Raw genomic sequence first — 144,179 nt, forward strand, 5'->3', positions numbered from 1 at the left:
GAAATATTGGCGAGTTTGGCGTAACCATGGTGGTGGCTGCCTAATGGTCTGAGTAGCGTTTAGCTCATTGGGAAAGTCTTCGATACGAATCTCTTCTAAAGCAAACTTATATCATTTTATGAACATTTTCATGGCGATGACTGGATATTTCAACAGGATAATGATCCTAATGACCCGTTTCAAGATATTCAAAATCATTTCTGGAAGCAAAAGATATCCTTTATTGTACTCGCAACTGCCGAGGATCTTTGGGGGAATTCTTTCCTTAAAAGTTTATAAAGGTGGATGAAAATTTAATAACTTGAATGATTTAAATGTAGCAAATTCGATGCCGCGACGAGTACATTAAATTGCGGAAAGAAAGGGAGATCCAATATCTTACTAATATTTTTAATAGCCTAAACTTGGAATGTACAAATTTATTAATTTCATTCACTTTTTTTTTGCTAATTCTGCTTTTGCACAAATATAAATTTTCGCTTACTAATATTACCTTTGCAGAGGGTATTATAATTTTGGCCAAAAGCAGTGTGCAACGCAGTGAAGGAGGCATCTCCGTCCCTATAAAGTATATATATTCTTGATCAGGATCACCTCCTGAGCCGATATAAAAATGTCCGTCTGTATGTTTCTACGCAAACTAGTCTTTCAGTTTAAAGCTATCGAGTTGAAACTTTGCACACATTCTTCTTTTGTTTGCAGGCTGTATATAAGTCGGAACGGCCGGGATCGGCCGACTATATCCTTCACTTAAGCAAACCATTAATCGTCTGATCTACTATTTGCTTAACTTCATTACAACATTACATTACAATCATTGCAGATTAACAGATATGATGATATACATATGTATATCACATATTGCTGCCTGTTATAAAAATAGAATGTGCGCAAAATTTAAAGTCGGCAACTCTCATTTTACAAAATCCATTCGTAGAATTGCATTTTTATCGTATTAAGGCTCATTTAGGAGCCTAAAATGTTATTTCCGAACTGAAAAATCATCTGTTGGGCTAAGCAGCCACCAGATAAGCCGATTAGAATATTGATCATTTGTTTAGCTGCAGCGGCATTTAATCTTCTCTGTCTGTCTCCCAGTTTCGCATGCACTTTGTTCTTATTTGTAAAGCATTTGGGAGCTTTGGAATAGCTTCTGCACCAAAGCTCTTAGTTCTTAATAACATATTTTTGCGTTATTATTGACGGGCCGCTACTTGGTAATATTGCGCGGAATTAACCCTTAAAAATACCCTCTGCAAGGGTATAATAAATTATAAACCGGAATTTGAAATTTTTTAATTCGGCCGCTATCAAAAAACTGGTAGCGTTACATTTGGTGACCCCGGCGCAATTGCGCCCGAAGTTCAATCAGTTTAATTGCTCCAGAAACTGAAAATATCTGCATGATTTTAAAAACAATGAAAAAAAAATGACCTTCCTGGAGATGGAGGCGGTGAATCATAAGGTGAAGGTTTTGCACCATTATGACGCTGGAGTCAGCGAAGGCTATGCCGAGTGGCCGGATTTCTTCACCCTTTTTAAGACCACGGTTGACAGCCATCCTCACTTAACAAAAATGGAAAAGATCCGGTGGCTCTCATGAGTTCCGGATCAGCTGCCGAGATCCAAGAATGCCTGCTTATCCAAATTGTCCTCCAGAAGTTTTGATCCTGCCACAAAGGCCAAGTGGGAAACAACGATAGCCTTCCATCTTGGGAGTCCATGGCACGACTCTTGTAGCAAAGGTGCCGGACTCTCGAATGCGGTGACTTTTCTTTGGCTGCGTATCCAGCTAACCAAGTGAGCTGGGGTAGATCTTCGAATAACCGATCGTCGTGCATGGTTATTAACCCCCGTCTAGCTCGCCCGTGTCGCACGTGCTTCCTACTTGTTCAAGGTTCATTGCCTTGCCAATTAGTCAACGGTACGATGAAGTGCGACGGCTGACCCGCTGTTTTTTTATATTTGAAGGATGGCCATTTTATACGCGGATTTTCAGCTTCCCGTTGCCAAACGTGCAATCACCGACATCATTCCTTGTTGCACCATTGCGGGCAGCTGTCCAGCCCTAACTATTCCTCACCAGTACGAGGCTTGGTTTCCACAGATGGTGTTGGCGTTGCTACCCCTTCCTCCCTGCCTTGCAGAGTGTTATTGGATTCCGGTTCACAAGTTCACCTTATCTCATCGCAGCTGGAAAGTCAGCTTCGTCGCTCCAAATGCTGTGGTGCATTTGCATTTGGTGTGTGAAGTCTCGCCTAACCACATCTCTGCGAACCTAGAGGCTGTTATAATTTCTTATATGAGCCCAGCCTTAAAATTGATATTTCGAAATGGAAGATTCCTCGCATCGTAGCTCTGGCGGATCCTAACTTCCACAGACCGCAGCGTGTGGACCTGCTTATTGGAGCCAGCCTCTTCAACCTTTTGTCAGTTGGCCAAATCCATTTAGGTCACTGCCTCCCAATCGCCCAAAATACACAATTTGGCTGGATGGTTTCTGGACGCAATGGACTACCGCGGGAAAACAGCTTGGCAGTTTCGGTCAGCAGACTGTGCACATCAACTGATGCCAATGAATCGCCTGGTTCGTATGTAAGCGGGGAGGCTGGATTGCCCAATGTAGAAGGAGAAGCAGAGAGAAATCAACGTTCCGGACCCCCTGCACTCGTTACGAGAACTCGATTTCCACATTGGTCTATTGAGGGGAGCAATGCATGGTCAAAGGTTTGGAAGAAGTTGATGTGCCTTGTTCGCCCTGCACGATTCCTGATGGGACGAATTAAGTCGTCTTAATGCAACTACGCAACCCGTGGCAGTGGCGGCGCTAGCCTCGTTGGCGCTCGGGGCGAAAGGCGCTCGGGGCGAAAGACGCTTTTGCCGCCCAATTTCAGAAAATTTCAGAAATTCTTCTTCAAATATGTATATTTAAGAAACTTAAAAGTTGTAATAAAATTTTTCCATCTTTATATAAAAAAAAAATTATTGAAAATAGTCAATTTTTTGGCCGCGTAAATGACGCATAGAACTCAAATTTTAGCCACTTTTAAACAATCTTCTAAGAACCCAAAGGCCTTCCGCAGAATTATCAACGATTTCTCAGCCGAAATTTTATTTCGCAAACAAAACAAAACGACACTTCTCTGCTGAATTAATCCCAACATTGAAAAAATCAAAAAATTCACTGTTTGTTGTTTTGAATCTTAAATGCAAAAGATCAGACGAAGCTTTCACTAAAAAATCTCACTTTAGACAATATGAAATCTGGGTAGTCGATAAGTTCAACTCTGCTTATCACTCTGCTGGGATCACTGGAGTATATCTCCAAGAATGGTTATCGAAGGTAGGGCGGGCAAATCGCGTCCGCAACAACACTATTGGTTTCGCAAAGGATACATCTATTTCTTGTTTCTTTCTTTCACACTCTTTTTCGTGATTTATCTAACTCTCTCCGGTTTTGAAATCTCGCTTTTTATAGTCGACAGCACACTCAATTCTATTTTTAGATTATTATTATTAGCTTTATTAGTAATGGTCAGTAGTTAGCGTACGGATCTGTTGGAGAAAGACCTCCACCCCCCAAGCCGACGAGCGAGAGCCGGACTCTACAGTATGCGCCACGAAGATATATTCTAACAACTCAATCCAAGATACTGCTACTAGTTACACGTTAATATCTGTAACTATAATATAATATAACTGTATAATCTATTATTCATAAAGAAAGTGGAGCCCAACGTGGAAAATTCCTCAGTGGAAAATTCTTACTGAGATCTTTATTAATTTCATCTGTAATTTCATATCTAAATCAAAATGCCTCTAGGACGCTATTTTTTTTTTTTGAGGAACACAGACGTAGAAATTGTTAGCTTTCCGTCTGACCCCAGGAAAAGGTATAGGGAGGATTTTCCTTCAATGCTAGTAGTGGGCAGGGAATTTAGTTGAAGGAGTTCAGTATTATCAAACTACGGTTGATCTTCTGGACCTTTCTGATTCTCCAGACTACTACATTACTCGCAGCCTCTCTAAAGTCTCTCTAAACTCAGACGTTTTGGAATATTGAGGCATATTTACACTGAGGTTCCATATCCACGAATTAAGTTAGGAAAAAAGTAATTATATTTCGCCTTGCAGTGTTCAATTTTTGTAAGTGTAAACTGGAAAGCAAGAGTAGTCATTTGCGAAACCATGTTCGTTTTACATTTTATAGAGATCTAATCATCTCTATTCTTCATCTTTTAAATACCCTTATAACTATCGATTGCATTATTACGTTGTCGATACACGAGATTTTAATAAGATTTCGTTTACTTTTTTTGTTATTTCGTTAATTTGATATGGGGATAATATGGGGATATGAAACGGACCGCCAGTAGACCCCGCGTTACCTAACTACTCCAAGTGTTGCTCCCGTGAAACGGACCACCAGCAGACCCCGCGCTATCTAACCTACTTCGAGTGTTGCTCCCGTGAAACGGACCGCTAGTAGGACCGGCCGATAAGGAATCAGCCGAACCACCATACCACCTTGAGGAAAACCACCCCAGGACTTCAAGCACATCAACTCCAGCCTGATCATCGCAAGCGTCTGGCCAACCCGAACAGTCCCTTGCAGAATCCAGGTAAATTTAGTCAAGACTATTTACGGTCTTTGACTACGACTCCGTGACCTACCGTTACTCCCGTGAGTTCAAGTTTGACGTAGTTGCCGCATAACGCTCTAGGGACGAACATTTGGTGACCCCGATATGATTTGGTGACCCCGACGTCCTTTAGGATCACAACTTTAACACAAACCTCAACGCAATTTAACTCAACGAAAAAAAATCGCAACAATGGGATCAGAATCAGACCCCGTAATCCAAATGCTCATTGATGAGCAAATTGAAAGCAACATAGCCATCCAAAGGCTAATAAGAAACTTCACTAAGGACTCCGCAGAGCGTAAACTCAAGGGAGGATACTTCGCAGAGAAACTCAGACAGCTCACTCACTCATGGACCCAGTTTAAAAAAAATGATGCCAAGCTCCAGGAGCTAGCACTAAGTCCTGAGAATGAGTATTTCACAAAGCATAATATAATAATATCCTGTTTTTTTGTAAGTTTTATTTTACACTGCGATAATAATCCTCAATCTGCGATAATAATAATAATAATGCTGTACTGCACAGTCATCGCGTAAAAATGTGTTTCTTTTTCAATTTTGAGATTATATCATCTTATAATTCTCAGACCCAAGGGGGGGATTGATCCCCCTGATCCCCCCCCTATCTACGCTACTGACTGAAGGCATAGCTTAAGGTCATCAGCGTACATAAGTACAAGTGAATTAGTTAAGGCAAGGGGAAAGTCGTTAAAAAACAGTGTAAAAGGTAGGGGTCATAGATGGCTTCCTTGGGGCACCCCAGATGTTGCGCGGACGAAACGCGAGGTAACATCTTTAAAAAAGATACGTTTGGTTCTCCCAGATAAGTAGCTTAAAATCCAGATAAGAAGATCAGTTGGGAATCCCAAAAGACTGAGTTAACTTATAAGAAACGAATGGTTAACAGAGTCAAATGCTTTGTGTATATGACGTCTGTTTGTAAGCCATTCCGGAACCCATCCGTGATAAAAGATGTTAGGTCCAATAAGTTGGTAGTGGTGGAGCGGCGCTTCATGAAGCCATGGCAAAATATAAGGTTGGCTCATTGGATATTATAAGTGTAAGGCTGAGCTGAACTGCTGCTAGGTGAATACGTAGTTTGAAAAAACTGTGCAAAGAGATCGGCCATTGCCTGATCAGTGTTCGCATAAGAGTTCTGAAACGTAAGCAGTGGAGAAAAAGATGTTTACGCTTAGTGTTTACAAAGTTATAAAACTGCTTCGGATCCTGAGTAAACTGAATCGGGTCTTAAGTAAACTGCAGCGGCGAATATAACTCCTATAACATTCTGCGTTATGCACGGTGAAATTGGACCGAGCTACTAAGTATCTAGAATAACTAACTGTACAGCCAGATAATCTTTGCTTATTTAAAAGTCTACTAATACTATTCTTTAAATTTATAAGTGTTCGTCCGTAGAGCGTTATGCGGCAACTACGTCAAACTTGAACTCACGGGAGTAACGGTAGGTCCCGGAGTCGTAGTCAAAACCGTAAATAGTCCTGACTAAATTTACCTGGATTCTGCAAGGGACTGCTCGAGTTGGCCAGACGCTTGCTGTGATCAGGCATGAGTTGATGTGGCGTGCTTGAAGTCCTGGGGTGGTTTTCCTCAAGTACCGGTGGGATGGTGGTTCGGCGGATTCCTTATCGGCCGGTCCTACTGGCGGTCCGTTTCACGGGAGCAACACTCGAAGTAGGTTAGATAGTGCGGGGTCGGCTGGTGGTCCGGTTTTACGGTAGCAACACTCGAGCTAGACTGGTATGCCGCGAGATCTCCTCGTGGTCCGTTTCAAGGGAGCAACACTCGGAGTAATGATATGACGCGGGGTCTACTTGTGGTCCGGTTTTACGGTAGCAACACTAGAAGTAGACTGGTATGCCGCGGATTCTACTTGTGAACCGTTTTACACAGGATCACTAGAAGTAGGTTGATTTTAAGTGCCGTGGACACTGAGTAACGAGACGATTGACTCTGATTTCGGAACTGTCTTTATTTCAGAAGAATAACTCTTATATAAGATGCTAAATTATACATCATTAAATCTAAGAAAGGTCAAAGTTCTGGACGTGCTAAACTAAGGTTAATGCCAGGGTCACCCACCTCTGAGTCTGCTGACTCAGATTGTTTGTTCATGTACTGCTTGCGCATTTCGGCTTAGCTGGCTGGTTTTTACTTGCATCGGTCAGTCGGTCATTCTTCCCGCTGATATGCTGCTTCTGCTTTTGGCGCCGTCTACTAGTGCTGGGTTAATAGGTTGGATATAGTTTTATGCTTATTACTAATTGTTTATAGGTGAGAAAATCGGTTAGTGGGTTTTTATATTGCGACATGCTGATGCATATTGATTGGATCAAATTACTAAGTGTGCATATAGGGTAGTAGGTCTTGGCACTAGGTGCCAACATTCTCCCCCCCCATTGAGGTACTCAATAATAGGGGCTGTGCGTTGTTGTTGGACCGTCTTAGTTGCGATAGAAAATATTGTGTATCTTAAAACTAATTACTAAAAATCTAAAGTTACTACAAAAAAATTTTTGAATCATGTGGGTGAGATCTCTACCAACGATAATTCTATCCGACCTGTTGTCTCCTTCGCCTTGTTGCGCGCCCTCGTAACCATTCTCCTTGGGCATCCCATGAAGTACTACACCTTTTTTCTGGTTGGTCAGTGCGCATACAGGACTCTTGGCCCTCTCTTGACCTTGCTTCTTGCTCCCTTTCGGAGATGCATGTTACCCATGCCAGATAGGAGGTGACTTCTACTCCTTGAATTTCCTTGGTTACTGGCCCTTTCACTCTGTGCTCTTCAGTTGTGAGTTGACAACCTTGGGCTTGTGGATTGGGGTCCGTCTGCGGCTCTCCTTGTTGATCTTGTCGTGGCTCGTTAGCTTCTTGTTGATCCGCAATGAGTGGGGAACTATGTACTCTTCCGGATTTTACTATTTGCTCCTTGCCGATGCATGCAATCAAACTTTGTCGTGGCTCGTTAGCTTCCGGTGTCCAAGCCGTCGTATTACCGACGACTTGTTCTGCCTTGCTATTAGGAGCTGATTCCGGTCGCACTGGCCCCATCACAATCCATCCAAGCGCGGTATTTTTTAGTAGTGGTTGTCCTTCTCCCAAATATGTCTGTTGTGGCCTCATAAGCTGGGAGATGATTTCGGCGCCCAACAACAGATCAATATTCTGGGGCTGCGTAAATTCAGGATCGGCTAAGCGCAACTGAGGTGAGATATTTCTTGGCGCTTGAATAGGGTGGGATGGTTGATTGGGCATTATTTCCGGTAGTACAACGACGTTGATTTGATCTTCGAAGTCAGTGGTTAATGATGATAGGGTCACCACAGCCTTTTTTCCTAATCTTGTTGTTGTTCCTCCCAGTGCAGCGATGTTCAGGGTTAATGGCTCCAATTGTAGTCCAAGTGTATCAGCCATCCTTCTGGTGATTATGTTAATCTGTGATCCAGAATCTAGGAGTGTGCGGCATTGCTGATGGGTACCGGCTGGGCCATGTATTGCCACTTGGGCGGTTGGTAAAAGAACGGTGGGCTTATCTGTAAGCAGGGCTGTGGCTGAACACACCCATCGTGATGAACTGGATCGAAGTGGAGCCGCCGACGTATTTTTCTGCATTGTTACTTGACTGGTTGCCTGACGCTCAAGGTTTTCTAACATCTGCTTCAGAGATTGTCGATTGGTTGGATCGTTGACAACTAGTTCTAGAGCTGACAGCGTGTGTGGATCCAATCTTTCCTCAATGATGTGTATCAAGATTGGGTCCCAGTTGTCTGTTGACACTTTGAGTGCGTCGAGAGTGGCGACCGTTCGGAGCACGGTATCATGTAAGCTGCGCAGCTGGTCTGCTGATCCATTAGTTTTTGGGTGGGCAAACAAGGTGGCCAGTGTTGATTTGATGAGAATCCTTTCATTCTGATATCTTGCCTTTAATCGTTGCCAGGTGTCTTGATAACTGGCGTGTCCTCCAAATGTAGTGGAGATTAAATTCTTAGCCTCTCCAATCACATGATTTTCCAGATGTCGGAATTTTACCGCATCGCTATATTCTTGATTGTGAACCAGCTCTGTAAAGATGTCGCAGAATCGTGGCCACTTCAAGTAGTCTCCGTCAAATTTGGGAATATCGACTGGTGGTATTGCAAACGGAGAAGCCATTGTGGGTTTTTGAGTTGATGCCGACGTTGATTGTGATTCTTCGTTCAGAAATGAGAAATACTCTGCTCGGACCACCTGGAATCTGTCATCGGTGCGTCCATCATTTTTTAAAGTTGGCTCCAGATCGATGAGATCATGGTATCCCGTGACGATTTCCTTCCATAAGTCCCTCATGTGTTGTCTGATGTGTGTAGATAAGTCCCGTCCTTCAGTGCGGTTGCACAGAAAGTCTTCCATATCATCTAACCGTCCTTCATGTCTTCGTTTTAGAGATGTTAAGTGAGGGTCTTCTTCGATTCCTTGAGCTTGTGCCTTTGGCTCAAGATTTTCTCCTGTTTTCCGGGGCTTTTGTGACGGGCCTGATCCTGATGGAATTCCATCGGCAAATATCGCTTCATACTTGTTCACAAGTTCTTCTAACGCCTTTACCTTTGTGAAATACTCGTGTTCTGGGCTTAGTGCCAGCTCCCGAAGCTTGGCGTCATTCCCTTTAAATTGGGTCCATGCGTGAGTGAGCTGTTTTAGTCTCTCCTCGAAATATCCTGGCTTGAGTCTTCGCTCTGCGGAGTCCTTAGTGAAGTTTTTTATTAGCCGTTGGATGGCTATGTTGGTTTCAATTTGCTCATCGATGAGCATCGTGGTTACAGGGTCTGATTCTGATCCCATTGTTGCCGTGGAAGGTTTTGCGATGTAAGGTTTTGTTTATAAATGAACTGCCGTGTGGCTTGTGTTCAGGGTGTGATCCTTTAGGAAGGTATCACGTCGGGGTCACCAAATGTTCGTCCGTAGAGCGTTATGCGGCAACTACGTCAAACTTGAACTCACGGGAGTAACGGTAGGTCCCGGAGTCGTAGTCAAAACCGTAAATAGTCCTGACTAAATTTACCTGGATTCTGCAAGGGACTGCTCGAGTTGGCCAGACGCTTGCTGTGATCAGGCATGAGTTGATGTGGCGTGCTTGAAGTCCTGGGGTGGTTTTCCTCAAGTACCGGTGGGATGGTGGTTCGGCGGATTCCTTATCGGCCGGTCCTACTGGCGGTCCGTTTCACGGGAGCAACACTCGAAGTAGGTTAGATAGTGCGGGGTCGGCTGGTGGTCCGGTTTTACGGTAGCAACACTCGAGCTAGACTGGTATGCCGCGAGATCTCCTCGTGGTCCGTTTCAAGGGAGCAACACTCGGAGTAATGATATGACGCGGGGTCTACTTGTGGTCCGGTTTTACGGTAGCAACACTAGAAGTAGACTGGTATGCCGCGGATTCTACTTGTGAACCGTTTTACACAGGATCACTAGAAGTAGGTTGATTTTAAGTGCCGTGGACACTGAGTAACGAGACGATTGACTCTGATTTCGGAACTGTCTTTATTTCAGAAGAATAACTCTTATATAAGATGCTAAATTATACATCATTAAATCTAAGAAAGGTCAAAGTTCTGGACGTGCTAAACTAAGGTTAATGCCAGGGTCACCCACCTCTGAGTCTGCTGACTCAGATTGTTTGTTCATGTACTGCTTGCGCATTTCGGCTTAGCTGGCTGGTTTTTACTTGCATCGGTCAGTCGGTCATTCTTCCCGCTGATATGCTGCTTCTGCTTTTGGCGCCGTCTACTAGTGCTGGGTTAATAGGTTGGATATAGTTTTATGCTTATTACTAATTGTTTATAGGTGAGAAAATCGGTTAGTGGGTTTTTATATTGCGACATGCTGATGCATATTGATTGGATCAAATTACTAAGTGTGCATATAGGGTAGTAGGTCTTGGCACTAGGTGCCAACAATAAGGTTCCTTCCTAAGGTTTATAAGGTCGTATACCAAGGCGGATTCGTTGAAGCGGACGGATATTTTCACGGCACGCAAACGTCGAAAAATATGTTCAAAGTGTAATAAAATGTTTGTAATATGATGTTTATATCTTCGCATGCCAGTAAATCAGACCAATCAAATTCCGAAATTAAGTTATTTAATTTCATAAAGTAAGACTTACGAAAGAAACGAACTTTCTGAGATTTAAGTGTAGACTTAAGGTCAATTAAGGAAATTTTTTCGATTGAAACCTCAACAGTGGGATGATATGGATCCTCAAGGATAGAAAGAGGCAAAGTTCTGGAAAGAGTAATTCCATCAGGATCAGAAACGAAACATAAGTCCAACAGCTGACCTAAAGAATTTCTAACGTGGTTAATTTGCCCGAGTGACATGTCAAACATGCCCACAGGGAAGTCGTGGTGGGAGTTAAGCTGTAAAGACGGTGAATTTTCAACATTTGACCACATAAGTTCGGGGATATTAAAGTCACCCAGAGCTATCAGCTGGTCACCATCAGACAGACGATCGAAAACCAAACGAATAGCGGACAAATATTGCCAGTATGTTGGCGGTTCGGACGAAGGTGGTATGTAAGAACAGGTAACATACAAAGATTGATCGGACAAAGTGATTTTGATGCAAAGGAATTCAATTTCACCAAACTCTTGTGATTTTACCTCTTCAGAAGCGAGTTTGGAGTCTACAGAGATTAACACTCCTTCTCCTCTTCGCAGAGTTTTATCACATCTAAAAGTGGTGTACCTACTAGGAAAAACTTCGGAGCTTAAGATCTCTGGCTTTAACCAAGTTTCTGTAAATACAATAATGTGAGATGCAAAGAAAGAACTATCAGAATACAGTTTGGGAAGTTTACTACGTAACCCTCTTGTATTCTGATAGGTAAGTGTTAGAGAAGACATTAGTTTTTTAAAACAGAGGAAGATGAGGTGGAAGGTTGGTCAGTGGCCGTAACATGTGGGAGTTTTACACCCACAGGTTTGGTTATTTTTTATTCACCGTACTTGGCTGATGTTCTTGGACGAAAATATTCTCTGGCCAAACGCTGGCGGAACAAATTGTCTTGAACATCTGCAAGGGCACACGTATTTTGAAAGATGACGTGTGCCTGGTGTATGAATATTTAAATTTTGTAATGTCCACCACCTTTATGTCGACTTTTGTTTTGGCTTTGATGTAAGCCGAGATATCAATCTCAGAAGTATCAAAAATATGTTTCGATGATGGGATTACCTGCAAGTGTTTTGGTGCCACCGCAACTAGTGCAGCGGCATCAGTACGTACCGGGGGTCCGGACGGTTGATTGCCCTGTTTGGTGACTGTTACAGGGGTTTGAATTATTGGGGGTGGGGTCACTTGAAGCGAAGCCACAGAGGACATATCGGACAATTGCTCATTAATCCTGAGATATTCGAAAGCCGAATTTTTCTCAGTTTGAAACTTGGGGTGGCCAGAGATATAAGCGGCTGCATAGTTGTCGGCTGAGCAGGCTGAAGACTACTAAACTGTGTATCGAGCGCACAGAGTTGGTCATTGATTTTTCGAAAACCACTAATCAACTCCTTGAAACCACTTTTAGTCTGCCTCATGAACGATCTCATTTCGGCCTGAACAGCACGACAACCGTTACAGCAAAAGTGGAGACCAGACCTACGCGAGATTGCATCCGAAACTGAGGCCGTCAACCCGGCACACTTAGCGTGTAAAACGTTTTCACAGAGCCAGCAATGGATGGTAGGCTGGGAAGACGAGATTGTCTTATTACAAGACTTCAATGCACAGACAAATTTAAATTCCATAATTATTAAGATTTTAAATAATTAATTTATTAAAAATTATTAAAATTTCAATAATTAATTCATTAATAATATTGATGAACCTTGTACCACTGTACCAGGGAAACGAAAGGGGGAGATTGAAGAGAGCAGTTAGGGCGAGTTAGTAAAATGCAAAGAATAGAGATAAGAATCTCTATTGAGCGAGAAATAGGAGCAACAGAATAGAAGCAACACCGTAAGAGATGAAGAAGAAGAGCAGGGCTATGTTTGGAAGAAAAATGTATAAAATTATTATTTTACCTCCAAATATATCACTGCACACGTGAAGCGATACGGATCTATGAATTGCAATATTTTATTATTTTTATTTTTTTTAAGTGAATAGAAATAAACGCCGATTGTTTATGCAAATCTAATAAGCAAATTTTAGGACAACGCAGTGCGCACAAAAAACTTTGTTGTATTTTGTATCAGCCTTTACCAAGATTAGTCGGAAATGCCGAATCCGAATTGTAGGGTGCGAAGCATAGAGACGAAAACGGCGAAATATAACCGTCCTGCTCTGGCACACAGCACGCTCTCTTTCTGGCATACTTATGCGAAAGCGCTGAGAGACAGATGCAAACGGAGATCAGGAATTGTCCCGTTATTGGAAGTTTTGGAGATTTTCTCGGTTGCATAGCAACGAAATTAGCTTATTGGCATGTCGTTCATTTGAATTTGCGATAGAGAGAGCACCAGACGTGAAGGCAGCAACCACGTGCTAAAGCAGCTTTGGAATTTATAAAATTTCCAACATCTCTAACATCAGTATTGGGAACATCTCGTGCAACAGTTGAGAATACTAAGATTGCTGAAAGTGAGAAAACAACCTGTAGTGCGATCTCCACCGGCCGGTTAGCCTCGCGCACGTCACGTAGCGTGTTCGCGCTTTTATCAATGTGGCACGTTGCCACTGGCAAAAACAAAGGCAACCGGTCAGAAAGGAAGCAAGTGAAGAAAAAAGGAGTGGGAAGAGATCGAGTGTAAGAGGTCGAGTACACGTGGCAACCTAACCTCAACAGAGCCATAAGCAGAGTAGGCTAAAGCAGCAGATACTACAGCAGCCAAGCTTGGGACTCACTCATCCTTGTGCCAGTGCGGCATGAACTCATAACTCATAACGTGATCTCGCAGATCCACCGATCCTATCCTCCGCACTCCGCACACCCCCGCAACGACCCGAATTCAGTAAAAAAAAAGAAGCACGAACTAGGATGTGAAAAGTATCCAAACGTTGGATCAATTAAAATTAGATTTAAGATTTTGCTAGAGATAGTTATTTAGGGTAATTTCTATTTTCATGTAGTTTAACCACACAACCGCCACCAGCCTTCACTTGCAACGATAGAAGCACCATTTTTACAAGTGAAGCCAAATCTGCATCTTCGATGGCCCCAACGAACCTGCATCGCCGGAAATGAGCGTAAGTCCGTAAAAAGTGAATATCTATCTATCTATCTATATATATATAAATGTAACATATATTAGTGAATGCGGTGACAATTGATACATATGAGATAGGCTAAATTAAAGTAAGATGAATTTGTAGTATTATTTCTTTTGTTCTTTAATCTTGATTTCCTTAGTTTCTTTTTGAGTGTTCTTTATTTTGATATGGCGCAAAGGCGTATAAAGTGTATTTTGATTTGATTTAGTAATAATAATGTAAATTATAATGGAATAGAAGAGTATTATCTGGGTCTGGGGCTTATGGTGATGCAGTTTTCAGGAAACTCCGAAGTCGTTTGAGTCTGTAGAGTACATTACTCTAGGGATACCAAATAGATTCACACCGAGGTATCAAGGCAGGGAGGGTAAAGGCCAGGGGAGCGTACAACATCTCAGCCACCCTGATCAAGCGAAAGATTTCCTGATCCTCAATACAACCCGTGTCCGTCCGTTTGTAACAGGCCTCAATTCAAATATTTGCCCGATCATTAACGAACAGTGAAGTGCACTTAAATAATTAATAGAGTAGAGTGGTGTTATATAGGAAGCTAGGAAGAACCCACACCGTTCCGACGAGCTTAGAACCGAGCAACGCAAGAACCTCCTACGCACCGTGGGTAAAGACGAACCGTCGATCCCAGGGTTAATACCGACAGTAAGCCCCTTCGCAACCAGTTTTTCTTTAACGATGTGGTAAAGCGAAAAGGAACAGCAGCGTATGAACGCTTGCTTTTACTAACTGTATACTACAACCGTTCACCAGAAAAGCTGACGTCGGGTCACCAGCAGAATTATTTGAAACTTCATGTCACCACGAATTCCACAAAAAATTTTTGGACATGCATTTAAAATTGAGTGACGGATGTTCAGTGTGTAGAGCCTTCTGCAGGCCAGTTTTGGGAAGCAGAGGTTTACAAACTCGATCACAATCTAGAAGTCGTTAGGTAGAACTTGGTCAAGATAACACTTCGGCAACGAGTCAGCAACGCTATCGCTAATGCCGGCACGCTTTTCTCCATGGAGCGTAGGTTGCTGAAAACTTTTTCTGAGAAGGTTGTCGAATTGATACAAACCTCAGCCATAGACAGCATTCAGAGATTAATAACAGTTCCGTCTAATTCCTCCGCACAAGAAGTAGACCCATTTACTCCCCATAGTGTGACCCCATAGTCACACTAATATTAGTTCGTCCGAGTGCAAGCTGTGGTTTTGAACAAACCACTCACCAAGACGTGTCCAATATGGGATCGCCCACGACACACAGAAGCAACGCTTCTTATCTCTCTAATAGACCTGATAAGGTCGTGCCCATCCTGAAAAAATTCCAAATATTCAGGATCAGATGTGTCAATTGACACACCTGTCTATTTGATGGCTGGTGGCGGAAGGCAATTGAGGTCTTCGGTCTGTACGGCGACTTCGAATGGCCTGGCTTCAAGTTTTTTGAACACTTGATGCAACTGAGCTTATAAGTGTTGGCTGCGCAACAGCCGTAACAAAATACCCGCTTTTCTGATAAGCAGTCTTGGTACCTATGCCTTTCTTGGCGGCAACTCCAATAAACCAAGGACAAAGCATCTACTTCTAGAACATCTTCTGAAGTAGATTCATCCCGAGATTGAAGCTGGGCGAGCTCTGAAACTTCTCGTTTGAAGGAAGTATATGCGTGAGAGCGCTTGACGTCTTCTAAGAAGGCTTCCGTCGACGGCAAGTTTTTCTCAATTTAAATACTGCAGAAATGTCTAATATTAGACTCCCAGCCTCTAAAACTAGTCTAATATTACACTTGATCGAAGTAGGAAACGATTCGATTCGGACTCAATCGCGCAAAATTCCAGATGCGCTCGTTGATGTTCATCGATTATGAAAAGTTGGACCAAATCGCTACCACCAAATACTTTGGGCTACCGCCCTCCACCAACAATTCCTTCACGGAATCCAATTAAAAGTTTTCCCAACAATATTATCTTCAGGCAGAATTACTGGTACTCCGGACAACTAGCTGCTCGAAGACCATACCAGCATATATACAATCAATATCTACAAATGCAATGAACACACTACCAATTTCCAAAAAGACAGTACGCCCCTCCGGGTCGCCCCTTAAGCCCTGCGCCTAAGCCACAACCTCGTCCTGAACGAATAAATGTTGACTATAGCGTACGATCAAAAATGGTCAGTTATATGAATCAAACAACTACAGTTTCCCGGGAGGAAGACGTTCAAGCACCAATAGGAGCTTACACAACCGAGGCTAAATATGAGCAAGCTGTAGCTAAATACGTCGAAAAAGACAATCCAGATGAGAATTGAAAGTTTTTACATGTGATTCTCTTACATTCTTCCTACTCCCCTCATTAAGATCGTTCGACGCAATATTGGGTTGGCATAGCATTAATGATCGGCAATTGCCGTTCCCGATACTCCAATTCCCGAAAATATCAAATTTCTTCTTTTATAAGGACTAGCAATCCCTCTTTAATATTTTGAGATGCTTGCTTCCAATTATGCCAATTTTGGAGCACTTGCAGGTACTCACACGACCATTGCTTCCAAAGGGCGTGCTTTAGTCGTCATACCAGTTCCCATCTTTTTATTAAGGGTTTGCCGCACAGGATAATGTTGGTATCAGGAGGAGTTAATGCTTCTCTAATTAGGAAGTGTCCTGGCTGTAATGCTGATTCGTCAGTGGGGTCCTATGACATGGGAGTTACAGGACGTGATTTGAGTTTCGCCGTGTTGAGTTCCTCAAATGTCAAAGACGCCGTGGCTGTAATTGATAAAAGCGGCCGTTTTGAGGACTTCACTGCAGCTTTCCAAAGGCCTCCGAATTATAGTGCTCGTGAGGTAATGCATTTTAAGTCTATTTCTCTTTTGTTGCAATGTTTCGAACTCCTTTAATTTATTGATGGCTCCAACCAAATTCATTGCATTATCGCAATGGATGGTCTGGGACTTTCCTCGACGTTCAAAGAACCGGCAGCTCCAAGTGAATATCTTTCGTGGAGAAACAACAAAATGCTGCGATATAAGCCTTGTCGGATCATTTGCCTTGAGCCTTATGATAAATCCATATAGGGACACAGAGTTCACTCCAGAGTTCAAGAACGGGAGAGCCTGCTTGACTCTTTCGGCTGGTAGCTTTCCTATAATTTAACTCATTAGTTTTGGCTTGACTCTTGCCTTGGCTAGACTGCCTTCTACTCGAATTAACCCATCAGATTCAACGATGGGAGCTAAAGATACAAAGGAACTCTTTTTGTCCACTATTTTGTAACGTTTGAGTGTTTTCACTCCGCGTTAAATTCTATTTGCTGACCGTCCTTAATTCACCTAGACATAGTGCCTTTGTTGGTGCTCTGTTAGCCTTATAACAGAATCGCATAATGAACGCACCAATCCGTTTCAATTTTTAAAAGGAATTACTGTGCCTGCAGTTGTATATCTCTCGTCCAAATGTGTGGTTCGCGGCCGCCATGCTGACGAATTTTGTTTTTGTGTTGGTCCGTTAAAGTAATAAAGTATTCCGTCACTTCTTGAAATTTGGCTATCGAATTTGCCACAAAAGTGTGGCAACTGGAAGCCCTTGCATTGATCTATGCTAACACGACGGATGAATCCGTCCAAAAGAACCCTGCAACCTTGTCTAAAGACAAGCGTAAATCTTGCTGAGTTTGTGCGTGAGTTCTGCGCCTAATCTACGCTTGGATTGCTTCGCAGTGGGTGCTACTCTGGACTTGGAACACAGCAGTATCACCGAGGTTTGCTTATATATACGTTGCTCGTACGTATATTGCTGCACAGTATGACTTTTATGAGGCGTCCACAAATGTGTGTAGTTCTTGCGAGAGTGGAACCTTTCCGTCAAATATAAGTCTTGGAACAATTTAATTAGAGTTAGTTTATCAGTTTATCATCCCAAGCCATTTTCAATTCCCAGATGTGTTGCATAAACATCTTTGCCTTTACGACAACTGGCGCAAAAAACTGATTGGGTCGAAAATGTGTGATAGCTCAGAACAAACCACTGCTTTGTTATAACCAGAGCTTCGCTTTGTTTAGTTCGTTCGCAAAGTTTGTCTTTTTTAGGCATCCATATGAGGCCAGGAGTTTTAACAGTCTATTGGTCCAAGGTCTCATCCAGTTTCACGTCGCTCACGGTATCCTCTTTCGTACTGTGGTAATTTGGTGATACTGCTGTCAGGTTTCAGAACACAGTGATGTGGTATGAAATAATGGTTTTTAGGCACATGTGTTTGCTGGAACCAACTTCATATGTCCCAAGGATTCATATTCTTTCATGAAGTCGGAATACATTTTCCGTACATTACCGGTTAACCGTCGCTATAGTGCTAAGAACTTTTTGATGGCAATATCTTTTGACAGCCCCAGATCAATGCATCAGTTTCAATGCACAGTGGAGCTGGTTTGTCAGCTATAATTTTGGAAGAACAAAGGTTTCTATGCGCTTGCTAAAATCCCCATGAAGAGAGTGAAAAACTATAGTTACTCTTGCTCTTCTTGGTTGTCCTCCAATGCCTTCCATCCGAAGCTTCGTATCGTGACGTATTGATGCTAGTCGCTCAGTGATCAAATTGATCTGTTTTCCAGATCTGTTGCTTTTCTGATGTACTGGATCAGAATCTGGCGAACGCCAGATTTTGACTCTTTTTAAATGATGCCCTTGTTTTTCCTGAGCTCAAGTATCTGATTCTCTGCTCTAATAACTTCAACATTGTCTGTAGGGGCTGTATCTTTACTTCACAATAGTCTGCTCAAATAGACTCCTATTCGTCATGTCAAGCTTCTCAGTATGCAAGACCACCAGAAACGCATCCCATATGGACACATTGATGCCTAGTCTCTTTAATGAGGCAAGGGTTTCTAGGGTGGTTATGCACAGCCTATATTGATTTGGCACTGTCAGAGACTGGGCCGAGAATCATCATACAATCCAACTATTATGCGCCACGAATGTCAATAGTTGTCGTCACTTAGCTCAATGTGGCGCATTAATCTCTACGTATTTCCAATTACGTAGGAATTTTTTCCATTTCATTGCATCCCCATTAAATTTAAGAATGTTTATCCGGAGCATTTGCACATTAATGCAATAGCATTTGTCATAGGGCTTACCTTAGCCCTAGTGCATTAGTGCATTCCGCACCTCTGCTTGCAGTTGCAGGTATGCCTGTTTGTTATATCCACTGTCTATTGGGTTATCAAATTCCTGAAAGACTGTCAAGTGCATTTCTTGGACTTAAGCCCATAACGATTTTAGTAGGTCTCCTGACTCGCTACCGAGAGTGGTCGAAGAAACTGAACCCTTTTTTGATGGATTGAGGGAAATGTGGTGCCCTTAATCTACCGATTAGAGGGACAGTGTCACACTGTTGTCAAGATCCCATTGCATTTTTAGCAGGAGTCTTCCTAAATTCTGTATTTCGGACGATAGACGCACTATTCGTTCCCCTCTGTTTGTGTTCGGTTGGTGATCCTGGGCTTGCAGGACCGGGGTCTCAAAAATGTTAATCTATAATGATTAACGGACGCAAAGGATTTATAAACCGATTGCTGGTTTGTTGCCGCAACTTACACTTGAAAAAAATTTGACATAGAGAAACAATGATTTCAGAATATGTTTGTCTGAGACTGACGTAATTAATAGAAAAGTTTAATATTTATAGCTAATTTGGTACATGGCAAATTCTTAGGTGGTAAATTAATGGAAATATAGCAAAACGAAAAAATGATAAATTAATAGTTCAAAAGTGTGGATCGTGTTACAATATTTTTTCGACTGCATGTCAGCTATTCTTGGTCAGCAGTTCTTATTGCAGTGTCAGTTTGTTGTTGGTGTAGTGTTTGGTTCTTCAAGTCATCGTACCTATATGTGACCTAATATTTTATTATACCCTTGCAGAAGGTATTATAATTTTGGTCAAAAGTGTGCAACGCAGTGAAGGAGACATCTCCGACCCTATAAAGTATATATATTCTTCATCAGGATCACCTCCTGAGTCGATATAAGCATGTCCGTCTGTCCGTCTGTCTGTCTGTCCGTCTGGTTGTCAGTTTCTACCCAAACTAGTTTCTCAGTTTTAAAGCCATCGAGTTAAAACTTTGCACACATCCTTCTCTTCCTTGCAGGTAGTATATAAGTCGGAACGGCCGGGATCGGTTGACTATATCCTATAGCTGCCATATAACTGATTGATCGGAAATGCCATAACTTTGCTGTTTTTTAAGTTAGAGAGATGGGACTTGGTACAGATTCTATTTTGGACAAAATAATCTGATTTGCCAAATTTTATAAGGATCGGCCGACTATACTATAGCTGCCATATAACTGAACGATCGAAAATGGCACAACTGCAAGGGTATATCAACTTCGGCTCCGCCCAAAGTTAGCATTCTTTTCTTGTTTATTATGTATTTTTGTGTCTCTGTTTTTTATTGTGTATACATTTGTGTCTTTTGTGATCTAATATTAAATTCTTTTGACCTAACACTATGGAATGGCAGGATATTATAAACGGATTATAAGGGATTTTGCTAAGTTGACAACGTAACTTACAACTCTTTTAAAAGGGGAAGACGGACGAGTGTCCAAAAATAAGTCAAGAAAGAAACTGATAAAACTAGAGTATGAAGCTGTTGAAGCTTTTAACAAATCAACAAGTGCATTGGCTTCATACGAGGTAATTTTAAACTTTTGAAAGCACTTTCAACTAATATCGGATGGCTCCAACTTTGCTATTAGAGCGGTTTTGACCCAAAAAGACAGACCAATAATTTTCCTGTCTAGATCCCTATCTAAAGCTTAAAGAATTAAGCGACTAATAAAAAAAAAATCCTATACATAAATTGGGTACTTAAGTCTCTTCAAAATTACGGTAAAGCAAAGGAAAAAACTAGAAAGCAAACAAAAATGGACCAAACACACACTTTTTTCTTCAATACTGGAATGGAAATGCTAGAATATAAATATGGAAATCGTATTTAGAGGAATACGATTGTGAATTATTGTACAAACCGGAAAAAAGCAATGTATTCAAAAACCAAATCTTTTTAAAATAGGCCAAAAGAAAGGTGTAAATTCAGCACTCCTTTTCCGAAATATCATACATATTCAGTAGCTGTTCAGTATAGCCACCCATCAAAGCAACTTTGTGCAGCAACTTTGGCTGGATAACCAGACCAGACATCAACACGTTGTTGAACTGTCTTCTTTCAAAACACAGTGTTGAGGTATGAAATGGCTGGTCAGTCGTGCACTAGTCGGAACTGGAAAAATATGCCCCAAGCTTGGGAGTACGATTCATCTAGCAACTCAACTGCATTTCAACCGAAGCCTCACAGAGTAGGCGCCTGACTTAAGCTGAGCAGAATGTTTCTCGATGTGCGCCTCGCAATCCAACTCTTCCTTCGTTCACATGATTTGATTTCCTAAAATTTACGAAGCAGACACTATATTTTGCGGGCTGTGGCCATGAACGACCATCTCTCCAGATGTGAACCGCCCCACTCACAACCCATCCAAGTTTGGTTTTTTGCAATAACGTTGGGACCGCTGAGAGCTGGATAGAATAGAATAGACTGGCTCCAATAAGTAAATCGATACGTTGTGGCCCGAAAAACTTTGGATCAGCTAAAGTAAGATTTGACTAAATATTTCAACTGGAAACATCCGAGCTGAAACTAGGTTGGAGGCAATGGGACCAATGGGTAATGGGACCAATTCATGGCACTGCCATGTCAGATTTGCATCTCTGAAGCTGCAGCTGACTAGCCAGTCGCGACATAATCCCGTGCACCTGTGATTCTGAATCCAATGGAGCTCAGCAAGGAACAAAGGCCCCAGCGCGACTTCGAACGAGAATGTTCGCTGTAGCCAGTAAGGCTATCTCACCACTACATCCTTGGGAAACTAGTGCATTAGCCGTGGATGGTGAAGATAAAGGAGAGTTGGCTTGTGACCAACAATAGCGAAAATATAAATGAAGATCAGAGTAGTTATTCTATTTTAATGATAAGTCTTCTCAGTAGCTGCTGCCTGACCCCACAAAGACGTTTTAAAACTACTAAGAAAACACCTCAACCCTTGGGTAATCAATGGCATCATTACCACAAAGAAAGTCGACACTTCAGAAACATTAAAACTAGATTCACATCAATGATCGTTAGGGATTTGCTATTAGAAACTGAGCCAGTGGAGAAGATTTTGGAATGCCACAATAGGGCGCAACGCGACTCGGAGTGCCTAAGTACATCGTGATGGATAAAGAAAAGTCTTTGAAATCCGCGACCATAAAGTTTATGCTGACAGACCAACTAAATATTCAAACTTATAAGGTACCTCTTTATAAGAACTCAGTCAAGGGACAGGTCGAAAGGTTTCACTTTACCTAATCAGATGTTATGACCAACTCCTGGTCCTACGGTCCGCCAATCAGCATGGGTCTGGCTCCGACTAGCTCAACCAGGGCCGTGGTTTCCCTGTCCTTTCCCATACAGACCGCTAACAATAATAAACATCCATTATATACTAAACAGCACATGTTAGACGTTTCACAACACTAAATTCCCCACAACATTCAAATTCAAATCCTAACATACCGAAACTTCTAACACTCATCCTCACCTGATCAACACGGAATCTCTATCTGCTCCTGCTGAAATGGAGTAGTTGGGCCTGCCCTCCCTACCATAGCGGAACGCTGCCCACTTCTTTCGGCCGCCCCTATTTCTTTCCTCTCAATCCCCTCCTACTTTCCCATTATCCTATCCCTAACCCCCACTTTATCCTCTACTCAGTCTTCATTCTTTCATTCAAATTTTTATTAAATAATCTATACAAATTATGCTTAATCAGTTTTCATCCTTTATCTTATACTTTCTCTTATTCCGACGCTTTGGTTTCGCTCTGGGCTTAACTCATAATAATACGGCAATTATCATAATATTATAACCAACTCACTTTCCGCCCGGATTTATATCCCTACCTAAGAGAGCTCTCCTTAAGACGTAGGGACTACCGCCAAAACAAAAAAGAAATTTATTTAATTTCCTTGGGAAATTGCCAACCGTTAGCTCCAACGGCCGCGATCGGAACTTACATTTATATGTACATATAAAAAGAAAATAATAAATATATATATCTATCTAATATATAAAATTCTCGTGTCACAGTTTTCGTTACCATACTCCTCCGAAACGGCTTGACCGATTTTGATGAAATTTTTTGTGCTTATCCGGTATCTATGAGAATCGGCCAACATCTATTTTTCATCCCCCTAAATGTTAGGGGTAGTCCACCCCTAAATTTTTATTTTTTTTTTTTAGACAAAATTTTTACAAATACATACAATCCTCAATTTTCACCCTTCTACGATCAACCGGGAATGATTGCCGGGAAAATCCATAAACAGCATTTTTCTATTTCCCATACAAACGTTTTTTAAACAAAATGGAGACTACAATAATAGTAGGCGCCGGTATGTGATACATTGTTTGACAGCTACTCATTGTTCTCTGCTCAGTTAATTTTATGTGACAAACCGATATTGTGTTCACTGAAAAATTGTGAAAAAAATTGAAAAAAATTTTTATTTGAAATTTTATTACTTCTCAAATTTCGCGGGAAATTTTCTCAATTTGATTAATTACAATTTACGATGCCGAGGAGAAGACTTAGGTCGTCGTAGTCAATTAAATGTGCGAAGAGCTACCTCACGTGCTAGCCGCACTGATGACCAGAGACAGACAGAAGAAAATAGTCGTATTGCTATGTCAGAATTGCGTTCTTTAGTGAGTGACAATGTAGGAGATAAGCTTAGAATGCAACGAGTTCGTGTACATCAAACACAACAACAGCAACGAGCTGCATTCCACTATGATCCGGCAATTGATTATTGTGCCGACAAAACAGTAACAATTGCGGAAATGAAAACACTTTTTAAATATTGTAAGGCGTTAAAGTACACTGGTGAATTTACTGGATTATGTTGTGCTAAAGGCAAAATAAAATTGCCACAAATGGTCCCACCACCAGCTCCTTTACGCTCTTTAGTTTCTGGGATTAAAAATGATTATTATTTATCTATTGCTATTCAATACAGTTCATATTAAATTATAATCAGTCAATGTGATTATAATTTAAAGCAATTTAGGTGTGTTTCTAACGAAAAAGGGTCAATTTTAAATTTTTTCCCGCTTCACAAAGTTCAAAACCAATCAAATTATTCGTCGCGTGCGCTTTGGGGCGCATCTAATGTCGCGTTTCGAAATTAAACAAAAGTGAATCGCGATCACGAAAAAATTTCAGAGTCACAAATTGTAATTAGTACTGTATTTTATTTATTTGGTCAGCTCCACGAAACTTTACTTTAGCTATCTTCAGTTCTTACTGTATCAGATAATATTTTTAAGTTTGAAAAATTTTAAATTTTATCACAAAAGAAGTTTCAAGAAAAAGTCACAAAAGAAGTTTTGTTAAGAAAAGAAGAAAAAAACAACAGCTGGCAGTGCGAAGTCTGCCGGGTCAGCTAGTATAAATATAAAAAAAACAAACCAGAATAAAAAAAAATAATGAAATAATTAAAGAACAATGAAATATATATACACCAACACAAAAAAAATAAATGGGTATTAAAATTAAATAATACATAATTATTAAATATAAATAAATAATCAATAGGGCAAAAAAAAACGGTTCTCTTCTAATATATTTCGAAATCTCTGTCGGATTTCCAATCGGCTATCTTCCAGGCTTCTTTCCTTCGTGGGCGGATTTCGGCCCCGAGAAGATGGGGCAATTCTCCGGCTCCTAAAAGGAGCCTCGGGTCCGTCCTCGGTGGGTCAAATCAACACCTTCAGCCGCCCTTCACAATCACATTTCAGGCCCGGCTTCTATGTTCAGCAAGGCGCCAAAAAAACTGCGGCGCCAAAATCAATAGGAAAAAGGGGGGGGGTGGGTTTTTGATTGGGTTGGGATCTTTAAATCCAAAAACCGTTGGGTTTTTTGATTTTTTGAGATCTTAAAATTCCCCAAAATAAAATACTCCAGGCCTAGCTTTTTTTCCTCCCGGCCTGGCTCCTTCCCCCGGAGATGCGAGTCTGGTCGGTCCTGGAAATGAAGAAGCCCATTAATTACGGCTCTCCTTCCTGGACCGACCTCTTAGCTTATCTTCCTGCCGATCCTGCTTCCCGCATTGTCTCCTTCAATTTCCTTTGATCCGGCAAAATTAAAATTCCTTTGCGCCACAAAACATGAGAAAGCTCTTTTTTTTTGTCTTTCTTCCTCTTTTTTTTTTTTTTTTTTTTTTATTTCATATGTCTACGACCGCACCGCTTGACCACTGCCTTTCAATTCACCTTCCCTTCGATCTTTCCCTGGCATGGTCAATCGGATCGGACCGTTATTTCGGATCCGATCCGTCCCAGGTCATCAACCCTCTTATTCCAAAATTTCCCTGCTCGGAACTAGGTGGCAGCCCTGCGACCCTTTTCCTTCCCTAGGTGGCAGCTCTGTTCCGATTGTTTACATCGGCCACAACAGCCACATCAGCATTTTACGCTTATTGGCGTCAATTGCTAATGGAAAAATGGAGGATTCAGCTCTACTTCTTGGATCAGACCTATGCACGGGAGGCGGCTCTGGACCCTATCCTCAGCGCCCAACGTGGCAGACGACCCCTCGGATTCTCGATGTCACCATGGCACTTGACTTCTTCTCTCTGCCGGCGTCTTCCTGTCCTGCAAGTACCTCCATAACTACAAGATGCCTGATTTATGCTTTCTTTTCTCTTCCAGGCACCTCTCCGTTGGTCGTTATCTCCTCCCTTTCTTATTAGTGTCACTGCCTCAGATCCTTTACGTGGAATACTCCCGCGGTCTTTCCGTCCAGATTCTCCACCTCACACATATTTTCGCCGATCGGCCTTCGGATTCTGCATTTCACAAACTTCCTTGCGAATTTGGCATTGAAGCTCTTCCCAAAGTCGCTTAAGACAAAATTCCTCCGGAAGACTTCCTGTTCAGGTCGAAACCGAATCAGCCGCGTCTTCCTGTTAAAGGTTCTTGCACTTGCTTCATGTGCCCCGTGCAAGTTCCTCCTTACCGCGTCATTGATCAAGGCGATCCTGTCCGACGGCGGCAAACACAGAAGCTCATTGTCCTCCAGTGCCTTTATCTTTCTAGCCACCTTATAGTCGGTTCCATCTGTGAACATGTGCTGTCCAAACAGGGCAAAGTACGGGGTTACCCCCGTCGCCGTATGCACTGACGTTCTCAAAGCTGCTTCAATTTCCGTCAGGTATAGGTCCCAATCTCTGTGGTCCTCGTCCAGGTATGCCCTAATGGCGTTCCGTACCGACTGGTTCACCCTCGCTGGCGCATTCGACTGAGTGGAATACACTGCTGTCCTGACGTGGCGGATGTGGAATTCCTGCATCATTTCCTAAAAATCGCTTTGCCACGAACTGTTTCCCATTGTCCGAATGAATGGTCTCCGGCACTCCAAAGGTGTGAAACACCTCACCCACCAGGAACCTAACCACCTCTGCCGTCGTTGCTTCCTTCATGGCTTTCAGGAACACGAAATTTGAAAAATGGTCTACCACAATAAAGATATACGCGAACCCTTTTCGAGATCTCGGATATTTCCCCAAGAAATCTATGTATAGCTTTTGGAATGGCCTGTAGGTTACTGTTTCGGCTCCTAGACCTGGCCGCGGGCCGCTATTCGTAGGCATCGTCACCTTTTTTATGGCCTCCACTTTCTCTGGGTCCGTCCTCACAATTCCTCCGCCGATCACATATCCTAGGTAACGCAGCTCCTTGAAGCAGAAGTGCGACTTCTTTAGGCCAATCGTCAGCCCTGCTGCCTTCAGGCTCCTGGATACCTCTTCCAGCATTTCCATGTGTTCCTGGAAATTTTCTGACACTTCTAATAGGTCGTCCAGGTACACGAAGACGCTTTCCCTGAGCCTCTGCGGTATGACTTTGTCCATCAGCCGACACAGCCTTTGGGCTGCGTTTGTCAACCCAAATGGCATCACAACGAAATGGTACAACGGGCGTCCTGGGACCGTAAACGCCGTATACCTCTTGCTAGCTTCGTCCAGCTCTATCTGCCAGAACGCATGCTTAAGGACCATACTCGAGATGTACCTTAAGCTTGTGGTTTCTATACGACTCAAGATCCCCTCGATGTTCTGCTGCGGATACGCGTCCTTGACCGTTATCTAGTTCAGCGTTCGGGCATCGAGGCAGAGGCGATTCTTTCCTGGCTTTCGGACTAACGTGATGGTGTTACTCCATGCACTGTCACTCTCTTCTATCACTCCCAGGCGTAGCATCTCATCTATTTCTTGGTAAATGAGTGTCTGCACCGCTAGTGACACCGGATAGTATCGATCCTTGATCGGGGTTGCCCCTTCCGTCAGCTCGATGCTATGCCTAATAACCTCTGTTCTTCCTAAACCGTTTTCCTCAAAATTCAGGAACGAGTTCTTTATCATTTTTAGTTGTTTTGTTTCCTCTTCTCCCAGTTCATGCTGCTCATGACCATCCTTCTCTGTCCCTGTTCTGTTCGCTTTCTCTTCAGCCATTTCCACCTCGCATACTACAAACAACTCCGACCCGATTTCAAACTCCTGCCAGAAATTCACTCCTAGGTATAATTCCTGCTCCAACGATGGACATAGGTAGAATAGGATTTCTCGAGTCCTTTTTTTGTACTCCACTTGCATCTTCAACTTGCCTAAGGTCTGTTGCTGCGATCCATTCGCCGTTCGGACCTTAGCATGCCATGGCTTCCATGGGATTTCGAGACGTTCCACTAATTCTCTGCAGCCTCTTCCAATTAGACTGATCGACGCTCCGGAATCTAGTAATCCTCTCGTCATTCTTCCTGCTACCTTGACCATTGCATATGATCGAGGGTCTGTTTTGGGTCCTTCACGCGTCATGGACATCATCGAGCGGGTTACTTCCTGGCGTTCCTTTTTTCTCGCTTTGAAACGCTCGCGGATCTTCTTGACTCTTCTTGTAACCATCGTCATCCCTGCTAGCTGGTTCTCTCGGAAGATTCTTTCCCTCGCCTCCTTGTACTGACGCACCCTCTCCTCCAAACTTCGATAGTCTTTATTTGCCGCTTTACCTCCTATCGCTTCCTGGGTGTCTGTTAAGGGTATTCGTGCTTCTATCCTTAGCCTTCCTACTGCCTCTTCTGGACTTCGGACTCTTTCATCGCTGGTTGCCCTCCGACGCAACGTTCCTGTTGGCGTTTCCCGGCCTGCAATTTGGGCATTTGGGCGTTACGGTGTTTGCCAATCCACATTTGTAGCAGAAAAGCCTACGCTGAGCCGCTTCGCAGTCCATGTAGACGTGACCCTCCTGCTGAGAGTTCCAACAGGTGATAACTTTTCTGGAGGCTGGTCCTCCTTTCCAGTAGGGATGCACCTCTTCCAGTCTTCCAACTCGTTGCTCATCCCGGGGCTTGAATCCGGCGTTCACGTGATGTCTTTGACCTGCTCCTCGCTCCAGATTTAGAACTCGTTCTACTTCCCTGACTCATCGTGCAGGTGTTCTAGGGTGTAGACTCGCATTGGATAAATCCACTGCCTCATCGGTTCTAGGAGATTTCTTTTTGCCGTCTTGATGACCCAATCGTTTTCCACTCCTGATTTCACCGAAGCTGCCCTCATCATTCCTGGACGACCGGAAAATTGGAAACCCCATTTATCTATCGGAACATACTGCCGGCTTCTCTGTTTTGCTCCCTGTTCCTGCGGTACCAAATATGTTCCAGCCATATTGGTGCTTCTGGGCCCGTCCATTTGTGATCCTTGGAAACTTCTATTCCTGCTCGAGCTCCGGTGCCTCCAATTATTCGGCGGTGGTGGAAACTCCCAATTTCCGCTTCGCTCCGCTCTTTGGCTGCTTTCCGCTAGTACCCGGTTCAGCAAGGCGTTCGTTCCGACCGTTCCTAATGCGTCTCCTTGGCTTCTGTTGTTTCCTGTCCCTGAACTTGGTGGGGCAAGGAAAACCGTAGCTTTCTCTGCCTTTTGTTTGTCTCCCTGTTGCTTTCCTGAATTAGGAGAACCGCCAGCTGAACCATTAGGCCGTGGATTCTCCACCTGGGTGGCCATGGAGGATTCTGATGACCTCGAGGAAGGAACTTTTCCGGAGTCCCGATCCTTCCGGAGTATTTGTTCAAATCCCGTCCTCATGCACAGGTCGATCCTTCGATCCACCAGTTGGCTGAGATCTACTCTTAGCTGCTCTTAGGAGGTGTGAATGAGGGCCTGCATCTCTCGTCGATTGAAGGATGCATAGGCCTCTGCGTTTTCCAGGCTATACTGCTCCTGAATGGGATCTAATTGGACATGAGAGTACGTCCCGAATGGAGTTGATGCTTGTTCCATGCTGAGGTTCCTCGGGATTGCCCCCCTTTGTTGTGCGCTGAGTCGAGTGGTCTCTCTGCTTTGCTCGTTACCTCCCTGTGCTCCCTCCTCCATGTCCAAATCTCTTTCCCCTTCTTCGAGCATCGATAGGCTTGGTCCACCCATAGAGTCCTATTTCTATTTTACTCAAGTTTACCAAATAAGGAATTATCCAATCTATTTATATGCAAGCGCTGACTGACTATAATAATTAATTTCAATACTGGCCGGTACCACTAGAATGAGTCCCCGATAACCAAAATAAATAAATAAATAAACAAATAGATAAATAAATAGACAAATAACTAAATAAATAAATAAACAAAATGAATAAATAAACCTTTAAATAAATGAATAAATAAATAAATAATTGATAAAAAATATATAAATGAACACTATTAAACCAAATAAACAAATGAATAAATAATTCTACTAATAAATGTCGAAATAAATCAATAAATAATTACAAAAAAGCTCCTTCCATAAATTTTGGACTAATAGACTTCTATAAAAAATTCTCTCAATAACACAACTTATCTGGTTTCCTATCTGGGAGCTATAAGAAAGGATGTTTGGGGTTCCGGATTGAGGCTTTCCGTCTGAACCGTGTTTTCCTGGATCTCCGGGTGAGTGTTATTAGCGGCATTGTCGACTATACTAACCATCAATTTTATTGATGGTTATTAGTCAAGATGCCTTGAGATATATACTATATTTTTAATATTTTTGTTTTCTATTTGTAGGGTTTTTTCATCTGGTCCTTCTTGGAGCAACGCAAAGGCTATTTGTGTTTAGCCGTTTGGGACTTCCGTTTCTGGTTCAGAACCCCTACAAATATAAAAAAATCCTTTCTATCTTATTCTTCTATCAACGCATATGTATTCTTTGTAGTTTAAGACACAGACGTTGTATTTTCCCCTTCTATTAATCTTAGCCTTTTCCTACTCTTATCTATTTCTACTTTAAGTCCTATATATTTATCACAGTACATATCACAGTTCATTCCTTGCTGCGCAAATCGGCCTTTGGTCTATTCAGGCCCGATGTCGCATATGGAATTTCAATTCAACTTTGATTTGTACTGCCATAAATTGACTCTATTTCCTTGCATCTTTCGCAGTCCAGAAACCTACTAATTGAGGACCTCTCGAGCGTTTCTCTATTTAGCTTTCTGGACCCACGAAAGTAGAGGTTCCTCTTGTGGAGGCTATAGCGTTGGTTTCAAATTGGGCGCCATACTGTTTGACCAACTCCTGGTCCTACGGTCCGCCAATCGGCATGGGTCTGGCTCCGACTAGCTCAACCAGGGCCGTGGTTTCCCTGACCCTTCCCATACAGACCGCTAACAATAATAAACATCCAACATATACTAAACAGCACATATTAGACGTTTCACAACACTAAATTCCCCACAACATTCAAATTCAAATCCTAACATGCCGAGACAAACAAACTTCTAACACTCATCCTCACCTGATCAACACGGGATCTCTATCTACTCCTGCTGAAATGGAGTAGTTGGGCCTGCCCTCCCTTCCATAGCGGAACGCTGCCCACTTCTTGCGTCCGCCCCTATTTCTTTCCTCTCAATCCCCTCCTACTTTCCCATTATCCTATCCCTAACCCCCACTTTATCCTCTACTCAGTCTTTATTCTTTCATTCAAATTTTTATTAAATAATCTATACAAATTATGCTTAATCAGTTTTCATCCTTTATCTTATACTTTCTCTTATTCCGACGCTTTGGTTTCGCTCTGGGCTTAACTCATAATAATACGGCAATTATCATAATATTATAACCAACTCACTTTCCGCCCGGATTTATATCCCTACCTAAGAGAGCTCTCCTTAAGACGTAGGGACTACCGCCAAAACAAAAAAGAAATTTATTTAATTTCCTTGGGAAATTGCCAACCGTTAGCTCCAACGGCCGCGATCGGAACTTACATTTATATGTACATATAAAAAGAAAATAATAAATATATATATAAAAATATAAAAAAAACAAACCAGAATACAAAAAAATAATGGAATAATTAAAGAACAATGAAATACATATACACCAACACAAAAAAAAAATGGGTTTTAAAATTAAATAATACATAATTACAAAATATAAATAAATAATCAATAGGGCAAAAAAAAACGGTTCTCTTCTAATATATTTCGAAATCTCTGTCGGATTTCCAATCGGCTATCTTCCAGGCTTCTTTCCTTCGTGGGCGGATTTCGGCCCCGAGAAGATGGGGCAATTCTCCGGCTCCTAAAAGGAGCCTCGGGTCCGTCCTCGGTGGGTCAAATCAACACCTTCAGCCGCCCTTCACAATCACATTTCAGGCCCGGCTTCTATGTTCAGCAAGGCGCCAAAAAAACTGCGGCGCCAAAATCAATAGGAAAAAGGGGGGGGGTGGGTTTTTGATTGGGTTGGGATCTTTAAATCCAAAAACCGTTGGGTTTTTTGATTTTTTGAGATCTTTAAATTCCCCAAAAAAAAAATACGCCATGCCTAGCTTTTTTTCCTCCCGGCCTGGCTCCTTCCCCCGGAGATGCGAGTCTGGTCGGTCCTGGAAATGAAGAAGCCCATTAATTACGGCTCTCCTTCCTGGACCGACCTCTTAGCTTATCTTCCTGCCGATCCTGCTTCCCGCATTGTCTCCTTCAATTTCCTTTGATCCGGGAAAATTAAAATTCCTTTGCGCCACAAAACATGAGAAAGCTCTTTTTTTTTGTCTTTCTTCCTCTTCCTCTTTTTTTTTTTTTTTTTTTATTTCATATGTCTACGACCGCACCGCTTGACCACTGCCTTTCAATTCACCTTCCCTTCGATCTTTCCCTGGCATGGTCATTCGGATCGGACCGTTGTTTTGGACCCGATCCGTCCCATGTCATCAACCCTCTTATTCCAATATTTCACTGCTCGGAACTAGGTGGCAGCCCTGCGCCCTTTTACCTCCCCTAGGTGGCAGCCCTGCGACCCTTTTCCTTCCCTAGGTGGCAGCCCTGTTCCGATTGTTTACATCGGCCACAACACAGAAATAAAATTAATGTTAAAAAAGTATGACCAATTGCAGATTTTTGACAGTATGTGAAACCAAGAGAATGACAAAATTTACCGATGCTCAGACGATTACCATCTACAAAGGACTAGGAAAAATTCAGCCCCCAACTTCAACGATCATCAACCTGTTGGATATCAAACTGATTGAAACTGTGCTCAATGGACTATCCCAGCATACCGAAAACAAACTAAAAAGGAACGACCAATACCACATCTTGCAACCATGAAATAAGCCAAGTATTCAAAATGCTGTATTTTATTTTCCAACAGGTCCGAAAACAACAATCCAACAGATCTTTGCATTGAATCGGGATCGCATGGAAATACGTAACAGGAACCTCCGACCACAATAACATAGTTACAACAGAAACTAGTATTGTTGGCACCTATTGCCAAGACCTACTACCCTATATTTGCACTTAGTAATTTAATCCAATCAATATGCCCAAGCAAGTCGAAATATAGAAACCCACTAACCAATTAGAAATAAGCATAAACAATATCCAACGGCGACAGAAGCAGAAATCAGCATTATCAGCGGGAAGAATGCGACTGACCGAAGCAGCAACACCCCAGCAAAACACAAGCAATTTGAGTCAGCAGACTCAGAGGTGGGTGACCCTGGCATTTACATTAGTTTTAGCACGTTCATTAACTTGATTTTTCATAGATTTAATTATGTATAATTTAGCATCTTATGTAAGAATTGTTCTTCTGAAATAAAGATAGTTGCGAAATCAGAGTGAATCGTCTCGTTGCTCCTGTGTAAAGCGGACCACAAGTGGGAACCGCGTTATCCAACCTACTTCGAGTGTTGCTACCGTGAAACGGACCATAAGAAAGGCCGGCCGATAAGGAATCTGTACTTGAGGAGAACCAGCCCAGGACTTCAAGTACCCCACTTCAACTCCAGCCTAATCACAGCAAGCACCTGGTCAACCCGAGCAGTCCCTTGAAGAATCCAGGTAAACTTAGACAGACTATTTACGTTCTTTGACTACGACTCCGGGACCTACCGCTACTCCCGCGAGTTTAAGTTTGACGTAGTGGCCACATAACGCTCTACAGACGAACATTTGGTGACCCCGACGTGGTCCTTTGCTATAGGATCACACCCTGAACACAATCCACGCGGCAGTTCATCTTTAAACCTTACACCGCAACCATGGGATCAGAATCAGACCCCGTAACCCAAATGCTTATTGATGGCATAACCATCCAAAGGCAAATAAGAAACTTCACTAAGGACTCCGCAGAGCGTAAACTCATGAAAGGATACTTCGAGGAGGGACTCAAACAACTCTCTCACGCATGGACCCAATTTAAAAAGAATGATGCCAAGCTCAATGAGCTGGCACTAAGTCCGGAAAATGAGTATTTCACAAAGGCCAAAGCGCTAGAAGAACTTGTGAAAAAATATGAAGCCATATTTTCCGATGGAATCCCATCAGGGTCAGGCCCGTCACAAAGGCTCCGGAAAACAGGAGAAAATCTGGAGCCAAAGGCACAATCACGAGGAAATGAATGAAGACCCCCAATTAACATCATTAAAACGAAGACATGAAGGACGGTTAGACGATGTGGAAGACTTTCTGTGCAACCGCACCAAAGGACGGGAATTGTCCACATACATCAGACAACACCTGAAGGAACTATGGAGGGAAATCGTCACGGGATACCATGATCTAATCGACCTGGAACCCACCTAAAAAAATGATGGACATACCGATGACAGATTTCAGGTTGTACGAGCAGAATACTTTTCGTTTCTGAGCGAAGAATCACAATCGGCTTCAGCATCATCACAAAAACCCGCGACAGCATCTCCATTTGTAATACCACGAGTCGACATTTTAAAATTTGAAGGGGATTATCTGAAGTGGCCCCGGTTCTGCGACATCTTCACGGAATTGGTCCACAATCAAGAGTTTAGCGATGCGGTGAATTTCCGGTACTTAGAAAACCATGTGGTTGGAGAGGCCAAGAGTTTAATCTCCTCCAACATTGGGAGGACCTTGTTTGCACATCCAAAAACAAATGGATCAGCAGATCATTTTACCCTTTACGCTCTGAATGTACCAACATTAGGTTGGGATCTTATCCTCATACACATTCTTGAAGAGAAATTAGATTCCCATACCCTATCATGTGTAGAACTTTTTGGACATAACTCCGAGGGAAAGGACACAAAGAATAACAAGCATAAACGCCTACACAAACTGTTTATCCGTATACCATACAATCAATTCATGCAAATCTAGGGGCAGAATATCTCCCCCAACGCATCGAGCCGCTACATATAAACCTAGGACAAGGACAGCCATTACTTCAACGGACTCCGTTAGGATGGATTATATTCGGACCAGCAACAACCAGGTCTTTGGTACAAACAAATCCACCCATGAGCAGTGCCATATCAGCCATGGAAGAACCAAGAATCGAGAGCCTGCTCGAAAAGTTTTGGAAGTTAGACACCCTCGAAGAAAACCAAAAAGCCCTTACCACGGACGAGAAGTTATGCGAACAGCTTTTTATGCAAAATATAATTCATGCAATATATAATATAAAGGGGCAGATAAAAGATTAAGTGTGCGGCTATCATTTAAGGAAGATCCAAAAACATTAGAAAATTGCCTTCCAAAGGCATATCGGCGTTTATAAGCATTGGAAAAGAGACTTCAACGGGATCCTGATTTCCAAAGACAATATGTACAATTTATGGATCAATACAAGGAATTAGGGCATTTGACTTGATTAACAACCAAACAATTAACATCAAACCATTATGTCATTCCACATCATTATGTGCTGAAACCTGACAGTAGTACTACCAAACTTTGGGTTGTATTTGACGCATCAGCAACGACGACAAGTGGAAGGAGTTTCTTTTACGGTTCCGATCGTACCAATATGTTTTCATATCAGACGTAAAGAAAATGAACCGAAAGATTATGATACACCCAGATGACTGCAAGTTTCAAACTGTATTATGGAGACGGAAGCCTATGGAACCATTAAAATATTATCTCTCACCTATGGCACAACAACAGCAACATACTTGGCTACTCGATGCTTGCAATATTTGGCGGACACAGCACATGAGCATCTGGCCCAGGGTGCTGCTGCACTTCGGCAGGGTTGTTACGTAAATAAAAGCACAAAGTACAAGGGCTCAAATAATAAACCTGTTGGGAGAATCAAAATTCAAACTAAGAAAATGGTGCGCAAATCACCCAGAATTACTAGCAGACATACCGGAATAAGACCAAGAAATGAATCTCAACTTCAGTAACTTTACCGAACAAACCGTCAAGACGCTCGGAATTATTTGGGATCCACCTGGAGATTGGCTTCAAGGACGTGCGGCGACAGAAGACACAGGAGTCATCACTAAGAGGACCGTGTGTTTAGAACTTGCGAAAATCTTTGACCCTCTAGGGTTGTTTGGTTCAGTAGGAACAACGGCAAAGATAAGAATGCAACAATTATGGGAGCTGAAGATCGACTGGGACACGGAACTGGGCTGAGACCTTACCCATCAATGGCAAGCATTCAGACATGACGTTCAGATCCTGACAACAATAAGAATTCCAAGATGTGCACTCCCGGAAGATACATCCGGAGGCATACAACAACATGAGTATGCAGTTGCATCAGAAGCAGCATATGGGGCAGTGGCATATTTACGAGAAAGTACTAAGACAGGCAAGTACTAAGACAATATATTTATGGTCCGACTCTGAGATTGCATTAAAATTTATTAACGCCACTGCTTCCTCATTCCAAAGGTTTTCCGCGAACCGGGTGGCCCAGATTTCATAACTGACAGACCCATAGTGGTGGAGACATGTCGCATCAACCGATAATCCTGAAGATATTCTCTTCAGAGGGTGCAAGGCAGCACAATTAGAGATTCAAAACTTTGGTACACCGGACCACCGTTTCTAGTACAAGATCCAGAGTCCTGACCAAGGTTTCAATCAGCGGGAACAAACAATGCGAATTAAGATCAAGAAAAAAAGAAGGAGACGGTCTACAAACTAACCATTAAATCAGAAGAATGGATAGAAAAAATCAACCACCATGGATCATTCGATACGATGTTGCAGATAATCGGAAGAATGCGGCGATTCATTTTTAATTGCAGGCCAGAGAAGAAAAGGACTGGACCATTGTCACCAGTAGAATTGAATGAGGCGTTAGGAGTAGTAATTCGGGAAATACAGTCCCAATAATTCCTACCATCCATTTTGCAGCTCAAGAAGACGAAAACTGTCGGGGCAAACGATCCATTACGAGCACTAGATCCGTTCATAGGCACGGACGGAATAATTCGAGTAGGTGGATGTGTACAAAACGCCGCATTATCGTATGATGTCCAATGTTATTGGATCCGAAACACCTCTTAAAAACACTCTTATTTCCGCATTATCGTATGATGTATGATGAGCCATGTTATTGGATCCGAAACACCTCTTAAAAACACTCTTATTTCAATGAAAACATCAGCAATTGGCACATTGCGCATTATTATGGCACATTATTATGAAACATTATGCAACGGTTCTGGTCATTAAGAGGAAAGGAATTGGCTCAAAAAGTGAAAGAAAAGTAAAAAGAGTTCGACCAAAATTGTTGAATCAAATAATGAGCCCATTACCGGCGGATCGAGTTCAACAGCATAGAACATTCAAAAATTGCGGAGTGGATTACTGCGGGCCATTTTGGACTCACTATAAAATCCGAGGAAAACGACCACATAGGTGTATCTAGCAGAGATTTGTTGTTTCTCTACCAAGGCGGTACACCTTGAGGTAGTTACAGAAAGAGATTTTGGGGACGGCGAGGACTACATCGAAAATCTATAGTGACAACACGACCAATTTTGTTGGAGCCTACATCGAATTATCAGAAATAAAGGAAGCTATATTTTCCGATGAGGCACAAGCGATGATACACAAGACCTGCGCGAATCTGAGCATAAAATTCAAATTTATACCACCTCGGGCACACCATTTCGGAGGCCTGTGGGAAGCCGCAGTAAAATCACCTAAACATTTACTGAAACGATCGCTATATACCGCCACACTAACCCATGAAGAACTTGAAAGCATAGTGATCGACATTGAAGCCATTCTAAATTCTTGCCCGTTGACATCTGCCTCTCCATCCCATAACGCCAGGGCATTTCCTGATTGGGGAACCTCTAACGGCATCACCCGATATTCACCAATCAAAAAATTACCTGCATGAATTACAGAATCGGTCAAAGTGGACAAGAAGTTGTAAGACGGTGATCTCGTCATAATAAAAGAAGACTACATCGCTCCGTTGAACTGGCCCCTCGGACGCATCATAGCAGTCCATCCTGGAAAAGACGGCGAGATCCGAGTTTCAGAAATACGGACAACATCCGGCAATATAACACGGGCCATACATCGACTGGCGATGCTACCAATTAACAATGGCAAGGAGGAAACCAATCAATAAAAAAAAAAAAAACAAAAAAATGTTTCCCCTAACAATGATACTTGTCTGGGTGATACCGGACCTCGCTCATACCAGAAAGGAAGGCTCTTAACCATGTTGTCATCACTCCGATCAACAACGTAACCGGGACCATCATAGAAGCCACCGATCGGATATCAATCAAATCCGCCAAGTGGACGCTTACATTCTTTGACCTCAGTCAATTGGCACGAGAGATCGAGACAGTCAAGCAGGGTATCCGATCTATAAAAAAATGGTGCCCAACAGCATACGAAGCCTGCCCCACGATCATCCACACGTTGCAACAGGAAGTGGCGGAAATCCAAGATGCCGATCAATTAATGCATCATCAGCGACAAAAGAGCGGAGCACTGAACATCGTTGGAAATATCGCGAATGCTCTCTTCGGAGTACTCGATGATCAATATGCCAAGCGGATGGAGGAGATTATTGATAAACTAAGAGCCCAAGAAGCCATCACTCATAAAATAAGGGAGAACCAAACGTCAATCCTGGATACCACTAGGAAGGTCAACAATCGAAATTAGAAGAGGATGCAGGAGTTTTTTTTTTGCCCGAATCGGAGTGGGAAATTTTGCATCCAGTCGGTATCTTTCTTATGCAGTCTCAGAGTTGGTCGTCGTAGCAAGTCACATTCGTCGAGTACACGAAGTACAAGTAAACGAGGTGATTACAAAAATACAAACACACCTCCCACCGGAAAGACGACTACCAGTGAGACAGCTCGAGACTTATATCGACTGGCGACCACTCGGGTATTTGTTGATGTTCCATACAAGCATTCCGTTGGTCGAAGAAGACGAATTCACGGTATATCGGATGGAGCCAATTCCACAAATAACGAAAGAAGGTCTGGTGATAACCAAGACGGAAACAAGATATCTGGCAATAGATGACCACCGAAAACACCACTTCGCAATCAGTCAAGAACACCTTCAGCAGCGTATCAGCGGGACGAACGGAAATAAGGTATGCGAATTTAAGCAGACGCTCTTTGGCCCGGACGCCCATCAACTACCGTGTACAATGGCAGCACTATCAAGACATCGGGTAAATGAATGGAAACCGAAGCCAATCAAGGGGACCAGTTATTGGGTTCAATTGACAGAACAGAATGTATGGATCTTTGGGACGAAAAACCCAATAACAATGACATATGTATGCTCGGCCGAAAAGGATTAAATCATCATCGAAGGTGTAGCCCATTACATTATTGGGACGAGCGCAATTTAACTCGTCAGGAACAGTAAAGAGGTCAGGAAGACATAAAAGATAAAGACAACAGAAGGGCAGTTGGAGTCAACACTGGACCAGCTAGACCGACTACATGCAGAGGTGCAGGGATTAAAAACATGGACGAAGCAGGCACAGGCAAATGTGAACAGCGAGGCAGGCTGAAATCTGACTCATCAATACTTCGGGGTAATAATGTTAGGAGTAGCAATCCTCATAGCCGCATGGGCAGGGTACACGCGGTATGCCAGGAAAGACACCTCAGTTGTTGGCACCTATTGCCAAGACCTACTACCCTATATACACACTTATTAATTTGATCCAATCATGCCTAAGCATGTCGCATATGCCTAAACATGTCGCAATATACAAACCCACTAACCTATTAGGAATAAGCATAAACAATATCCAACGGCGACAGAAGCAAAAATCAGCATTATCAGAGGGTAGAATGACCGACTGACCGAAGCAAGCAACACTCAAGCAAAAAACAAGCAATGCATGAACAAGCAATCTGAGTCAGCAGACTCAGAGGTGGGTGACCCTGGCATTAACATTAGTTTTAGCACGTTCATTAAATTGACCTTTCATAGATTTAATTATGTATAATTTAGCATCTTATATAAGAATTGTTCTTCTGAAATAAAGATAGTTGCGAAATCAGAGTTAATCGTCTCGTTAATCAGTGTTTGAACTACGGCACTTACAATCAACCTACTTTGAGTGATCCTGTGTAAAACGGTTCACAAGTTAGGACTCTCTTAAAAGCTATCTACTGCGTATGGCTCCAGTGTAAACGGACCATAAGTAGAACTTTCATCATCGAACCTACTTCGAGTGGCTCCTGTGTAAACGGACCACTAGTAGAGCTTCATTATCTAATTTACCACAAGTAGAACCCGCGTTCCCAACCTACTTTATTGCTCCTGTGTAAATCGGACAAGTAGGAACCGCGTTATCCAACCTACTTCGAGGACCATAAGAAAGGCCGGCCGATAAGGAATCTGTACTTGAGGAGAACCAGCCTAGGACTTCAAGTACCCCACTTCAACTACAGCCTGATCACAGCAAGCACCTGGTCAACCCGAGCAGTCCCTTGCAGAATCCAGGTAAATTTAGTCAGAACTTTTATACGTTTTTTTGACTACGACTCCGGGACCTGTTACGCCCGCGAGTTCAAGTTCGACGTAGTGGCCGCATAACGCTCTATGGACGATTAAGTATCAATGCCCAGGTATCAAATAATAATAAACAGGTAGTAATTAATAGACAGCTATAGAGTAGAATTAATAATCTTACTAGTGTTTCCAATCAACTTGCCAATTAAATAAAAAAAATATCATTTTTTGGGAGACAAGATAGCACTAGGATAAAAAAATGAAGTGAGATTAATAAAAGAGGAAATTTTGGGAATCAGATACGCTATTCAACGGGCTCAATATAATTACCGCCACGTTACTAAACGAAAATGAATTAAAATTAGTAAGTGAACTATTCGAAAACATCAAAATGCCACCACTATCTGTCGAAAAAATGTTCGAGTTCTTTGATATCTCAATGTTACATAACCAACTACACTCCTTTATCTCAATAAAGTTCCCAACATTGAGACAACTAACTATAAAAATATAAGGTTGTCCAAAAAGTCTTGCGGTATTTCCGATAGGTGTCTTTGCAAGCGCGTAGTTCCAGTTATATTCGTCGCATCGGTTCATGCTAGACCGTTTTGGAAAGCACTTTTCACGCTCCCTAACGCGTGTTTGATTAATTGTTGTTTGTTTTCAGTCGTTCTTGAGTTATAGCGTCGCAATCATGGGGCAAGATAAAGAGAAAATACGGAATATTTTACAGTACTACTACGATAAAAATGCAACTCATGCTGCCAATAAAATTTTTGCAGTTTATGGACCCGATACAGTTTCCATTTCACCGCACAACGATGGTTTCAACGTTTTTGTTCTGGTGCAGAGGTGGTCAAAGATGCGCCACGGTCCGGAAGGCCTGTCGTCGAAAATTGCGATAAAATCGCTGAATTGATCGAAAGAGATCGGCATAGTAGCAGCAGTAGCATCGACCAAGAGCTGCTCATGAGAAATTAAACCGTTATAAACCATTTGAAGAAACTTAGATACAAAAGCTGCCCAGACTGTGGCCAAGTCTGGATTGACGGCCAGGAAGGTTCTTCTGTGTGTTTGGTGGGATTGGCAGGGAATCATCCACTATGAGCTGCTCCCCTATGGCCAAACTATGACTTAAATCGCCTTATTATAACCAATTTTATGATCAATTGAAAATTCAATAAAAATACAGCAAGACTTTTTTGACAATCTTATATAATAGTAAAACAAAATTTTATTGTTCACTTTGAAGATGAAATATTCTTGTTTGAAGATAAAAATATTGAAATTCCCAAATATTGTAAACTTATTAATATAAAAATATGGAATTAGAATTCAATCGTTAATTTAAGTGATTGTAATTGTAAACTTAAATTGTTAAAGGGTAAGATAGCATATTGTAGATTGAGTAACGCTGACCATGTTCCAAAGGTTGAAGAAATTGAAAATAGCATAATAGTGCTTAATGACTTCAATAGTAGCTTAAAATGGAATCATACCAAACATACCAAACTACAGGGAACACATCTAATCCATTTCTGGAATGATACAGTGATCATAGACAATAGGCAGTTTGAAAACGTGGAAACTATGTATAATTAGCAAACCAGGTGAACTGCTCATTCAGATGGTGACAGAAGAAATCGCTCGACTGAGGGTACTATCATTGGAAGCGCTGGAGGCACTTCATATTAACAACACAGAACAGTTGCAATACTTTGACACTCAATCAACCATAAAAGGAGACACAGTAATAGTTCTATTCTGTTTGGCTTCTGCATCTCTGTCAACGAAAAAAAGTCTCGTCGTATAGCAATCCCCAGCAGCCAGTTTCCAATTCGAAGACATGTTGCAAAAATAACAAAGCAACCTACCCCAGTTCACCAACATTCCATACTTTGCAACAAATGCTTGAAACAAGCATTAATTAGAGGGGGAAAGAGTTAATTTCGCAAAGATTGCACTCGAAAACCAAATTGTGGGCAACAACAAAGTTGTGTCGGCATCCGCTTACATAACATAGTCAGGTGTGTTGACTTAGCGTTTACACTAAAAAGAACTTCCTCCAAAGAGAATTCTCTCTCGAATTAATCCAAATCCTGTTTAAATATTAAAATAAGACATATTTCACCAGTTGCAATATTTTGTAGAAAATAAATTCCATTTCTAAATAACTGATAAGTATATCACGAAAAATTAGTTCACCGATATTTTAAACACAGTTTAGGAAAATCCTTTTTTCTCTCTGATACGCTGACATGATTAGTTAGAATATATCTTAAAATTTTGGTATTTACGAATAGTAACCAACCAATTTAATTAAAATTTACAATGAATATACATAGCCAGGTAGCCAATGTAGACAACAGTAATATATCCTATTTTTGTATTAAATAATTTTGTTAGAATACTAAATATTTATTATATTTTTAATACTATATATTGTGTAATGCTGAAAAAAAACTATATTCTAAATACGTAAAAATTAAAAGATTTATTAATTTAATATTTAAATACTTTTTTTAAGAATACTTTTATAATATTTAACAAATTTTAATTTTATAATTGCTTTCTAACCATTTCTGATAGTAAAGCAGACTCATTATTGGACATTACAGCACCTCCACCACTTTCTTTACTCCTATATGGTGCGTTTTGTGCTCGTTGAATAGTTCTGTCTTCATAACGCGTTCGACCTTGTGAAGCCATTGGCCTATTCAACGTATTGTTTGCATTATTTGGCGAATTCGGCGGAGTACTATGAGTGGTAAAGCTTTTACAGATAAAATCACTTTCCTTCCATCCATTTTTTTTGTAAACATCTCGCAGCTCATTATGTTGCCACATGGTATACAACACTTGACTACCGAATTTTATTACACAAGGAGTATATTTTTCTTTTCTCCTCGTTATATTCATGAGTCGGTCAATACCACCAGCATCTAAAAGGGAACGGGAAAACTCTGGATTTTTTTTAATGACCTCATTAATAGTAGCTAATACAGCTGTTATTGTGTCATCTGATGTATTTTGGTCATGTTGAACATTTCCCGATGGTAGTTTCTGCACTAAATCACGCATTGCATATTTGCCAATTAGTTCTTTGTTCCGTTGATCAATAGCCAAATTTCGCAATGCAGTGGCAACCGCACAAACAACACGATCCACTTCCATTCGCAGAAGCTCTACGAGTATCGGCAGACCTTTTTCTTTACGAACAGTGGCGCGTATGTCAATACTGGGTTGCCAATAACATGCTGATAAATTTTGAAGGGCACCGGCTGCAGCCTCCAGCGTTTCTGGATTAGAACAACTTTGCAATAACGATAAATAAAATTGAACAACTTCAGGTTGCCATAGTTGTTCGTACCCTTTTTTTTGGTTTAAAGTCACTGAAGTTCTAGAGTATTCTGTAGATATACTAGACTCCTGAGCAGAATCATTATGTGCTAAATCTTTTTTTTTTTTGCTTGTTCCAAAACAGCCTAAATTTTCACCTGAAAATATAAAATATGACATATATGTAGTATATATAAATATATATATAAACATATATTAAAGTCACCTTTGGATGAAGATGGTAATACTCTTTCTGGCGTTATAAATGGATGTTTGTCGTAGTTCGGATCTTCAACTTCTTGACATCGGTAAGATAAATTGCGTAGTATGCAAACACAGTTTTCAACTGTTTTATTTCCAATATTATTTTTTTCTATAGCTGTTCGTACTACGTAAAGAAGACATTCCACTAAATGTTCGCAATTTCTCAGACATCCTCTTGCGTGTTCTCCAGCAGAACTAACATTTCGCAAAACTCCCGATGCATTCCGAAAAACTGTCGAGAAGCAGGTGTCTCCGCAACAAACAGGATCCCAACCGGAATGTGGTTTTACCACGCTGCAGACAACAGCAGAAAGAGCTTCATCAATAATTGACCGTTTTAAGTCCTCACAGGAAGACATATTCCATAAAACTCCGGTTACCAACTCTTTAACTTCGGTTTCTTGGGACCGACATAAAAGGTGTACCAAGGCTTCTATTCCTCCAGCATTTTTTATTCCACGTTTGTTTTCATCATTTTGCCTACCATAAGACAAGTTTCGAAGGGCACCACAAGCATTTCTGCAAAAAAAATAAAAATAAAAATAAATATATATGTATATATATATATATATATATATATCTATGTATATGTATAATTATGCAACTGTTTATTTTATATTGTTTAAACTTCATGGTATAGAATTCATCCGATAGACATTTGAGGTTTTTAACTTAATAAAAGTGGCTTATTTCAAGAATGTCTTTTTACAGCGAGAAAAAAGTGTGAATAAAACATTTGCTCGTGTGTAGAATGTCTTGACCTACTCAGCATACGGCACAGCATGGAGGCAGGCACGAGATGCGGTGGCCCGAAATTAAAGTTTTAGGAGTTTAAATATAATATATATCATAGCTCATTTATATACCCTCCTTTAGCTACAGATGTAGCTAAATTGACTCGGCTGTTCGTAGTCAAAAATAAAATTTAAGTTTTCCGCCGACTTAAAAGGATTTTTGTACAACGCTTGGAAGAAAAGGAACCTAAGTCATCAGGTGAGCGGTATGACTATGAATACTGCGTATTCATCAAAGAGGTTAAGATTTGGTCGTGATCGGAGAAAACTACTGCAGCCAGCCGCTCTGTATAGCAAATAATATCTTATAGCTATTTGGGCTTAATATGTCCAAATAGCTAGTCCACTCAAAACTTTGCTAAAAAAAAACGAGGAGTTAGGGATTGGGCCGAAAAAATTGTCCTCTTTAGATCAGTTAAAAGGGTTGCTTACTCCTGAAGTACTCCGTTTATGTAGCAGGAAGAAGTATCAAAAAATGAATCAACTGTCGGAAAACAGCTACGCCATATAAATAATACAAATAAAGTTCAGAATGGTACCATACGCAAGTACAAATGGTCGTTACCCTTTAAACTGTTGTTTGAAAAAATATGTTTACGACAGCCTAGGACCACTAACCACACAACATATAGACTTCTCATTTCATACAACGAAAATGGACGCAAAAATTTCTTGCGACAGGCCCCGGAGGCCCCAGAGACAATCTTACTCTCATTCTTACGCTCAAATTCTCTCTGAACTTAGCCTCTAGTTTCATGCACTTGTATATTCGGCATTGATTGGATCGGCCGCTGTATTTGATTTGGGGTTAAATTTACCCATAATAACTATTGAAATCGAAATTTAACCTCGTCTATTTAATTTGGCCGCTATCAAAGCGCTTATAGCGTTACAAATAATTTATAAAAATGGTGATACTACAGCCAGTTTTTATACCCTTGCAGAGGGTATTATAATTTTAGTCAAAAGTGTGCAACGCAGTAAAGGAGACATCTCCGACCCTATAAAGTATATAAGTTAACAATAGTCAACCGGCTATTATTTACTGACTTCTTAAAGTAGAGCCATTTCGAGGTATGCGTAGATGCTGCTCTGGCGAATTAGAGCATCATCGCTACGAATCATACGATTGATAGTTTTTGCCTAGGCTAGCGGTCTTACTTGCCGATAAGCTCCAACGGCACCCGACCTGAAGTTCAAAAGAGAATTGGTTTTTTTTTTGTCTGAAGCGTGGACCAAGGGTACAGTAGGATAGTTTTTTAGTTAGAGATAAGCGGTCAATCGAGACGCATTAAAATAAAGAAGCATCCGACTATATTTTTTGTCTGACTTCTAATTCACGTGGGATAAGTTTCGAGTGGAAAACTTCCTGGCTATTGATCGAGACTCCGTCGAGTCTCCTATAGCGACTAAACGCAGTTTGCCGCTGGCCTTCGCCACAGCACGCGTGAAAGGGGTGCAACCGGGATCCCGGTAGTCTGCATCTTTGGAAGCCTCGTCCACTACGCTGGAACCCGCAGGAATATTAATTGGCGCCCAACTAGATCTAGGACCCTTACTGGTTGCTGTAACAATACAAACCCGCAGTCTCAACATAGAACATAAAATTATCATCACACCGGAGTAGAACGCTCTGGGCAGCGAAGGAACGCATTTACCCTAGTACAAAAGACAGTGGCACCCGGGAGGGATTAAACATAGGTGAACCTAAAAATAAAGCATGTAAGTGGAAGTTTTTTCAATATCGCCAAATTGAACTGAAAACTAAAAAGTGGTAATACGGCAATAACCCAAGTTAACAGCATGATAGATTGAGTTGACAGTTTCGCTTTTGGTTAATCGTACTGGTTCCCGTACCGGGATCCCGGTAGTCTGCATCTTTGGAAGCCTCGTCCACTACGCTGGAACCAGCAGGAATATTAATTGGCGCCCAACTAGATCTAGGACCCTTACTGGTTGCTGTAACAATACAAACCCGCAGTCTCAACATTGAACATAAAATTATCATCACACCGGAGTAGAACGCTCTGGGCAGCGAAGGAACGCATTTACCCTAGTACAAAAGACAGTGGCACCCGGGAGGGATTAAACATAGGTGAACCTAAAAATAAAGCATGTAAGTGGAAGTTTTTTCAATATCGCCAAATTGAACTGAAAACTAAAAAGTGGTAATACGGCAATAACCCAAGTTAACAGCATGATAGATTGAGTTGACAGTTTCGCTTTTGATTAGTTAACTTTGGACCGACGACTTTATTGATATTCTAAGACTCTAATATCCGGAGTTGATACTCTAATGTCCGGAGCTGATTCGGACGATTTAATTGAGCGATTTAACAGACTAGTGCTAGAGAAGAAGAGGGCTGACCGTGAGCGACTAGGCGTCAGTACGATGGACCCACAACACTTACAAGCAATTATAAGTGCTGCGGTCATGGCAGCACTGCAAGCACAGAAGGAAGATTTCGAAGAGAAGCTGAAACAGGCCACAGACAAGTTTAAGGCGGCAACACTATCTATCCCTGAAGTAAAACCGCACGAGCCAGTAAAGATCGTAAGTGGGGTGGAGTGTAATGAGGGTCAAGATTCCGTAAAGTCTCTGCCAGATTTTCTCGGAAGAATAATATGTCTCCTGGCGGCAAGCAGCACTGGCTGCGTATGAAACATTCAGACCCTACGACGGCAGCTCAAGGCACCACCAAGCCGTCTTAATAATTCGAAATCGTATTAAGGGAGCTGCAAACCGTGCCTTATCTTCCTTTAATACTGTTCTAAATTTTGATGCGACCATTAGCCGCCTTGATTTTACATATTCAGATAAGCGTCCTTTGCACCTTCTTGAAAGGGAGTTATCCACATTAAGACAGGGCCCAATGTCAATTGTCCAGTTCTACGAGGAGGTGGAAAAAAAACTAACCCTTATTATCAATAAAACAACCATGACACATGAGCCTCAGCAGGCTTGCCTTATGAACGACACACATAGGGAAAATGCGCTGCGCGTATTTATTTCCGGCTTAAAGAAAAACCTCACAGACATTCTATTTGCAACCCAACCCAGAGATTTACCATCAGCACTTGCGATGGCGCAGGAACTAGAGTCCAACCATGAACGGTATGCGATCGCGTCGCAATATGCTAAGTCCATTGAGGAAAGAAGCTTCAGACAGCCAAATCAACAAGGGCGTGTTGGCCAGGGGTGGTCTGAAGGCAATTCTGATCAACGAGCTAGGCATGGTGGGAAAAGTCCATTTTTCGTCAGAGAGCGGGCACATCATCTAATCAACGCAGGTGCACGTGACCCCGTTGGGGTCTGGATGTAGATCCATCGCCTTCAAGACTAAGACAGCCTACCAACTTTCGGCATCCGACAAGCCAAGAAACGCTTCCTCAGGATTCATCTATGCCTCAGGCGTTTGGAAGTAGTCGACATCAGGGGAACTATAAGAGGGTTGCGGTTTCCCAGAGGATGTCGGATCAGAGACGCCAGAGAGTGAATCTCCTTTCTCAGGAACACCAACAACAATCTCTGTCGGATAGGAAGTACAGTGAGGTAGCAGAGGAAGCAGCAGAAGATATAGACGAGGGAAAGGAAACGGACTATGAAGATGATGACGTTAATTTTTTAGCGGAGCGTCCCTGCTCCCCTTTGTGCAACGAACTGTAGCAGGGAAGATAAGGCACTTTTTGATAGACACAGGGGCAGCAAAAAGCTATATTAAGCACAATATTGAAGTTCCAAAAAAAGTTCCTGTGCAATCTCCCTTTAATGTAAACTCTATTCATGGCTATAACAAAATTGAAAAAAAATGCAACCTGAATATTTTTGGAGTAAGTAGCCCATTTTTTATATAATAATAGGAATAATAGGACTTGACCTACTCGCAAAGGTAGGCGCATATATTGACCTCGATAGAAAGCTTATAATCGTTAATGGGGGCTCTGAGGAACTTCAGTTTCACAGGTGCGCGCAAGTTAATTTCACGGACGTCAATGACATAATTGTCCCACCTGAGGTACAGGCGGAGTTTAGACATATGATATCTTCAAATTTGAATGCCTTTGCTGACCCGAATAAACTTCTGCCATTTAATACGGAAGTGGTGGCGTATATCCGGACAGAAGACAGTGAACCAGTTTATACAAAAATGTATCCATTATCCCATGGGAGCTGTTGAGTTTTTAAATAGGGAGATCAGCGATATGCTCAAGAACGGTATTATTAGACCATCGAGCTCCCCCTATAATAATCCTATATGGGTTATGGGAAAGAAGGGTACCGATATTTCAGGTTCGCCCAATAAAAGGTTAGTTATTGACTTTAGAAAATTAAATTCGAAAACCATAACCGACAAATACCCAATGCCGAGTATTTCCATGATACTTCCAAATCTAGGAAAGGCATGTTTTTTCACAACTCTTGACCTAAAGTCTGGGTATAACCAGATTAATATCGCAGAAGTCGATAGAGAGAAGACTTTTTTTCCGTAAACGGTGAAAAATATGAGTTTTGCCGTCTGCCATTTGGTCTGAAAAACGCATCCAGCATCTTCCAAAGGGCCATAGATGATGATAAAATTGGACGTTTCTGCTACGTATACGAAGATGATGTTATAGTCTTCTGCTACGTATAAGTAGACGATGTTATAGTCTTCTCAAGAACAAAAGAAGAACATGTATCTCATGTGGGCGAAGTTATAGAAGTTTGCACGATGCTAACATGAGAGTGTCAAGGGAAAAGTCTCAATTTTTTATGGCAAGTGTCGATTATCTTGGTTTTTTAGTCTCCAAAGAGGGTATCAGAACTAGCTTGGAAAAGGTGAGGGCCATTAAAGAATTCAAAAAACGCGGTAACTTTTATGAGCTAAGGTCTTTCTTGGGGCTTGCGAGCTATTACCGATGTTTTATCAAGGATTTCGCAAGGATAGCAAGGCTCTTGACTAATATCCTTAAAGGAGAAGCTGGCAAAGTTAGCAAGTTTCGGTCAAAGAATATGCCTGTTGATTTTGATGATGCCCAAGTCAATGCGTTTGACAGACTCAGGAGTATTCTTGCTTCTGAAGATGTAATTCTACACTACCCAGATTTTTCGCGGCCTTTTGATCTGACTATGGACGCTTCATCTACGGGTATACATAGGTGCGGTTTTGTCACAAAATAAACGACCGATAACCATGATTTCGAGAACGCTGAAAGACAGGGAAGTAAACTACGCCACAAATGAGAGGGAGCTTTTGGCGATTGTGTGGGCCTTGGACACCCTCCACCATTACCTGTACGGAAAAAACGACATTACTATCTACACTGACCATCAGCCGCTTACATTTGCAGTCTCGGATAAAAACCCGAACTCTAAGATTAAGCGCTGGAAAGCGCGTATCGAAGAGAGCGGTGCTAAGGTTCTTTCTAAGCTGGGAAAGGAGAATTACGTAGCGCACGCTTTGTCGCGCCAGAATGTTTATGCTTTGCAGAATGAGCCAGAGTCTGATGTCACGACGGTACACAGCGAAGAGTCGTTATCTTATGTTATCGAAGCTAGTGACAAACCGGTCAACTGCTACCAGAACCAGATAATTCTGGAAGAAACAGTCACCCCGAATCGCAGGACATTTATACTGTTCGGATCGAAGACATGGCACCTTATTTCGTTTAGCATTAAGGAGAGTCTGATAGATCAGATAAAGGATGTTGTAACTCCTAACGTGGTAAATGCAATACACTGCGAGCTGCCGACTCTGGCCTATATTCAGGATAAATTAGTGAGGCTATTTCCCGCTACCAAATTCTGGTACTGCAGATATTGGGTGACAGACATTGCTAGAAGGGACGAGCAAATGGAAATAATGGTCACACAGCATAACAGGGCTCATAGAGCTGCCCAAGAAAATGTTAAGCAAGTTTTACTCGACTATTATTTTCCAAAGATGGGTAAGATAGCATCCGAAGTGGTTCTGAATTGTAGGGTTTGCGAGAAGGGAAAGTACGCAAGGCATCCAAAAAACAAGAGCTTGCAGTGACTCTAATACCCACGTGCGTGGGAGAAATTTTACATATTGATATTTTCTCAACAGCCGGGAAATATTTCCTCACGGCAGTTGACAAGTTTTCTAAGTTCTAAGTAAAAGCTTACGAAAGCACAGCAGGAGCAGTTAGGCAGAAATAATCCGTTTCGGCAAAATAGAGTTTTTGAGGTAGGCGATAAGATCCTGGTAAAATCCAACAGACGTTTAGGAGACAAGACTACCCCACTATAAGTAGTGGTTCACAAGGACAACATAAGATAGAACTCTTGTATAGATCGACGTGAAACTAGCCAACCTTTCTATGAATTTAAAAATTGCCCTAGCCGAATATAATAAGATAATAATAATAACTTTCTAGCATAACACTTTTGTTTGTTTTGTTAGAGGCGATATTGAAGAGGTTTCTGCAAAGTTTATATAACGACCGTAAAAGGTCAAATTAATGTCTTAAAATATGTAAACTTCTACACTTTGTAATTAATTTAAAATTTAAGAAAATCAATAGTTCATTGGTTCATGCAGCTAGCTAGTTTAGTACAGGAGCTTCCTTTCGCAATGGCCCACCGATTGCATAATTTACCAAAGGGACGCTGGCGAAACCTACATACCATACGTACACTTCAAACCATGGAAAAATGAGGATCGGCCTATCAACAGGGCGGGATTGGCAGCCGATTAGGAAGCATCGGACGAACTTCGAATACGCGAGGGTTCAATATTTTTGTTTGCGTCACTGATATTTCTCAGTGTAAAATGACACCACTCGTTATCCGCTCGTAGTGTATGATTCCCTTTCAATCCATTTGATCCACTTTTCGTCGCCAGTCACTATCCGCTTTGAAAATGGTTCGAGTTCATTCCGTTCAACAGCATAGCGTAGGCGTTGATTCTGTCCAACGGGTTTTTTTGCTTAAAATCATACGGCACCCAAACATCCAGATTTTATTTTGTATCCAGCCTTCTGCAGATGATTTAAAACGGTTTGGTGAGTAACTCCTATCTCCTCGGCAATGTCACGAGATGTCACATGCCCGCCTAGCTCGATGTTTTCCATGATTTCATCGGTTTTTATTGTCATAGGTCTTCCGCCGTCTGGCCTAACATTGGTGTCGTTTTCCCCGGTTCTGAATCGTCGAAACCATTCCTGCGCGGTTTTAAGTGATAGACTACCATTCCCTAAAACATCATTAATCTCACGGAATGTTACTCTAACGGATTTATCTTTTACGAAGGAAAACTTTAAAACAGCGCGAATTGCGGCGTTAGTGAACTCATGTTTACACATGTATAACTTTTCAAAGCAATAACCAAACTTATAATATTTATTCGTCATTTTATAGGTTTTGTCATGACATTGCCCGATGCCGAAATAAAGAAAGGAAGATTTAGTCGTGAACACCTGTCATATGTTTCAGATGTTCTAATAAAACCCAGATCCAAGAAAAAGATCAACAAGAATAAGATTTCTGCGTCACCACAGACATAGAAGTAGACTAAGAAGACCTATGGAATCTCACAATACCGGGGATATAGATTGGGAATCAAACTTCGCAATGGCCCACCGATTGCATAATTTACCAAAGGGACGCTGGCGAAACCTACATACCATACGTACACTTCAAACCATGGAAAAATGAGGATCGGCCTATCAACAGGGCGGGATTGGCAGCCGATTAGGAAGCATCGGACGAACTTCGAATACGCGAGGGTTCAATATTTTTGTTTGCGTCACTGATATTTCTCAGTGTAAAATGACACCACTCGTTATCCGGAATGCATCAAGCCATCAAGCTGGAATGAAGAAACCTTGCTGGTCATAGATGACCTCCACACTTAAAAACGTCATTGAACCATTCTCTTGCTGGCGCAGCAGAATCTAAGACGAGACTTAATTCCTGTCAAACAAGCCCTCGCGGATATGGAAATAGCCGAGGACGTCCGAATTTTAAAAGGAGGGAGTAGTTAACAATAGTCAACCGGCTATTATTTACTGACTTCTTAAAGTAGAGCCATTTCGAGGTATTCGTAGATGCTGCTCTGGCGAATTAGAGCATCATCGCTACGAATCATACGATTGATAGTTTTTGCCTAGGCTAGCGGTCTTACTTGCCGATAAGCTTGCCAACTTGCCAACGGCACCCGAGCTGAAGTTCAAAAGAGAATTGGTTTTTTTTGTCTGAAGCGTGGACCAAGGGTACAGTAGGATAGTTTTTTAGTTAGAGATAAGCGGTCAATCGAGACGCATTAAAATAAAGAAGCATCCGACTATATTTTTTGTCTGACTTCTAATTCACGTGGGATAAGTTTCGAGTGGAAAACTTCCTGGCTATTGATCGAGACTCCGTCGAGTCTCCTATAGCGACTAAACGCAGTTTGCCGCTGGCCTTCGCCACAGCACGCGTGAAAGGGGTGCAACCGGGATCCCGGTAGTCTGCATCTTTGGAAGCCTCGTCCACTACGCTGGAACCCGCAGGAATATTAATTTATATATTCTAAATCAGGATCACCTCCTGAGTCGAGCATGTCCGTCTGTCTGTCTGTCTGTCTGTCTGTCTGTCTGTTTCTACGCAAACAAGTCTCTCAGTGGGTATATATGTAAACTTCGGCTCCGCCCGAAGTTAGCTTTTCTTTCTTGTTTTAATGTTTATTTCAAAGCTTGATTTTATGTTTGTAATGCGCCTTGAACCGAGGCGGATTCTGTAGAGCGGACAGCAGTTAAAAGATATATTTCAAGTTTTCAAACAAATTTTATTTGCAACGCAGTGATATTTTTGGTCGACACAAGTAATGCTTTTGATTAAAACATGAAGCTGGGGCTGTGGGGTTGAAAGTGGCTATAACATGCACTCATATCATTTGTACTGTTTATGTATAATACATATATAATATAAGGTTGTCAAATAACTACCTTCCGTTTTTTGGTCCGTATTTAATGCTTTTTAAAAATTGATACAGTAAACGGATTTAGCTCAAATATGCGCCTTTTTGTTCGATGTGTTGTCACTTAGACGGCAACTTCATAATACCCCCCTTGTTGAAACTTCCCTCCTTATTTGCAAAAAACTCGGACATCTACTTTTCACAACCCTCTTTTGAGCCCAACTTTACATCAGAAAGGTCGTGAACCATTGACAGGAACAGATGATAGTCACTTGGCGCTATGTCCGGGCAATATGGTGGATGCGATAAAACCTCCCATCTGAGCTCCCGTAGCTTCTGACGAGTCATCAAAGAAGGTCTGGCGTTGTCCTGGTGAAAGACTACATCCAGTTGTGCGCAGTAGATGGTAGAATAAAGCGTCTGGCCATATGGGAGCAGCTCGTAGTGTATGATTCCCTTTCAATCCATTTGATCCACTTTTCGTCGCCAGTCACTATCCGCTTTGAAAATGGTTCGAGTTCATTCCGTTCAACAGCATAGCGTAGGCGTTGATTCTGTCCAACGGGTTTTTTTGCTTAAAATCATACGGCACCCAAACATCCAGATTTTATTTTGTATCCAGCCTTCTGCAGATGATTTAAAACGGTTTGGTGAGTAACTCCTATCTCCTCGGCAATGTCACGAGATGTCACATGCCCGCCTAGCTCGATGTTTTCCATGATTTCATCGGTTTTTATTGTCATAGGTCTTCCGCCGTCTGGCCTAACATTGGTGTCGTTTTCCCCGGTTCTGAATCGTCGAAACCATTCCTGCGCGGTTTTAAGTGATAGACTACCATTCCCTAAAACATCATTAATCTCACGGAATGTTACTCTAACGGATTTATCTTTTACGAAGGAAAACTTTAAAACAGCGCGAATTGCGGCGTTAGTGAACTCATGTTTACACATGTATAACTTTTCAACGCAATAACCAAACTTATAATATTTATTCGTCATTTTATAGGTTTTGTCATGACATTGCCCGATGCCGAAATAAAGAAAGGAAGATTTAGTCGTGAACACCTGTCATATGTTTCAGATGTTCTAATAAAACCCAGATCCAAGAAAAAGATCAACAAGAATAAGATTTCTGCGTCACCACAGACATAGAAGTAGACTAAGAAGACCTATGGAATCTCACAATACCGGGGATATAGATTGGGAATCAAACTTCGCAATGGCCCACCGATTGCATAATTTACCAAAGGGACGCTGGCGAAACCTACATACCATACGTACACTTCAAACCATGGAAAAATGAGGATCGGCCTATCAACAGGGCGGGATTGGCAGCCGATTAGGAAGCATCGGACGAACTTCGAATACGCGAGGGTTCAATATTTTTGTTTGCGTCACTGATATTTCTCAGTGTAAAATGACACCACTCGTTATCCGGAATGCATCAAGCCATCAAGCTGGAATGAAGAAACCTTGCTGGTCATAGATGACCTCCACACTTAAAAACGTCATTGAACCATTCTCTTGCTGGCGCAGCAGAATCTAAGACGAGACTTAATTCCTGTCAAACAAGCCCTCGCGGATATGGAAATAGCCGAGGACGTCCGAATTTTAAAAGGAGGGAGTAGTTAACAATAGTCAACCGGCTATTATTTACTGACTTCTTAAAGTAGAGCCATTTCGAGGTATTCGTAGATGCTGCTCTGGCGAATTAGAGCATCATCGCTACGAATCATACGATTGATAGTTTTTGCCTAGGCTAGCGGTCTTACTTGCCGATAAGCTTGCCAACTTGCCAACGGCACCCGAGCTGAAGTTCAAAAGAGAATTGGTTTTTTTTGTCTGAAGCGTGGACCAAGGGTACAGTAGGATAGTTTTTTAGTTAGAGATAAGCGGTCAATCGAGACGCATTAAAATAAAGAAGCATCCGACTATATTTTTTGTCTGACTTCTAATTCACGTGGGATAAGTTTCGAGTGGAAAACTTCCTGGCTATTGATCGAGACTCCGTCGAGTCTCCTATAGCGACTAAACGCAGTTTGCCGCTGGCCTTCGCCACAGCACGCGTGAAAGGGGTGCAACCGGGATCCCGGTAGTCTGCATCTTTGGAAGCCTCGTCCACTACGCTGGAACCCGCAGGAATATTAATTTATATATTCTAAATCAGGATCACCTCCTGAGTCGAGCATGTCCGTCTGTCTGTCTGTCTGTCTGTCTGTCTGTCTGTTTCTACGCAAACAAGTCTCTCAGTGGGTATATATGTAAACTTCGGCTCCGCCCGAAGTTAGCTTTTCTTTCTTGTTTTAATGTTTATTTCAAAGCTTGATTTTATGTTTGTAATGCGCCTTGAACCGAGGCGGATTCTGTAGAGCGCACAGCAGTTAAAAGATATATTTCAAGTTTTCAAACAAATTTTATTTGCAACGCAGTGATATTTTTGGTCGACACAAGTAATGCTTTTGATTAAAACATGAAGCTGGGGCTGTGGGGTTGAAAGTGGCTATAACATGCACTCATATCATTTGTACTGTTTATGTATAATACATATATAATATAAGGTTGTCAAATAACTACCTTCCGTTTTTTGGTCCGTATTTAATGCTTTTTAAAAATTGATACAGTAAACGGATTTAGCTCAAATATGCGCCTTTTTGTTCGATGTGTTGTCACTTAGACGGCAACTTCATAATACCCCCCTTGTTGAAACTTCCCTCCTTATTTGCAAAAAACTCGGACATCTACTTTTCACAACCCTCTTTTGAGCCCAACTTTACATCAGAAAGGTCGTGAACCATTGACAGGAACAGATGATAGTCACTTGGCGCTATGTCCGGGCAATATGGTGGATGCGATAAAACCTCCCATCTGAGCTCCCGTAGCTTCTGACGAGTCATCAAAGAAGGTCTGGCGTTGTCCTGGTGAAAGACTACATCCAGTTGTGCGCAGTAGATGGTAGAATAAAGCGTCTGGCCATATGGGAGCAGCTCGTAGTGTATGATTCCCTTTCAATCCATTTGATCCACTTTTCGTCGCCAGTCACTATCCGCTTTGAAAATGGTTCGAGTTCATTCCGTTCAACAGCATAGCGTAGGCGTTGATTCTGTCCAACGGGTTTTTTTGCTTAAAATCATACGGCACCCAAACATCCAGATTTTATTTTGTATCCAGCCTTCTGCAGATGATTTAAAACGGTTTGGTGAGTAACTCCTATCTCCTCGGCAATGTCACGAGATGTCACATGCCCGCCTAGCTCGATGTTTTCCATGATTTCATCGGTTTTTATTGTCATAGGTCTTCCGCCGTCTGGCCTAACATTGGTGTCGTTTTCCCCGGTTCTGAATCGTCGAAACCATTCCTGCGCGGTTTTAAGTGATAGACTACCATTCCCTAAAACATCATTAATCTCACGGAATGTTACTCTAACGGATTTATCTTTTACGAAGGAAAACTTTAAAACAGCGCGAATTGCGGCGTTAGTGAACTCATGTTTACACATGTATAACTTTTCAACGCAATAACCAAACTTATAATATTTATTCGTCATTTTATAGGTTTTGTCATGACATTGCCCGATGCCGAAATAAAGAAAGGAAGATTTAGTCGTGAACACCTGTCATATGTTTCAGATGTTCTAATAAAACCCAGATCCAAGAAAAAGATCAACAAGAATAAGATTTCTGCGTCACCACAGACATAGAAGTAGACTAAGAAGACCTATGGAATCTCACAATACCGGGGATATAGATTGGGAATCAAACTTCGCAATGGCCCACCGATTGCATAATTTACCAAAGGGACGCTGGCGAAACCTACATACCATACGTACACTTCAAACCATGGAAAAATGAGGATCGGCCTATCAACAGGGCGGGATTGGCAGCCGATTAGGAAGCATCGGACGAACTTCGAATACGCGAGGGTTCAATATTTTTGTTTGCGTCACTGATATTTCTCAGTGTAAAATGACACCACTCGTTATCCGGAATGCATCAAGCCATCAAGCTGGAATGAAGAAACCTTGCTGGTCATAGATGACCTCCACACTTAAAAACGTCATTGAACCATTCTCTTGCTGGCGCAGCAGAATCTAAGACGAGACTTAATTCCTGTCAAACAAGCCCTCGCGGATATGGAAATAGCCGAGGACGTCCGAATTTTAAAAGGAGGGAGTAGTTAACAATAGTCAACCGGCTATTATTTACTGACTTCTTAAAGTAGAGCCATTTCGAGGTATTCGTAGATGCTGCTCTGGCGAATTAGAGCATCATCGCTACGAATCATACGATTGATAGTTTTTGCCTAGGCTAGCGGTCTTACTTGCCGATAAGCTTGCCAACTTGCCAACGGCACCCGAGCTGAAGTTCAAAAGAGAATTGGTTTTTTTTGTCTGAAGCGTGGACCAAGGGTACAGTAGGATAGTTTTTTAGTTAGAGATAAGCGGTCAATCGAGACGCATTAAAATAAAGAAGCATCCGACTATATTTTTTGTCTGACTTCTAATTCACGTGGGATAAGTTTCGAGTGGAAAACTTCCTGGCTATTGATCGAGACTCCGTCGAGTCTCCTATAGCGACTAAACGCAGTTTGCCGCTGGCCTTCGCCACAGCACGCGTGAAAGGGGTGCAACCGGGATCCCGGTAGTCTGCATCTTTGGAAGCCTCGTCCACTACGCTGGAACCCGCAGGAATATTAATTTATATATTCTAAATCAGGATCACCTCCTGAGTCGAGCATGTCCGTCTGTCTGTCTGTCTGTCTGTCTGTTTCTACGCAAACAAGTCTCTCAGTGGGTATATATGTAAACTTCGGCTCCGCCCGAAGTTAGCTTTTCTTTCTTGTTTTAATGTTTATTTCAAAGCTTGATTTTATGTTTGTAATGCGCCTTGAACCGAGGCGGATTCTGTAGAGCGGACAGCAGTTAAAAGATATATTTCAAGTTTTCAAACAAATTTTATTTGCAACGCAGTGATATTTTTGGTCGACACAAGTAATGCTTTTGATTGAAACATGAAGCTGGGGCTGTGGGGTTGAAAGTGGCTATAACATGCACTCATATCATTTGTACTGTTTATGTATAATACATATATAATATAAGGTTGTCAAATAACTACCTTCCGTTTTTTGGTCCGTATTTAATGCTTTTTAAAAATTGATACAGTAAACGAATTTAGCTCAAATATGCGCCTTTTTGTTCGATGTGTTGTCACTTAGACGGCAACTTCATAATACCCCCCTTGTTGAAACTTCCCTCCTTATTTGCAAAAAACTCGGACATCTACTTTTCACAACCCTCTTTTGAGCCCAACTTTACATCAGAAAGGTCGTGAACCATTGACAGGAACAGATGATAGTCACTTGGCGCTATGTCCGGGCAATATGGTGGATGCGATAAAACCTCCCATCTGAGCTCCCGTAGCTTCTGACGAGTCATCAAAGAAGGTCTGGCGTTGTCCTGGTGAAAGACTACATCCAGTTGTGCGCAGTAGATGGTAGAATAAAGCGTCTGGCCATATGGGAGCAGCTCGTAGTGTATGATTCCCTTTCAATCCATTTGATCCACTTTTCGTCGCCAGTCACTATCCGCTTTGAAAATGGTTCGAGTTCATTCCGTTCAACAGCATAGCGTAGGCGTTGATTCTGTCCAACGGGTTTTTTTGCTTAAAATCATACGGCACCCAAACATCCAGATTTTATTTTGTATCCAGCCTTCTGCAGATGATTTAAAACGGTTTGGTGAGTAACTCCTATCTCCTCGGCAATGTCACGAGATGTCACATGCCCGCCTAGCTCGATGTTTTCCATGATTTCATCGGTTTTTATTGTCATAGGTCTTCCGCCGTCTGGCCTAACATTGGTGTCGTTTTCCCCGGTTCTGAATCGTCGAAACCATTCCTGCGCGGTTTTAAGTGATAGACTACCATCCCCTAAAACATCATTAATCTCACGGAATGTTACTCTAACGGATTTATCTTTTACGAAGGAAAACTTTAAAACAGCGCGAATTGCGGCGTTAGTGAACTCATGTTTACACATGTATAACTTTTCAACGCAATAACCAAACTTATAATATTTATTCGTCATTTTATAGGTTTTGTCATGACATTGTCCGATGCCGAAATAAAGAAAGGAAGATTTAGTCGTGAACACCTGTCATATGTTTCAGATGTTCTAATAAAACCCAGATCCAAGAAAAAGATCAACAAGAATAAGATTTCTGCGTCACCACAGACATAGAAGTAGACTAAGAAGACCTACGGAATCTCACAATACCGGGGATATAGATTGGGAATCAAACTTCAGCACAATAGAAATTAAATCTATAATAATGGCGACCGAGAGGGCGTATATCAAAGATACTTCGCATGCTGTCCCAGAATAGGACGAAAAAAATAAATCTTCAAAGATTTATTACTGCGATTAAATTAATCCATCTCACTTAAGGGACATATGAACCTGTAGCAGTAGAGGTCATTCAATCCAAAATAATTGGATCTACATTATACAAAGTCCAAAACGAAACCACAATCGGTGCAATTATTAAAAAATTGCAAGACACGAAGGTTGCTTGTATTCCAGCAGGGGTCAATCATACCATGGTGGCTACAACCGAGGTAATTACCGCGGTAGAGGCACTGGTCGTGGTTATAATAAAAATCTAAATTAATATAAGCTTTATGGTTAAAATAACAACTCTGGAAGAGGAAGTGGAAGTTATGAAGCGGGGATTATACCTAAAATTTTATTCTGAATGAATGAGACAACATTGATATGTATAAAAAATGGCCGAATTTTTGTAAGTTGTACCGAAAAACTGGCATCAAAATCCGAAAAACACGAATAAAAGTCGAAAACTTTAGTTTCAGGTGTACAAATTTTGTCCTTTTTGTTCAACAAAATCGAAGATATTTTTTTTTTCAAAAGCTACAACATTTAACTATTGAAAAACACCGAAAATTTTGAAATCGGTTGAAAAAAACGCGTTCAGGAATTTTTAAGCGCAAAAAAGTCCCCAAAAAACGGTTTTTTTAAATAAAAAAAAATTGGAGGGTTCCAAAAATATAAAAAAAATATTTTTGAGTTCTCTTCGACCAGATTAACAACCTACACTATCTCGTTTCACAAGTGTTTTTTCACTGTCGCACCGTGTAGTTTATTGAAAGTAAAAAATAAAAGAATATTTTGTGTAAATTAATTTTTATACCCTTGCAGAGGGTATTATAATTTTAGTATTATAATTTAGCAACGCAGTGAAGGAGACATCTCCGACCCTATAAAGTATATATATTCTTGATCAGGATCACCTCCTGAGTCGATATGAGCATGTCCGTCTGTCCGTTTCTACGCAAACTAGTCTCTCAGTTTTAGAGCTTTCGAGTTGAAACTTTGCACACATCCTTCTTTCCTTTGCAGGCAGTATATATGTCGGAACGGCCGGGATCGGTCGACTATATCTTATAGCTGCCATATAACTGATAGATCGGAAATGCCGTAACTTCATTATTTTTCAAGTTAGAAGGATGGGAGTTTCAACGGATTTCTCTTTTGTCAAAATAATTCGATCGGCCAACTATATACGATCCGCTAAATATCTAATAATATAAGATGCTTCGGCTCCGCCCGAAGTTAGCTTTCCTTTCTTGTTTATTTATTATTTGTGCAGCCACCAAAAAATGCATGTAAAATAATTATAATATGCTTAGCTGCAGCTGTTATCAGCATGAATTCGTTGTCTCTGTTTTGTCTTCCAGTTTCACATGCGCCTTATTGTTATTGTAGCGTATGCGCTTTGGGGAGCTTTGGTTGAGCTTCTGCGCATGCTCTTGGTTTTGCGTTTGTTTTGGTTTGGAGTTGATTGGAGCCGCATAGATTGGGGTTAAATTGAACCCAAAATAAATATATTGAAAACCTGATTTGAAACGCGTGTATTTATTCGGCTGCAATTAAAAACTATTAATCATAAGGTAAAGGCACTTCCCACTTCTCGACGGTGCCAGTGTATCGCCAGTGCCATACAAGCCGGCCCCTCCCTTGCCACCGTTGCCGATGCCAACATTCAGCGAAGGCTATGCCGAGTGGCCGGATTTCTTCGCCCTTTTTAAGACCACGATTGACAGCCATCCTCACCCAACGAAAATGGAAAGGCTCCGGTGGCTCATTTCATGCCTGCGCGAGTCAGCCTTGGATACGGTGAGAGCTCTGAGTATTACTGACGCGAACTACGATGTGGCCCTTGACCTATTGCGCAATCGTTTTAGTAATCGGCGTTTAATATTTCAGTCTCACATTAATGAGATCCTGCAGTTTCATGTGGTCGAGCCAGGGATTGATGCTACTTTGCGGGAGCTATAAGTTCGGTTCAATGGGCATACGTGTGCTCTTATGAGTTCCGGATCAGCTGCCGAGATCGAAGGATGCTTGCTCATTCAGATTGTCCTCCAAAAGTTGGACCCTGCCACAAACAAAGACAGCCTTCCGTCTTGGGAGTCCATGGCACGATTCTTGGAGCAAAGGTGCCGGACTCTTGAATGCGTCGACTTTTCTTTGGCTGCGTATCCACCAGCCGATCTTCGAATAACCGATCTTCGTGCATGGTTACCGCTAGCCCTGTCCTGTGTGGTGTTTCGGCGTACGAGCTTCCTTCTTGTCCAAAGTTCAGTGCTTTGCAAATTGAGGAACGGTACGACGAAGTGCGGGGTCTGACTGATAGCGTGATGGCCATCTCGCTCACGGATGCTCAGCTTCTCGCTGCTTGACGTGCAAACACCGTCATCATATTCTGTTGCGCCCTTGCTGGCAGGTTTCACCCGCACGAGTCTCACGTCCCATCGGTGCAGTTTCTGTTGCGAACCCATCCCGCTCAATCAACACTGTTGTGACCCAGGATCGCAATGCTGAGCTAGTGTACCTGCCAACAGCCAATGTACTCGTTCGTGGTCGATCTGGAGCCTTCCTGCCTTGCCGAGTTTTATTGGATTCCGGTTCACAAGTGCACCTCATCTACGGATTGACCTCTTCTACATGAATAACATTGACCTATTGATGGCTGGCCAAATCCAGTTAGGTCACGGGCTCCCCATTGCTCAGAATACTCGATTTGGCTGGGTGTTTTCTGGACGCGGTCAACCATCACGGGATGTGTCGGCGCGCTATGCTCGGGAGGACAACCCATGGAATAACCACTGCAATGATGTGACTGCTGTCCCTTGCAACATTGTTATTGAAGGCCCACCCTTGGATGTTGGCCCAAGCAGCCACCAAAAAATTGCAATAAAATGCAACTGTTATCAGAATATATTCTTCTCTGTTTTGTCTCCTAGTTTCGAATGCGCTTTATTGTTATTTGTAGCGTATGCGCTTTGGGGAGCTTTGGTAGGGCTTCTGTGCAAGCTCTTGGTGTGCGTTTGTTGTGATTTGGAATTTATTTGAGCAGCATATATTAGGGTTAAATTGAACCCAAATAAAAATATTGAAAACCTGATTTGAAACGCGTGTATTTATTTGGCTACTATTTAAAAATATTAATAGCATAACAAAATCTTATCACTTAAAAGGTGGCATAGATATATTTGTACATAATTTATGAACCATAACCGAAAACAATCAAATAAGGAACTTTAACAAAGATTTTGTTAAATTTTGTCGCACAATGTTATACAACAATATCCTATAACTCAAGTAATAACGTCCGACACGCTCATGGCACATCAGAAAACCAGCAAGAACCCTTAGGAACTCCGAACCAATAGAAAATTCAGTTTATCAAATCATTCTTAATTCAAATATTTTTATTAATATAATAAACGGACATACTGACAGAAAATAAAAATTTTTAATAGGCACAGTAAAAGAAAATTCCGACGTGTTTTCTAATTTCGACCCAACTTATAAAATAAAAATTGCAGGTATTGGATAAGGATCCTTAAGATCATTAGGTTTTGTGGATGAGAATTTGGTGACCATTTGAAGACCATTTGGTGACAGCCTCATCTTAAGACCCAACAACATTAATCAATATATAAGAATCCCAATCGTTCATACTACAAACGACATTGAGGTAGTATATATTATTATATTATATAATGATATCAAAATCAGTGCACAGGAAACCCAAATTCTGAAACCGAATCAAGAAATTGAGAATGGAATATTTATTGGAAATACTATTGATTCAAGATTCAAGAACTTCTCATCTGCACAGAAAGACCTTATGACAAAATGATGTTTAAAGTAGATCAAAAATTTAAATTGAAAGGCGATGAACCAAGTTACTAAAAATGCATCTTAATAAACCTTTATTCTTTATGACTTATGAGTTACTTTCCTCGGTCACTGCACTGATAACTGTTCTGATGCACTGATAAAGGTATATTGCCTGATGACATCAAACACAGATAGCGCTAGGATGTTCGATGCATTTTGTAACTACGACCTCGATTAAGACCTCGCCTCCTTTCCCATTTGCAAAAACTTTGGAGCTATAAAAATCCGGCTTTGACAAAGTTCCGGCAGAGACGAAAATATGAGATTCGAATTAGGAACTATGATTGCTATTTATTTTTTTGAGACAGATTGGTCAGGTAGTTGACTGCAATAGGATAAAGGTAATAGAACAGGATAAAAGCAACCAAGAACTGAGAGGGCACCAAGCCCTCCCTACCAAGCGTTGATCATCATAAAGGGGTTACATGTTTCAGACTCTCTTCTTCTCTGTCTTATTGAATTCTATAACATCTCTCGTCCTAAACTCAACTTTTTAAGTTATAAAGGGGTTACAGGGGGGGTTATAAAGGGGTTACATGTTACACATCATAAAGGGGTTACATGTTTCAGTCTCTCTTCTTCTCTGTCTTATTGAATTCTATAACATCTCTCGTCCTAAACTCAACTTTTTAAGTTTATCTGACTAAAAAGGACTAAGGTCGACGCTCAAGGTCAGGTATGGTTAAAGCGCGAACCTAAAAGCGCTAGTCTACCCATCCCGACCGTTCCGACTTAAATACTGCCTGCAAACAAAAAAAGTTTCAACTAGATAGCTTTAAAACTGAGAGACTAGTTTGCATAGAAACAGACAGACAGACGGACATGCTCATATCGACTCCTGATCAAGAATATATACTTCATAGGGTCGGAGATGTTTCCTTCACTGCGTTGCACACTTTTGACCAAAATTATAATATAATACCCTCTGCAAGGGTATAAATATGTACGAGGCTATACGAGGCTTTCCTTGCTTGTAGTTTGCTACTCTTTGCATTTACTAAAAGTTTGCAAACTTTTAGTTCGCGGCAGCATCGTACGCCTCGTAATACTACAAAACATACAAGAGCACCTATGATAATAACCGAAACACCTAACGCAGCCTTGAATACTGTTCTAATAGATACCATTGAACCATTACCGCGAAGGGAAAATGACATTCAATGAGTCTGCAATCACTAATATATACGATCTAACAAAATACCTTGTTATAATACCAGTAGCAGAAAAAAACCAGGCCAAGGCAATATTAGAAACTTTTGTACTAAAGTACGGTCCAATAAAGACGGACAGAGTTACTGAATACAGAAATTAAATTATAGATGATGTGTGTAAATAATAGACATCTGCATGAGTGGAAAAAAACACACATTCAAATGCACAATGCTAAAAATGATTTGAATGAATTTGAGAGCAAAGCCAACATGATGTGAGTGGGTTGGGTTTCTTACGCTTACTCATTTTCACAATCATTTGATAGAAGGAAACGAATTGAGTGAATTGAGAACGTTGAAAACAGAGACGTTTCATTCGAATGATTGGAGTTGTAAATGTAAATAATAGGAAAAAAAACAAATTAAATGCAGGGAATTTTCTTAGAGTCCAAAAAGGCTTTAATCATGTTCGACCCACGATCAGTTACGATTACGGGTTTGTCTACTTCAAGGTCACATCCAAAGACCTTCAAAATCGCCTCTATTTTTGTCTTTATCTTGGCACCTTGATAAAGAAAAAATTGTAATTATACTTGTAACATAAAGATAGGTTAACAAACCTGGGCTGGGCGAGCCCCTAAACAACTTACAGAGGCGGAATAAGCAAAAGCCATCTTGCATTTAATAATACACTAATTTACACAGAGTAATGTAATACACACAACCTAAAAACCAAACTTTAAAAAACTAGGTCACATACAAGCTCGTCAGCTTCTTTTATAAATTGGTTGTCCATATTTCCGTCTTTTTGTTGCAGCTCTTTTTTTTTTTTTTGTGATATTAAGTTAAAAATTGTTAAAAATTTGTAGACAAATTTTAAACAGCTCTCAGAAAGAATTTTGCCCGAATGATAAGAAACAACTCGAAGGATTCGGGTATACTTGACAGCTATACATGACATATAAAGATCAGTTTAACCGCGGGGCAACCTTCTTGATGATGCGCCTCTCAGCGACTGAACAACCAAAAACGTTCAGAGAGCATTTGAGCGTAAGAATGAGAGTAAGATTCTCTCTGGGGCCTCCGGGGGCCTGTTACAAGGAATTTTTGCGTCCATTTTCGTTGTATGAAATGAGAAGTCTATATGTTGTATGGTTAGTGATAGAAGTCAGAACACGCTGATACAGTTGATCGTATAACAAAAGTTTAAATAGTCAATGCAGATTGTCCCAATATCAATGTCAAATCGTTTAATATCAATGAATTGTTAACTGCGCTACTGACGTCGTCTGTAAACTAAAAAATGTAATCCATAATTTTCACTACGAGGGTTTCTACACATATTTCTGGCGTAATAATGAAAATGCGAATATTTATGAATAAAAATGGTTTTATTGTTTTTCAAAGTATTCTCCAGCAAGAGTTCTACACTTTTGCATGCGTTCCAACCAATTGTCGAAGCACTTTGTCCACTCCGATTGAGACACCTTTAAAACATGGTTTTTTAACGCTTCAACAGCATCTTTAGGCGTCGAAAATCGTTGATCACGCATTTTTCTCTTGATGTGCGGGAATAAAAAGAAGTCTTTGGGTGCCAAGTCAAGGCTGTATGGCGGATGACCCATCAATTCAAAATTTTGGACGGTCAAAAAGGCGCTGGTTGTCGGCGCATTATCATGCGAGCAAAAATGGTCTAATGCGTTACAATAACAGCAAGCTGGTTTGCTGTTGGCAGAGGAGCAAGCCAACGAATTTCAATTAAGTTGCTTGCTAAACCCAGTTCTCTTCTGTTTTGTTTTGCCAGTCTCTTCAGCGGATAGATGCTGGTACCTACGATTTTATATCTTTTCGAAATCGGACCACAGCGGCAATTCCTCATAATCCAGTGACTCTTCCCATTTTTGCCTGGTCACTGGATCTACTCTACTCAACTAAATATATAATCATAGAGTTTGCAATTTTAGTGTCATCTCCTATGGATAAAAATGATCCATAAATCGATGACACAGTGTCAATGAGACCCCTCGCAAATTTTCGGAAGGCTGAACAATTGACTTATTTGGTTCGCAAAGATGAGACTCTTTTTAGACTAGTCGAAACTTTGTCATAATTACTCTCGGGGACCTGGAATGCCTTTACAGAGCGGCTTTAACAGAGAGGCAAGAAATTAAATGATTAAATTTATCGATAACAGGAATGTTTGCATCTTTGTGTAGTAAGGTCTCGAAAAGACTTATGAAATTTTTTAGCTCCGAATAATTTGCACTGAATTTTGGTAATGCTAAACTGGGAAGTCGAGCTCGAGTTGGGTTTGCAGAAAGCAGTAGCTGGACGGGAGAGTTTAGTTTGTTCTCTTGCTCGATTTTCGAATTTCTCCGTGGATTTCAGGCCAAGAAATTATGTGTAAATTAAGTGTACCACTCAGAATTGACCGTCCTACGTTGCTCACGCGGAACAGTCGCCACATGACCTGTTTTACCGAAGAAACAGGCCACCATTTGCTTCGAAGTGCTTCTTCCACGAACAACTTTCGTTGGATTTGGATCGTCTTCGAAGACCCACACGGTCGATTGCTGTTTTTTTTTTGGGCTCATAAGCATAGATCCATGATTCGTCACCTGTGACGATCTTATAAACGTCTTTTGAAACACCGCGATTTTATTTTTTCAAATTTTTTTTCCACCAATCCACAGGAGCCTTTTTTTTGAGCGATTGTCAAATTGTCCGGGATCCAACGAGAACAAATTTTTTTTACGGCCAAGTGTTCATGCAATATCGAATGTATGCTGGTGAAAGAAATGCCCAAGGATGCCTCTATCCCACGGTATGTCACATGACGATCTTGCATTTTCAGCTCATGCACGGCGTCAATGTTCTCTGGAACAACGACTGTTTATGGACGACCATCACAACCTTCGTCTTCCAGCGAGCGTCAGCCACGATTGAATTCATTATACCAGTTTTTCACACTGCTGTAAGATGGTGCTCCATCGCCATACAAAGATTTAAGTTCATCGATGCACTCTTGCCGTGTTAATTCACGTCGAAAGCCGTGAAAAATGATTGCGTGAAAATGTTGAGTTAATTCCATTTTCTGCCAAATTGATTTTTTCAAGTCACTGTAAACAAAACAAATTATGGCCGTACGTCAAAAAGTTATGAGCACGTTTCTGCTAAAACATGTCAAACTTCCCAATGAAAACGTCAGATGGCGCCAGGCAACACTTAGTATGGCCTAGGCCAGAAATATATACAGCAACCCTCGTATAATGATACCGAAGATCTACTATCTTGTTTGTCTAAATTATACGATGAATGCCTTTAACTCGGAACCTCGGAATTTTTAACCGGGTAAACTCTGCAAAAACACCCGAATAGCTGGCCCCGGGTGCTCGTATTACTACGCTGGAGGTTCTTGCTTTTCACATCGAGACTCGGACCAGTGCAGTTTAAAGATTAAAAACTTAAATTCGTATAAAAAGTGTGAAGTAGATAAAGTGTGAAAATTTGAACTTAGTCAGTTGCCACTGACTCGGACGGCCTGAAACAGCATCACTGCCAAGTGCAGAATACCTAGGCGAAAGAGGCAAAGCTCCGGGACCAAATCAGTACGCGGTCCACAATCATCGAAGCGACGAAATTGCGGAGTATAGAGACCCCTGGTGCGGCTGCTGGGAGGTCTTCGGCGCAAGGAGACTTCATTGTCGTTTTTATACCCTTGCAGAGTGTATTATAATTTTGGTCAAAAGTGTGGAACGCAGTGAAGGAGACATCTCCGACCCTATAAGGTATATATATTCTTGATCAGGATCACCTCCTGAGTCGATATAAGCATGTCTGTCTGTCTGTCTGTCTGTCTGTCTGTCTGTCTGTCTGTCTGTCTGTCTGTCTGTCTGTCTGTCTGTCTGTCTGTCTGTCTGTCTGTCTGTCTGTCTGTCTGTCTGTCTGTCTGTCTGTCTGTCTGTCTGTCTGTCTGTCTGTCTGTCTGTCTGGTCTGTCTGTCTGTCTGTCTGTCTGTCTGTCTGTCTGTCTGTCTGTCTGTCTGTCTGTCTGTCTGTCTGTCTGTCTGTCTGTCTGTCTGTCTGTCTGTCTGTCTGTCTGTCTGTCTGTCTGTCTGTCTGTCTGTCTGTCTGTCTGTCTGTCTGTCTGTCTGTCTGTCTGTCTGTCTGTCTGTCTGTCTGTCTGTCTGTCTGTCTGTCTGTCTGTCTGTCTGTCTGTCTGTCTGTCTGTCTGTCTGTCTGTCTGTCTGTCTGTCTGTCTGTCTGTCTGTCTGTCTGTCTGTCTGTCTGTCTGTCTGTGGCGTGGATTTCTGTGGCCCTATTGAGACGACATTGAAAATTCGTGGTAGGCCACCATACAAGTCCTACCTTGCCCTGTTTGTTTGTTTTTTGTCTAAAGCAGTACATTTAGAAGTAGTTTCCGATTTGTCAACTGATTCCTTTTTATTGGCTTCCCAAAGGTTCGTTGGGCGCCGAGGATGTCCGCAGATCGTGCACTGCGACAACGCGACGAACTTCGTCGGAGCGAGTGGCCACTTCGCGGCACTGCGGCACCAAATCGAGAGCGAAGCGGACGAGCTGCGGCAATACGCATCAAGAAAAGGATGCGTATTTGCATTCATACCGCCGCGGGCTCCGCACATGGGCGGACTATGGGAGGCAGGTGTGAAGTCTCCAAAGCACCTACTCCTACGAGCGGTGTGCAGCGCGAAGTTGACCGCAGAGGAGCTTCAGACCGTCCTCGTTGGAGTCGAGGCCGTCCTGAACTCGAGGCCCCTGGGCGCTCTCAGTCAGGACCCAAGCGACGGCGAGGCGTTGACTCCCGGGCACCTGTTGACAGGCGGGCCGCTCATCGCCCCACCAGCACCGCGGAGCCCGGACCAGCAGGGTCTAACGTGCTTGCGGCGATGGCGGCTTGTCTCGTCAATCAAGCAAATGTTTTGGCAGCGTTGGTCCCGGGAGTACGTCTTGGGCCTACAGGCGCGATCGAAGTGGCTGGAAGGACAACCAGCCGCCCCAGCAGTGGATCACCGCCAGGGTCGTCGAGACTCACGCCGGCGCGGACGGAAGGGTCAGGGTCGCCGACGTCAGGACGAGTAGAGGAGCAGTATTTAGGAGAGCAGTCCACAAGCTGGCGAGGTTGCCAGTAGTTGAAGGCTAATGAAGGCCTTCAACGGGGCCGGTGTATAATTAATGTAGATAATTAAGTGGAATGTATGAAGCGGGAGCGCAAGTAAAGCTCTCACTTGCGCTCTCCCATAAATTCGCCCCGCTTCGCCGCACTAGATAAGCTAGGCTTAAGTTTTTGTTGATATGAATATATACTCTAATTTATAACGTTGAGCAGAGTGCACGCATTTCTCGTTTTCGTTTTTTGCAATAATTTAATTCTACAGCCACCCTCTACAGTCTTTCGGGTTTTCGCGACGAGATAAACTAATCTCAATTAACATAACATATAACAAAAATGTTATTATTTTTTTATACTTAACCAATAATGACCAAATAACCTATTTTCTTAGGGTAGCTAGCCTAAAAAGTTACAAAAATAAAAAATTTGTGTAAAAAAAAAATATGAGAAGTCTATATGTTGTATGGTTCGTGATACAAGTTATACAAGTGCATACACGGGTCTAAAGTATTTTCACTACTTTTGTACTACTGATGATATATATGTAGAAGTACTTACTTATGTATTTCTGGAGAATCATATGATAGCAACCGAATTAAAGGGGGAATCCCTCCCAAGGATCTTGTACGTTGCTTGTTGGGGTCATCCATATAACATAAATGTTGTAAATAAGCTGCAGCATTTGCCTTTATAGTGTTATTTGGATTGCTTAAAAAACTAATTACTTCCGAAAGGTTAGGGTCACGCCACCTCATAGCTGAGCAAATGTCGTTTTCCGAGCCTCCAATATACTCCTTCTCTCCTATTCTGGGAGGCACAGTACTTATGGATGTCATGTCGAACTGAGGTATCTTAAAATCTTTCGTATTGTCGAATGCTCGAGAATCTAGAACTGATTCTGCGCCATTAAGATTATTATCAAAAGGCCTAGCAGTAAATGGTTTTAAATTCGTGGGCATACTTGGAATTCCTTGAAAATTAGCTTCAGAAGTATAACAGTATGGTACAATTGATTCATCAGTATAGTTAGGCTCAATAGCACAAGATATTCCAGCCACACCATAATCAGACGTTTCATCGAATTGGGAAGTTTGTAAATATCTTACTGCTGGAGTAAGTGAATTCTCAATTCCAGGAATTGCAATGTCTGGAGATATAGTTTCAATCTGGTTCTGAGAACCGATTACTGAACAATGTGGATTAATTTTTGATATGGCTCCAATTGCTGGAGATTTAGTGATGTAGATTGGAGTGTTGGTAAATCCTGCAGCAGAAAATTGTTCAAAGTTTTGAAAGGAGGCATACTGAGTTTGCATACTGCCAGACTCCGGGGTCAATGAGGGATCCATGTTCAATTTGTGTGGAGGATTCATTAATTATCTATAAGAATATAAGCACAGTAAAATTTTATAACTTAATGGCGGGATAATTCTGATGATTGTATCCATATATTTCCTTAATCAACTACACAACAAAAAATTTCATTAAAAAAAACCAATTCTCCGTTGAATACCAAAGGGTCGATTAACTTGCACCCACTGAACAATGCAACATGGACCTGCTTCGTTCGAAGCGCTGAGGTGTCACTCTCATCAGTGATGCTAACTTGTCCTTTTTCCGGACAGATCTGTCCGATTTTTAACGCTTCATCCGCAAAAAAAAAAGGAATATCATCCGCATACCTGAAATCTTTCGTTTTTTATATTTTTCATCTAATATTCTATTATTATATCTAATATTAATTCTTCCAAAATTCTGCTCATTTTAAATATATTTTCTATACATTCTGAGATTAAAAGTAAACTAATTTCACAATATTCCAATATTCACCTAATAAATTGGGAAAATATTGAAAATACTTCAAAATTTGGTCGGAAGTGAAGAGGTATCGGGATTCTGCTGGCAACAACCCCTATGAGGACCTGGTGAATTTGGCTCTCAGCCTGCTTTTATTGCCATGGTCATAAGCTGAGGTAGAGAGAGTTTTTAGCCAAGTAAACTTGGTGAAAACCAAAATTAGGAACAGTTTAGAGGTAGATACATTAAATGACATTTTGGTAATCAGATCATAATTATAACTTGCCTAAAAAGTAGCTTCAATTAATTGGCTCCATGGCTACTTATGAGGACAGCAATAAAGACGAAAGAAAAATTATCAAAGATACCTTAAAACTAGTATCTTAATAATAAAAAATATAATTTGTCTAAATAAACTTTTTGTCTATTTTTCTATCCTTTTTATAATATTTTCATCCTATTTTTCCTGTTTTTTTCTCAATTTGTCTTTTTTATTCGAAAAAATATTGGCATCACTAACTCTCATTGCTCTCTCACATCAGCAGTCGTTCGGAAATGTTCGGGTGTTGTCTGTGTTCGGCTCCCGGTATGGATAGCTAGCTCTGTATTAAGCCATAGATTACAAAATGTTAACACTATGCTACATATGTATGTACATACATACATATCTAGACTAGATTCTAGACGAATGTTCATCCATATCCTATGTGTTTTTCGTTCGATGTACATATGTAATTTTTTTTAAAGTTCAAGAACTAACCGAAAATAGTTTTAGATTCTTATTTTTTTTTTGTTCCATAAAAACACCCTTTTTTTTGGAAATAAAATATTTGGAATATTTTAGTTGAAAGCCATCATTTGCTTTATATACATAAATAGCAATTTTTTTCGATTACAGTATACATACATATATAATTATTATCATATGAATTTTTGCGAGTGCAAGTTTTCGCTCTACGTGAAAATATTTATATTCAATAACGAAAATCTGTATGTACATATGAATGTATCTACTCGTAGTGTGTATATGTATATACTGTCGACCGTTAATTTCAGTATATTTATACATATGTATGTAAATTTAGAAACACAACCACACCCCCTGTGTATATTAAAATCTTATACTGCCCAAATAAACAAGCATATTTTCATTATTAAGCTTGTATTAGAAAACATATCATATTTACATAATTAGAAACTTTATTGATCTTTTTTTAAAACTTTCAATTACACGAATTACACATTCCCGTTTACTTTTCAAATTATTTATATTTTAACATTTTAGCTCTATAACCTCAGAAACAAATAAAATATACAATAAAATACAATTACCGGTTTAATATTAACTAACACTTACTATAAGATTTATAATTCAATAATTTTTCCCGAATAATTTCTCTTATGTCTAGATAATAATAATAAATGTAACATCGTACCCGATGAACAAAAATTGTTCGATAGTCTAGTACTATTTATCGGAAATGAATTAAAGGCTATAATGTCGTAAAGTTGTGACAAATTGACGCTTATAATACTGATTTTTCAGTATTCCCTCTAAATCCTTTTTACGAAAATTTTCCTGCACCTTTCGCGGTATTCCGGTCGCTCCGCAGCATCCAGCGTTGAGCCGCACTCCCGCGTTAACTTTACTTCTTCGTTCGTCTTTAACACTTCAAACCTATCACAAATTTGTAATCAACAAAATCATTGATTTTGTTACAATACATTTTGCTATTAATCAAACCGAATTTGTATTTATTAAAAACCTGGTATTCTGAACGTTAATTTCAGCTACCAGACGCTCGGTAACTTAGCACTGACTGTTTATGGTTATTCCGCTAGCGGCAAATACCGCGGCTAGTTCACTGGGTTTGCGGAACGTTCCACCAAATTTATATATTCAACATGACTGCCGGAGCCCAGTCATAAAACAAATTGCCTTTTTAATTTATGCATTCTTTTCGTGCATTCAGATTCGGTAGTCTTCTTCTCCTGGTTCAGGGGTCCTTGAAGGGTTTGAGTTCCCGATTCGGTCGGGGCCCTTGTTGTGCAGAATCACGTATCACTGTGTTCGTTGGGTTCGAGACCCGGGAAGGGGCACTCGTGACCGGTTCTCGTCACTCTGGTGGGAGTTGCCTTTAACATACATGGCGACATGGCGACCCGCCTTTCGTACACAAACCAACAGTGTATATGCGTGTATGTTTTATTCTGCTGGGAGTACAAGTTATAGAGAAAAGTGTGATCCTAATGAAGATATCTAACCCCAATATAACCTCCCACACTCCATGGCTTTCGACGACAAACTCACCACGAGCGCGCCATAATTATCTTTCTAGTGTGCCCAATCTCTTCATGAGGGCATCCCCACCTCCGTGAAGAACCCCTTCACACAAATCCAAAGCCACCAACTTTGAAGCGGGGCGCATTATCCAGCGAGTCCGATCTACATCGATGATTCTAACGCGGGCTCGTCTGACCTCACCATCTGTTTCAGCAAAGGCTTCCTCCACGACGCCTTTCCGCGTCGATGTCTCCTCGATGAATCGGCTTCTCTCTGCGGAACCACTTTTCTCTCCGTGTCAGCGTGGGTAGGTACTCCAAGACCCACCTCTTCCAGAAACGGTTCCTCAACATCCTTACCACGCGCCATTGCATCCAGGCCGGGGGTATCCGGTGGGCAAACTGCTTCATTGAGTAGATCATTTGGCATAAGAGGGGCTTCCTGGTCCGCAATCACTGGCAAATGGGTGAGCGGACGAGAATTAACAATATTCTCTGCCTCTATCAAGAAACTTTCCAGATCGTGCTCCTTCGGCGCCACTTCCTTCACTGTGTGACGCAGCATCCTCTTCACGCCCCACTCAGACTCCACCTTCTGACGGGTCGGGGCAATTAAAGATCCATTCAATGCCCTTACTTGACAGCTCCCACTGGATCCTCTCGAGTTGGAAGATCTCCGCAAATCTCTTGTCCGCCCTGTCCGCTCCAACAAAGTTCTTGCCGTTGTTGCTGCGCAGTCTATGTACAGGCCCTCGAAGGCAGATGAAATTCCTGATTACAATTATGCAGGAATCCGTGGACAGATCATGTGCCAGTTCCAAATGATTTGCCCTGGTCGTCAGGCACGTAAACAAGGCCACCCACCGTTTCTCTTGGTGCCGAGCAACCGTCACTAGCAGTGGTCCAAAGTAGTCGAGGCCCGTGCTCTTAAACGGCCAGACACTGGCCTCCAGACGATCCTCTGGCAGGGCTCCCATAATGGGCGGCATTGGCCGTGCTCCGTGTAGCTTACACTCGCTGCATCCCGAGATCACACTGCGAAGCAATCTCCCTAGTCTCGTAATCCAGAACCTGGTCCAGATTTCCGTCATCGTAGCATCCACGTTTTGATGCTTCATCCTCACATGGGCATCGCGCCAATCATCTCCATGAGACCGTGCCAGTGGAAGACGATCACTGGCTTCCTGGCGCTGTACGGTATACATAGCGCCGCATCAATCCTGCCATACGCTCGCAGGACTCCATTGTCATCTGGGTATGACGCCAGTCCATATATGTCGCTTCCTTTAGCGGCGTCCAGGCCATTCTCTGCTCCTGCATTCTCTCCTCCTATCCTCACATTGTGCTCTACGGACTAACAAGTCCTCAGCTGCTTCACACTCAGCTACAGTGAGGCCGTAGTTCTTAAGCTCATCTCGTTGTCCACGGCATCGACGTGTGAACCTTAGGACCCAGGCCGTAGTCCTCAACAATCGCCTGTAGCTTGAGAATCTCTGTAGCGATATGAACGTGCCACTCGTGCCAACGAGCACAAACTCACTAGGCATCTCCTCTTCATCTTATGCATCCGCTTCGTCGGCGGATGCAGTTCCCGGCCAGCTGCCCGCTGGTCTCCTCAGGTGTGCCGGCCCACTTAACCGCGTGACTCCTCGCTCAGGTCTACGCTGCGTTGCGCCCGAGTCGCATCATCCGCCACGTTGTCGGCGGCTGGTAGCCATCTCCATTGGGCCACCTTCTTTGACTCCAGAACCTCGGCTACTCTGTTCCCTTCGAACTGCTTGTAGCGCCTGTGCGTGCTGCCAATCCAACGCAGCACTGTCTTCGAGTCCGTCCATAGCACCATCTCTGCAACGGGCATACTATAGTCCTGCCTGACTGTGTCCATTAATCCTAGAACTGCTGCCTGCAGCTCCAACCGTGGAATCGTCATCGTTCGCATCGGTGCACACTTCGTCTTTGCGCACACGAACCTCACTTGCACGGCGCCGTCCTCATACGTGATCCTCCAGTAGACCACTGCCGCGAATGCTGACTGACTCGCATCCACTCGCATCTTCACCAGCCCAGATCCAAAATAGTGACGTGGGATCCGAAAGTATTCCACTTTATCCATTTCCTTACGCCAATCCATAAAGGCGTTGTACATCTCAGCCGGCAGTGGCTCATCCCATGGGATCCTCCTTCTCCAGACCGCTCGCAACAATAACTTCGCTGTTATCATCAGGCAACACAGAAATCCCAAGGGGTCAAACGTTGACATGACCATACTCAAGAATTCCCTTTTTGTGGAAATTCTCTTCCCATCGGACATGATGGGAACAACTTTGTGGTACTTCACTCGAAACTTGAAGTCGTCCGTGGCTGAGTGCCACCGCATTCCCAAAATCTTTTGCTCGGCCTCACCCCATCCAATACTCTGGGCGTGATCACTGGGTCAGAGCATCCTCTCTATTGAAGGCGAACTAGAGGAAAACTTGCAAAGCTCAAAACCGCCTTCTGCTTGTATCTCTTTCACTCTGGTATATACTTCAATTAAAGGTGGGCATGGGCTCGTGTGAGCGCGCGTGTTCGTGTTAAAAATTAAAATTTAACACGAAAATTAAAATTTTCGTCCGTTTTCGTGCCGACCTTCCACAACACGACAAAACACGATGCAAAATTTTTTGCAACGTTGTAATTCGATTTTGTCATTTCAACCGTAATGCCGTTTCAACCGTAAAATATTTTGTACAACATTGTCATTCGATCGTGGCTCCTTTCGACAATGTTCAGCTTAAGCTTCTCAATGACATAGTTGACCACCTCTATATTTTGTGTAAACCCAATAAAATGTGCGAAAAAATTCATAAAGTAAAAGTTCAACTTCATCCTACTGAAGTTCAACTTTTACTTTTCTTTTAAAGAGCTTTAAAAGAAAATGATCCGGATTACAAGCTTGTGAAACCGGAAAATTCTAAAAGTGATCTGGGGCAAATATTTTCATTGATTGAGAAGTGCGCTGAAAATATTAATTTTGTTTTGTATTATTTTTATAGAAGTTTCTCCATGTAGTTATAAGTAGCTTGTTTTTGTATGTAGATCCGTTCCCAATTTATTTTTAAAGATAGCTGATGTTTAGTTTAGTCATTCTTTATTTTTGATTATGTTCGGAGCAGCTGTTGTTGCCGCTCCGAGGTCAAGGGAGTTTCTGATTTTACAAATTTACTTAGGAGTTAAGGAAGTCTAAGTCTCGTAGCTGAGCTGCCAAAAACGGCAGCGGAGAGACGGTTATTTATTCTTAAGTATGGCCGTCAGCCAACGGGTACTACAGGGGGAGAAACGCATGATTTCATGTGCCGTAACTGTGTACACCGCTGGTAGTGCGACTAATCTCTCCACGTGAGGGCGGCTGGTAACAGGTCCCGGTAAGGAGAAGAACACTCCCTTCCTCAAATCACCCCAATCCAAGGTGGAACAGCATATGCCGAGGGATGCATGTCCGGGGGGGTGCACGGACGTTAATATGCGGAATCTGGGGGACCGGCCGACCCCTCAGTTTCAATCAGGCTTATCATGATAAGCGGGCTGGGGGCAAGACCTCAGGGTCGAGCTCCTCTCGCACCGGCGGCATCCCTAAGGAAGGCCCCGGTCCGGCGACTGCTGGCCCCTTGCAGCGGAAGGGCTCCTACAAGGATAGGAGGAGAGCGGCCTTCATTCTCATGAGGGCAGACCCATCGGAGGAATCCAACCCCGACCAGGCTGAGATCATAAAGTGGGCGAGGGAAATCCTGCCTGACTTTCAGGCAGCAAAAGCGGGTGTGAGACTGGATCCGAAGAAGCCGACAGAAGTAGGCGACTCTGCCAAGGATAGAGCACAAAGTGCGAAGAGGCAGAAGTCGACGGACGGTGGAGCGCCCCTAGCAAAGAAAAAAAAGGTGCAGACGCAACAAAGTAACAGATCCTTCGCAGAGGTTACTAAGGGCAGGACCATCATTGGGGTCGTTGACAACGGCTCCAAAGATGGCCTGATTCCCAAGGAGCTTTGGCGGAGGGTGGTGAAGAGCAGCATGGGCGCTTCATGGAGGAGATGCTCAAGAACGGAGGACCTCCACCGGACTGCGAAGACGCAGGGTGGTTCCAAGATAGCATCAAGGTGATAGCGTGCCAAGATGCGAGGTCTGTAAGCCTCTACAAGCGCATGATTGCGTCGCTTGGAGAGGTTTACCCAGGAGCCAGTCTGGAGGCGGTGGACTGGGACAAGATCCCCAGCAAACCGAGGGCCCGCGTATGGCTGACAGAGAAGCCGGCGGACCCTGCTACCATACTGGCCATGCTAAAAATGTGCAATCCCACACTCCCTACTGCGGACTGGAGAGTCGCCAAGGTGGAGGAAGCAGTGGGACTAAGAAGGCAGGTATAAGAGCTAGACTTGGGGGAACCGACCGAAGAGGTCCGCCGAGAAGGAATGTCAGACGTGGAGGAGGACATTCTGGAAGGGTACACCTCAGAGGAGAGTGACCTGGCAAGGGCTCTTGGGGGCGTCGGCATGGAGGAGGACTTACTGCTAGGCTCCGACACCGAGGCTGAGGTTACTGTGGTGGAAAATCTAAAGGATGTCTCTGACATTCCTGCAGATAAATCTCCACCACAGTAAGGTGGCATCCGTCGCCCTCCTGCTCCATCTCGCAGAGAGTGGAGCTGACGTGGCCCTCATCCAAGAACCCTGGGTCCATGGAGACAGGATTCTCGGTTTGGGGGCGTCGGATTTCAGGCTGTACACAGCCGATGTAGCGAGCATGCATTCTCGCAAAAAAGAGCCTTAACATGCACACTTTTTTTTTTTGCAACATGCATGGGCGGTGGACAACCTCAAGCCAGGAATCCCTGGAGACCCTTATAAATGCACACTTCCCGGGTTGCTCATCGAAAGAAACAACCCAGGAGATGCGTAGCCAGGGCCATCAGGGCCTACTCAACTACCTACTTAGTGACAGAAATCTTAAGTGGGCAATAGAAAGTTTTAAACTCTTCAAATCTCCGGGCCCGGACGGTATTATACCGGCTCAGTTATCCAGGGACGGTATTAACCTAAGGAAATGGATCAAGAAAATCTTCAGTACAGTCTGCACTACTGATATGGTACCAAAGGCATGGCTGTGCACGAATGTTGTATTCATACCCAAGGCGGGGAAACCATCCCACTGCACCCCCAAGGACTTCAGACCTATAAGTCTGCCTTCCTTCCTCCTTAAGACTATGGAAAGACTCCTGAGTCTCCATCTCCAACTAACCATTAACCCAAGGGACATCTCATGCTCTCAGCATGCTTACAAAAGGGGCCGATCAACAGAAACAGCCCTGCACGAAATCACTATGATCGCTGAGCGAGCGATCAACTTTAAGGAATACGCACTTGTTGCTTTCCTAGACATAGAAGGGGCCTTCAACAACATCTTGCCGTGCTCAATCATTGATGCACTGACGGGACTTGGAATAGACGACCGATCAATTGACCTAATACGGCAGATCCTGGTCAACAGGAGTGTCGAGGCTACTCTTGGAGGTTCGACTATTCGAAGATACGTCAAGAGGGGCACCCCGCAAGGAGGTGTACTCTCACCACTACTCTGGAACGTGGCGGTTAAAAGCCTACTACGGGGAATCACTAGTTCTTAGCAATAGTGCGAAGTACCTAGGCATCACTCTAGACAGGAAACTGGACTGGAAGCTAAACACCGCAGATAGGACTAAGAAATCGGCAATAGCACTCTATACCTGCCGCAAGGCAGTAGGCCTGAAATGGGGAAAGTCCCCCAAGATAGTCAGATACACAGCGATCATCAGACCAATCTTATTCTATGGAGTTGTGGTCTGGTGGCCAGCCCTGGACAACTCCTTATGCAGGGACAGGTTCAGGAAGACGCAGCGCATGGCGGAAGTCTGTATAACAGGCAGTCTAGCGACGCTCTAGATATCATCCTTGACCTACTACCAGTAGAACTGATGGGGGTAAAGATAGCCACACTGGCGGCAATAAGACTGCGAGAGGCGAATCTATGGAGCAAGAATAGTTTTGGTCATACCAGACTGAACCTACATCACTTCATGCCTGAGGGGGGCACGGACTACTGCGTGCCCATCGTCCAACCCACCAATAATTACAGAATCATCATCCCCTCGAGGGAGGAATGGGACGCCCGGACACCGGGACCGAGGGCTCCATTCACATCTACACAGATGGATCAAAACTTAACGGCCAGGTGGGAGGCGGTTACTTTTGTGAACATTTGAGCCTAAAGGAGTCCTTCAGACTCCCTGACCACTGCAGTGTTTTCCAGGCTGAAGTATAAGCCATTAGGGAAGCACTGGAATCCCCAGCACTAAGGGGCAATCGGGATATAATATGCATCTTCTCCGACAGTCAAGCAGCCCTCAAGGCACTAGACGGATTCTCGTCCAACTCCAGGACAGTCAATGACTGTCGCAGATCTCTCAACGAGATGGCTGAACAGCATGACATCTACCTCATTTGGGTTCCCGGTCACAGGGATCACGAGGGAAACTGCGCTGCAGACGAACTAGCTAGGGCAGGGATTACCTACCCTCTCCTACCGGAGAAAGAATTAGTAGGCATACCCTTGGCTACTTGCAGGCTAAAGTGCAGGGAGTTTTTTGACCTGGCAGCCAACAGGAAATGGGGAAACCTCCAGACCTGCAGAACCTCACGTCTGATCTGGCCGACACGCTCCCAGAAAAGATCAGCGAGACTTATTGCTCTCACCAGACCAGACTGCAGCCTAGCGATTGGGGTAATAACTGGGCATTGGCTGATAGGTGAACACGCGGCCAGGCTTGCAGTCCCCCCCCATGATTATTGCAGGAGCTGCAGGAATGAAGAGGAGGTGGAATCGGTCACGCACCTCCTATGCCACTGCCCGGCACTTGGTCGCAGCAGACTCAAACACTTCGGGTACGCAGAACTCACGGACCTCAACGATCTCTCCTCGCGGACTGGTTGCCTTCATTAAAAAAGCAGGTTGGGACCATGGGCCACCACAGACAATCTAGGCATACATGCACCCCTGGTAGACAGGAAGGGGGGGGGGGGGTAACACTTAGGTGAAACCCTTGCCCCAGCGGTAACACAAGGAGCCCTAGCGGCTCAAGTGGAAGCGGAGGGGTCTTCTATGACCCCCTAGCATCACCGCCTTAACCTAACCTAACCCAACCATTCTTAAGTATATAGCAATGTTAAGTATATATGTTCGCTTAGGCGGAGTTATGTGGACATGCATAAGGTTCACTCGTGTTACATATATGCGGGCATATGCACTTTTCGGCGTACAGCAAAGGCACAGCGGGCGATTCATATTTCGGTGCACTTAGGTTTATGACCGAGACCTTGAATAATGTAAACACTGCGACAAAGTGTTACAGTGTGTACCCTTTAAGTACTCTTGGTACAGTGGCTGGTCGATATATACATATATATAAAATATTAATTGTGCATATTACAGTTTGCTGCATAAAATGCAAGATGGTTTTCTCCTATACAGCCAAGACAGGCATTGGAACTTTATTGCGACACGAATGTGATGTAGTAAAGGGAAAACTTACCAATCAGCCATCTATCAAGGAATTTGTGAAACATGATTTTCCCAGGAGCGTGCTTTGCAATTTGGCATGCAAGCAACTGAAACTAGTTGTCAAAGACTTGCAGCGTCTGAATGCTACTGAAGGTAAAACAATTCATACACAAATTTGTTTTTTTTTATTTACATATTTTTTCTCCATATACACAACTAGTATCTTTACAAATATTTAACTTAAGATTACATTACCTAATACTTGTAGGTGAAGGATTCCAAGAATACGTCCAAGAGGTCATCAATGTTGTTTCTACCTATGGCAAACAAAATTTTAAGGACTTGGTAGTGTCGAGGTGAACTTTAACCCGAGATATTATGGTGACGGAGTATACCAGAATCAACTCGGAGCCACAAAAAACTCTACATTTGTATGAGCTAGCAGTTACTACGGATATGTGGACAGATACTTACACCCAAAGAAGTTGTATATCATTAAGCGCCCATTATATAACAAACTTATTTGAGCTTAAAGTTTCTATATTAGGTATCAAAGAATTTACCTCGGAAAAGAAAACGGCTGTTAACATTTTGACCCACGTTCAAAATATCTTAGAGAAGTACGATTTAAAATCAAGTTTGCATAAGTAATTGTAACCGACAATGGCGCAAATGATGTCGCAGCTTTTAACAAGTACAAACGAATTTCATGCGCCTGCCATAACTTAAATTTAGTTATGGAGGACGTTTTAGAAAGGAATCGTAATCAGAAACTTGAAATTCTTTTGGATAAATGTAAAAAATTGGTTGGATATTTTAAGCATTCCGAGTTGAACAACAAAATTAACTATGAGTCTGAAACAAGATGTAAGAACTCGATTCTTGAAGGGCAACAGGAAATTGAAAAACTACTTTTCGAAAAAAAAGAACTTAAACGAATAGCCAATATAGATTTTGTTTTCATGAAACATCTTATTCATTTTCTTGAATCCTTTAAAGAATGCTCCGAGCAGCTGAGTTCAGAGAAACAACCAACGATGCATATTTACGTACTCTGGTTTGAAAAGTTAAAAAAACATTGCAATTCACTTAATGAGTTTGTAGATGCAGATATTATAAGTCAACTAATATCTAATACGTTAAATTCATTTCAAAAACGCTTTCAGCCAGCAACTATATATTTGGTTGACCTCTGTTGTGCTATTAATAGTTTTTAATAGCTGCCAAATGAATTAAAATTCCAGAGTTCAATATCAATCCAACTTCAGTCTTTATTTTCGAGGGTTCAACTCTAACCCAACTTGCAGTCGCTTCCAACCAAGAACAAAATTACAAGTGGCAAAGCTTAGCAATATGAATTTACCAATAAGAACGCACACAAATGCAAGATTTGCAGCTTTACAAAAAAACTCCCCAAAGCGCATACGCTACAAATAACAATAAAGCGCATCCGAAACTGGGAGACAAAACAGAGAAGAATACATGCTGACAACAACAGCTGCAGTTTAGCATATTAGAATTATTTTATATGCATTCTTTGGTGGCTGCTTGGCCCAACATCCTCCCCCCATTGAAGGGTGGGCCTTCAATAACAATGTTGGAAGAGGCAGCAGTCACATTATTGCAGAGGTTATTCCATGGGTTGTCCTCCCTACCACAGAGCGCCGACACATCCCGTGATAGTCTACCGTGGCCAGAAAACGCCCAGCCAAATCGAGTGTTCTGAGCAATTGGGAGCCCGTGACCTAACTGGATTTGGCCAGCCGACAACAGGTTAAAGAATAAGCCGGCTCCAATCAGCAGGTCCACTCGCTGCGTTTTGTGGAAGTTGGGGTCAGCTAGATCCATATTGCCAGGAATCTTCCAGCCCGAAGCATCTATGTTCTGGCTAGGCTGATAGTCCGTTATATGTGAAGCTACAACAGCCTCAATTTCCACTGAATATGTGCTAAGACGGGACTTCAAGCTTACATTAACGGATGCTCCATCTGTTTCAAATCCAGCGCCGCCGAAACCGGCCACCGTTGTGGAGCATTTGGGGCGGCCAAGCTGAAGTTCATTCGCCAGCCGCGACGAGATGAGGTGCACTTGTGAACCGGAATCCAATAAAACTCGGCAAGGCAAGAAGGCTCCAGATCGACCACGAACGAGTACATTGGCTGTTGGCAGGAGCACTAGCTCAGCATTGCGATCCTGGGTCACAACAGTGTTAATTGAGCGGGATGGGTTCGCACCAGCAACTGCACCGATGGGACGTGAGACTCGTGCGGGTGAAACCTGCCCGCGAGGGTGCAACAGAATAAGATGACGGTGATTGCACGTCGAGCAGCGGGAAGCTGAGCATCCGCGAGCGAGATGGCCATCCTCCAGACAAACAAAACAGCGAGCCAGACGCCGCACTTCGTCATACCGTTCCTCAATTGGCAAAGCACTGAACTTTGGACAAGCAGGAAGCTCGTGTGCCGAAACACCACACAGGGCGCATAGAGCAGGACTGGCGTTAATAACCATGCACGAGGATCGGTTATTGGACGATCTACCTCGCCCTACTTGGTTAACTGGTGAATACGCCAAAGAAAAGTCAACGCTTTCGAGAGTCCGGCACCTTTGCTCTAAGAATCGGGCCATAGACTTCCAAGATGGAAGGCTGTCATCAGTGCTTCCTGCCAGAGAGTCTTCCCATTTGGCCTTTGTAGCAGGGTCCAGCTTTTGGAAGATGATCTGGATGAGGAGGCACCCTTGAATGGTAGCATCCAACAGCGTAGAGAGAGCAGCAACCCGCATAGAACGCTTGGCCGCCTCCACCTGGATGTCAACGTGCACGTCCGTAGCCAGCTGAGAGAATCGCCAATATAAATCGCTCCCGATCTCGCTGTTGTTTAGCTCCTCCAATTCCACCTGCAGCGTGGTGAAACGGTCGCGCATACGCTTCTCCATAGACTCGAGGGTCAGAATGGTTGAATCGTCGGTCTGCATCGCAGCCTTGACCTTCCGATGCAGCACCTCCATTTCCTGACATGTTACCTCTGCGCGTCTCCGCAGCATCCTTTCTTGCTTGACGCAGCAGATGCAGTAGCTTCAGCTCCAGATTCCATTGTGCAATTAAATTAAAATGCAACTTTGCGACAACAAAACCAACAACGGTGTTTTAGTGGCACTTTTAATGCTGATCACCATAATTGAACGGGATGATATCACGTCGAGGTCACCAAAATGTTGTGCTATTAATAGTTTTTAATAGCGGCCAAATGAATTAAAATTCCAGAGTTCAATTTCAATCCAACTTCAGTCTATATTTTCGAGGGTTCAACTCTAACCCAACTTGCAGTCGCTCCAATCAATAACAAAATTACAATTGGCAAAGCTTAGCAATATGAATTTAGCAATATGAACGCACACAAATGCAAGATTTGCTAGTGTGCTAGTGTTACTGGGAGACAAAACAGAGACGAATCATGCTGATAACAACAGCTGCAGCTTAGCATATTATAATTATTTTATATGCATTCTTTGGTGGCTGCTTGGCCCAACAGCCTCTTTTTAAATCCGCCATTTAAAGAATTAAAATTTTTAGGGGAAGAGAAAAAACACCATTTAATTCTAACAGTTAAAAATATGATAAGTGAATTGAAAAAAAATCTTGATGTTAATTTTGAATCTGAATCTGAAAACAGCCCACAAAAAATACCAATCACAATTTCGGAGAGTTTTTTGATAATTGACAGACTAAAAAATTTAAATTAATTTAATCTGATACACATATAGAAATTGACAACTATTTGTGTAATGAATACAGTGCAGATACACCTATATTAACATTTTGGGTAAATGCACATAATTTAAAAATGTTGCGAATGTTGGCAAAACAAGTTCTTAACATTCCAGTTAGCTCTGCTACAAGTGAGCGAGTTTTTTCATGTTCAGGGCAAATTTTAAACGATCGTACTAGACTTACAAGTTCTAACTTAGATAAAATATTGTTTTTAAATAAAAATATGTAAAATATTAATAAGATTTTCCTACATATACGTATAAAATACAATATGTGTTAAGATACTTTAATTTTATTATAAAATATAAATATCTATGCCTAAAAAAATAAATAATGTAAATATTATATTTCGTGTTGGGTCGTGTTGGCAAAATTTTTGGCCGTCCGTGTGCGTGCTTGCTATGTTGGGCCATGTCGAAAAATTCAGCCCATGCCCACCTCTAACTTCGTGAATGGCCTTGACTGCTCTGGGATCCGACTCCAGGAATCGCTTGGAATTCACGCCGCACTCGGTGAGCATGCAGCTCCAAATGTCATCACGCACATCTCATAAACGTCGGGGTCCCGTTGGTCTTCCCCATTTCTCCACAGAAATCGTTGCGCATATCTTCGGGTCGGATCAGCACCACGTGAAACATCTCCTTAAAATGGAAGAGGATAGATGTCAAGCCTTATAGTGTTGCGGCCCCATGCTCAGCGCAGAATTCAGCGATACTCCTCCAACTCGTGCCGCTGCATCGAATACCAATCGTATCTTCCCTGGCTTGTTGGGATTCCTCACTCCAAAATGTGGAAAGTACCATGTCCTATCGCTTCCCATAGCGATCTCCTGTCGTTCCAGACGCCGAGCGTATCCATTGACGACATAATCCTTCATAATCCGTGAATATTCCTGGGCGAACCACCCGTCTCGCTTTACTTTCTTCTCGATATTGATCAACCTATTGTACGCCATATCATTACTACGTGGCAGCACAATGTTATCCGATTTCCACAATAATTCCGTCTGGTATCGGCGGCCAATTCGCACCGTGTCCTCCAAGATCTTCTGAGCCCTCACGTCGTCGCTGGCTGTGGCCTCTGACGCCGCCTTCACACCGAAGCTCTCGATCTCGAAGTAGTCCTCGACGATCCGTTCCACATTATCATCCAACGACGTGGCTACCAGACAAGACCTCGGTGATGGCGTGTCTTGTCGTCCTTCTACAGGCCCAAAACCAACCCATCCTAATGCGGTTGCGGCCGCAGCTCCGGCACTGCATTTTCGTAGGGCTTCATCGGTAATCGAGTGTCCTTGTTCACGCTCCTAACATCTCTTCTGTGCAGGCTCTCCAATTGCGGCCTCGCTGTGGCGGTCTCCTGAAACCATCATTGCTTGCCTCATGAAGAAGACGGTGATGCTTTCTCCTGCATCCATTCACGGGGCACTCTCCTGACGCAGCGCACGATCCAGTCATATGCCCGCTTTGCAAGCACAGAAAGCATAAGCGATGTCTTCTTGCGAGCCTCCTCCTCTTTGTAGGTGTAGCTCCAATAAATCGTTGGCAGTCCCAAACTGCATGTTGTCCAAGACCCAAACTAAATAGTTGCAGCGTGCCTTGCCCACTCCACTCGTTTACTTATCGGGAGCTTGGCCACAAGATTTTCCATCAGGGTAGGGTTACCCAGATACTTTTCTGCCTTCGCTGACTGCAAGAAACCCTTGAGGTTACTCACATGTGTGGCGAATGTGACGAGCTTTCCTAAATTGTGTTCTGTAATTGCGGGCACATCTCGAATGCTGTTGAGCTGCCTGCGTATTAGTAGCTCCGGTCGGCCACAGCTGCTCTATCGCCGCATTCACATTGTTGGGGTGAATCAACAACAACTTCATCGTCTCACACATGCAATTATAAAATGCAATTGCCGGCTTTGTTTACCCTATCTGCGGTATTAAGCATCTAGTCCAGTTTCCTTTCTATAACTTTATACCTAGGTATTTTGCACCACCACTTAGAGTTAAAGTTTCTTCTAAGAGCTTCGGAACCCTAAGAAAAGGTATTTTATACTTTCTAGATAACAGAACTAGCTCTGTCTTGGAAGGATTAACTCCAAGCCCATGCTGAGAGCTCTTTCCGCTTCTCTGTCATTATGCCATACAGAGTTTATAGAAATTTCCCTACAAAGGCAACATCGGCCGCGCACGCAATAACTTTGCAGCCGTTATCCTCTAAGGAGCGCAGTAGGCCCCTCTTGACGTAACACCTAAAAGACGATACTCTTAGATTCATCTCGACACTCCTGTTGACCAGGATCTGTCGTATTAGGCGATTGGGTCGATTGTCTATTCCTAGTCCTGTCAGTAAAACGATAAATGAGCATGGTATGATGTTGTTGAAGATTAATATTGTTGACCTTCTATGCCTAAAAAGGCATTGAGTGCATATTCGTTGTGACTGAGCGCTCTCTCTCGGAGCGCTCTCTGAGTGGTAATTTCTTGAAGGTCTGTCTCTGTATATCGTGTCTTCCTTCAAGCATGCTCAAGAGATGTAAGTTGGGTTAATGGTCAGATGCAGATGGAGACTTATGAGCCTCTCCATTTTCATGAGAAGGAAAGACGAGCAACTTATTGGTCCTTACCCCTTGGTCGTACAGAAAGAGGGTTTTCCTACTTTGGGTATAAAACAGATTTAAAGATTTGTTTGAAGAGTGAGCTCTGGTCCCCTGGCTCCGCATATCCTGGGTTGTCTTTTCCTCGGAGCAACCTGGGAAGTGTGCAGCGATAGGAGCATCTAGAGATTCCTGGCTGGAGTCTTTATATAGCCTACTTTAGGGGCAGTATTTGAGAGAACTTTTTCCATGCGAGAAGCTTCTGATGTCCCCTAAATGGAGAAACTGGCCCAAGCATTCCTCTTTGCCTTCGCAGTTCCATATTTTACCGCCTAAGGTCTTCTGCGTTCGTTCTAAACGGAATTTTAAGGACCTCCGGGCATTTTTCTTGAAAGGCGCTAGCGTCGAGGCCCACCATGGTGGCTTCTTCGATCTGCTGCTACTAATTCTCTTCTTAAGACAGGCCTTGTAGTGCACCCTGTCGCAGGCCACAAGGAGCGGTACCACCATGACGTTAAAACCTTCATCAGTCTCGACATTTCCTGTGGGTGATTTCCCTAAGGATCTATCTAGTGTCTTTTTATAAAGCTCCCCATTCGCCTTCCTAGGATCGCGTACTGCTGGCTGAGTGACTTTTTCAAATTTGACAAGGACCCTCCAACTGGTGACAGCAACAGCCAGGTAGTCCGAAAAAGGGCAATGTCAAGGACTTCTCTTCTGTTCGAAATTCGAAAATTGACTCCTTGGCCTCTATCTTATTTGGAGATCGACGGATCATTGATCCCATTACATAGATAAATGATGTTGGGGTCCTTTTTGACTATAAGTTGTTATTTTAAGACCACATATTTGTGACCGTGAATAAAACCAGGGAAATTTTAACCTTCGTTAAACGATGGTCTTAAGAGTAAAGTTTATCCTTTTACAACTTAAACATTTTATGTATCTTTAATTCGAGCTATTGTAGTAGGATTTTCATACAGTGTACGCACTGGGCTACTCGGTTTTTCTCTTTGTATGCTCTCAGCTCGTGCTTTGAGGCGCTCTCGACTCGATCTGCTTACGCAGGGCGATCAAGGAGTTCTTGAGATTCGAGATGCGGACATATCAGGCAGTCTCTTGCGAAAAGTCAGAATAAACAGATGAACAATGCAACCTAAATAAGTGTTTCATTGGTAGTGCGCGTCGCCTTCTACAAAATCAGAAGTGCAGAAAAATTCACGCCATGAATACAAACGATATTAAAACTCTTTAACAATTGTAAACTTTAAAAATTTGCTTTCGAAGTTGGGGGCTGTCCACAAAAGGCAATAAAGCTGAACTCATAAATCGTTCAAACCAGAATTCATGTTTACAGCAAAAAGAAAAATCAATCTGAACACCACAGAAACAACAATATTTAACAACAATGAAACCGACGAGCAACAAAATTTGGTTGACCAAAATAATATTGTACAATGTGGTGAAATAGACACTTCTATTTCACAATATGCTAAAAGATGCAGAGAGCGGCGATGGCAGCGTCGACGGGGGCAACAATTGCGAAGTCAGAAATGATGACCCAGGAGACAACTTAACATCACTACAGAAAGCTAGAGAGAGAAACAGAGCATGCAAACCAGTTTTGCCACATTAGTGGCTTTAGCAAAAAAAAGCTACATTGGAATTTTCTGGAAACTGCGAAGAGCGGTTTTCGCTAAATCATCTAAAAAGCATTTAACAAGTCAAGTATGGTTTAAATGCTGAAACTCTACTTATTCTAATGTTTGCGAAGTTAAAAGGTAATGCTCAAAGCTGTCTTTGACGTTGACCGATCCATTATCATATATGCGATCAACTCATTTTGGCCTATGGGGAAAGAATTTCAAAAACTGATGCCAGGTCCAAATTTGAAAATGAGAAAAAGCAAGAAACTGTTGGAGGAAATGTTATAAAAACTGTTACGAGCAAAGGCAATGTACAACTGTTAAAAGAAGAAAATGTTATGGACAGAATGTTAGAGAACGAAGATGTTATTTACAGAATGTTAGAGAACGAAGATGTAATGGAAAAAATGTTAAACAAAGAAAATTTTAATAAAACACGGGCTCAAATTAAGACGGGCAAATTAAAACACGGGCTCAATTTTTAAAGATGCTTGGGGCTGTTTCCAACACTTTTATTAGAAATTCAAGTATGGATCTTGAATTTAAATTCTCATAAGGATCGGTCAACTATATACGATCCAATTTATTTATAATAATATAAGCTGCTACCTAACTCCAAGGATATATCAACTTCGGTTCCGCCCGAAGTTAGCTTTCCTTTCTTGTTTACCCTTCAAAAAGCTAATATGAGGATACAGACAAGAGGTGGGCATGGACTGAATTTTTCGACACGGCCCAACACGACACGACAGCGAAGTTTTTTTAGCACGCATGCACACGCACGGCCAAAAATTGTGCCAACACGGCTCAACACGACCCAACACGAAATATAATATTTGCATTATTTATTTTTATAGAAAGAAGGAGGAGGAGGAATCACCGTGGAACGTAACGGTCCCGGGCGGGCCGTCACGGCCGCGCTCGAAGGTAATAGGAGAGAGCGGGGAAGGCGGGGAACGGAGCGGCTCGCGACAGGGCTGCTGTGTTTAGAAGAATGCGGAAACACAGAAATGCATTTTTGGGAATGCCCAAAGGGGGGGAGCACGGGGATATCTGGACGATGGACCTGCACAGTAACAATACGGATCGGAGGCCCAAGCGGGGCAAACAGGGGGGGCAAGTAAAGAAAGCCCGCCGATAGAGATGAGGGGGGAATTGGGGAAAGCTAACGGAGAAATTAAAGGAGCGAAGAATTAACGGCAGGAAGCGAAATTTGCAAGAATTAACGGGCGCCTCTGGCACTATATAAGGAGGGCCAATGGAGCAAATCGAGACCGAGTCTTCTAGGGAAGCTGGAAGAGTTGAGTGGAAGACCCCCGTGGGTAAGTCTGACATTCAAGCGGGAAAGTTTCCTTGGAGGAATTAGGAGTACAGACTGAAGGACCCCCCGTGGGTAAGTCCGACAGTCTTAAGTGCGGTATTTGGAGCGAGTGCGAAGGATCTGCGAATCAGTAGCTAAAGGACCCCCTGTGGGTAAGTCCGGCGGCGGTACGCGAGTCAGTCAAACTGTAGAAGTCAGGAGCAAGTGGGAACAGGATCAAGGATCCGCGGCGGAACCGAAGCCCAAGGGTAAATCGAGTCGGGTTAGGTTATTCCCGGACACAACAGGTATCTTGGCGATAGCGACGGATCGGCCTGGCGTACGCCTTGACGGTTCCTGATCAATAAGTCCAGGTGTGATCCTGTGAAGCAAGGGATAGCCAGCTCGGGAACACCCCGGGAAAGTCATTAGAATCCTGATCCAGGCGCTGGGGCGTATGCACAACGTATCACCTGGAGTTAAAGGAGACGCGACGCTAAAACCTCTGGCCTGTCATAGATCCTGCGGGACGTATGCACGCAGATGTTTGGAGGCGAGTGACGAACGCGACAAGGGGTGCGTCCTGCGGGGTAGGTAGGCCCTTCGTGCCCTGATCCGGCTGCTAAGCAGCGAAAAGCATATCCTGCCCGGCGTATGCCTGGGAGGTGAGCCTGTTAACACGGAGCAGCCACGACGACGAGGGAGCAGCAGCAACGACGAGGGAGCAGCCACGACGACGAGGAAGCAGCAGCGACGACGCGGAAGCAGCAGCGACGACGAGGAAGCAGCAGCGACGACGAGCGAGCAGCGGCAGCAGAAGAGCAGCGAAGAAGACAACAGCAACAACACAGGCCCTGCAACCAGAGCCCGTGAGTCCAAATGAAGGGAACCGTGAGCCGTTTCGGCGCCAGGCACCAAGACCACACGACCTGCCGGGCGTAAGCTTTGGAAGGGCGTGTGTATTGGCACCAACCCGGAGCGGGGATCGGGGATCGACGGGAGGACGAGCGATCGGTCGGCTAAGCCAAGCGGCTGGTGAGATTCACCCTTTTTTAAACTTAACATAATAAATGGGATTTGTATTAAACGAAGCATACCGCGTTATTTCTGGGCTCGGGAAATCACTTCGAATCTATAAATTCGGTGGAATGTACCGCAAACTCTGTGAGCTAGTCGCGGCATTTGTTGCGAACAAACAACAGTAAAAAAACAGGCCTGCATTATAAGGGCAAGGCTTCAGTGCAGAAGAACGATTAGACATCATGGTATTGGAGCCGTTGGAAATTTTGTTGCGCAAGAAATTCACCACACCCCAGGATGAGTTAGAGCCATTGAGCTCTATTAAAGTTGGCAGTGAATTATTCTGGAAGTTCTCCAAGCTTGCCACTGATGTGCGCGTTGACATTCACTCCACTCGTCTCGACGGCACCAATGGTCCCACTGCTCCGTCAATGACAGAACCAACCATAGCGACTATGAAGGTAGCCATCATTCCCCGCTGGACCGTGACATCCAATCGGGCTCTTGTGATTTGAAATTGGAACGAATTCTGAACAACGATCACGATGGCCAGGACGTGGCCAATTGCATCTCGGCCATGCCCGTGCAATCCACCGCTCGCCCCGTGGTCGCTTTTTCCATGACGCTTCTGGCGATGGATTTTCTGAAATTGCTGCTTCTAATCCCTCATCGGTCACTTGATTTGGTTTATTATCACCGTTGCCGATTAAGTCAGCGTCCAGGTCTGACTCCATTCTGGACTCTAACCTACACCCTTCCAATGGGGGGAGGACGTCCTCATCGCTGCTGCGCCTGGCTCGAGCGCTCTCTGGGTCTGGATGGATACGACAACCTTGCGATCATCAGCAATATTATGTGATGAAGCTGTCCCATGCCTATGGGACATATATAGCTTAACATAAGTTTTTAAGAGAATGGCTGAGTATTAGCTTAAATTGCGAATGGACAAGTACGAGTTCATGCATTCAAACATTAAATATTTAGGGCTTCGTAATTCAAGTTAAAGGTAAGTATTCGGGCAGACGACAAAAGGAAAATAGGCAATTAAAAATTTTCCGGTACCTGACAAAACACATTCTGTTGAAAGTTTTTTAGGTCTGTATTCATATTTTAGACGAATAGTCAGAATAAACAGATGAACAAACAAATCTAAATAAGTGTTTCAATGGTAGTACGCGTCACCTTCTACATAATCTTGTTCGATTCGAATACTGTCTTGCGGATGGAGTCTGCAATATTTCGATCATCAACACTCTGTCGAATCTGTGCAAAAACAGTTTCTTTTATTTGCTCTAAAAAATGTAAACTCTACCCTTGATGTCGTATTTTAGAGGCTTCAACTGCTAAATTCACCAATATTGCAGAATCAAGTGTACTTTATGGTACCAAATAGGTGAAGAAGGAAAATAAGACCTATGCAGCTATTGATCTGTTTCGTATTCTTTTTAAAAACTAGAATCACCTATACTATATCCTTTCACCTGAAATATCTGTAGATATTATATTTAATATTATTTATTATAATTATTACACTTCCTCTCTTTATCTTAAAACGGACGGACGTGTTTTTTTGTGCGCACTACGTTTTTGTAAAACTTGCAATAAGCTTTCTATAAACAATCGGTGTTTATTTCTTTACTGATATAAAAACAAATTGCATTTTTTTAGATCCGTATCGCTTTGCGTGTGCAGTGATATATTTGGAGATAAAATAATTATTTATTTAATTTACTTTCCAAACATAGCCCTGCTCTGCTTCTTCATCTCCTACGGTGTTGTTGCTATTCTTTTGCTTCTGCTCTCGCTCAATAGAGATTCTTATCTCTATTTCTTTAAATCTTACTAACTTTCACTAACTGCTCTCTTTAATCTCCCCTTCTCTTTTCCTTGGCATAGTGGTTCAAGGTTCCTCATTAATAAAATCAAATAATATTTTTAAATTAATTATTAATTTTTTTAATAATTTTTAATAAATTAATTATTTAATTTTTAATCATTTTTAATAAATTAATTATTTAATTTTAAATAATTTTTAATAAATTAATTATTTAAATTATTAATAATTATGGATTTTAAATTGGTCTGTGCATTAAAGTCTTGCAATAAGACAATCTCGTCTTCCCAGCCTACCATCCATTGCTGGCTCTGTGAAAACGTTTTACACGCTAAGTGTGCCGGGTTCACGGCCTCAGTTTCGGATGCAATCTCGCGTAGGTCTGGTCTCCACTTTTGCTGTGATGGTTGTCGTGCTGTTCAGGACGAAATGAGGTCGTCTATGAGGCAGACTAAAAGCGGTTTCAAGGAGTTGATTAGTGGTTTTCGAAAAATCAATGACCAACTCTGTGCGCTTGATACACAGTTTAGTAGTCTTCAACTACTAAATGAGTCTCCAAAGCGTAAGAAATCCGCTTTTAGTGATGTTCTCGGGTCGAATAATCTTCTGCTCAGCCGACAACTATGCAGCCGCTTATATCTCTGGCCACCCCAAGGGCCGGACCTGAGAAAAATTCGGCTTCCGAATGTCTCGGAATCAATGAGCAATTGTCCGATAAGTCCTCTGTGGCATTGCTTCAAGTGATCCCAGACCCAATAATTGAAACTCCTGTAACAGTCACCAAACAGGGTAATAAACCGTCCGGACCCCCGGTACGCACTGATGCCGCAGTATTAGTTACGGCGGCACCAAAACCCTTGCAGGTGATCCCACCATCGAAACACATTTTTGTTTCCCGGCTTGCCCCTGATACTTCGGAGATTGATATCTCGGCTTACATCAAAGCCAAAACAAAAGTCGACATAAAGGTGGTGGACATTACAAAATTTAAATATTCTTACACCAGGCACACGTCATCTTTCAAAATACGTGTGCCCTTGCAGATGTTCAAGACGATCTGTTCCGCCAGCTTTTGGCCAGAGAACATTTTCGTCCAAGAACATCAACCAAGTACGGTGAAAAAAAAAGATAACCAAACCTGTGGGTGTAAAACTCCCACATGTTAAGGCCACTGATCAACCTTCCACCTCATCTTCCTCAATCTCAAAAAACTAATATCTTCATTAACACTTACCTATCAGAATACAAGAGGGTTACGTAGTAAACTTCCCAAACTGTATTCTGATAGTTCTTTTTTTGCATCCCACATTATAGTATTTACAGAAACTTGGTTAAAGCCGGAGATCTTAAGCTCCGAAGTTTTTCCTAGTAGGTACACCACTTTTAGATGTGATAGAACTTTGCGAAGGGGAGGAGGAGTGCTAATTTCTTTAGACTCCAAATTCGCATCTGAAGAGGTAAAAGCACAAGAGTTTGGTAACATTGAATTTCTTTGCATTAAAATCACTTTGTCCGATCAATCTTTGTATGTTACCTGTTCGTACATACCACCTTCGTCCGAACCGACAACATACTGGCAACATTTGTCCGCTATTCGTTTGGTTTTCGATCGTCTGTCTGATGGTGACCAGCTGATAGCTCTGGGTGACTTTAATATCCCAGAACTTATGTGGTCAAATGTTGATAATTCACCGTCTTTACAGTTTAACTCCCACCATGACTTCCCTGAGGGCATGTTCGACATGTCACTCGGGCAAATTAACCACGTTAGAAATTCTTTAGGTCGGCTGTTGGACTTATGTTTCGTTTCTGATCCTGATGGAATTACTCTTTTCAGAACTTTGCCCCTTTCTAAACCTGAGGATCCATATCATCCCACTCTTGAGGTTTCAATCGAAAATAATTACTTTTTTGACCTTAAGTCTACAGTTAAATCTCAGAAAGTTCGTTTCTTTCGTAAGGCTGACTTTACGAAATTAAATAAGTTAATTTTGGAATTTGATTGGTCTGATTTACTGGCATGCGAGGATATAAACATCGCATTACAAAAATTTTATTACACTTTGAACATATTTTTCGACGCTTGCGTGCCGTGGAAATATCCGTCCGCTTCAACGAATCCGCCTTGGTATACAAGGCACCTTATAAATTTAAAGAATAATATGAGTAGACTTTTAAACAAACATAGATTATCTGGCTGTACAGTTAGTTATTCAAGATACTTAGTAGCTCGGTCCAATTTCACCGTGCATAACGCAGAATGTTATAGGAGTTATATTCGCCGCTGCAGGATTCAGTTTACTCAGGATCCGAAGCAGTTTTATAACTTTGTAAACACTAAGCGTAAACATGTATCTTTTCCCCCTCTGCTTACGTTTGAGAACTCTTATGCGAACACCGATCAGGCAATGGTCGATCTCTTTGCACAGTTTTTTCAAACTACCTATTCAACTAGCAGCAGTTTAGCTCAGCCTTACACTTATAATATCCAATCAGCCAACCTTATATTTTGCCCATCTTTCGATCAAAGTGGTGTGTTATCGGATCTTCTTAAGGTTAAGCCCGTGTATTCGCCAGGCCCTGATGGAGTACCAGGCTGTGTTCTGAAGAACTGTGCCGAGGCTCTGTGCAAACCGCTTGTTAAACTATTTAATCTATCGCTGGAAACTTCGATCTTTCCCCTTATGTGGAAGGAATCCTTCATTATTTGGCTGCATAAAAAAGGGAAAAAATCCGACGCTGCTAATTATAGAGGCATCTCTAAATTGTCAGCAAGTCCAAAGCTTTTTGAAAAACTTATCACTCCACATTTGCAACACCTATGTAGTTCAATAATAACTCCGTGCCAGCATGGCTTCATGAAGCGCCGCTCCACCACTACCAACTTATTGGAGCTAACATCTTTTATCACGGATGGCTTCCGGAATGGCTTACAAACAGACGTCATATACACTGACTTCAGTAAAGCATTTGACTCTGTTAACCATTCGCTTCTTATAAGTAAACTCAGTCTTTTGGGATTCCCAACTGATCTTCTTATGTGGATTTCGAGCTACTTATCAGGGAGAACCCAACGTGTTTTCTTTAAAGATGTTACCTCGCGTTTAGTCCGCGCCACATCGGGGGTGCCCCAAGGAAGCCATCTTGGAACTCTACTTTTTACTCTGTTTATTAACGACTTGCCCCTTGCCTTAACTAATTCACTTGTACTTATGTACGCTGATGACGTTAAGCTATGCCTTCAGTATAAATTCTCTAGCGCCCAGTCTAGACTTCAATCCGATTTGGATCAACTTCAAAATTGGTGTTTAGCAAATAACCTAAAGCTTAATGGATCGAAATGTAAACTTATGTCTGTTTACCGATCTAGTCCTCACCAGGCTATGTACTTTCTCTATGGGAACGCCTTAGAACGATTAACTCAGGTTAACGATCTAGGTGTCCTATTAGATTTGAAACTTAAATTTACCGACCATATATCTACCATGGTTAATAAAGCTATGGGTGTGCTTGGTTTTATTAAAAGATGGTCAAAAGAATTTAATGACCCGTACATAACTAAAACGTTATATACATCACTGGTCCGTCCGATTTTTGAGTATGGATCGTGTGTCTGGAGTCCTCAATATGGAGTACACCGAGATCACATAGAATCTGTACAAAAAACTTCCTGGATTTCGCTCTCCTCGGTCGGTTGGACGGGAGGTGGGCTGTACGTATGCAGTGAGAACCGCGCAAAAAAAAAAAAAAAAAAAATAACACAGTGATACAGTGATTCTGAACTTTTGAAGTGACATAGAGGGAATTGTTTATTGGGTCGAGTACCAAACCATGTATAAAACCATGTACAAAACCATGTATGAAATATTTGTAACACTCTCAAAATCTTGATTTATTGTTAAAAAACCGTTTTTTCGGGACTTTTTTGCGCTTAAATATTCCTGAACCCGTTTTTTTAAACCGATTTCAATTTCCGGTGTTTTTTTTTAACCAATGTTGTAGCTTTTGAAAAAAAATATATCTTTGATTTTGTTAACAAAAAGGACAAAATTTTTTCACCTGAAACTAAAATTTTCGCCTTTCGGATTTTGACGCTCGGATCATGCGCTTTGGGGAGGTTTGCGTTCCCCGCCTGGCCCCTTGCCAACGAAATTATAAACAAAGGCATTGTTCTGAGTTTCTATTGCTAAGCTTTCACTTACATGTATTTTTGGCACTGATTTAAGCAGCTGCGAGTTTGTTGGTTAGATTGAACCCTCAAATAAAAACATTGATCTTCCATAGAAAAATGTTTGGGTAAAAATAATAGAAGACCAAAAATTAATGTAGAAAATCTGAGATTTCAACTTTGGATGAGTATTTCAAAGATATGGTAACTGCCAGATACCATTTTTTATTTTTAGTTGGTACACATACATTTTAAAAATTATATGTACTAAAAACAATGATGGTCATAGCCATTACACGGCCTACATAATTCAATATATGGTAAAATTTGATCAAATTCTTCTCTTAGGTGTACCGCGGAAACTGTGGGTGATAGAACCTATGTTTGTTCTGGACTTTGGTTCAGGGGAGCTTAAAGGTTATGGAGCAGTTGAAATTATGCGTGGAGATTTTTTTGATTCATTTCTGCGTTTCTGTATTAATAATGATTCGCCTTTTGTTTAACTTTATTAATCGTGATTTGGATATTTGCCGGTGTGTTCGTACACACGGCCGGTGTGTTTGAGTTTATTTCTGAAATTAGCTTTTGTACGGAGCTTTAACACGGACAATATATCATCGCACGGTCAGCACCATAAGGATATGGTGTGTTACAACCTCTAATAATTTTCACATGTGAGATTTTGGGAATAGCTCGGACAATTTGACAGCCTCTTCTACCATTAGTGCCTAAAATAATTCCTATGTTCCCACACCAATGCAACACCGGCCGTTATGGGAATGTCTGTTACGGGAGAGAAGTCAGTTATTCTAGCATTTGCCATGGAAAACATTATGTTGATCCAATCAGCCAAGTAAAACCAATAAGAATAATGATAATTTGTTTAGCTGCAGCGCCATTTATTCTTGTCTGTCTGTCTCCCAGTTTCGAATGTAATTTGTTGATATTTGTAGCGTATTCGCTTTTGGGAGCTTTGCTAATGCTTCTGCGCCCATGCTCTTAGTTGGTACTTGTTTTCTTGGAGTTAATATTGACCGCTTCTTTGTTATTGAGCGGTATCAAATAAACATTACAATTAAACCTTTGAAGGCCTCTATCAAAAAGCTGGTAGCGTTACATTTTTGGTGATCCCGACGCAATTGCACCCGAATTGGAATCTGTTAAAGCGTAAAGGAACACGCGCGATCGGCATTGGCGCGATCGGCAGAGGCGGCTATGCCGAAAGGCCAGATTTCTGTGCCCTTTTTAACCACGATTGATTGGGATCCTCACCTAACAAAAATGAAAAATCTCAGTATGTTCATTTCATGCCGTCGGGAGACAGACTTACAGACGGTGAGAGCGCCGGAAATTACAGCAAAATGTGCTGTCAGATTTCAGTTAGTACTCGTCCTAACAGAGGATGAGGGTCCTGCATGGTTTCCCATCCTATCTATCAAGTCTTGCACTGTCAGTTTAATGGGGTTAATAATGGATTATTGTTAATGGGTCTTATGAAGGTTTATAGTTTGGATGTCAGACGATTTTTTCTTAATTTTTTTTAATAAAAATCTAGCTTTAAATCTTCGTAAAAGTTACCTTTTAATTGGGGTTTATGTTATTAATTTTTGAGTTTTGCTTGAGGTTTCCTAAAAATTAATATGCTTTCGTTTCTTCATAAAATTCGTAAAAGGTTCTTAAAAGTTTTTTCTTGGTAAGGTTTTCCTCCTAATATGAGTTCAAGCTATTTTTTTTAGTTCGTGTTTTAGGATCAAAGATTCTTATAAATTTTTCTTTTTAAGGTGGTTAGGCGAGACGTCACACATTACCGGAGGCTCCATCCGTTGCAAATTTAGCGCCGCTGAGACCGGTCACCGCTACCCAGCATTTAGAAGTTGAAAATGATTCGAAAGGCGCGACGTGATAAGGTGCAGCTGTGAAATAAAATCCAATAACACTCGGTAAGGCAGGACCGTTCCATAATTTGGAAGGCAATGAAGTTGGATAAGCAAGAAACGTGTGCGCCAAAGCACGGCATAAAGAGCATGGGGCAGGACGGATTTTAATAAGCTTACAGAAAGACCGGTTATTGACCGACTTGGTTAGCTGGAGGATACATAGCCAAAGAAAAATCCAAGCTTTCTAAGAATCAAGCCATGCACTTGCACCATGAAAGGCTGAGGTTGTTTCCGGAAAGAGTGTCTTCCCGCTTGGCTTTCAGCTTCTGTAGGATAATCTAGATAAGCAAGCATCCTTTTAAGAAAAAAATTAGGAAAAAATCGTCTGACATCCAAACTATAAACCTTTAATCCCATTACTCTGACAGTGCAAGACTTGATAGATAGGATGGGAAACCTTGCAGGACCCTCATCCTCTGTTAGGATGAGTGAAAAACTACAAACCGAAAAGGACGTGGAAGAAAAAATTAGTGACATACTTGAAGAGAACTTAGTCTTTTTTTTGGATTAAGGTTTTTCTTAACCAACCCAGGGTTAAGAAAAACCTTAATCCAACCCAGGGTTAAGAAAAACCTTAATCCAAAAAAAGACTTCAAGCTTTTCATACACAATAATTAAATGAAAATTAGCTCACAACATCGGCGAGTTGAATAAATTACCAGACATAGTGCAGAAACTTAGAGACTTTTCTGGGAACCAGATCGAATACTCATCTTGGAAGAAAGGTGTAGAAAGGGTTCTAAAAATTTATGACAACAAAAAGGGGTCCCAAAAATACTATGGCAAAGTATTAGCAATTAGGAAAAAAATCATTGGATAAGCAGATGCTGTCTTAGAATCCTATAACACACCTTCAGATTGGGGGGCAATTTCAAAGTGTCTGACAGCACATTTTGTTAATAGGCGAGATCTGAAGACGTTAGAATATCAGTTGTTTGCGCTGAACCAAGGCATAAACTCGTTATCTATATGAATAGACCCCATGATAACGTCAATTCAATATACAACCAGAGGTGGATGAACAAGAACAAGAATATTTTTAGACTGCGGAAAATAATGGAATAAGTGAGCTGGAGGAAGATGCTTCATGGCAAGCGGAATCCAATTAACAAGAATCCATTCATATGTCAGAATTATAATTTTTAGAATAAACCGTACCTTCTTACCCTATTTTAGGTAACCACGGAGAACGGAAAATGTCTGAAATTTTTAATAAAACGCGGGCTCAAATTAAGACGGGCAAATTAAAACACGGGCTCAATTTTTAAAGATGCTTGGGGCTGTTTCCAACACTTTTATTAGAAATTTAAATTCTCATAAGGATCGGTCAACTATATACGATCCAATTTATTTATAATAATATAAGCTGCTACCTAACTCCAAGGATATATAAACTTCGGTTCCGCCCGATGTTAGCTTTCCTTTCTTGTTTACCCTTCAAAAAGCTAATATGAGGATACAGACAAGAGGTGGGAATGGACTGAATTTTTCGACACGGCCCAACACGACACGACAGCGAAGTTTTTTTAGCACGCATGCACACTCACGGTCAAAAATTGTGCCAACACGGCTCAACACGACCCAACACGAAATATAATATTTGCATTATTTATTTTTATAGGCATAGTGTGAGGAGATTAGATCTCCCATACGCCAAGACAGGTGGCAAGAGGGGCAGCAGCGGGGGGGGAACAAGCAAATCAGCACGGCAGCGCCGGATGGGTCAGCGCTGCTGTGTTTAGAAAAACGGAAAGGGAGAAATGCGTCGAGCACAGACGGCATGCGGGGGCAGCAGCGGGGGCAAGAGGAATTCGCACGCCGTCGCGCACGAAAGAAGGAGGAGGAGGAATCACCGTGGAGCGTAACGGTCCAGGGGGGGCAAGTAAAGAAAGCCCGCCGATAGAAATGCAGCAGGAATTGGAGAAAGCTAACGAAGAATGTAAATGAGCGGAGGATTAACGGCAGGAAGTAGATTTGCAAGGATTAACGGACGCCTCTGGCACTATATAAGGAGGGCCCCTGAAGCAAATCGAGACCGAGTCTTCTAGGGAAGCTGGAAGAGTTGAGTGAAAGACCCCCCGTGGGTAAGTCTGACATTCAAGTAGGAAAGTTTCCTTGCAGGAATTAGGAGTACAGACTGAAGGACCCCCCGTGGGTAAGTCCGACAGTCTTAAGTGCGGCCTTTAAAGCGAGTGAGCAAGGATCTTCGATCAATAGCTTAAGGACCCCCTGTGGGTAAGTCCGGCGGCGGTACGCGAGTCAAGCAAGGAGCAAGGGGAAAGGATCAAGAATCCACGGCAAAACTGAGGCCCAAGGGTAAACGAGTCGGGTTGAGTTATTCCCGGACACAACAGGTATCCTGGTGTAGTAGCGGCAAAGACGGATCAGCCTGGCGTACGCCTTGCCGGCTCCTGTCCCTTCGAACCAGGTGTGATCCTGTAACGCGAGGGATAGCCAGCTCGGGAACTCAAGCCCACAAGTAAAACCACGCAGGGACACCCCGGGAAAGTCAGTAGAATCCTGATCCAGGCGCTGGAGCGTATGCACAGCGTATCACCAGGAGTTAAAGGAGACGCGACGCCCAAACCTCCCGGCGTATGCCTGGGAGGTGAGCCCCTCGGTCTGTTAACACGGATTGGCAATCCCAGCGAGCCAAAGATTCCGAGGGTCCACGGCACCCATAAAGGAGGAGCAGCAAAAGAAGAGGCAACGACGAGGGAGCAACGGCGACGACGAGGAAGCAGCAGCAACGACGAGGGAGCAGCAACGTCAGAAGAGCAGCGACGACGAGGGAGCGGCGGCGACGGACTAGCAGCGGCAGCAGAAGATCAGCGCAGAAGACAACGGCAACAACACAGGCCCCGCAACCCGAGTCCGTAAGTCCGAACGAAGGGAACCGTGAGCCGTTTCGGTGCCAGGCACCAAGACCACACGACCTGTCGGGCGCAAGCTTTGGGAAGGCGTGTGTATTGGCACCAATCCGGAGCGGGGATCGGGGATCGACGGGAGGGCGAGCGGTCGGTCGGCTGACCCAAACAGCCGGTGAGATTCTCTTATTTTTGTAAAGTAAAGACAATAAAGGGTATTTGTTTGAAACGAAGCATTTCGTGTTATTTCTGGGCTCGGGCAATCATGTCGAATCTATAAATTCGGTGGAACGTTCCCTCAACCTCTGTGAGCTAGTCGCGGCGTTTGTTGCGAACAAAATATAGCAAAAAAAGTTCGTTACAATAGATATATATATTTTGTAATCAAATTAAAGTATCTTAATACATATTGTATTTTCTATGTATATGTAGGAAAATCTTATTAATATTTTACATATTTTTATTTAAAAACAATATTTTATCTAAGTTAGAGCTTGTAAGTCTAGTACGACGATCGTTTAAAATTTGCCCTGAACATAAAAAAACTCGCTCACTTGTATCAGAGCTAACTGGAATGTTAAGAATTTGTTTTGCCAACATTCGCAACAGTTTTAAATTATGTGCATTTTCCCAAAATTTTAATATAGGTGTATCTGCACTTTATTCATTACTCAAATAGTTGTCAATTTCTATATCTGTATCAGATTTCATTAATTTAATTTTTTTAGTCTGTTGATTATCAAAAATCTCTCCAGCTGCTTGGAGCATTCTTTAAAGGATGCAAGAAAATTAATAAGATGTTTCATGAAAACAAAATCTATATTGGCTATTCGTTTAATTTCTTTTTTTTCGAAAAGTAGTTTTACAATTTCCTGTTGCCCTTCAAGAATGCTCGAGAGCATAATATAAATGGAATTCCATCGAGTTCTTACATCTTGTTTCAGACTCTTAGTTAATTTATTGTTCAACTCGGAATGCTTAAAATATCCAAGCAATTTTTTACAGTAATCCAAAAGAATTTAAAGTTCTTGATTACGATTCCTTTCTAAAACGTCCTCCATAACTAAATTTAAGTTATGGCAGGCGCATGAAATTCTTTTGTACTTGTTAAAAGCTGCGACAACATTTGCTCCATTGTCGGTTACAATTACAGAGTTATGCAAACTTGATTTTAAATCGTACTCCTCTAAGATATTTTGAACGTGGGTCAAAATGTTAACAGCCGTTTTCTTTTCCGAGGTAAATTCTTTGATACCTAATATAGAAACTTTAAGCTCAAATAAGTTTGTTATATAATGGGCGCTTAATGATATACAACTTCTTTGGGTGTAAGTATCTGTCCACATATCCGTAGTAACTGCTAGCTCATACAAATGTAGAGTTTTTTGTGGCTCCGAGTTGATTCTGGTATACTCCGTCACCATAATATCTCGGGTTAAAGTTCACCTCGACACTACCAAGTCCTTAAAATTTTGTTTGCCATAGGTAGAAACAACATTGATGACCTCTTGGACGTATTCTTGGAATCCTTCACCTACAAATATTAGGTAATGTAATCTTAAGTTAAATATTTGTAAAGATACTAGTTGTGTATATGGAGAAAAAATATGTAAATAAAAAAAAACAAATTTGTGTATGAATTGTTTTACCTTCAGTAGCATTCAGAGGCTGCAAGTCTTTGGCAACTAGTTTCAGTTGCTTGCATGCCAAATTGCGAAGCACGCTCCTGGGAACATCATGTTTCACAAATTCCATGATTGATGGCTGATTGGTAAGTTTTCCCTTTACTACATCACATTCGTGTCGCAATAAAGTTCCAATGCCTGTCTTGGCTGTATAGACGAACACCATCTTGCATTTTATGCAGCAAACTGTAATATGCACAATTAATATTTTATATATATATATATCGACCAGCCACTGTACCAAGAGTACTTAAAGGGTACACACTGTAACACTTTGTCGCAGTGTTTACATTATTCAAGGTCTCGGTCATAAACCTAAGTGCACCGAAATATGAATCGCCCGCTGTGCCTTTGCTGTACGCCGAAAAGTGCATATGTCCGCATATATGTAACACGAGTGAACCTTATGCATGTCCACATACCTCCGCCTAAGCGAACATATATACTTAACATAGCTTTATACTTAAGAATACATAACCGTCTCTCCGCTGCCGTTTTTGGCAGCGCAGCTACGAAACTTAGACTTCCTTAACTCCTAAATAAATTTGTAAAATCAGAAACTCCCATGAGCTCGGAGCGGCAACAACAGCTGCTCCGAACATAATCAAAAATAAAGAATGACTAAACTAAACATCAGCTATCTTTAAAAATAAATTGGGAACGGATCTACATACAAAAAAAAACTACATACATTTACATGGAGATACTTCGATAAAAATAATACAAAACAAAATTAATATTTTCACCGCACTTCTCAATCAATGAAAATATTTACCCCACATCACTTTTCGAATTTTCCGGTTTCACAAGCTTGTAATCCGGATCAGTTGCTTTTAAAGCTCTTTAAACGAAAAGTAAAAGTTGAACTTTCACTTTATCAATTTTTTCGCACATTTTATTGGCTTTACACAAAATATAGAGGTGGTCAAGTATGTCATTGAGAAGCTTAAGCTGAAAATGATCGAAAGGCGCTCCGAGCAACAATCCAAAAGGGCATTGACCGATATATCCAAGAAAAACAAAAGCTCAGTCCTCACCCGAAAAAAAATGCTAACGCTGCAAAAGCAATGAAAGTCAACAATCAAGACGAACCGATTAATTTTCTCTCTGAAAACAGATTTTCAATATTAAGCGAAGACAGTAATAATGAAGAGAATACGGAAGTTCCCAAAGCCAAGCAAAAGCCCCCACCCATTTCCATACGTGATCAAAACTGCAGCGATATGGTAAACTGTCTCGCTAAGCTAATTGGAAATAACAATTTTCATATAATGCCACTGACCACGGACAATATACGGGAGACCAAGCTCCAAGTCTACACGGAGGAAAATCATCGCCTAGCCACGAAATACCTATACAACAACCAGAAAAAAAATAACACCTACCAATTGAAGAGCAGCAAGGGCCTTCAAGTGGTCATAAAGGGTATTGAATCGTCGGTACGAATAAAAGAAATCATCGAAGCCCTTTCAAGCGCAGGTTTTAAAGTTAAGGGAGCCATTAATATCATCAACAGACAAAAAGTCCCCCAGCCTATGTTCAAAGTTGAGCTGCAACCTGAAACGAAAACAACTCCTAACAAGAAAGCAAAGCTAACTTCGGGCGGAGCCGAAGTTGATATACCCTTGCAGTTCAGTCGCAGTCCGCTAGGTGGCGCCACGCATCTTATATTATTAGATATGTAGCGGATCGTATATAGTCGGCCGATTCTTATGAAATTTGGCATATTGAATTATTTTTCCCAAAATAGAATCTGTACCAAATCCCATCTTTCTAACTTAAAAAACACCAAAGTTACGCCAATTTCGATCGTTCTATGACAGCTATAGGATATAGTCGGCCGATCCTTATGAAATTTTGTACACAAGATATTTTGATCAAATATAACATGTGTGGAAAGTCCCAACCCTCTAACTTAAAAAACACCAAAGTTATGGCATTTCCGATCAATCAGTTATATGGCAGCTATAGGATATAGTCGACCGATCCCGGCTGTTCCGACTTATATACTGCCTGCAAAGGAAAGAAGGGTGTGTGCAAAGTTTCAACTCGATAGCTTTAAAACTGAGAGACTAGTTTGCGTAGAAACGGACAGACGGACAGACGGACATGCTCATATCAACTCAGGAGGTGATCCTGATGAAGAATATATATACTTTATAGGGTCGGAGATGTTTCCTTCACTGCGCTGCACACTTTTGACCAAAATTATAATACCCTCTGCAAGGGTATAAAAATATGATTCATCCCATATATAAACTACAGTATCTTCTGCATAGAAGAATCACGGTAGAGGAACCTCATAAGCGCAACCAACCTCTACAGTGTTCAAACTGCCAAGAATATAGACACTCAAGGTCGTACTGCACCTTGCGTGCAGTCTGTGTGGCTTGTGGCGGCTTCCATAACACTGCCTTCTGTACCATAAATAAAACCGACCATAACTCTAAGAAATGTGGCAACTGCGGTAGAAATCATACTGCCAATTACAGGGGATACCCAGTTTATAAAGAGCTAAAAAATCGCATGAATACAAAAAAACCCTTACAACAACGTCCGTTTGCCACTCACACTAACCACCAAACCACCACGGCATCTTTGACTACACCTGGAGTTTCTTTCTTTAGCGCTCTACGATGGCCAGGACTATTAAATAGCGTAGGTTTAGCGCCATTGGAACCTGAAACTATAGGATATCCACCTCCGCCTACGGGTACTACGAGGGAAAGAGTAGGCAACCCCCGAAATAAAGAGTATCGAAGGAATGTTGTCCACACTTATAAGTCTAATGATCACAATGCAAAATAATATGCAGGAGCTCATGCGAAACCAAAATCGACTAATGGAGCTTTTAGTCAAACAAAAATCCAATTAGATGGCTTATTTGAGAATCTGTCTATGGAATGCTAACGGCATTTCAAAGCGCAAAAATGAACTTAAGACATTTCTTGATGATAATAATATGGATATTATGCTCCTCTCCGAAACCCATCTAACGAACAAAAACAACTTCTATCTAACGGGATATATATTTCATGCAACAAATCATCCAGATGGGATAGCTCGTGGAGGAACTGGGATCCACCATTCCGCATAAAACACCATTCCCTCCAACGAGTTGCTACAAATTCCTTGCAGTCAACTTCAATACGAATTCAGACCGTGGGAGGTCATCTAAACCTAGCTGCAATATACTGCCCACCACGTTTCTGCATATCTGATATGGAGTTTATGCAATTCTTTGATACACTAGGCGATTGCTTTATAGCAGGCGGCGACTACAATGCCAAGCACCCTCACTGGGGTTCTCGCCTAACCAACCCAAAGGGTAGACAACTATACAACGCTTTGATACAGCCAGGAAATAAACAAGACTTTCTATCACCGGGAAAGCCTACATACTGGCCAGCGGACCCACGGAAGAAGCCAGACCTAATTGACTTTGCGATCACTAGAAAAATTCCACGAAGCATCATTCGAGCCGAACCTTTGGATGACCTATCGTCTGACCATATGACTTCGAATAATATAATCCCTGAACATCAATTTGGCTTCCGAGAAAAGCATGGCACCATAGAGCAGGTGAACCGTATCACATCTGAAATTCGAACCGCCAATGAACAGCGAGAATACTGTTCTGCTATATTTCTGAACATATCCCAGGCATTTGACCGAGTCTGGCTGCAAGGACTTATGTATAAAATAAAACTATTACTCCCACAAAACTGTCATGAGCTGCTAAAAACATACCTGCTTAATCGAGTGTTCACTGTAAAACAAAAAACTTTACAACAGAAGAGTTCGAAATTAAGGCGGGTCCTCGGTCCCACCCTATATCTTCTATATACAGCAGATATCCCAACAGACCAGCGTCTAACTATGTCAACATTCGCCGATGATACAGCCATACTAAAAAGATCTAAATGCCCGCTGGAGGCATCCAGAAGCCTCTCCTCTCACCTTGCACTAATAGAAAAGTGGATGGCGGACTGGCGTATAAAGATAAACGGTGAAAAATCTAAACACATTACCTTTACTCTCAACAGACAAAACTGCCTGCTCCAACTCTAAACAATACCATAGTCCCCTCTGTGAATGAGGTCACATATCTCGGCGTCTACCTGGACAGGCGTCTTACGTGGAAAAAACATATTGAAGCGAAACGGGACCAATTAAGACATAAATCCAGAGGACTTCACTGGCTTATAAATCCTCGTTCCCCACTTCGACTGGAATATAAAGTACTACTCTACAATTCAGTCATAAAGCCTATCTGGAAGTATGGCTCCGAACTGTGGGGCAATGCAAGCAGTAGCAATATAGACGTTATCCAAAGGGCACAGTCTAAAGTGCTCTGAATCATCACTGGAGCTCCATGGTATATTCGCAATGAAGATATCCATAGAGACCTAGGTATACCTCTCGTCAAAGTCGAAATTTCTCAACTCCAGGAAAAATACAAAAGGAAACTCTCCACGCACCAAAATCCTCTAGCCAGATCGCTAAACCAAGTTAGTCAACAATCCCGATTAAGAAGAAATGACCTTCCAGCCCGTTGACATCGGAGGCCCCATAGTATAGATGTTTACAAAGATAATTATGTATTAGATTAAGATTTTTAAAATTGTTGTTAGTCTCTTAATAAGAGAAGATCCAACAAATAAAAGATAAAAGTATGAAAAAAAAAAAAAAACACGAACACGCGTGCCACGACGAAAACACGAGCCCATGCCCACCTCTAATACAGATAAATGCCACTTTTTAAAATTTCGATTCAGTCTGAATCAGGACCTGGTCCAGGCAACACCTCTCGGCAAAACCCTAAACCTGGTAAACAACTTACCCAAAAAAAAAAAAAAAGTGAAGTGCAAACTCATATTAAGTGCAAAATTAAAATAATTTAATTTAGTAACTGGCATAGCTACCACCTAAAACAAAAACTACAAAGCGTCTTTCGCCCCGAGCGCCAACGAGGCTAGCGCCGCCACTGAGTACCGTTGACATATAATAAAAGTCATAAAGGGCCATACATCGTCTATATTGACAAACACACTAATGAAGACGAGAACCGAAAACCCATAAATGCTTTAGAACTGAATGCTTCCATTGGTAAGCTTAAACTTAATGATATTATTAAAGTAAATAAAATTGGCTTCGGGCGTTGTAAGGCAGAATGTAAAACAGCTACAGCTAGCTGTTAATGAGCTCATTTATTCTGATTTAAAAAAAAAAGGGATATGACCCCAAAATATTAAAACACTTTATTTTCAAAACTGGAATTATTTTTTAAATTCCCACAAAATTCATTAGACGAGTTAAAAGAATTTATTATTTCCCCTGTCCCTATTCACAAGATTATTAGAGTTAATAGGAAAAATGATAATAATAAAGAATTTGTTCCCACGTCCAGGCTTAAAATAATTTTTGAAGGCTCTCAAATCCCCGAGGAGATCAACTTTCTTTACACCAAAGTGAAAGTGGAAACATACATACCTTTTAGTCAGTGCTTCAGGTGTTTTCAGTTTGGAAATTTTGCTCAACACTGCAAACAGGCTGAGGAAGAGTGTCGCAACTGCTCTCACCCTCATCCCAGAAAAGAGGTATGCACGACGATCAAATGTATTAATTGTAATCACCCCCACACTGCGACCTACCTGGAATGCCTAGCGAGGAAAAAAGCATTTGCCATTCAAAAATGTATGACATCGCAGAATCTCTCAAGAGTAGAGGTTAGAATCAGATATACAGCCCTATTTGACAAACTCACTCCCGCCCCACCTGAGATTTTTAATATTAAGGATTTTCCTGTACTTCAAACCCCCAGAAGTTCTGCAATCCCAGTATTGCATGATAATGCAAAATTGGCTGCTGAGTCTGTTCACAGACTCCTTCCGTACAACAAAATTGCAAAAAATGTACAACACAGATCAAATGAATCTAAGAACTCATAAAAGACGATTGCTGATTGGAGAAAAGTAATTAAAGAGCACGAAATCGCTCTTGAGGAAAGATTTGTTTCCCTGCAGAGTATCCCTTCTCCCATCCAGTTAGCTATTTCATCTTAACCCAGTGTTTATCATAACTCAGCTTTAGAAACTGCTGAAAACAGTCTTATTAATATTTCATCCGAAATCGCTTCGTTGGCGAAAAATTCAGAAACCCCAGTTAATATCAGATCATTTCTAGAATCCATTAAAACAAAAATAGCAAAAACTGACACAGAGATGGACCTCAAAAAAATGAACTTATCAACTTAAATATATAAATAGACATTTGTTCTTTGTTTTGTGATTTTAAATAGATATAGTAAAAATTTTCAGATTTTTCGGATTAAATTAATGCGTTTTCTTTTCTTTTTTTTTCTCTTATAATTCGAACCAATTAAAATCCTACAATATAATATCCAAAGTCTAACTTCATAAAACAACAAACAACTCCTGGAACTTTTTTTAATAATAACAACATAGATATAGCTATTTTATCAGAAATTTGGGTTTTAAAGCAGGCTGCAAGGACATTCTGTCTACTGCCGCCAGACTCAAGGTTCCCTCACTTATAGGGGGCGATCTTAACAAAATATCGAATAGCAACCACTTCCCCATAAAAATTGAGATTTCAAACTGGTCCGCTTCCATAAATGTCCTCAAAACCATACGACCCAAAGTTCTTGAGGATTTCTCAAAAATTAATATTACCTCTATTGACAACCTTTGTAGCTTAACTAAGGACATAATGAAAAAAAATACGATCTCTCTTGATGAACGTAATAAATATATACCCAAAAAAAATTGGGACGAAACCTGTGAGAGGTTTCGATTACCAAACACGGCTCAACCTTAAGTTGAACTGCGGTGGCAATCACACTGCTAATTATAGAGGATGCCCAGTCTATAAGGAGCTGATAAGTCGCATCCACCAGAAAGGAATAGCTGCCCGCACCCAAAATGGACAGTTCACGGCGTCCAGATCAAACCCTGAAGTCTTCTTCTCGACTGCAGCCAGATCCTCACTAGGACCCATTAACTCTGACAAAAATGTGACATACGCAAGCGCCTTAAAATCAGGACTGGCGACACCTGCCTCAAGAAGCTCATCTCTGCAATCAGCATACCAAGAACCGAACACGGCTCAGCAACATCAACCAACAGAGCGGCCAAAAAGCAACTTTGAAGCTATGATATGCAGCCTACAACAAAGCCTGACGGAATTTATGTCGTTTATGCGCACAACTATGCAAGATTTAATGCGAAACCAAAATCTATTGATTCAAATGCTGGTTTCATAACAATCCAAATAATGGCTCTCCTACGGATATCTACGTGGAACGCTAACGGCGTTTCGCAACACAAACTTGAGTTAGCTCAATTCATACTCGACAATCATATCGATGTAATGATGCACACCTTACAAACAAATACAATTTTCAACTATGATGATATTCATTCTACGGAACAAATCATCCAGATGGTAAAGCACATGGTGGGACTGGAATTCTAATCAGAAGCCGCATAAAGCACCATTATCAAAACAAATTTGCTAAAAACTACCTACAGGCCACATCTATAAATATTCAACTAAATATTGGCAACCAACTTACACTAGCCGCCGTATACTGCCCCCCTCGCTTCAATATAGCTGAAGATGAGTTTATGCAGTTTTTCAACACACTTGTAGACCACTTCATAGCAGCAGGAGACTACAATGCCAAGCACACACACTGGGGATCCCGTCTCGTGACTCCAAAAGGGAAGCAGCTCTATAATGCAATTATCAAAGCCAAGAACAAGCTCGACTATGTTTCTTCTGGCACACCAACATACTGGCCGGCAGACCCAAGGAAACTACCAGATTTAATAGACTTTGCGATTACCAAAAACATCCCTAAAAATCTGATAAGCGCCAATTGCCTATCGGATCTTTCATCTGAGCACTCGCCTGTCCTGTTTATTCTACTGCGACATCCAGGAACATTGGAACAACCATTAAAATTGACCTCACAGAAAACCAATTGGGTTAAGTACAGAAAATATACTAGCTCTCACATTGAGCTAAGTCCTCATCTCCACGATGAAGCCAACGTAGACAGCTTTGTTAATTCACTTGAGTCTGTACTCGTCTCTGCAGCTCAAGCCTCAACATATATACACACAAACTATAAATACACAAAGCAATAAAAAGACAAATCTACAAATCGAACAGCTCGTCCTCGAAAAGCGGCGTTTACGTCGCGAGTGGCAATTCCACAGATCGCCATCTGCTAAGCAAAGCTTTAGACATGCCTCACGTCAACTTACTAAAGCCCTACAGCAAGAAGAAGATTATGTCCACCGCCGCTATATAGAGCAATTGTCAACTTCTAGTACAAAACACTCACTATGGAGAGCTCACCCAACTCTAAGCTCACCGAAAGAAACCGTGAAACCGGCTATTAGAAATCCCACAGGCGGCTGGGCGCGCAGCGATGCAGACAGAGCCAGCACGTTTGCCAATCACCTTAAAAATATCTTCCAACCAAATCCGGCCACTAGTGCCTTTACTTTGCCGACTTTACCATATGAGCCTCAGCTTCAATATGAACCAATCGAGTTTCGCCCAAACGAAATCGCCAATATCATCAAAAACCAACTAAATCCGAAAAAATCACCAGGCTGCGACCTCATAACTCCCAAAATGATCATTGAGCTTCCATATTGCGCCGTCTGCACTATCACCCAGCTCTTCAATGCCATCGCAAAACTTGGCCACTTTCCAGCGAGATGGAAAAAGTCAATTATAATAATGATAGCAAAGCCGGGAAAAGACCACACAATTCCCACGTCGTATAGACCTATAAGCCTACTTTCATGCTTATCTAAACTCTTTGAGAAATGCATTCTGACTCGAATAAACACATACCTAAGGATCCAGGAAGGAATCCCGTCACATCAGTTTGGGTTTCGTGAAATGCACGGAACAATTGAGCAGATCAACCGGATAACAGCAGAAATTCGGAATGCATTCGAAAAACGCGAGTACTGTACCGCAATATTTCTAGACCTCTCTCAAGCATTTGATAGAGTCTGGCTAGAAGGTCTAATGTACAAGATCAAGACAATGCTCCCTTGTAATACCCACAAGCTTTTAGAGTCTTACCTTTACGACAGAAAATTTGCTGTGAGGTGCAACAATATATCTGACGAATTCACTGTTGGAGCTGGGTTCCTCAAGGAAGTGTACTCGGACCAACATTATATGTTCTCTACACAGCAGACATCCCGACAAGCACACGACTAACAACATCTACGTTTGCTGATGATACAGCTATTCTTAGCCGCTCAAAATTACCGATGCAAGCAACTGCGCAGCTAGCTCTTCATCTGGTGGATGTTGAAAAATGTCTATCAGACTGGCGAATTAAAGTAAACGAACAAGTATGCAAGCACGTTACGTTCACCTTGAATAGGCAAAACTGCCCGCCCCTTACGCTAAACAACACCCTTCTCCGCAAGCAAACGAGGTAACATATCTAGGAGTACACCTCGATAGAAGACTCATATGGCGTCGGCACATAGAAGCTAAAAGAACCCACCTAAAGCTAAAAGCCAGCAGCCTTCATTGGCTTATCAACGCTCGGTCTCCCCTTTGCCTTGAATATAAAGTTCTGCTGTATAACTCGGTACTTAAACCCATATGGACGTACGGCTCCCAGTTATGGGGGAATGCCAGCAATAGCAATATTGACATAGTCCAGCGAGGTCAGTCGAAGATCTTGAGAACAATCACCGGGGCACCGTGGTACGTTCGCAACGAAAACATACATCGCGACTTAAACATTCTTCCAGTCAAAGATGTGATCGCAGAACAGAAGGAAAAGTACCTTAGCAAGCTATTGTCGCACCCTAACCACCTGGCGAGAGGTCTAACAAGGTTGAGCAACCAATCACGACTTCGTCGCAATGACCTACCCACCCAGCGACCGTCTTGAGGAACGCGCAACCAGAATGCAGTCTTAGTCTACTGTTAGTTAAATGTTAATGTTAAGATTTGAAAACTTATTGTTAGTCTCAAAATTAAGAGAAGATCCAATAAATAAAAGCAAAGTTTAATAAAAAAAAAAAAGAAACCTGTGAGAAACTTTTCACCCTGAGAAATGCCAGTAGGCAAAAATACTATAAAACAAAGCAAAATTAACATGAACATGTTAGCTGACTCACTATCTAACCCCCAGTCCTCAAAGGAGTTCTGGCAAAAAATTAAGTCCTTAAAAGCATATAAGCAAATCAAAACGACCTCAAAACTCTTTGATGATGAGGATCATCTTACCTTCCTACAACACGTCTCAACATCCCCGGACACTACAGGCTGTATTCATTATGATTTCCCACAAATCGAACTCGAAACTATAAACAAAATATATTTCTCTCCTTGTGATGTTTTGTGTTTTCTGAAATCCCGAAACCCGCATTCCTAAAAGGGTCTGGATAAAATGTCCTATAATATGCTGCTCTCCCTACCCCCCGAGCAAGTTCAAAAGTTTACATCCATGCTAAACGATATCTTCAACGAAGGCAAAATACCAGAAGTGTGGCGCAGAATCAAAATCGTTCCAGTGCCTAAAAAACATGTAGATTCCTCAGTGATCGCCGATAACAGACCTATATGCCTACTAAGTGTCGTCTTCAAGCGTTGCCAATCTGAAAGCCAAAGGCTTTCATGTTATAGCTGCAGTCCTAGACTTGAGTAAAGCCTTTGACTGCGTTAACATCTCAATCCTTTGTAAAGTCCTGAGATCTTGGATTTAACCGATTTAAATCGATACATCAATTTTATCATTGAATTCTTAAACAAAAGGATGCTTGTCATGGGTAAAACCGAAGTTACGGTTAGCAAAGGAGTCAGTCAAGGAAGCTGTTTAAGTCCCATCCTCTTTAATCTCTACACTGCTGTTCTTCATTCTATAAGCGACTACCAAAGCCTCATTTTTTAGTAAGCGGACGATTTTTTCCTTATCTCCTACAGCAAAAACTTCTCGGACGCAAGGGACATCCTGGAACAAAAGGTCAATAACTTTAACAATATCTGTGATACTATTAACCTTACTTTTAACCCGATGAAATCGTCTGTGATACATTTTAACAATAAAAGACGTACACTATGTATAATGTATAATAATTTATTAATTAAGAAGTTGATCATGTTTGCTATTTAGGGAGAACTATCTGTACAAATAACTCATCCATACACGCTTCAAAAGCGTGTTGCCGTTTTGGCATTCATCCCGGCAAAGCCATTAACCATTTCAAAGCTTTTGTTAGACCAAAATATGAGTATGCCTGCTCATCTTTTGCTAATATTTCTAAGACTGTTTCATCTGCTGTTCAGGTACATGCAAATTTATATCTTAGAAAATCTCTTTGACTTATGAAATCAACTCCGGTTAACATTATTTATCACATGGCAGGTGAACTTCCTCCAGCATACAGGATGAAGTTTGCGACAGCTAAAGAGCTAGCAAAAATTTTTGCTTTTAACCTCCCGGCTGCCTCCCTTCTACAAAACAATTTTTCCGCTAAGAACACTAGCTATATAAAGACCTACCTAGAATTTATAGATATAAGATTCCATCACACATGTTGACGGAATCGCATAGGGTCTGAAATCTTAAAAAAAGTTAACTCCAATCAAAGTACTTTCTTTCAACTCTGTACTTTCAACTCCATCATGTTCCTAGTCATGTTAATATTAAGGGGAAACGAAATAGCTGACAATGCTGCGAAAAACGCCAACAGCTCAGGAACATATATCAATTTTAAATATAAAATCAACGATGCTATTAACCATATTTATAATATAATTAAAATTGAATGGGAACGCGAATATAATGCCTTCTGTTTAGAAAAGAACAGGGGTTATTGCATTCTATTTCCTTATGTCAGACATAAGCCATGGTATAGCTCCAAACACTGCAGTCTCAATAGATTAGAAGTTAAGCAAGTTAACAGGATCCTCAGTGGCCATTCTTTTGATAGATACACTCTATACAAACTAAAAGTGTGTGACAGCCCCAACTGTGATTGCAACCTCAACACCATAGAAGACATCTCTCACATTCTCCTGAAATGTACAAAATACAATAATATCCGTAGAAGATTCCCTCTTCTGCTTAAATATAATGACATCTATCAATTTTTTAAGCAAGAACCCATTGAAAAATACAATACAATAACTGATTTCATTGAAATGGCAAAGATAGATCTATAAGATACATTAACTTAATTTAACTAACTATCGGAATATTGGAATTAAATATCATTATGCACAAACATAACAATTCACCCCCATAATAATATGGTCACTCTAACAAACGTTTATCGTCTCATGCATCATCATTATATATGTATATACCATCAACATCAATGTATAAATAATATGTCTACAAATTTTCAACAAGTTTCTCAAAGTTCTTAATTTCAAACAAAGGTGTTGGCGTTTACCCGTCTTTACGGGACGCCCAAGGAAATCTTCCCCCTCGTTGAGCTGGGAAGTAACTTAATATAAGAGGTGGGCATGCGATGAATTTTTCGACACGGCCCAACACGACACGACAGCGAATTTTTTTTTACCACGCACGCACACGCACGGATAAAAATTTTGGCAACACGGCCCAACACGAAATATAATATTTACATTATTTATTTTTATAGGCATAGGTATATAAATTTTTCACATATATTCACAAGCTTGTAATCCGGATCATTTTCTTTTAAAGCTCGTTGAACTTTTACTTTATCAATTTTTTCGCACATTTTATTGGCTTTACACAAAATATGGTGGTCAACTATACCAACTAAAATTATCGAAAGGCGCCACGATCGAATGACAATGTTGTAAAAAAAATTTTTTTTTGCCAATATCGGCATCACGGTTGAAATGACAAAATCGAATTACAACGTTGCAAAAATTTTTTTTTCCTGAAATTAACATAAAAAACATTAAAATTAATTCATATTTTTGTACAAAAATACCAGTTTATCCAAATTACTGCTTAGCAATCTTGTTCTGCGCTCGCGCAGAACCATGCCAAACGTTGAGAACACTCTTTCGCTCGTAGCAGACCTAATTGGTATAATTAAAATTTGCTTTGCTAGTTCTCTCTGGGACTGTTCACTTTCTTTGCCGCATTGGTAATAGTTATCTATTTCAATGTCGACATCGTTGCGCACTAATTTAACCTTTTTAGCATTGGTTTCATCTCTAAATTCAAAAAAATCCTGGGCTTCATTAGCCGATATGTTTTTCTCAGGACTGGATAATATGCCTTTAATCGTAGCAAAAGTGTCACTTCTTTCAGATTCTGTTAAAAAATTAAGCTGCCTGAACGGCGGGTTTAAAAAAAGACCGACGTAATGCAGGTTGGTTGGCTTCAGACGCTTATCAAGTTGTAAAAGATTATTAGTTTTAAGATGACATATAACAAATGAATCTAACATTTTTTGATCACTGTTGAGCTATCAGCGTTTTGATAGCGGCCGAATTAATAGACAAGGTTCAATTTTATATTTCAATTTATTGTGGGTCAATTTAACCCCAAAATAAATTCCCCGGCCGAACCAAAACAATGCCGAATTACAAGTGCCTAAATCCCAAGAGTTTGCGCAGAAGCTCCGCCAAAGCTCCCAAAGTGCATGCGCTACAAATACCAATAAAGCGCATGCGAAACTGGGAGACAAAACAAAGAAGAATACATGCTGACAACAACAGCTGCAGCTAAGCATTTTATGATTATTTTAAATGCACTTTCTGTTGGCTGCTTGGTCCAACATCCTCCCCCCGTTGAAGGGTGGGACTTCAATAACACTGTTGGAAGGGGCAGCAGTCACATCATTCCAGTGGTTATTCCGTGGGTTGTCTTTCCTAGTATAGAGCGACGACACATCCCGTGATAGTTCGCCGCGTCCAGAAATCACCCAGCCAAATCGAGTATTCTGGGCAATGGGGAGCCCGTGACCTAATTGGATTTGACGAGCCGACAATAGGTCAAAGATTAAGCTGGCTCCAATCAAAAGGTCCACTCGCTGCGTGTTGTGGAAGTTAGGGTCAGCTAGGTCCATATTGCCAGGAATCTTCCAGCGCGAAGCATCTATGTCCTGGCTAGGTTGATAGTCGGTTATATGTGAAGCTACAAAAGCCTCAATTTCCACTGAATACGTGCTAAGGCGGGACTTCAAGCACACATTAACGGATGCTCCATCGGTTTCAAACCCAGTGCCGCCGAAACCGGCCACCGTTGTGGAGCATTTGGAACGGCCAAGCTGAAGTTCATTCGCCAGCCGAGACGAGATGAGGTGCACTTGTGAACCGGAATCCAATAAAACTCGGCAAGGCAAGAAGGCTCCAGATCGACCACGAACGAGCACATTAGCTGTTGCCAGGAGCACTAGCTCAGCATTGCGATCCTGGTTTATAACAGGGTTGATTGAGCGGGATGAGTGCGCAACAGAAACGGCACCGATGGGGCGGGAGACTCGTGCGGGTGAAATCTGCCCGCGAGGGTGCAACAAAATATGATGACGGTGATTGCACGTTGAGCAGCGGGAAGCTGAGCATCCGCGAGCGAGATGGCCATCCTCCAGACAAACAAAACAGCGAGCCAGACGCCGCACTTCGTCGTACCGTTCCTCAATTGTCAAAGCACTAAACTTTGAACAAGAAGGAAGCTCGTGCACCGAAATACCACACATGGCGCATAGAGCAGGACGGGCGTTAATAACCATGCACGAAGATCGGTTATTCGAAGATCTACCTCGGCCCACTTGGTTAGCTGGTGGATACGACGCCAAAGAGAAGTAGACGCATTCAAGAGTCCGGCACCTTTGCTCCAAGAATCGTGCCATGGACTCCCATGACGGAAGGCTGTCGTTGCTTCCGGCGAGAGTGTCTTCCCACTTGGCCTTTGTGGCAGGATCCAACTTCTGCAGGATAATCTAGATAAGCAAACATCCTTGGATCTCGGCAGCTGATCCGGAACTCATAAGAGCCCGCATATGCCCATTGAACCGATCCGATAGCTCCCGCAAAGTAGCAACAGACCCTGGCTCGACCACACGAAGCTGCGGATCTCATTAATGTGAGACTGAAATATTAAACGCCGATTACTAAAACGATTGCGCAATAGGTCAAGGGCCACATCGTAGTTCGCGTCAGTAATTTCCAGAGCTCTCACCGTATCCAAGGCTGACTCGCGCAGGCATGAAATGAGCCACCGGAGCTTTTCCGTCTTCGTTAGGTGGGGATGGCTGTCAATCGTGGTCTTAAAAAGGGCGCAGAAATCCGGCCACTCGGCATAGCCGCCGCTGAATGTTGGCATCGGCAACGGTGGCAAGGAGGGGGCTGGCTTGTATGGCATTGGCGATACACTGGCACCGTCGAGAAGTGTGGAGTGGGCAGCGATTCTCATGGAGCGCTTGGCAACCTCCACCTGAATTTTCACTTCCACATCAGTCGCCAGCTGCGAGAATCTCCAATACAGATCGCTCCCGATCTCGCTAAAATTAAGCTCCTCCAACTCTTCTTGAAGCGCGGTGAACCGCTCACGTTTCTCCACTGACTCCAGCGCCATAATGGAAGAATCCTCAGTCCGCGCCGCAGCCTTCACCTTATGATGCAGCGCTTTCATTTCCTGGCAGGCCACCTCTGCTCTTCTCCGCAGCATCCTTTCCCGGGTTGCGGCAGCAGCTCCAATAGTCTCAGCTCCAGACTCCATTCTTCAATTTGTTTTTGTGCAAGGTGCAATGTAATGGAAACAACAGCAACAAGTTTTCCTTTACAAGGTTTCCTTTAAGCACTTTAATGATCACAAATCAATTAGAGCGCGATCGCTTCGGGGTCACCAAATGTTGAGCTATCAGCGTTTTGATAGCGACCGAATTAATAAAGAATCCACAATTCAATTTCAATATTTCTATTGGGTCAATTTAACCCCAAAACAACTGCAGCGGCCGATCCCAACAAAACCGAATATACAAGTGGATAAAACCTATAGCTTGCGCAGAAGCTCCACCAAAGCTCCCAAAGTGCATGCGCTACAAAAGAACAACAAAGCGCATACGAATCTGGGAGAAACAAAGAATATGGAACAGCTGATAACAAGCAATTAGTGGACCGCTGCGGCTAGTTACACTAAGAGAATTAAATAGAAATAATTATGATATTTGATGCTGGCACAAGTCCTAACACTTCCATTTTCGTTCAATAGATATTCTTATCTCTATTCCTTGCATTTGTTATTAACTCTCACTAATCGCTCACTTTAAGCTCCTATTTTCTTTTGCTTGACACATTGGTTCAAGGAACTTTAATAGAAATTATTAATAAATAAGTAATAATTATGGAATTCAAGGTATTCTGTAAAGTCTTATAGTAAGACAAATCCATCATCCTAGTCTACCATCCTGGTTCTGTACATCCCATATTATAGTCTTTACCGAAACCTGGTTAGGTAAACACTACAATATGAAATGCAAAGGATATCCGGATATTCTTAGCTCCGAAGTTTTTCCAAGTAGGTACTCCACTTTTAGACGTGACTGACCTCGGCGAAGAGGAGGAGGAGTCTCAATCTTTATGGACTCCAATTTCGCTTCTCAAGAGGTAAAGTTACTAGAGTTTGCTGATTTGGAATGCGTTAAAGTCATATTGTCCCAATCTTTGTTTATTACATGTTCTTACATTCCACCATCTACCTAACCGCCTACATACTGGCATCACTGACTGGTTTGCTATACTTAAGCTGCTATACTGACTGGTCTGCTATATAAGTCTTGGTGACTCAAATTTACCAGAACTAATTTGGTCAAATACTGAAAATTTATCTTTTTTTGTCAATTTCCACCTATCATGATTTCACGGCAGGCATCTTTGACTTGTTCCTAGGTTAGATCAATATCAGAAATTCGTTAGATCGGCTTCTAAACTTATGTTTTGTATCTGATCCAGATGGTACCACTTTTTCCAGAGCTTTGCTTCTCAAAAGCCTCCCCGCGTGTCAATTAAAATTCGTTGTTTTTGTAAGGCTGACTTTTAGAAACTTAATTGGAATCCGAGATTCTGGCATGCAACTGTACACATTAAATACATTTTTTGACTTATGCGTGCCGCTGTAATATCTGTCCGCTTCAAATAATTCTCCTCGGTTTACAAGGTGCCTCACGAAATTAAAAAATATAAAGACAGGCATTAAAAAAAATATAATATAATCTGTACATCTATAGAAATATATTAGAACCTCAGATCAGCCCGGTTAGATTTCCCCGTGCAAAAGCAGTTTTATCTCTAATGTGGAGTTCCTCAAGACCGCATAGAAACCGAGCAAAAGAATTTTCTATTATTTGTTATATTTCTATATTTCTTAGAAGACTTAAATGGAATTAAAATCTTTACCTTCCTTCGTATCAGAGTAGACTCTTACTAATAATTGTACCCTCCTTAACTAATCGTAAATCATTAATGGCGATTGGCCAATATTACAATTACAGTTAGCCAGCATTAAATTTACCTAAGCCAAAGCCATTGTAGGGTTTCAAGTTCGAACTACTATGGTCTCTATCGAATTATTTCACTATAATCTCTTTTAAATATGAAAACATCCATTCTAAAAGAGCACACCAATTCTTCCTCGTTATCTTTATAATCTCTCTATATATTCTACATATGTTATGTACTTAAACGAATTTATTTCCGCGGTTGGAGCCGTACGTTATGCGGCAGACGCTCCTCGGTCACTTGTGAGTGTAAGACCACAAGTGCATTTTGATTTTGAACATGATTCATTTCTGATATTGTTATGTTTACTTGCTCAATGGTTTCATGCGTTCTTTTTTTTAGTACTAACCAATAATTTACTAGGCTTATTGGTCAGTACGATGGCGGAATTGCAGTTTTAGGGGTCTTTTAGGGGCTTTTAGGGGCTTCGGTTTTATTATAATGATAGATTTCTTCCATTTCTTTGAGAAGTAGTCAAGATTAATAATTCCATTGAATACTTTACAGACTATAGGCAATAGCGCTGTTAGGAAGTTCAATTAACTTGTTTGGGGTCAATTATTCGTCACCAGGAGCGCTTTTGGTTTTAGCACCCTAATGACTCTTTCGATTTCGTTTGGCGAATTGCTGGCAGCACAAATGGCGGCTGAAATTGGTGGCTGCAAAAAACTTTGGAGATGTGTAGGGTATATTTCAGCTCTTTCTCCGTCGCTCAGGCCCAGCACTCCGAAGAGTTTCTTAACGGAATAATCGTTCGATCGGAGCGCTTAAATTTGGATGAGCTTTCCTCAGAGAATTGTTTGCACTTGTTGGCGAAAGTTTCTGGATGTACAACAGCTGTGCACTTTATGCCTGTTGCTGATGAGCATGGTCGACTGGCTTCCATAAGTCGTTGTTTTGAAGATCAGCTGGTTTCTCAAGCACGACGCATACCCCTTCTTACCGCTATCTTAAGATAGTATTTGTTTGCATAAAGCTGTCATAAGAGTGAACGATATAGGGAAATTTAAATATTTTTACTTTGCCAATGTTTGAGACACCCTGTTCACCTGGTTTCTGGCCGCCAATCTGAATAAACGTCGCTTAAGTTCGAGACTGGTGTACTACTATTCTAACATGTTCGTCGTGATCACACGTGTGCAATAGCTCACCAAGTACATACATTTCTTAAGGATCTAATTTAGGATCTATCAAATTGAGGATCTTTAAAAATAAAATGAGTATTTACCAAAATCAGAAAAAACCAAGAAATTCGTTCTTAAACCAAGTACGAACACATTTGGAAGTCGACCAAGAACGACTTTATAGATAAAAAAAAATGTTATTCTAAGTATTACTCAAGCCGACAAACTTCCCAAATTAAAAAAAAAAAATACATAAAAAATTTTTATTTAAATATTCATATTTCTTAATTTTTTCATATGTTTTTTATTTAAGTGTTTAAAGTTATTATTAATACTCTTTTATTGAACTGAATTTTATTGACTCTGGTAAGTAGTCGAACCCGTTCCATGCCTATTAATGAGAAATTTTAACCACCGGCTTACCAATTATAACCATCAAGCTATTGTCGAAATCATAATAGTACTGCACAAATTACCCGTAGAAGAATCTTATTTACGACCCGACTCGTAAATACAAGGTGTTTTTATAACACAAATAAATAAAAACCACAAATTAATAAGTAAATAAATAAAATAACACAAATAGTTGAATTCTCGAGCCTGGCTCGAACCCGGCCCACTTCACACATCAGCCCAGAATTCTACCATTGAGCTATTCCTGACAAGGAATCGTGCGAAAAGTTTTCTAAAGTTCAGTTGTATTTCCGTGCTGCTTTAAAAATCTATTTTTAGCTGTTTCATATTTTCTCCTCAGCCCTCTATCCCACAAAGTTTTATCGATAACCCATTCGTTTTAATTTCAATTATAAATTCCGGTATTGATTCAAGAACATCTGAGTCTTGATTTGAGAATTTTTTGTTGTCTAATTTAGAACCCATTTTTCTATCAGTGCATTTAAAAAAGTTGTGCGATAGTAACTACAATGCCTGGTGCGTGCAAATGAGAAGTGTTCTCGTGCATCAAAGTCTGTGAAATTACATACCCGGTGCCGGCGAATTTAGTCTTTACAAGAAACTGTTGAAAAACAAAAAGCCGGGTAATGGCAGAATCTCGCAATATTTAAAATCGTTAATATATAATATTTATATTAACTAGTCGACGATTCTATATATCAAACGGTCACATGTTAATTTATATAAATTGGTTGAAGTGAACATCGAATTGAGCGAGGAATTAAAACTAATAATTTTGTTGTCCTGTTTATGTTTCGATTTCGAACCCTTCATAGTTGCCCTGGAAACGCGTAATGTTGCCGCCCTTTAATATAATCAAGTGATATAATATAATGATATAATCAAGGTCAAGCTTCTGGAAGAAGCAGAATGAATAGAGCAGATAATAGAGGAAAAAGAATAGAAACAGGCCTTCTATGCAGGCGCCATACCGTTAGTGTAGCCGGTCATAAAAAAACTAAGAAAAACTAAGAAAACTAAGAGACAATTCGGCGGAATTGCTTCAAATGCGAAAAACAACAATCAAGAAATAATGGATCCAATGCACCTAAAATTTCTTATCTTCGGCAATCAACAAGGAAACGGTTTCGGCAGGTGCGTGATGTTTGGACAATAAAGCAACTTCCCATTTGTGCAGAAAAAAAGAGTTATTATATATAAATGAATTCGTCGAAGTCAAACACAAAATTCTTATGGAATAATCGGTATGTTTATCATAATTTCAGATGCCTACAAGATTGGTTAATAAATGACGGAAATAAAATGCGAAACGTGTAATAATTGCAAGATCAGTGCAAGACCGTTTACAAAAGGATTAGTAGATCGAACGTTTTGGAACTTGTTAATACGGACATATGCAGTCCTATCGTCATATCAAAATTCATTGATTGGGAGAATTCGATGATGCGTGAGTCCCTTCTACATAATGAAACTTGGTTGTAGGGCGATCATCCACCTAATGCCAAAGCCATAGAATAAATATAGGTCAGGCTATATGTAAAGGTCCAAGTCATGGTTGGTCGCCAAAGGATACACCCAACAATTTTTTTGGAACTACATTTGTGGTGATTCTTCTTATGCAGTGCGTCGGTTTCTTATCGCAAGTGTCAAGTTGTGTAAGATAGTCTTTTAGCGCGAACTACTTTGAAAAGTTTTCGGCCATCCAATATAAAAAAATCCTTTTGCATTTTACTTTTGCAAAATATTATTTTTCTTTTTACACGATTTAGTGAGTCCGAATAACATAAACTAAAATCGCAAAGCTACTGCTACATATAGTACTGACTTTTGGCGGCGCTAAGTTTGAACTTGACTAACTATCGATAGCCCTAATCCGTTCCGCGACATTCCCACCCCCGTGAAGCAGCGGCATTCACCATGTCCAGTACAGGTAGCTTCAAAGCGGGACGCATTGTCGTCTTGGCTCGATCGTTAGTCTGCACTGCCGCTCGACGAGGTACTCCATCTCTCCCGGTGAACACCTCTTCCACCATGCCTCGTTTCCACTCCCTTCGTGGTATGGCTGGATTACAGATGAACATCAAGTCTCCTCGACGAATGGGCTCGACGTGCTTGCACCATCTCTCCCTGCGCACAAAAGTCGGCAGGTGCTCATGCACCCATCTCTTCCAGAATCGATCCCACATTATCCTCGCTATGCGCCACTGCTACCTGGTAACGTATCTTACGGACTCCTGTCCGTCATCCTTAGGAAGATCTGGGACATCGGGTGCTCCCTTCAGCAAGTCGTTGGGTGTCAGTGGAGCCTCCTGGTCGCCCTTCACTGGTAGATGAGTGAGCGAGAGTTTACTATGGTCTCCGCTTTAATCAACAGGTCAACCAGTACGTGCTCCTTGGGCGCGAGTTGCTTCATCGTGTGCGCCAGCACCTTCATCACGCACAGCACCATCCTTTCCAAGGCGCCACCCTCAGCTGGGTGTGCCGGGCAATTGAAGATCCATTCGACTCCTTTAGACGACATCTCGCCATGGGTAGTGTTTAAGCCCGCTTTTAGTGCTTCGGTTTAGTAAGTATGCCGCAGTCGAACCTGCTTCTACAGCGATTCATCAACACTTGCATGCACGAGCATACCACGCGCCATTTCGACGAGGGTTCCATAAGCCTTTTCGGAAACAACGTTTTGCTCAGGGAAATGCATCACTGTTAATTGTATTTTTATGCCACAATTACTCAAAAATTCGTTTTTTTCCTCCATAACACTCAACCATGTACTTATGAACTTCGGACGATTCAAATGCTTGGTCCTTCGGCTTTTCGTCTCGTCGTCAATAAAATTAATAAAATGTCTTCTCCCATCGACATGCGGTCTGCATGTTCATAAGCCCGTATTTATACGGACCGCATATGTCCCTATTAACAAGTTCCAAAACATTCCACCTTTTGTAGACGGTCTTGCACTGATCTTGCAATTATTATACGTTTCACATTTTATTTCCGTCATGCCTTTTACATCAAACCCGATTACAATCTTTTCGTTAATCAATTCTTGTAGGCATCTGAAATTATGATAAACATATCAATCTGTTCCATAAGGATTTTATGTTTGATTTCGACGAATTCATTTATATATAACTAGCAGTACCCTGCCACGTTTCGCTGTGGCATATTGTTGTTGCACGCATAAAAAATAAGTCAAACAAAAAAGAATAATTTTCAAATTAATTAAATTCTGTAATACTTGTGGGTATACAATATTCTTTGTTTCTCCTCCTTAATCATTCATTATTATTTCTGTATTTTAGTACATAGGTTGCTCTTCACTTAAGCACCTTGTGATACACGACATTTTTTGTTTTATTATCAGGCGCAAAAACAAACAACGCAGATGGTCTTCCGACCCGTGAACATGCCACGTATAATTGACCATGGGAAAAACATGAATGTTCTAGATTTAAACCACAAACTTTTAAGGATTGGCCTTGTGATTTGTTGATTGTCATGGCAAATGCAAGACGTATCGGAAATTGAAGTCTTTTAAATTCAAACGGCATATCGGTTGGGATCATCGGGATCCTCGGAATGAGAACTTCCTCACCTTTGAATTTTCCTATCATTATCGTAGCGTAAATTACATTGTTCATCAATTTACTAACCACCAAACGCGTACCGTTGCACAGTTTATATATTTGTAAAAATTTATTCTGTGTATCTTCGAAAGGTAGTAATGATCCAATTCGATGGTGAATTCTACAAAATAAAAACCAGATTCTTTAACTACATTCTATGTAAGTACAAAAATAAATACCTTAAATGTCGGATTAAAACCTCCTTCTTCGATAATGTCTGCCCCAAATGACGTCATTTGGAAACAACTATTGTATTTTCGAGTATTTGCAAGAAAGTGGCGTGATTCTTGTGTTTCGCCGCAAAGCATGGCGGAATACAATGGCTCTTGTGGCGGAGTCAACACTGGCAATTTCACTTTACCATTATCGCAGCATAATCCAGGCGTTTCTCCGGAAAACTTTAATGCACCACAATACTCGCAAACAACGTCCATTTGCCCAATGCAAACGCTAGGATGGAAGCTGTAATCATTGCTGCAATCGTATCGAAACGCAGCTCGATTCAAATCAGCTAAATATCTGCGTCGCAAATTGAAATCTATTTGAGAAGCACGAAGTCGAGCCATACTATTGCGGCGCTGTTCACGTGCAATTTCTCGTTCTTCTTCAGTCCTTTCATATGCAATATTTTGTATTGTTCTTGCATTACGGCTTCGTCGGGAAAGATTCGACCGTCTTGGTCGCGGCATTATTAATTAAACTTCACTTCACTTCAATCCACTTGTTAATTATTTATTTAATAGAAATAGTTTTAATATTGATTTCAGCGCAACACAATCTTTTTGGTTCGTTGTTAAATTTGAGAGCCTGACTATGAATTTGACTTCGTTTGTAACTGATTTGACATTTTCTTCTTAGCTGTCTGCCTAAATAAAAAAGTATGGGCCAGGGAGGAAAGGGAGGAACGCTGTCGAACGGGACAAAAAGTATCCTATGTCCTTCTCCTGGCTCTAAGCTACCTCCCTACCAATTTTCACTCAAATCTGTTCTTCCGTTCTTGATTTATAAGATGTGTAACATAAAACACGTTGTTCTTTTATATATATAGATAACCATAGCTTGCAAATAACTGTTAACCGATTCGAGCGGTCTCAAAATAAATGTTTGTCACTGAGACTTTGAGCAAAAAGTCTGAGAGCAACCGATTGAGTTGCTCGTATACAAATTTTGTTCGCGCTCAGTCGAAAAACACTTTTTTCTGTTTTCGTTTGGTCTGTTCATTCTCGGACCGTTTGCTTGCGTTCGACGATTCAAAAAGTCTTTTGAGCATGTATGTGTGTATGTGAAGTTTAGTGGGCTCAACTTGTCAATTTGCTTTGTAAATCTCTCGTGTAAACAGTGATTCATCAAATTTATTGAAAATGGGATGAGAACCAGAGAACGGCACGGGTGGCACTTTTCGGCACCCTATGCATACTCATAAAAATTCGTATATGGATGGCACTCTCCACTCATCAGAAAAATTACATGATGCGACACACACAAATTCCAATAAGTGTAATGAGTGTATTGCCTTTCTAGCACTTGTTCACTTTGTGTATGTGTGACTTTAAACACTCAGACACTTAGGTATTTTAGGCTCGTAAGTATTAATCATACTTGCCACACAAAAAAGTGTTGAAATGAGAGATTAGTAAAAATCATGATTGTGTCAAAAAAACATGAGTAGTAAAAACACACATGAAAGTCTTGAGTGTTTTCAAAAACACATAGGTGTTTTCAGATTGATCTGTTGCCATGGTTTTACTTTGGGGACGAAATTGGTTGTCAAAAACGATCAGGATTCCAATTCAAGCTTCATTTTGAATAACAATAACCCAATGAGGCTTACACCCCCCTCAGTTGCTTCTAAGCAATCTTTTTATACCCTTGCAGAGGGTATTATAATTTTGGTCAAAAGTGTGCAACGCAGTGAAGGAGACATCTCCGACCCTATAAAGTATATATATTCCTGATCAGGATCACCTCCTGAGTCGATATGAGCATGTCCGTCTGTCCGTCTGTCCGTCTGTCTGTTTCTACGCAAACTAGTCTCTCAGTTTTAAAGCTATCGAGTTGAAACTTTGCACACACCCTTCTTTCCCTTGCAGGCAGTATATAAGTCGGAACGGCCGGGATCGGTCGACTACATCCTATAGCTGCCATATAACTGATTGATCGGAAATGCCATAACTTTGGTGTTTTTTAAGTTAGAGGGTTGGGACTTTCCACACATGTTTCGGGCTCTGCCCGAAGTTAGCTTTCCTTTCTTGTTTTTTTTTTCAAATTTAGTCCACCCTAATAACTATACATCCGAAACGCCATTAGAAGAACTGGAAAGGTATTGCCGAGAAAGAGTGGCTCTAACCGAGGGCTTTGAACCAACTGATTGGTGGAATCAAAATAAAAATTCATACCCCCGACTTTCTCATCTTGCACTGCAAGTCCTTTCTATACCTGCCAGTAGTGCCGCCTGTGAGAGGGTGTTTTCTATGGCCGGTAATATTATGACCGAAAAGAGGAATAGGCTTACACCAAAGTCTGTAGACAACATCATTTTTCTCCACTCCATCTTTAAAAATTCACGCGAAGCTTAAATATTTTAATTTCAATAAAGTCCCCTATTATGTAAATTCAATGTTTTTTATTTGTTAAATGTTATACAATTTTAATAAATATTTTAATAGATATTTTAATAAAACCACCCTTGCCTATTATTGTTTTATGAAATTTTTTTTGTGCCTTTCCTTCCACTCATCTTTTTTTCATCAGTGCCTACGATTGATTTTCAAAAATTTTACAGAGTAAAGAAAAGGCAAGTACTCAAAATCATGTGTGTTTACACACACCCGAAATTTTTGACACAGTAACTACTCGTACCCGAAACTTTGTGCACGAAAGGCACTCGGGTGTATAAAACACCCGGTGTTTTTCGGGTGTACTCATTGAGTGATTGGCATGCTGCCAGACTCTGATGAGAACTTAATAAAAAAGTGCATCAATATTTTATATTTAACAAAATGGACAACAAAGTTGTCCAAAGTTTAGTTGTTAAGCTTAACTCAAAATAAATGAATTTAAAAGGAAAATATTCATTTTTTTATTAAAATAATCAATATATTAGTTTGAAATTGGAAAATTCACGTTTAAAATTTTAATAAGTTTTTTCGTCAAATTTCATGTACCATGTACCACTGTGCAGCGAAACGAAAACAAATTATTTAAAAGACTTTTTGCGCTGACTTTTTCAGTCAATCGGTCTTTTACTGAGTCTCTCTGTGCGAGTGTCACTCAAATCTCTCATTGAGCGATGTTCGGTAGATGAGAGTTTCATGATTTGCTCATTGTAATTCGTTCAACAGAAAACCGAAACGAAACAAAACAAAGCCTGCTGCTCAGAGAGGAACCGAAACGGCATGCTTTGTTTCGGTTGCTCTCGCAAACAGAGCGTAAGCAAAAAAACGGTTAACATTTATTTGCAAGCTATGATAATAACTCCTTTTTTCTGCACATATAGGAAATTGCTTTACTGTCCAAACATCACGCACCTACCAAAACAGTTTCCTTGTTTGCTGAATATAGGAAAATTTTAGGTGCATTTGATTAATTGTTTCTTGTTTGTAGATTTTCGCATTTGAAGCAATTCCGTCGAACTGTCTTTTAGTTTTCTTAGTTTTTCTTAGTTCTTTTATTAGCAGCTACACTAACGGTATTCCATCTGTATAGGAGGCCTGTTTCTATTCGTTTTTCTCTATTTTCTGCTCTATTCTTTCTGCTTCTTCCAGAAGCTTGACCTTGATTATATCAAAGGGCGGCAACAAATCACGCGTTTCCAGGACAACTATGAAGTGTTCGAAATCGAAACATAAACAGGACAACAAAATTATTAGTTTTAATTCCTCGCTCAATTCGATGTTCACTTCAACCAGTTTATATAATTTAACATGTGACCGTTTAATATATAGAATCGTCGACTAGTTAATATGAATATATTAACGATTTTAAATATTGCGAGATTCTGCAATTACCCGGCTTTTTGTTTTTCAACAGTTTTTTGTAAAGACTAAATTCGCCGGTACCGTTTTACCGCATATTTAATTTTACGGACTTTGACACTTCTCATTTGCACGCACCAGGCATTGTAGTTACGATCGAACAACTTTTTTAAATGCACTGATAGAAAAATGGGTTCTAAATTAGACAACAAAAAATTCGACCTCGCGGTCGGCTCCAACGAAGTTCTTTCCATTGTCCCTCCTAATCCTGGGTCCACGTCGGCTCATGAAGTTCCTCATAGCGATTATACAGGAATCGTTGGACAAATCGTGAGCCATCTCCAAGTGGATAGCTCTTGTGGTCAGACGTAAACAGTGCCACTTCTCCGTGCGACGTCCAACCGTCACAAAAAGCGGTCATCCGTTAGCCTCTAGCCGGTCCTCTGGCAGGGGACCCATCTCGGGCTGAGCTGGCCGTGACCTTCGCAGCTTGCAAACGTTGCATTTGCCTATTACCCTCCGTAGCAGCTTCCGTAAGTTCGTAATCCAGAACTTCTGCCGGATCGCTCCGATGGTTGCCTCCGTGTTTTGGTTGCACATCCTCTCGTGGTGATGCTGCACGATCATCTCCGCCAATGCCTCTTCGTGACACAGCAAGATTGGCCGACAGGCGCAGTATGGCACACACGCCGCGTCGTCGGTACTTCCGCTGGCTCGCATTACTCCGTTCTCGTCGAAGTATGGGGACAGTCCATGCAGTCGGCTGCCCTTGGCGGATTTTCCTTGGTTGTCCTCAGCAAACGCTTATCGCTGCGATTGCCGTACCAGTGCGCGCTCAGCTTCAGCGCACTCCATTGACTTCAGTCCGTGATCCTCTCCATCGTATCGTAGTCCACGGCACCATCCACGTGGATGTGACCAGGCTTGGGAACTCCCTCTTGGTAGAGACGCGTTCCCCTGCTCGATGATCCCCGACTCGATGATATTTGACGCCATCTACATTCATCTATAGCCGGCTGCCAGTACATTTCTAGTACCTTCTCCTCTGCTTCGGTCCATCTGACGCTACCGATGGATTTAAGTGGGATCACCGCTCTGACCACACTTGCCGAACTGGAAGTAAAACGACACAAGTCAAATCCTGCATCTGCATGAATTTCTCTGTCGAAATGGCGATAGCTTCTTCTTCACGGTGAAACTGTCGACGTAGTCGTCCACGTAGTGGTATTTTGCGCGGTTCCCACTACACACGTACATCCCACCTCCCATCAAACCAACCGAATCGTGGGAATAAATCCGAGATAGTTCCTCCTACCACGAGGAAGAGTATTGCACAGATACGGCGGTTAATATAAGCGATTTAAGATTATTAATGGAGCAAAGTGACAAGATGTTGTAGAGACCATTGCAGTCCGAACATAATACCCTGAACGGATCGTGTTGAATTATGTCGAATTACAATGGCTGAAGAGTAGAAGATGAAAGTTTCTAGTCCTTCTACTAGCAACGTTAAAATTGAAGCGTGTTAGTAAATGTTAGCTATCTACATTACCATAAATAAGATTATATAGAAACTTGACACCCAGCATCGTTCTATGGTTTGTTAATGATGGTAAGATGATTAGTAAAAGTGTACTACGATAAGAGGGGAGGTAAAGATTTGCATCCCAATTAAGTCCCTTAAGAGCGAAATCCAGGAAGTTTTTTGAACAGATTCTATGTGATCTCGGTGTACTTCATATTGAGGACTCCAGACACACGATTCATACTCAAAAATCGGACGGACCAGTGATGTATATAACGTTTTAGTTATGTACGGGTCATTAAATTATTTTGACCATCTTTTAATAAAACCAAGCACACCCATAGCTTTATTATCCATGGTAGATATATGGTCGGTAAATTTAAGTTTCAAATCTAATAGGACACCTAGATCGTTAACCTGAGTTAATCGTTCTAAGGTGTTCCCATAGAGAAAGTACCTAGCCTGGTGAGGACTAGATTGGTAAAAAGACATGAGTTTACATTTCGATCCATTAAGCTTTAGGTTATTTGCTAAACACCAATTTTAAAGTTTATCCAAATCGGATTGAAGTCTAGACTGGGCGCCAGTGAATTTATACTGAAGACATAGCTTAACGTTATCAGCGTACATAAGTAAAAGTGACTCAGTTAAGGCAAGGGAAAAGTCGTTAATAAACAGTGGAAAAAGTAAGGGTCCAGGATGGCTTCCTTGGGGCACCCCAGATGTGGCGCGGACTAAACGCGAGCTAACATCTTTAAAGAAGACAAGTTGGGTTCTTCCAGATGAGCTCGAAATCCAGATAAGAAGATCAGTTGGAAATCTCAAAAGACTGAGTTTACTTATTTTGTAAGCCATTGCAGAAGCCATCCGTGATGGTTTGTTAGCTCCGAAAAGTTGGTAGTGGTGGAGCGGCGCTTCATGAAGCCATGCTGGAATAACCCACCACTTCGATAGAAAGATGGGAAAAATATAAGGTTGGCTGATTGGAAATTATAAGTGTAAGGCTGAGCTGAACTGCTGCTAGGTGAATACGTAGTTTGAAAAAACTGTGCGAAGAGATCGGCCATTGCCTGATCAGTGTTCGCATAAGAGTTCTCAAACGTAAGCAGTGGAGGAAGAGATACATGTTTGCGCTTAGTGTTTACAAAATTATAAAACTGCTTCGGATCCTGGGTAAACTGAATCCGGCAGCGGCAAATATAACTAATATAACGTTCTGCGTGAAATTGGACCGAGCTACTTAGTATCTTGAATAACTGTACAGCCAGATAATCTATGTTTATTTATAAGTCTGCTCATAATGTTCTTTAAATTTGTAAGTTGCCTTGTATACCAAGGCGGATTCGTTGAAGCGGACGGATATTTCCACGGCACGCAAGCGTCGAAAATATGTTTAAAGTGTAATCAAATTTTTGTAATTCGATGTTTAAATCCTCGCATGCCAGTAAATCAGACCAATCAAATTCCGAGATTAACTTATTTAATTTCGTAAAATCAGCCTTACGGAAGAAACGAACTTTATAAGATTTAAGTGTAGACTTAAGGTCATTAAAGGAATTGTTTTCGATTGAAAGCTCAAGAGTGGGATGATATGGATCCTCAGGGTAACAAAGGGGCAAAGTTCTGGAAAGAGTAATTCCATCAGGATCAGAAACGAAACATAAGTCCAATAGCCGACCTAAAGAATTTTTAAAGTGGTTAATTTGCCCGAGTGACATGCCGAACTTGCCCGCAGGGAAGTCGTGGTGGGAGTTAAGAAAAATTAAGTTCTGGGATAATAAAGTCACCCAGAGCTATCAGCTGGTCCCCATCAGACAGACGATCGAAAACACGAATAGCGGACAAATGTTGCCAGTATGTTGGCAGTTCGGTCGAAGGTGGTATGTAAGAACATGTAACATACAAAGATTGATCGGACAAAGTGATTTTAAAGCAAAAAATTCAATGTCACCAAACTCTTTTTACCTGTTCAGAAGCGAATTTGGAGTCTACAGAAATTAACACTCCTCCTTTCCTTCGCAGAGTTCTATCACATCTAAAAGTAGTGTTCCTACTAGGAAAAACTTCGAAGCTTAAGATCTCCCGCTTTAACCAAGTTTCTGTAAATACAATAATGTGAGATTCAAAGAAAGAACTATCAGAATACAGTTTGGGAAGTTAACTAAGTAACCCTTTAGTATTCTGATAGGTAAGTGTTAGTGAAACATACGTTTTTTTAAACTGAGGAAGATGAGGTGAAAGGTTGGTCAGTGGCCGTCAGTGGGAGTTTTACACCCACAGGTTTGGTTATTTTTTTCTTCACCGTACTTGGCTGTGAAACAAAAACAGTTTGCTAACTTTTGCTCTCAACAAATGTCGCGGCTAGTTCACAGAGTTTGGGGGATCGTTCCACCGAATTTATTTATTCGACGTGATTGCTCGAGCCCAGAAATAACACAGGGTGGTTCGTTTTATAAATATCCCCTTTATTTTGATAAAGATAAAAAAGGGTAAATCTCACCGGCTGCTCGGCTCAGCCGACCGACCGCTCATCCTCCCGTCGTTCCCCGATCAACTTTCCGGGTTGGTGCCAATATACACGCCCTCCCAAAGCTTGCGCCCAGCAAGACGTGTTGTCTTTGTGCCTGGTGCCGGTTCGGCTCACGGTTCCCTCCGTTTGGACTCATGTGCTCCAGTTGCGGGGCCTGTGCTGACCCTCTCATGCCGCTGTCGCTGTTTTTGTCGTCGCTGCTCTTCTGTCGTCGCCGCCGCTCCTGTTGCTGCTCCTGTCGCTGATCCTGTCGCTGCTCCTGTCGCTGATCCTGTCGCTGATCCTGTCGCTGATCCTGTCGCTGATCCTGTCGCTGCTCCTGTTGCTGGTTGTCGCTGCCTCTGTGGGCGCCGTGGATCTTTGGTATCTTTGGCTCACTGGGAATGCCCATTCGCCGTGGACGGCACCTAATCCGTGTCTGCGTGCCTATGCTCCGCAGGATCTATGGCAGACCAGAGGTTTTGGCGTCGCGCCTCCATTAACTCCAGGTGATACGCTGTGCGTACGCCCCAGCGCCTGGATCAGGATTCTGTCGCTGACTTTAAGGCGTACGCCTGGCCCATCCGTCGCTATCGCCCACCAGAATACCTGTCGTGTCCGGGAATATCCCAACCCGACTCGATTGACCCTTGGTCTTCAGCTCCGCCGCAAATCCTTGATCCTTTACCCACTTGCTCCTTGATTTCTTCTCTTTTGATGATTCGCGTACAGCCGCCGGACTTACCCACAGGGGGTCCTTGAGCCACGGATCGCGATTCCTTGCACACTCGCTTTAAATCCCGCACTTGACACTGTCGGACTTACCCACGGGGGGTCCTTCAGCCTATACTCCTAATTCCACCAAGGAAACTTTCTCGCTTGAATGTCAGACTTACCCACGGGGAGTCCTTCACTCAACTTTTCAGCTTCCCCAGAAGATTCGGTCCCGATTTTCTCCAGGGGCCCTCCTTATATAGCGCCTGAGGCGCTCGTTAATTCTTGCAAATCTCGCTTCCTGCCGTTAATCCTTCGTTCCTCGGTTCTCGCCGTTAACTTTCCACAATTCTCGCCGCATTTCTATTGGTGGGCTCTCTTTGTTGTCCCCCCGTTTGCCCGCTTAGGCCTCCGATTCGTAGGTCATCGGGCTTGGTCCAGATACCCCCGCAGTGGATGGCAGGGTGGAAAGAGGAGACTGTCTTATTTCAAGACTTAAGCGCACAGACAAGTTTAAATTCCGTATTTATTAAAAATTAAATAATTAATTTTTTAAAGATTATTAAAAAATTAAATAATTAATTTAGTAATATTATTTGTTTTTATTATTGAGAAACCTTGAACCCCTGTACCAAGGAAACGAAAGGGAGAGATTAAAGAGAGCAGTTAGTGCGAGATAGTAAAATGCAAAGAATAGAGATAAGAATCTCTATTGAGCGAGAATATAAGCAATAGGAAGAGCACAGCTGGGAAGGACTTGTAGCGCTGTGGGCCTTTCATTAGCGCTGAATTAAGAGACACGTCGTCCATCTTGATAGCCGCGCTGAAGACCAGCCGGATCGTCCATTATTCCCTTTTAGGCCCGCGCGAAGTCCACATCGCGGCTCATTTTTCCCTCGATGATGACGAGTCTCTTGAGCGCCATATTGTAGCTCTCCGGCAGTCTCACCTTGTCGTCTCTCCATAGCATATCGGTCTCATATCGTCGGCCTACTCGCTTAGTCGTCTCCTCCTGTGCCGGCTTTACTCCGAAGTTCTCGATCTCGAAATAATCGCTGACCATCTGCTCCAGAAGATTATCCTGGGGCGCGGCTTGCACGTACTCTGGAGCGGTGAGCTCGCCTTTCCGTCCACCGGTCCATACACCACCCATCCAAGTGCGGTGGCTGCCACAAATGCTCCTCCAGATCCATAGCTTCTTGTTCTGAGGGGTATTCCAAGATGCGCATGATCCAGTCCAATTAGAATCCTGGGCGTTGCATTGTTGTACGGCTTCACAGGTAGGCGCGCATTCGCCTTCACTGCCTTTACATCATCCAGGCTCTGCATCGAAAAGTTCAAATTGGCCACTCCGTACACGTTCTTCAGCCGATGGCGCATTGCCTTGCCCGCTGCATTGCCCGTTAATTTGCCCGAGTGACATGCCGAACTTGCCCGCAGGGAAGTCGTGGTGGGAGTTAAGAAAAATTAAGTTCTGGGATAATAAAGTCACCCAGAGCTATCAGCTGGTCCCCATCAGACAGACGATCGAAAACACGAATAGCGGACAAATGTTGCCAGTATGTTGGCAGTTCGGTCGAAGGTGGTATGTAAGAACATGTAACATACAAAGATTGATCGGACAAAGTGATTTTAATGCAAAGAAATTCAATGTCACCAAACTCTTTTTACCTGTTCAGAAGCGAATTTGGAGTCTACAGAAATTAACACTCCTCCTTTCCTTCGCAGAGTTCTATCACATCTAAAAGTAGTGTTCCTACTAGGAAAAACTTCGAAGCTTAAGATCTCCCGCTTTAACCAAGTTTCTGTAAATACAATAATGTGAGATTCAAAGAAAGAACTATCAGAATACAGTTTGGGAAGTTAACTAAGTAACCCTTTAGTATTCTGATAGGTAAGTGTTAGTGAAACATACGATTTTTTAAACTGAGGAAGATGAGGTGAAAGGTTGGTCAGTGGCCGTAACATGTGGGAGTTTTACACCCACAGGTTTGGTTATTTTTTTCTTCACCGTACTTGGCTGTGAAACAAAAACAGTTTGCTATCTTTTGCTCTCAACAAATGTCGCGGCTAATTCACAGAGTTTGGGGGATCGTTCCACCGAATTTATTTATTCGACGTGATTGCTCGAGCCCAGAAATAACACAGGGTGGTTCGTTTTATAAATATCCCCTTTATTTTGATAAAGATAAAAAATGGTTAATCTCACCGGCTGCTCGGCTCAGCCGACCGACCGCTCATCCTCCCGTCGTTCCCCGATCAACTTTCCGGGTTGGTGCCAATATACACGCCCTCCCAAAGCTTGCGCCCAGCAAGACGTGTTGTCTTTGTGCCTGGTGCCGGTTCGGCTCACGGTTCCCTCCGTTTGGACTCATGTGCTCCAGTTGCGGGGCCTGTGCTGACCCTCTCATGCCGCTGTCGCTGTTTTTGTCGTCGCTGCTCTTCTGTCGTCGCCGCCGCTCCTGTTGCTGCTCCTGTCGCTGATCCTGTCGCTGCTCCTGTCGCTGATCCTGTCGCTGATCCTGTCGCTGATCCTGTCGCTGATCCTGTTGCTGCTCCTGTTGCTGGTTGTCGCTGCCTCTGTGGGCGCCGTGGATCTTTGGTATCTTTGGCTCACTGGGAATGCCCATTCGCCGTGGACGGCACCTAATCCGTGTCTGCGTGCCTATGCTCCGCAGGATCTATGGCAGACCAGAGGTTTTGGCGTCGCGTCTCCATTAACTCCAGGTGATACGCTGTGCGTATGCCCCAGCGCCTGGATCAGGATTCTGTCGCTGACTTTAAGGCGTACGCCTGGCCCATCCGTCGCTATCGCCCACCAGAATACCTGTCGTGTCCGGGAATATCCCAACCCGACTCGATTGACCCTTGGTCTTCAGCTCCGCCGCAAATCCTTGATCCTTTACCCACTTGCTCCTTGATTTCTTCTCCTTTGATGATTCGCGTACAGCCGCCGGACTTACCCACAGGGGGTCCTTGAGCCACGGATCGCGATTCCTTGCACACTCGCTTTAAATCCCGCACTTGAGACTGTCGGGCTTACCCACGGGGGGTCCTTCAGCCTATACTCCTAATTCCACCAAGGAAACTTTCTCGCTTGAATGTCAGACTTACCCACGGGGAGTCCTTCACTCAACTTTTCAGCTTCCCCAGAAGATTCGGTCCCGATTTTCTCCAGGGGCCCTCCTTATATAGCGCCTGAGGCGCTCGTTAATTCTTGCAAATCTCGCTTCCTGCCGTTAATCCTTCGTTCCTCGGTTCTCGCCGTTAACTTTCCATAATTCTCGCCGCATTTCTATTGGTGGGCTCTCTTTGTTGTCCCCCCGTTTGCCCGCTTAGGCCTCTGATTCGTAGGTCATCGGGCTTGGTCCAGATACCCCCGCAGTGGATGGCAGGGTGGAAAGAGGAGACTGTCTTATTTCAAGACTTAAGCGCACAGACAAGTTTAAATTCCGTATTTATTAAAAATTAAATAATTAATTTTTTAAAGATTATTAAAAAATTAAATAATTAATTTAGTAATATTATTTGTTTTTATTATTGAGAAACCTTGAACCCCTGTACCAAGGAAACGAAAGGGAGAGATTAAAGAGAGCAGTTAGTGCGAGATAGTAAAATGCAAAGAATAGAGATAAGAATCTCTATTGAGCGAGAATATAAGCAATAGGAAGAGCACAGCTGGGAAGGACTTGTAGCGCTGTGGGCCTTTCATTAGCGCTGAATTAAGAGACACGTCGTCCATCTTGATAGCCGCGCTGAAGACCAGCCGGATCGTCCATTATTCCCTTTTAGGCCCGCGCGAAGTCCACATCGCGGCTCATTTTTCCCTCGATGATGACGAGTCTCTTGAGCGCCATATTGTAGCTCTCCGGCAGTCTCACCTTGTCGTCTCTCCATAGCATATCGGTCTCATATCGTCGGCCTACTCGCTTAGTCGTCTCCTCCTGTGCCGGCTTTACTCCGAAATTCTCGATCTCGAAATAATCGCTGACCATCTGCTCCAGAAGATTATCCTGGGGCGCGGCTTGCACGTACTCTGGAGCGGTGAGCTCGCCTTTCCGTCCACCGGTCCATACACCACCCATCCAAGGGCGTGGCTGCCGCAAATGCTCCTCCAGATCCATAGGTTCTTGTTCTGAGGGGTATTCCAAGATGCGCATGATCCAGTCCAATTAGAATCCTGGGCGTTGCATTGTTGTACGGCTTCACAGGTAGGCGCGCATTCGCCTTCACTGCCTTTACATCATCCAGGCTCTGCATCGAAAAGTTCAAATTGGCCACTCCGTACACGTTCTTCAGCCGATGGCGCATTGCCTTGTCCGCTGCATTGAACTGCAAGCTAACCACTTTCGTGTGCTCTTTGGTAGATTTCCCACCATTGCACGGTCAGTCGGCGACTCTCGCCTTTCACGTTCAGGCTGCGGATGAGTTCGTCGTAGTTGAGCGTGACAGACGATCATTCATCCAGCAGTGCATAGGTGTCGACCTGCGTATTCTCCCCGTACAACGTCACGGGTAGAATCCGGAATAGCAGGTGGCATCCAATCCACGCAGCTCAGGTTTAGATGCGGCGATTCCTGGTGGTCACACGTCGATCGCCTTTCATCCTGCTCACGCCCCGCGTCTATAACTGCGGCTGACGTAAGACGGCTCTCGTTGGCATTACTCTCCGTTTGCTGCTGTCTCAGTACAGCCGTCGGTCGTGGCTGCTTCTCTGATCCCTCCTGCAGCCTCCATCTGCGACTGGCGGCCGTCTGGGATGTCCAGGTCACTCGTGGAGAAGGTAGTGATGCCTCATTTGGCATCCGTAAACGTTGCATCCGTGGCTCTTCCTGCAGAACCGGGACATGTGTCCGAGCTCCAGACAAGAGAAGCATAGACTTAACTTCCTCGCAGACTCGATCCGCGTCGTTGTAGAAACGCTGTTGAATTCCTTGCAGTCCCTGATCTAATGTTGTCCCTCGCATATAGGGCAACATCAGGGGCGGTCGGCATACCGCTCCTTCTCGCGAACACTATTCGCGTGCAGGCTCCTTCGCTTCGGTTGCTCCTTGGCTCGAGCCCGTGACAGAGCACACCAGTCTTGCGAATTCATGAAGCCATTCGCTCAGGTGCACCACTGTCGGATACGGCTGTAACGTGACCGCGTGCTTCGCCCAGTCCAACCTCTTGCTCAGCGGCGATCAGCTCCTCAATTAGGGTTGGGTTCCTTAAGTGTTGGCTTATCGCGGTTGACTGCAGGAACGCTGCCAGGTTGATTGCTGCCGGCATGATTCTTGTGAGGCCTCCTGAATTGGCTGCGCATCGCGCACGCTTTCCAGTTGGCTACGGATGAGTAGCTCCGGACATCCATGCCGGAATCGACGCTGCTCCATAACAGCTTCGACGTGGCTGGGATGGATGAGCAACGACTTCACCGTCACGCGGGCTTCGCCCTTCAGGGTTTTCAATAGCCTCTGCTTGTGTGCACTGGTAGGCTGCCGTTGTCTCCGTGAACGCGCACAGAAATATTGGCCTTTCCTCTGGCTGACCCTCGAAATCGGGAAGATCAGGCAATCTAGGTGGCGTCCATCCAGATATGCGCGCTGTCGCCACTCCATATGGCGACTTCTTCTGTAAAGCTTTACTAAACAAGCTGAACCTGCAATAGATACGTTTTGAATATAAAAACAGTTTTAGATAGCCATGACCTTTTGAAAATATGAGATTAAAAACTCCAATTTAATTGACGATAATATTGTTTAACCACCTATAATAAATTCAATAAAATTATTTCGCGTTTTCCCTTAAATCCAAAATTAAAACATGGTATGATCTACTGATTTCAATAAGAAAATAAAAATCTTCCATAGAAAAATGTTTGGGGAAAAATCATAGAAGACCAAAAATTAACGTAGAAAATCTGAGATTTCAACTTTGGATGAGTATTCCAAAGATATGGTAACTGCTAGATACCATTTTTTAATTTTAGTTGGTACACATACATTTCAAAAATGATATGTACTGGAAACAATGATGGTCATAGCCATTACACGGCCTACACAATTCAATATATGGTAAAATTTGATCAATTTCTTCTCTTAGGTGTACCGCGGAAACGGTGGGTGATAGAACCTATGATTGTTCTGGACTTCGGTTCAGGGCAGCCTAAAGGTTATGGAGCAGGTAAAATTATGCGTGGAGATTTTTTGCTGTTGGCCTGTGCTATTATAGGAGATTCATTAAGGATTACGCGAAGGTAGCCAAATCCCTAACTGTCCTCCTAAAAGAAGAAAAGGGACGCGTATCCAAATACAAGTCAAGTAGATAGCCGTTAACCTAGACAAAGCTTCGGGTGCATTCAAAAAATTTAAAAACACACGAAAAATTTAAAAACACAAGAATTCAAACATACTACAGACGCATCAAATTTCGCCATAAGTGCCGACTTAGAACAGAACCATATACCAATAAACTACGCCACGAACGAAAGGGAAATGCATGGGCTCTCCAAAGATTAAGTCATCTATACGGATATTCTAAAGTGTCAATATATCCAGACCACCAACCAATGTATTTAAAAACCAATTTTTTTTATTACAAGAAAGCACTGATTCGTATAATTTTCAAATTTTATTCCAAACTTTCCATCGCCATATAATAAAAAAGAAGTTTTCAACAGAACAGGAAATCATAAATATACTCCGAGTCCGATTAGATCCTAGAATTATCAACGGTATCCACACTTCAAATCTTACAAAATCCGGTTTACTAGTAATTTGGTTAAAAATGTGTATGGTTGAAGGCCTCTGAGGATATTAAGACTCCTTTGAGAGAAATGCTAATATGTCTTAAAATATCAGTCCACACGACAGCTTCATATGCTTCAACAAGCGTCAAGAAGAAAGATTTAATTCTACTCTTATTAAAATTTATGAAAAAATGTATGTATAAAAAAAGATAACAGCAGCCTGACGTTCGAAGACCTCATTTTTAAATCAGTTGAAGAGTGCAATAGATCCAATCACTAATAAAGGAAAAGCCAGTTGAAGTATTTTTCAAAAGCTCCACTACGGAAGATATAGAAAAACAACGGACCGAAAATAAAGAAAAAACAAGAAAGGAAAGCTAAATTAGTGCGGAGCCTACCGTTGCAGTTAGGTAGCAGCTTTTATTATTATATAAATATCGGATCGTATATAGTTGGCCATCGTATTACAGTTGCAAGGGCATGGAAATGGTTGGCAGGAACACCAGACTACCATGACAACGAAATATTAAAAAGTAAATTAAACGGTCAATTAGAAAATAATAATCAACAATCAATAATCAAGTTATAATAAATAAACTTTTAAGCGAGAAAATTAATCAAATAAGTAATGTAACAAATGCCATTCTAAAGATAGCTTAAAATTCAAATGAAATAATTAACGAAGACACAAATACTCTTAGATATAAAATTCAAATATTAAAGGAATAAATTTCCAATATACTAAATGCTTTCACTTGGACTAAAACAAATATTGTAAACTCTTTTCTATTCTTAACTATTGAAACCAACATTAGAGAAAAAATTTTTAATATAGAAAAAAAATTATTGGTTAATATAGAAGAACTATTAGAATTTTTAAAAGTTAAAGTGACATCAAATAAAAGCGAAATAATAGCGATGGTCTTTTATATCATAAGCATCCCAACAATAAGTAATGAAATTTGTAGAACATTAATAGTCAAAGCAGTAAAAAAGTCCAAGTAATTTATATATTAGCATTTATTCCATTCTGATCTTTTTTTTCGCGCGGTTCGCACTGCATATGTACAGCCCACCTCCCGTCCAACCCCGTCCAACTCCGTCCAATCCCGTCCAACGCTGCCGCGTAACGTACGGCTCGATTCGCGAGGATAGATCCTAGATAGTTTAAGAGAAGAGTAGGAGTAAGATATCACCAGGAAGAGTGTTGCACAGATAAGGTGTTTAGTATAAGGGATGTTGGTACCTAGTGCCAAGACCTAATAACCCACCTCTAATAGACGGCGCCAGATATCACTGGAATCGGGCCAGAAGCCAAAATAGCAGTAATATCAGCAATATCAGCGATAAGAATGACCGACTGACTGACAGCGAGCTCAGCAGAAACTCAATACCACTCAATACCATGTCTGCTGACTCAGGACCCCGAATTATAACATAGCACGTTCTTTAAC

General features: G+C 42.0%; 2 protein-coding genes across 4 annotated transcripts; one reads left to right on the plus strand and one right to left on the minus strand.

Annotated features, from left to right (window-relative positions):
• Window positions 1–42,761: 42,761 nt before the first annotated feature.
• LOC26514097 (catenin delta-2) lies at window positions 42,762–73,407 on the minus strand. 3 transcript variants are annotated; one of them, XM_014903699.3, is made up of 4 exons: window positions 73,281–73,407; window positions 70,685–71,506; window positions 43,852–44,408; window positions 42,762–43,783 (listed from the first exon to the last, which is right to left on the minus strand). In XM_014903699.3, exons 2-4 carry the CDS (start codon window positions 71,497–71,499, stop codon window positions 42,846–42,848), a joined length of 2,310 nt encoding a protein of 769 aa, XP_014759185.1. In that variant the 5' UTR covers window positions 71,500–71,506; window positions 73,281–73,407; the 3' UTR covers window positions 42,762–42,845. The 3 variants fall into 3 exon arrangements, with proteins under 3 accessions (XP_014759185.1, XP_032311496.1, XP_014759186.1); XM_032455605.2 differs by having other exon boundaries at window positions 73,256–73,407; XM_014903700.3 differs by having other exon boundaries at window positions 73,360–73,399.
• On the plus strand, window positions 72,464–83,233 carry LOC123257183. The gene is made up of 3 exons (XM_044715165.1): window positions 72,464–72,509; window positions 81,703–81,924; window positions 82,040–83,233. The coding sequence occupies exons 1-3, from the start codon at window positions 72,479–72,481 to the stop codon at window positions 82,129–82,131; spliced, it is 345 nt and encodes a 114-aa protein (XP_044571100.1). The 5' UTR covers window positions 72,464–72,478; the 3' UTR covers window positions 82,132–83,233.
• Window positions 83,234–144,179: the final 60,946 nt, after the last annotated feature.

This window comes from Drosophila ananassae, chromosome 3L (assembly GCF_017639315.1).
Source record: "Drosophila ananassae strain 14024-0371.13 chromosome 3L, ASM1763931v2, whole genome shotgun sequence".
In the NCBI taxonomy this organism is placed as follows: Eukaryota; Metazoa; Arthropoda; class Insecta; order Diptera; family Drosophilidae; genus Drosophila; species Drosophila ananassae.

Coding starts and splice junctions, on each gene's coding strand:
- LOC123257183 (XM_044715165.1), top strand. CDS start 72,479: ATGTTCGGGTGTTGTCTGTGTTCGGCTCCCG. Junction 72,510..81,702: donor TTGTCTGTGTTCGGCTCCCG/GTATGGATAGCT, acceptor TGCATATTACAG/TTTGCTGCATAAAATGCAAG. Junction 81,925..82,039: donor GCGTCTGAATGCTACTGAAG/GTAAAACAATTC, acceptor TAATACTTGTAG/GTGAAGGATTCCAAGAATAC.
- LOC26514097 (XM_014903699.3), bottom strand. CDS start 71,499: ATGAATCCTCCACACAAATTGAACATGGATCCCTCATTGACCCCGGAG. Junction 44,409..70,684: donor GATTCTCCAGAAATACATAA/GTAAGTACTTCT, acceptor TTTTTTTTGCAG/AAATGCTTGTGGTGCCCTTC. Junction 43,784..43,851: donor ATTACCATCTTCATCCAAAG/GTGACTTTAATA, acceptor TTATATTTTCAG/GTGAAAATTTAGGCTGTTTT.